Raw genomic sequence first — 122962 nt, 5'->3', positions numbered from 1 at the left:
AATGTAGTACCTGATATGTTATCTCGGTTAGGCATGGAAGAAATATATATCGACACAACTTCTCTAATTGATCTTAACTCAGAAGAATTCAAAGATCCGAATTATTTGAGTCTAATAGACACGATAGTATAGCAAAGACTATACATAATATAAGGCAATATTTTTATTGGCCATCAATGGTCACAGATGTAAAAAACCACATTAATAGTTGTGATACGTGTAAGGAAATAAAACACCCTAAACAAACCCTTAGACCACCTATGGGAAATGAAGTGATCACGCTACGGCCATTTCAAAAGGTCTACATTGACTTTTTAGGACCTTATCCTCGGTCTAAGTCAGGTAAAACATTCATTTTTATAGTTTTAGATCACAAAACCAAATTTGTATTATTGAAACCAATGACAAAAGCGACAGTATCACTGGTGAACAAATTCCTTGTTGAAGAGGTATTTTATAAATTCGGAGTTCCAGAATATATACATTCAGATAATGGAAAACAATTTACCTCAGAAGCCTTTAAAGACCTTTTAAAACTGTTTGGTGTAAAACACATCCGTTCAGCAATATATGCACCACAATCAAATGCTAGCGAGAGAGTTAATCAGACCATATTAAGTAGTATTCGTAGCTACCTTAAATCTGATCAGGCTAAGTGGGATGAAAAACTACCCAAAATTGAATGTGCTTTGCGTTCTACCATTCATGCCTCAACAGGTACTACACCTTACTTTGCACTAACAGGTTACCAAATGATAACCCATGCAGATGCCTATAAGATTTTAAAAAAATTAAATGCCTTAGAAGACGGACATATTGATGTACTACCTAAATCCGATCAAATGCAACTATTACACCAGAAAATTAATAAGAACATACACGAGGCTTACGAAAGAAACAAAAGGTCATATAATAAAAGAAGTAGAGTTGTTTCCTATAAACCCGGTCAAGAAGTATATCGAAAAAACTTCGTCCAAAGTAATTTCAAAAAGGGTATAAATTCAAAGCTATGTAAACCCTGGATTAAGTGTAGAATAAGACAAGTTCTAGGAAATTGTCTTTATCTAATTGAAACCCTAAAAGGAGACCTAATAGGAACTATTCACGCACAACATCTTAAACAGTAATGTTAGTTATAATACTTATGACTATAATTAATCTTAAAATCTAAATTCTCACCAAATTCCAGGTAAAGATTTTAAATCATATCCATTTAATGATGCTTAGTTCCGATAAATTCAAATATCCATACTGTAAAAGTTGTATCCATTCACTACCTACAAAAAGAAACAGATTAATAATCGAACTAATAATAATAATAAAATCTATTATAAACTGTAGACACAATTTTCGTACAAACCACACACACAATGAAATTCCATCTATCCACATAGTCCTCATGAAGTACCTGAAAAGAAATAAAAATCTGATTAGACACTCATTAACACTAGTACACATTTGGAAAAATACTTTCCTTTCAATAAATCTGCCTAAAAACATGGATGCTTAATTCTGGCCGATTCAATGTAGTCTGTCTGTTTACATTCCAAAAAAATTATAATGACCTGTAATGAAAGTGATTATAAATACTGTTCGCAAAATAATTATCCATACAATTCATACCATTTTGTTGTTCTAGCTAATTCCCAACACTTTTACACTCCACAGGCTGCGTGAAAAGTATTGGCTTTGTGACAACCACCTTCTGGTTGTGTATGAATACCTTAGGCCATACTTCATATTTTGTCTCATCAATCCAAACAAATGTATTTTGTGGGGCATCACACAAAATATATTGTTTATTATGAATGAATTGCTTTTAATATTCATACTTCACCCGTCACCACATCCATGTGTAACTACACTTCTATTAAACAAATTATGATGTTATCCATCGGAACGGCTATGTTACAGACGACTCTGAAGGTACCAATGTTTGTTCCAAAACATATTTCGTCTAGGTTCTCTTTCACAGATCTGGACAAACTAAAATGTTTATTATTAAGGATACCACCAACATCGTATCCCGAAGAAGAGGATTTTTCGTTATTATTTCAGGCATTTGGCTGCCTCATATTTTCCTCATCATGTCTTTCAATCCTGAAAGAAAAAAAGAAAACATTTATCCAATTTGTTATTAATTATTTTGATAAGCACTTACCCTTTTTCCATCATTCATTGTGAATGAACATATACCACCAGCAGCAACCAACTGAAAACACCAAACAAATATAATCACCTCCAAAGTATTCTCGATGGGAAATATATACCTCGATGGGAAATATTTGCACCAAACCAAGCAGCAACTATATTTGTCGTCCCCATCCCTCCTTTTTTGTATTTTTTTTTAACAATAATATTATTCGGATTCACCGACTCACCAATCCAATAAAAAAATGTAAACAAAAGATCTATAGGGATTCTTAGATCGAAAACTGACCTTTTCGCTTTTGATGGCGTTACTACACCAAACTGTTCCCAGGTGAAATGTTGTACGATCGGCAGTACAAAATGTTGGATATGTCGATGTTGAACAATAAATCGCATCATATCCAAACAAATATATAAAAATGATTTTTATCATTTTTATGATAATAAAATAATAATAACAATTGTTGTAATATTGATTAATAATATTAAAAATAATAATATTAACAAAAAAACATAAATAAATTATTAAATAATCAATGACATCACTGCCCCCTACAATTGCCGCCGAACATTAAAAATTTGCAAGATCCCTCTATATGGATCGCCAAACATTAAAAAAATTTAGGACCCACCATAGTTGGAAAAATCCGATTTTTCATCACTGGTATGAAAATCCAACGTGTGAGGCTAACCTTAAAAAGAATCACAGTGAACAATCAGTTTGTCACATTGAATACGAGAGGTCACCAAAAGTCAAGCAAGTCAAGTGGTGAAATTTTATCATTAAAAAAATAGAAAATCACGATAAAATTGTAAAAAAAAATATACAGTTATATATTTTTAAAATCGATAATTAATAATTTCCGGATAATTTTGTTGGTTAACAAAATTTTAAGATAAAAAAAATCGACTGAACAAGATATTCGGAATATAGTGGTAAACCAAAAATACCACAGCTAAACTATTTGCTGATTTTTTTAACCGCGGCAATCAGCAAATATAAGCTGTGAAATAAAGGCGGATACACCACATATCACAAACATATTTCTATGGTGACAGAAATAACAAAATGAGCCTAAAAGAAACCCCACAAAACATTAATTAAAATCCTCAGGTTTGGAAAATAGAACCAAAATTTGAGTGAGTACCAAAACCCAAAAAAACTTGCTATAACCTCAAACCCAAAAGTTGCCATAAAGAACCATAATCTAATGATCCACGTGATTACATCATTCACAATAATTACATAACCATTTTCATTTTATAAAGAATATTTTAAGGCGTTAGTAATTGCATTACAATTATACCGTATTAAGGGTATTCACGAAAATATCCTACAATAATTAAAATTGATTTAAAATAAAAAAAATATATATACTTAGAGAAAACATATAATTTGCATAAAAAAATTCTATGATATACGATAATATAACTTAAAAATAATTTTTAAAAGAAAGAAATATGAAAAATTAAAATAAGATACCTAAAGTAAATATTAATCAATAATACTAATTTAAAAATACATATAAATATAAAAACAGATAAATAAAAGAAATTGTATATATAATATATAATAAATAAAATAATGTAAGAAAACATAAAAATAAGTGCATGCTATTAAAAGTTAAAAAGACATATTATATATTATAAAAATCATATTCTAATCAGAAAGAATAAGAAAATTTACTATTAAACTATTGTGTAAAATATTTAGAAATACTTCAAATTTAATAAATTGGTTTAGAAGAATAATAACTAAATTTAAATTTGTAAATTTAAAAAAAAAAAACGAAATTAAAAATGAATATTATTTATCTGATGATTTTTTGAAACTTGTTAATATTTAATCAAAATGTATTGATTTCTAAACTAAAAATGGGTTGAAAATTAATTAGATAGCGGCTGATTTGATTGTGTTTGGGGTATTTTCAAAAATTAATGGCATGAAAATACCATGGCTGACTGAAAAATGTCATAAGGGGAGGGAAAAGCCATAGAGGTGTAACATCTAAACCTCGTTAAAGTGGAAATCTATATGGTGTTCAATTTAAACTATGGCTTAATGGTATAATATTTTGGAATACATCCGATTAATAGAATTAAATTTAACTTATCATTTATTTAACTTCGTTTGAATTCAAAAACAGGTATAAAATTTTATATTGACATTTAAAGCGGAAAGAATCCACCCATTTCCGGCGAGCTAAGCCGCAGCCTAAGACCTGCATACCAAATCCGCTTAAAACTAGTGTCACAATTGTGTTGAATAAGAAAATGTAAAGAAAAATGTTTACTTAAACCGATCCAAACATTTTGTACCCTCTATCAGAATGTTTTCAAACTGCAAATGCATGCATTCGGATTTCGAAGCAAAATAGTAGTTCTGTTACAAGTTTTGGAACTTATTACTCGAAAAGCCTTCTTGTACCCATGCAACTAGTAAAATATTTAACCTAATCTAAGAGATTTGACGTTTACTTTACAAACTCTTTACTCTAGAAATTGGGCCGAGTAAAAATGGTGGACATGAATGCAACATTTCATTGGGTGTTGTTTTGATTTTAAAGTTGTTTTTATAAAAAAAACATATTTTGTGTATGTGTGTGTTCAGTTTTGAATACCATGACAAATAAATTCTAATTAAATTTTAAAATATTCAAATTTAAGTCTCAATTTAGATTAGGCGAGTTTACTTGCGGCAAGTCTTTGACTGTAAGAGAGAGGGGCAAGGGGAATCAAGAAATATTTTCGAAACTGAATTGCCTTGTATAGACGCATGAAGCAAGTTCAAAAGGGAACGATAATAATTGCCGCAAGTAAACTCGCCTAATATAAATCAGGACTAATTGAAATTTGGAAAGACGTCATACACTTTTGGCGATTTTAGTTATGTGTTGAAAAAATGTCAAATCAACAAAACAACCTGTTGCGTGTATTTATTTTATATTTGACAGAAGAATTCACTACCTACAGATTTGCTTTTTAACTTGAGGTGATTAACTCAAGATATTCTACCTTGTAGTACTTTACCATGGATTAAAACTCCATTTCGTGGTATTCCCTATTCCATTTTGACAAGTTATCATAACCTTTCGATTACTTTTCGCGTTTTTAATTATGTATTGAAAATGGCAAATAAACATAACCACTTGTTGTGTATATTTATTTTATATATGACGGAAAAAGCCACTACCTACAGAGTTGCTTTTTTGTTTGTTATTCACCACAAGTATTCCTACCTTGTACTATTGTACCATGCTAATAACTGATTTTGCATAGCATTTCATAATCTGCTTATAAAATAAATTTTTATTTAAAGTGAGTTTTTTTTTTTTTTGTCGAACCGCCTACGATTTTATCTAATCTCAAGTAAATATTCATCAAAAGTCATAACCCTTATGATGATATCGTTTCATAATTTCAGTCAATATCACATTGCAGTCTGGCAATATCCCAGGGAACTTTAAGTTACCTTGAATTATGGTAAAGATATAGAAAAGCAGAAATGTGGAGAAAATGGTAGAGGACCGAATCGATGATTTCCATTTTCTGCATAGCTAATTATGGCTATAGAAGGGGTTTCATGGGTTTCAACAATACCCTTGTGTAGTGCAAAAAAATACAATTTTTTATTTCTTAAAAATAATTCCATTTTATTTCCAAGGAAATTCATACTTAAAATAAACCTTATTTCTAATTTATCTTTCAGATAATATTCACACGTCAAACCACACAATACTCATAAAGATATTGACGAGCTTTAGCCATATTTCCACTCGAACGATATATAAGATGTAAATTAAAAGCAATTTCTTGTTTTAAACTTAAAATCTCTGGGTGTTTCTCCAACAATGGGTGGGTGAAATTCAATGCCTTCTCATAGTATTCCACGGCCAAATGAAACAGGCCACATTGATGATAGATACGACCAATATTATAATTAACTTCTTGATATGTTACCGAATTCTCCATTGAAGCATCGACGTTATTGGGTGATATGGCAAAAGGTTTACATCTCATTTCGGCATATTTATGAGCAAAGACCATGGCCTGTGTGACGGCAGCACATTTACGTAAAACTTTCTTTTGCATTGAGATTTGTTGAAATATCACCGCAATACAGAGGGCCAATATTGGGGTCGGTTGTTCCTTATACATTGGCACATAAACATTTAAAGCATACTTATAGGAGCTACAATGCAAATGATAATGACCGGTTAAGATGCGCATACCTTTGGCTTGTGGCTGGCGTGGTATCAAACGATTCATATAACGATGATAACGTAAATCTTGTCCTTTTTGGATTAGCAGACACATGAGATTCCACAATGGTTTGGAACTGGCATTTTTGTGTATCAACTCTCTTAGATAGGAGAATGCAATAGAACAGTCATTATTGAAATAGCAAGCCAATATAATAATGCGTTCCAATTCAACATGATAGCCAACAAAACGTTTTGTTGTGACCATGGCAAAACACATTCTCTCCAGTATGCTATAGTTTTTGTGCAGATACCCAATACGCATTAGTTCCAAAAATAACTGATATTCGTCATGGACTGATAGATCATCAGTGGCATTATTCGATGATGAACTTTTTGACACCTCCAATGCTTTATCAGCTTCATCGCCAATTATGTTACGCATTTGTAGAATAACTTTTAGACCTTCCGAGTTGTAAAATGATCCACCATTAGCGGCGGCTTGCATCTCTTCACGATTACGTAGCTTGATTGATTGGCGTCCCAATAGCACACAACCAATTTCCAAGAATTCATCAATTTCATTGATTTGCTGTAACATTATGCATCGTTCGTAAAGTAAGCGAGCATGCAGGGGCTGGCCTTCATGCTCCCCAGATTGTTCCAAGGCCTTGACAGCTTCTACATGTCTACCTTGTTGTTTCAACAAGGCGGACAGTGTGAATTTGGCCTCATAACAGTATGGAGCATATTCCACCACTTTAGTATAACTTTCAATGGCCTCATTGCAACGATTCAAGTGCCTCAAGCACTCAGCCTGCTTGAGCCAAATAAAAGCAGGACAATCAATGATATCGCCATCTGTTATGGGACGCAGTAATGATATTGCTTCGGCATATTTATGTTCTTGCATGAGGGCCTCAGCAATATCACAATACAAATTCAGCCTATCCGTTTCCAGTGGTGGTATGTGTTCGTGTATATTCTGTATCAGGTAACCCAACAAGTGATGGGCCTTCAAATTTATCAGAGCCACACATAGCTTAACTCTAAAATCGGGTACATAATCATCGGGTATAACACAATAGAACACCAAATCTAATTGCTCTTCCTTCTCAGTTTCCAATTCCAAATTTGTTCTCTCTCGCAGGCATTGCAGCACCTTGAAATACTGTTTATTAATAATGCACAATTCCATGTACAGATTCAAATCTTCCAAACTGAATAGATGACCACACACAGTGTAGGCACTTTGCATGGCCTCCAAAGCCAAATGATATTTGTTACAACCATGGAAATGCTTAGCCACATTCTTTGCGGTGACCAGACACAATTCATGGCGATCCACCGGACAATGTTGTATCATTTTCAAATAGGTAAACAGGGCAGCTGTCTTCTCACCCATCATATCCAATAGACGTGCCTTGCGCAAACGTAAATCATAATCACGCGGATGAACCTTAATGGCACGGGTATAATAGATGCGAGCCCTTTGCAAATTACCTTGAGCGATATGCATTTCTGCAATGCGTATCCATTGATAGCGATCACTGGGATTTAAATGTACAGCAATTGTGAGGAAATTTAAAAATTTCTCTGTATCTCGAGACTCGTAGATTTCGGCCAATGTAAAGAACGGCTCGGGAGCCAAAGGATTTTGTCTTATAATTTCCAAACAAATTTTTTCCGCCATTTGTATTTGTCCACGGGCAAAACATAAATTTGCCTCACCCATTAAACCCTGCAGCGCTACATTGAGCAGCGAACGTTTGCGTACCCCACCACTGGTGCTGGTGGAACTGGTACATCGTGCCCGACGACTGGTACTTGGTATATCATCTGCATCCATTTTACGATCTTTTCGTGATTGCTTCTTTCTCTTCGGAACCGTGCGACTGGAAAAGTTCAATGCCCCAGGTGGTGCTTCAATATTGGGAAAACCTTGCATTATATTGGCCTTAAATTCTGCCTGCTCCTGCATTTCTTTTTCCTGTGAACTACTAATATCATTGGCATCACTTGTCCCCATAATATCGGTATCGTCCTCCTCTTCCTCGCCATCATCTTCATCATCGGGCTGTTCATGGGGTTCCAGTTTGGTATAGAAATCGGGAAAATCCGCTTCGCCATGAACAAATTTCTGTATTAGATTGCCCTCATCTTCGTCGTCGTCATCATCTGAAATAAGTTGAAGGACTTTTAATGGTTCTGTCTCCTGGAATTGGGATAATTCTTCTTCGGGGACATCATTACTATTGATTTCTTCGATGACCACATCACAGGAGCCAGCAAGATCCATTGTTTTGAGTTAGAGGGTGAGGGATAGCAAAGAAAATATAGAGTGAAACTTATAAAGATTTGACTGGAAGTTTTCAGGTCCAGGAAAAGGTATATTCAGTCCACACCGTTTATGTTTAGAAAACGTTCCGCCTGATACGATTTGAAGCGACAAAAGAGAATGGGCGATAAAGATCGAATACAAAGAATTGTGCATGTGTTTACGAATGAGTGTGAAGCATACCGGCATTACTTGTTTAGAAAGAGGCATGATAAATTGTGGAAATCAGCTGATAGTTTTGGAAACACTAGGGATACATAAGTCGGATTTCGATTAATCGATTAGTCGAATTTTAATGATAATTAAACATTTTTGAGGAAATGAAGAGGATCGTTGATTCAAATAATAAAGAATTTTTGGAACATGTCTAGTTTAGGACCTCCTCGCGGATCGTGGGTGTCAATTTAAAGCATTTGAAGACCTCATTACAAGACTATAATATTCTTACCAAATAAGTCCATATTGGTCTTCAAAATTCCGCGGGAACCTTTTAAGATCAAATCTGTATTTTATTAGAATAGTGTTTGTGGGTAGTAGGCCTTAGACCGGGGATTTAAGACTTTCTCGTATGGGCAAATGGCTACTCCGGCTACGCGACCAAATCTCCTTTCCACATTTTGCTGGTAAATTTTTAAAAATCATGACGATTACAACGGTCCTAACGGAAAATTGCAGGCACATATCTTCGGAAATACCGATTTCCGCAAGAAAAAAGTATACCGTTGGAATCAGGTTATTGGTAAAAATTTCAAACAATCCGCGACCCGAATTCGTAACATTATCGTTATTATCCAATTTTTCAGGCGTAGACACTTTTATCTTAATTGTATGTTTATATTTCTTTCCTTTCAAAAATAATAGACTATCTTTTAAAATTACACACAGATAGCCCTAAGGGTCCTGTTTACAACGATATAATTTTTTCTTTGTGGAAATCCATACGTCCTTTGTTCCGCTAAGAACCTTGTATTTTCCTCAGCCTTTTAAAATGTGCGTATCAATTTAAATCGGTTGAAGTCCTGATTATTAAAATAGTGTTTATTTTATCGAATAAGTCCAAACTTCCAGACATATGGTATAGTACCTTCAAACTTGTGTTTACCTCAGACGTTTAAATTTTGAATATCAATTGACGCAGTTGAAGTCCTCATTACAAAAAATGTAATTATTCTATAGAAGAATTTAATGCTTCCAGAGATATGGATATTCGAAGATCGGTAAGTACCTTCCAACTTTGTTATTATCAAAAATTGTGGTTATAGAGGTTTGCGGTCAAAATATCTAAAATCGCTTGGAATGCTTCTGTGATGACCAGCCATTGTAAAATGTTTTCCAGAAGAAGAGAACGCTAAAATGGAAAATTTGGCTATTATAGTGTATCTCAAACTTTAGTCCATAAAGATATTTCAAACATTAATGAGAATAAAAATATTGGTAATATATTTAAAGGGAAACTCAAATTTTATTTATAACAAATAACACACAATTTACAATATATAACATCTATATAAATGGATACCCTCCACTTGTAATCAATTGCCATTATTAATTAGTAAACGTGCAGTAGTTTCAACATTATCGAACAGATTTAATAATTCCTCTTCTTTGCGTTTAATACGAGCTCTTATATCTGCAATTGATTCGGTTTTAGGCATTTCTCGATTCAGCAACTGATCCATACTTTGAATAAGTCTGTAAAAAATTAATTTATTTTGAAGATATAAAGGTTTTTATAAATATAAGGTTTCTGTCCACATCGAAGAAATTCCAAAAACCACATTTTACAAAAATTCCTTGCTGCGAAGTTCGCCTACTTCTTCGAAATTAATATTTCGCCCTATTCTAAAACCCCTCAATTTTTTTTTGGAAAATGTCCATTACTTACGTTTGATTTTCATCGAATGTATCACGTGATTTGCGTGGAGTTTTTTTTTTACTAACATATGATTTTTCCAAAAATTCATTCAAATCTGTCAAATGTTCCTCTTGCCTTTCAGAATGTTCCGGGAATTTTCGTTTAGCTTTTAACAATTGTTTATTTTTCAAGTCTTTGCGAGATTTTTCGATTTCCGCAACAATTTGTTTAGAAGGATTTAGAAATTTGATATCACCCACTATCAAAGAATGATTTAGAATTTCATCTTCTTGAGTTTGTATGGCAATGGCGGCTGTTGAGTCGGGCGCAATATTTTGAAAAGATTTGTTTTCTTTGCTTTGGTGATTACGTCCCAGCGACGATGAGGTATTATTACGATTCCATTGTGGTTTTTTGGAAATATTCGTGTTGCGATTTGTGGCAGACGGAAGTTTAGATTTAATAGGTACAGAATTTAAAATGGATGGCCCCTTTGCATTTTTGTTGTTTAGAGGCCTCGAGGAAATATTTCTAGTAATTATTTCCTTTTTAATTTCGATTTTTGAAATAATAGCAGACCTTTTGTTAGCTGTACCATCTGTAATTCTTTTACGAAGTTGTGTGATGGCTGCTTCCGGCAATTTCGATTTTGTAATACGGTTTGAATTGTCTTTACGTTTAGTAAATGTATTGGAACGAGTTGTGGGATTTGAATTATTGGTTATTAATTTCATATCCGTGTTATTTCGTACGGCCGCTGGATCCAATTTTTGTCGTTTATTACTAAGTGAGACGTTTGTTTGTCCAGTTCTTGTTTTTAAAGAATTCGCGTACATTGTTCAAAGGTAATTTGTTGCTTATTGAAGAAAATCAGTTATTATTTTTGAAACCAAAATGGATAGAGCGGAATTTTTTATCCCCAAAAAGTTTCAAGAAAAATAATTGTGTGACAAATTAGAAATTGTAATTAATTATCTTGATTTTGAAATCATAGGTTACTATATTTGTAGCCTGAGAAAAAGTAGAATATGTACCCAAAAGTGGTAAAACTTGTAGGTTCTGTAACAGAGCAAATATTTCTTAAATTCGAATTCTTGATGAAAGATTCTTCATCACAGATAAAACTGCTATTATGCCTGCGAGAGAAAATAATATGAGACCTAGTAAAAAGAGATTTCAAAATTGCTCACAAAGTGCAAAATAACATGAAATATTCTGGAAAGGAAAAATAATATAAATTACAAAATTAGATGGTATTCCAATTAGAATCAGAAGTTTAATAATAGAAAGTCTTTTTGATCTATTTTCTCTTAGTTTTGGCTTCAAGTTGTAAAGTTTGTATATACCTGTAGGTTCCAGACTCTGCAAATAAAACGTTTTTAATTATTTTTTTATTGTTAAAACATTTTTTATTTTATTTACATACTATATTAGTATAAACTAAAAATATACTAAACATATCTATTAATACATTTATTTTATTAAACATTTAAATCTTAGATAATAATTAAGTTAATAATAATTAAATTTAGTTGTCCTTTTCAAATATTCTTGAGTCCTCGCCATGCCTTTGTGAGGTTAGATTTGAATTTGTTGCTTGTTGATGGTCCTGTGGAATAAAGGAAAATAATAGAAATATAAAAAAAAAATCAAAATAATTTTTATGTTTTCAAATTCAAGCATATTTTATTATTTATTTTTATTAACCAAACCGACAGCAAATAGAAACAGCATCTTTAGATGATAATGATGATATTCAAAATGTATGTGGGTTGATGATAAAAATAATTACGAGGGCAGTTCGGAAAGTTCTTAGCCTAGCACAAAAAGTGCGGCATTTTTAATTTTTCCATTGTAAAAAATTGCGGATGCGTCTTTTTTGAAAACCTTTTTCCATTTGAAGAAGTTGCCAGATCGAAACAAAATTTAACATGTGTTCATAACAGAGATGGAAGTTTCCAAAACACTTAACTTGTTTCTGTTTATAAAATGTTAAAAATATGTCAAATGAGCAGAACGACTTGTTGCATTTGTTTTTATTTATTCTGACATGACAAGCCACAAGATAGAGTTGACAAAACATATCCTATCTTGTATAATTGTACCGTGGTTTGTTTCAAGTTAGAATTAAGAAAGTAAATGAATCAACAATATTTTACAACAAAAAATAACTTTTGTAGGGAGTTGAAATGTCGAAAATATTAAAAAAGAAATAATCTATAATTTTTTTCACTCAATTAAATTGAGAATATATTCGAAAAAGTATAGCTCAGACAAATCTGGGAAGAATTCAGTATACAATATGCTATTAATTCAAATTACAACTTCTTTGACAGTTCATTGCACCAACAGCTGTGTTAATAGTACGTTTACATTTAACCGGATTTCGTTAACCCAGTGGGTTTCAATTGCCAATTCCTTTGCATATATGTCAAATAAATCCTCATAAAGTAGGTTAACCCGGTAAAAAGTTCTAATGTAAATGCCGTTTAATGCATCAAAAAGTAGTAAAACTTTTCAAATTTACAAGTACTGCATGTCGTTAACCCAGTGAGTTTAAACTGTCAATTCCATTCGATATCTGTATGTGAAATAAATTTTTATAATGTAAAAATAATTTCGATTAATAGAAGACTTTTTACAGTTTCGGGGAAAAATCTGTTACAACAAATAAATAATTATTGTAGAGAGTTGAAATGTCAAAAATAATTTCCAAAAAATTAATCTATTTAATAAATATTTTGCATAATATTTAATTAAGAATATATTAAGGAAAAGATTGCTCAGACAAATATGGGAAGAATTCAGTATATGGGCAATATTGCCAATTTTTTAATATTCCATTTTCAAAAAATCAGCTTTTTTGTTTTTGTGGCACATAAATGATTTTTGGTACACATATAGAGAAAAATGTTCTGACTCCGAAACCGTTTGCGATCAATTTTTTGGTTGATGCGCGCAAAAGTTATCGAGGTTTTAATTTTGGGCATAAGAACAAAATCTTAAAATTACGCCGTTTATTATATTGACCAAAAACGTTGATATATATCTTCCTTCGTAAAATAAGAATATGAATATATTATAATAATCACGATAAAGTTGCACATCTTCGCGAAATATGAGAAAAATAAAAAAATATAGCAGATTACATCAATATTTTCATTATATTAATGACATACACACACCTAAAAATTAATTTAAAAATATCTACATAATCTAAACACCATGATGAATCAAATGATATCCAAATCACACAAGTCCGTGTAGCGGTTTCTAAATCGCAGCGACAACAAAACAAGATATGGAGGAAAAATATTTGTTTTTGGTTCGAAAAAATAATGTCATCATATTTATTTTTTAATTTTATACAAGAAATTTCAGAAAAAAATGGTGGGGTTATTCTGCTATTTTACCCGAATATCGCCGAAAAATTTACATATATAATAATAACCACTTTTTGTGTATAAGTATACGCCTTGCGGATTATATCAAGACCCTCCGATAAATCTTAGAATTCTATAAATAGGAATAAATCTTAAAATAAAATAATATTATGAAATATACATTTTAAATTGCGTGTAAATCGCGTAATTCTCAAAATCATTTGATGCGCATGCGGTTTCCAGGAAGTACTGAAGTTTATCTTCCAATCCATGTATATTTTGCGAAATTTCATTTGACGGCTAAGATGTGCCGCACGTCACATTGAAGTACCCAAAAAATCGTAAAACGCGAATAATTTCCAAAAACTCCATATGCCATTAACGCGCATCCGATTTCGGTGTGCACCCTAAAAAAATACATCGATCTATACCATTTCAATGTGGTCCATTAAGAACCATGGATGTGCCAGCACAATCTATTTTTGAAATAAATTGCGTACATCTCTCTTTCGGTTCTCTTTTCGAAAAAGATCAAAATCCGTATGAAGCCATTTATTGAAGCGGAAATGATACACAGAAAACGCAAATAAATCCGCGATATTTTCAAAAACATTGTTTGCAAAATTTCGTGTTTTTGGAAGGCCAGTTCCCGCCGTTCTAGTAGATGGATTTTCACGAAGAAGATTTTATATCATCTGAAACGTAAAAAACCTTATTGATCGCGGGTACCCATACCATTCAGTTGACAGATCTAAAAATTTTCCCCGAAAAATAGGTTTTTTAGAAATTTGATCGCACAAAATTCGCACCTTCGGATGAGTATTACTCTGAAGCTGTGCATACTACATACACAAAATACATATCAAATTACGCAGATTCGCGACTACAATAATCTTATAATCGATTTTTAAAAATTCCTGTTTGCGTATTAAAGCAAGAAGTAAAATTAAAAAAAACACTCAAAATCGAGCTTCAAAATGTCAGCATAATTTAAAGGTAGATGCAGTTAAAATTTTGTTGGCTTCTAGTTTTATTTTGACACGAAGACCGTGCAATGAGTGGCTTAGTCAAAAATCGATAGAGAACATAAAAAAACTGGTTCGCCTCAACCTGTTTTTACACATTTTTTTACATTAAAGAAGACACAGCTTCCACCAAAATAAAGTTTGGAGGTCATTATCATGAACAGTTTGCAACGACAGATCAATTAACCCAAAACTATTCACTGTTTTTCATATACTTAAGTAGTTCCTGAGTTATAAAGGGGTGAACCTCCGCTTCAGCTATGTTAAAAAATTGGCAATATTGCCCATATACGTTTTTTATTTAAATTACAACTTTTTTGACAGTTCATTGCACCAACAGTTGTTCTGATGGATGAACAAATTAATCCTGATTTAAAATATGCAATTTTAATATACTTTCTCCGTAACATTTATTCAGTAAGAATTTGCAGAGAGTAAATACAAATTTTTCGTTCTCAAGAGAGAAAATTACAAAAAGTAAACGAACAACATCCAGTATAAACATTGTATCGACACAGCTGATTAAAATAACAAACAATTTGTCACAAACAAAAAACAGAATTTTGATAAGAAAAATCAAAAACAAACGGAAAATTGATATTGTTTATAAATACGTGCGTTTTCTTCATCCAGTTTAATGTTTAATGATACAACATCAAAATAAAAATCACAAAACAATCAATTTGATTGAAAACAATAAGTCTGTTCGTTAACTTTCCCAGTAACATTTACTCAGTAAGAATTTGCAGAGAGTAAAATCAAATCAAAATAAAATTTCGCAAAACAATCACTTTGCTTGAGAACAATTTTCTTGTTTGTTTACAAAACATAACAAAACAACTGATTAAATATCAGCTGATAGTACTAGAAAATTCTTACTGAGTAAATTTTCCTTTGTAAGAATTTGCAAATACTCAGTAAGACAACTGTCAAATCTGCTCTCTCAATTCACTCTCTTTTACTGGACTTTTGAGTAAACAAATTATTGTTCGTTTGTAATAATTTGTAGATGAGTTATCTAAGGGGAATGGCAACCGTTCACTTCTCTCACCCATAAACTGACATTTGCCGTAAGTAAAATTAACTTATGTATTTTTGGCAAAAGCATCGAAAATAATTTCGATTAATAGAAGATTCTTGCAGATTCTGGAATGAAATATAATTGCTCTTTTTCTGTACTGCGAGAATCTACTAATTTTTATTTATTTTTATTTTTAAAATTCTTATCGAACTAAAAATTTGCAAATTTTTGCAGGTCCTGGAACAGGCCAAGTATACGTCTGTTCCACCAACCAGCAAAAATGTACAATTTTCCCTTTATGATATCCCATAGAAATAGTAAAAACTAGCAGATTCTTGCAGTATTTTCTATGGCGACATTCATGGTACAATTTTACAAGGTAACTGCAAAACTACAACAAATACAATTCAAATCAAATCAGCTAAGTATTGCAGTTACCTTGTATAATTGTACCATGGACGACATTGTTTATCTACTGCAAATTGAATTAATATTAAACTAAAATGAAATGATGATGATGATTCGAAGTTAGCATCCGTCCCCAACCATTAAGCAAATGATGATTATTAATACTCTGATGATTTATTTTTTTCGATAAGGAATACTTTGCAAATTTTATTTGAAATATATAATCATTTATTATTTTTTATATAATTATATATTTAATTGAATATATATGTATTTTTAATATAATTTTTAAACTACTTTGCATTGCTACAAAAAACAAATGTTATGTTAATATTTTATTTTCTTTAAAGCCGACAATTGTGACAAAAAATTAATTTTTTTTAAGATTTATTAAACCCTTATGATATAGGTAGTACTTGTTTTTTGATCTTTTCTTCTTTATATTAGATTTAGTTTTTTTAGTTATTTATTTATAAAAAGTAAACAAACAAATTTATGAAATATATATTGCATTTATATTATTAAATAATATATTATTGAAAAATAATAATAATAAAATTAAATCAAATATATAATTATTATCAACTATGATTTGGTTTAGTTGTGAGTCGTCGTCATCTTCATCGTAGCAGCTGATGATGATTGATATTCAGTAATAATAATAATTTAAATTTGGTAAGTTAAAATATACGTTTAAATAATTAATAAAATTATTATTCAATTTTTTAAATTTATTAATTTTTTATTATATGACAAGTTTGCATATTATTTGGAAATATTTTTGTTCGTAAAAATTTGTTAGTTTTTCTTTCGATTTCGTATTGGATTCATTTTATTGTTCTTTTCACAATTTATTTTTTCTTTCTTTGAGGTTATTATTTTTTTTATACCATTTTCACATGTAAATCTGAATATTTTATTGAGAATTTCAATTGAAAATATCGCATTAAAAATATCTTTTCACATGTAAATCTGAATATTTTATTGAGAATTTCAATTGAAAATATCGCATTAAAAATATATTTTCCATTTAAAATTTATTTAAATAATTTTATTTAAATTATTTATTAACAAACAAGGGAAAATAAAGAAACTGTAAATAGTAGATTTTGGTAGAAGAAGTCAAAAATCAATAAATAGTTAAATAATGTTCTAGAATAAAACATATATATGTAGTAATGTAGGAAAGTAAACTTATTTATAACTCTTTTTCCATCGGAGAAAATATCAAAATGAGGACTCCCAAACTGTTATTTGAAGTGGTCTTAATTCTTACTTAGTGAACCCTTCATTAGTTTCGATAACAGAAAATCGATCGTCTAATAATTTCAAATAAATATATTTAACAATTAAAATATAATTATTGAATTTAATACAATTTGATTAAAAGAATTAAATAATTTTTAAAATATATATAATTTTTTATTGGAAAATTTTAAATATTAAAATGCAACCATTTATATTCCGATTTACATGTGAAAATACTTACTTTGAATTTTAAACAAAAACTATAAATTATGAATAATTATTTGTTTTTAGGTTATGTTGTTATACTATATATTAGAAAAAATATATATCTATATATATAAACTATTTTTATATTTCTTTCTTTACAATTAGTTAAACTATATATGTATGTATGAATCGATTTTGGTTAGAGTTCTATTAGATGAAATATTATATTTATATATTAAGGCCCAGGAGGTTATTTGAATGAAACCAATTGATATAGATGGTAGGAGATGCAGATTTGTTACAGTGTAGCATAAAAGTTGTAAGCAAATACCATAACTACACGATCAAATTCCATCACTCTTCAATATCACCAACATTTTTTCCACAACTACGTTCTTCTTCCACTCTCTACAAACAAATACGTTTAACACCGCAATCCATACAAAATTTAGCCGTATCTATCAAAAATTTTGTGCCACATTCATGACAGAATTTTGACATTTTCATACTTGAACTCATTGTTGAACTGGAGCCATACAATTGATTTGTCGAACTTGCTGGGGTTTCACGATTCGAATTCATCATCATTGACTGTTGGGTAGTATTTGGTGTTGAAGTCAAACCCATTGTAGGATGTAGGGGTGTTGTGCTGCTAGTATCGTAATTGTTATTATTATTATTATTACGTTCATAACGTAACATCATCTCATCCAAATCGTGACTGGTATTATTGTTGTTGTTATACAATTGTGTTTGTTGTTTTTGGTAAATGTTGTTGTTGTTGTTAGTATTGCTATTAATATTTTGTCCACCCATAATTGGTGGTAAGGCATGTTCCGAACTACTGCTCGATGAGGCACTTAATTGTCGACAACGTTCCTCGGCTAAGGGTCGACTTATAACCACATTACCCGCGCCATTTGGATTAGTTGTTAAGCTTCGATTACGACTAGAATTACGTGGGTTAGTTAGTTCGGAAGAACGTTGACGCGAGAGACTGTCAAAGAAAAATAAGGAAGAGGTTAGAGATATTAATAAAAATAATTAAAGAATGTAAATAAGTAAAAAATGTCGTTAGGTTCATCCGTGTCGAATTTTTTATATTTCGTCAAAACCTTCTAAGACCAATTACCTTAGATTTTTACGAATTGTTTTCGTTAAAAGTATATTTCTAAAAAATCCTATCAGGAGAATAATTAAGAATTTTCTAAGGATAACGTAAAAATGTATGGGCGTGGATTTTTTAAAGAGTATTTCAAGAAGCACGAATATAATTTTAGGCTTGGTTTTTGAAAGACTATTTTAAAGAACACCACCAGAATTATACACTTTGTTTTTTAAGTATACTTCAAGGAGCACGATAAGAATTATATTCCTTTTTTTTTTAAATAATATTTTAAGGAGCACCAAGAGATTTATATACGTAGATTTTCAAAGTATATTTTTCAAGGAACACCAATAGAATTTTAGGCTTGGGTTTTAAAGAATATTTTAAAGATCACCAATAGAATAAAAGACTTTGTTTTTTAATGAATATTTCAAGGAGCACCAATAGGATTATAGGTTTGGTTTTTTAAGGAATATTTTAAGGAGCACAAATAAATTAATAGGCGTGTTTTTTTAAAAGAAAAAAATTATGGAGCACCAATAGCTTGGATGCTATATGTTCCGAGTAAGAATTCCATCTGAAAAATTCGGTTTATACCTACTGCATATGCTAATTGGGGAGAGTACTTTATATGGAACTCCATGAACATGGTTGGAAAATGGCCTTGGAACAATGGAAATATCTAATGCGGGACCTAATAATGGCTGCCATGTCAAGGCATGCCGGTAAATTACAGGCACTTCGGTGGGAACTATGTACTATGAAAATACCTAATATGAGACGGGATATTTTTCTATGGGGACTATGCCAAAACATTTACCTATATTGAAAATGTTCTGTTTTTCACCCACCATGATCCGGGAATAGCATATTACAGCCTCTTCGGTAAAAAATGCTTCAATGACTAACAAATACCTGTGAAAAGTTGTTTCGCCCTTCAAGAATTCGGAACGCCCACTCTCTAGAGGGGAACAGGCGAATTTTATACCGATCGGAATTATCTTTGTCCCCATATGCTTCGCTTAGAAGATTACGCCCTTCAGCAGAATTGCGTTGACTAGCCGTCCCCGATAATTGGATGGCTGATGAAGCAGCGATGGTTGTTGCTGCTGCTTTTAGAACTGGATTGGGAAGCCGGATGGGCTGGAAGGTTTTTGATTTGGAATTGGGGCTCCATTTTGATTTTCTGTTTTATTTACTAAAGGGAAAAAACTATGTGACCAACACTTCGGCAGAAAAATGCAGCCAAAACTTTAAAAAATCCAAAATAAAGCTGAACAGACGAATTTTATACCGATCAGAATTGTCTTTGGGGTCCGTCGTAATAAAATTAATTTAGATTTAGTTCCGTAAGACCCTTTAAGTTCAATCGTCCATTTTCCGTTCAATTCTGTCGATCGTTCATTATTATTATTTTTCACTTACCTCCCATAGGCCGAGTCTGCACTCGTTTTGGAACTAACACCCAAACGTGAATTGGGCGACGACAACGGATAACCATCTAAACTACTCAATTCATCCGAATCGGCATAGGCATCACCGCTGGGTGTTCCTGTGGCCTTGTTCACCTTATTGCGATTATTCATCATCATCGTCGTCATTGTCGTGGCGGTCGACGTCACGTGATCACCGGTTCGTTGCTGTTCCATAGATTGTCTCAGATTGGCGGCCATTTCATCACTCAGCTGGCGGAAATCTTTTTGCATTTTTTGTATAAGATTTTTAGCGTTATTCAATTGAACATCGGGTTTATTAGTATTTATAAAATGGCCATTAAAGTGATTACCTCCTGCTGCTCCGTGCGATGCTGTTGTTGCCGTTGACGTGGCAATGGGTATACCACGACTGCGGGGTATAGATGATAAATTGTGCTGGTGCTGTTGTTGCTGCTGTTCATCATCATCACTGATTTTACTGAATTTATTATCGGCAGCATCCACCTCAATTTCGGCCAGACATTGAGGGTTACCCATCATCATGTCACGTATGGAATTGGGGGATATGGGTTCCTTATCCAAATCATTTTGTTCGGTTTCTATGCTAATGAATATTTCCCGTTTCTGATGGTTGACCAAACCCAGCTCATCATCATCACTAGCAAGGGATTTTTCGTTATATCTATTTTTGGTAGCTCTATTTTGGGGGGAGAAGGAATCGAAAAGACCTTTAGGATGGGCTGGTAAATTGGGGAATTGAAAATGGTGTTGGGGATTTGAGTTACTATTTGTGTTATTGTTGTTGTTATTATTACTGTTAGTGTGACTATTAAGGGGTGGGAATGTGGATTTCTGTTGGGGGACAGTATTGCTGTTGCTGTTCACATTGGAATTCGGCATTAACATCGATCTTTGTTTCTTCGATGTCCGATTCAATAGAAATTCTCGACAATCCTTAAATAGAGGAAATTGTTCTTCATCATTTTCGAATGATGACAGGAATTCCTCAAAGTCAAAATCATCAAATTCAGCCGGCAATGAAGGCGGTGGCACAAATGGCTCCTCCAAATTGTTCATTTGGGCACTGAGACGATCGAAGGCCTTTTGATGTTCCTTCATGAAGTTGTCACACTCCATGGACGAACGATTGGCTTCATCATCAGCCGAACATGAATCAGCCTCCGGAGAGGCATCGTATAAGAATTGATTGCGACCGAGGCGTATGCGTCGCTTTAGAAGATTACGTCCCTCAGCAGAATTGCGTTGACTAGCCGTCGCCGACAATTGGCTAGATGGCTGATGATGCAGCTGTGGTTGTTGCTGCTGCTGTTTTTGGGGAATAGCACTGGATTGGGAAGCCGCAGGGGCTGTGGAAGGTTTTTGATTTGGAATTGGGGCTCCATTTTGATTTTCCGATTTATTAACTGAAGGCAAAAACTTTGTGGCTGATGGTGGTACTGATGCTTCCGACGAGGAGGAAGATAAATGTTCACGACGATTTATTTCCACAGAATCCGCCGCATCGGAGTGCTTAAAATCATTACGTAATTTATTTAAATTAATTGGTAAATTATCACATTTGTTAATTAATTTGGGATCGATGTAATCGGAACCCAAAGAAGTTTTACGCTCTTCAGTGGATTTTTGATTGTTGGTGGTACCAAATATGGAGCTAAGGGCCACGGGTTTTTGAGATATTTGTGGTTTAATTTGTTCCAAGGGTTGCAAAGTTGCCTTGGTATTCAAGGGGGTTAGGGGTTTGTTCAAAGGGGTAGAGGGTTTGGTCAAGGGTGTAGAGGGTTTGGTCAAGGGCGTGGATGGCTTGCTTATTGGTATTGCCACAGGTGTGGAGGGTTTTGTTAAATGCTGTCCATTGCTGTGGGGTGTGATGAGTGGTGTTGTGGGCTTGGAATTCAGTGGGGCCAAACGAACGGAATTATATTTCCCCGATGCTTCTGGAGTTATTGGTTTTTGTTCGCAGTTTTCATTCGGTTCATTTAAACTAAGCTCCAACAAATCAGCTTTAATATTTTTCGCTGAATTTTGTTTGCTCAAATTGTTGCTTTTGTCCTTTAGCTCCTTGGCATTGAGAGGGCCATCCAAATTTGCCAATACTGCTGGGGTAGTTGCGCTCGAGCTATTGTTGCCATTTTGATCGGTAGGTGATTCCGTAATAGTTTCGCTTGTTGTAGTATTCGCTGCCTTATTCAGTTTTTCCAATTCGTGTTCATATTTCAGGAAAACAGCCAATGAATCGGTTTTGTTGACATAACGTGAAGCGGTATTGGGAGCACTTTCTGTTTCACTGGTATTGGGTGTTAGACCACTGCTGGAATTACCAGCAGCCTCATTGGCAGCATTTATGTTCAATTTCAAAGGCTGTTTACGATTGGAAGCTGATGTGTCACGGCGTACCACTCGTGGACTTTTCGTTATAGCATAATCGTTGACACACACCGATCGAACAGGCATTTCATCATATTCTTCGGGTTTCATGAAATTCGATGATATGGGCCCCTCATCAGAGAGACCCCTTTGTATGGTGGGTCTATGCTTTTGGGCAAATAGGGGTACACGTTGTGTCAGCAGTGGTGAACGACGTGGACAACGCAATGAGCCAGTACGTCGGAAGCTCGATGATCTGGTTAGAGTGGGAGTCTTAGATGTTTGTGACGTTGTAGTATTGGGACTAGATGTTGTATTATTTGTGCTCGATGTCGAACTACTACCAAGTGTTAGAGAGGTGGACATTTTATTTGTGTTATTTGTTGCAGCCGCCGGTGTCGATGGCAAGCTGGGCAGTTGTGGTGTTGTTGGAGAATCGGTGGCTGTGGGTGAACAGAGTTCCTCAAGTTGTCGTTTAGCCGATAAAAATGGATCGTAATTATCGGGTAGGCCACTGAAATGAGTTTAATGTAAAAGGGAATTAAAAAATGTGTACGTTTTGTAGGTGTTTTGGAGAATTGATCAGATATCAAATCAAAATGACATTTTTAAAATACAGTATATCAAGAATGAGTTTACAGCTTGAATAAATAAAAAATGTTTCTTTTTTCATTTATCATATAAATATCTAAAATAACATCATGAGTACTATTTCGGGATTCTACATTTGATAATGTTTAATAATTATCCATTTGTAAACTCATTTTTGACATACTTTATATCGGAAAAAGCAATGAAAAATTCTGAGAAATTGCGATACCCAGAACTCAGCAGTAATACACTTGGAAGTTGATGTCAGAAAATGGAGGATCTTCTACATGTAGAGGTAGAATACCTTTATACATCGTCCAGAAGTAAAAGGCAACAGATCTAAAAATTACTCCTGTTTCAGAAAAATCTAAATAAGAAGATCTAAATAAGGTCTTCTGTCTTTCATACATTTTTTCCGGATGAACTGAAGAAGAAGGCTTTCTGTCTTTCATGCATGGATCAATTATTGTTCATATAAATAAAAGTTTATAAAATATTTTTGAACAGAGTCAATGAGAATTACTTCAAGGCTATTTCACACACTTCACACACAAGCTGACACTCATTACCGTACTTACCTTATAACAAATGAGTCGCTGCGTATTAAACGAATAAATGTTGATTGCTTATTTAATTCTGCTCTCTTTTGAATCTCACTAGACCTTCTATGAATCTTTTAGAGACAAAAGGCAACAGATCTAAAAAATTACTTCAGTTTCAGAAAAGTCTAAATAAGTTACTTTCTTTTCGAAAAAACCAAATAAGGTCTTCTGTCTTTCAAACATTTTTTCTCCGGATGAACTGAAGAAGGCCTATTTGTCGTTCATGCATGGACCTTTTCAAGATATTAGTTTTTCCGTATACAACTATTGGTCATATAAATAAAAATTATTCCCCAAAAATTATTATAAAATGTTTTTCAACAAAGTCAGTGAGAATTACCTCAAGGCAATTTCACATACTTCACAATCAACGTGAACACTCATTACCGCACTTACCTTATAACAAATGAGTCGCTACGAATTAAACGAGTAGCTGTTAATTGTTTACATAATTCTGGTCTCTTTTGACTCTCACTAGAAGCTAATGTCTCTTCCTCCACAGCATGATGCTCTTCACTTTCGCTCTCAGTATTAATATGGTCTCCAAGGCTTTGATTAATTATCTCTTTCTCATTATCACTTACTTCTGCTACCTTTTGTTCTTCATCTGATTCTTCATCTCTCTTTACGCTGTCGATTTCTTCTGGCTCCTCGTTTTTTAAATGCGAAGCCGGTGAGATACCATAAATCTCAATTGTTTCCTGTTTCAAAGGTAAAGCTTTCATGGGCTGAGAGAGTTTACTCTCTGCCTTAGTACTGTCAATTCTCTTACGATTTGCTTTGCAAATACTCAACGACTTTACCGGGCTCTTTTCCAGTTTGAGGTGGGTTTTTTCGGAGTTTAAGGACACCGTGGAACGTGGTGTTGATTCTAGAGATTTGTTGGATTGTGATATAGCCGGAGGAGGGGGAGGAGTAGATGCTCTCTCTTTTTTTGCATACAAGATGCGAGGTGTTGAATCAGCTGTATTCGGAATTTGAAGCTTCAGGTTATTTGGAGGTGTTAATTTAGGTTCCAATGATCTAATTGATCTTGATGTGGATTCAATAGACCGAGTAGCTGGAGTTGAAGCGTTTCCTCTAGCGGAATATACATTTTCAGATTTTTGTTTTAAACCTAGGCTTTCCGTTGCATCCAATACGGCCTCCCGAAAAATATCTGCACGTTCATTGTTATTTAAGGGTGCCGCTTGTCGCCTGGGTGGACTAAATCCACGAAAGTTATATTTCATAGAACTCAAATCATCATTGGTACAGGGTCTCATATCTTCCAAATTCTCCGGAGGTGTAATAAACTCCTCTTCAGTATCTTCTGAATCCGATTTCACATAAGTCTCAGTGGTAGATATCGAAGTTTTAAGGGTACTATTCAATTCATTATCTTCTTCATGTGTTGAGGCTACATCAAATTCAAGCTGTAAGGATTTCGAATACACATCGGGTAGTGGTGTCGAAGTTTTCTTATAGATATCAAATTCCGACGATAGATTAGATGCTGAGGCTTCTCGCAATTTAAGTTTCTCTAATGTTTCATATGCTTTTTGCAGAATATCATTACTATTTCCACGGGATGTTGAACTTGGTGTTGATGATCTTCGGGAAGAATTTCTGGCCGAGAGATCGGTAGGGTTTTGTGTAATTTCCAGTATGGCATTTAAACTATTTTTGGAAACTGATCTTGAAAGGGAGAGAGGTTTCCGGGTGCACTGATCTTCAGAGAATTGTCTAGAAATTGTTGTTATATTTAAGCTCTCCTTGGAAACGGTTCGGGATAATGATTTAATATCGGGTAAAGTTCCACTTTTACTTAGAGCGGTTTTGGAAGTTCCTCCCTCTCTTTGAAGTATTTCTTGCTCTCTTACCAAATCAGATTTCTTCTCAACATCTCTTTGCATAATATTTTGCTCTCTTCTTTCCTGTAGCCTCTCTTTAGAAAGCGATTTAAGTAGATTTTTAAGCTGAGGACGTATTTTCAATTCATCCAAATATTTTTGCTGTAAATCTGAGTCGATTACACCTGGTAAATCTCCTTCTAAAATAGTTTTATTATCATTATTTTTGAGGCGTTTCGTAAAGGTTTTTGAGATTTGTGTAGTGTCCCGAATCAGATTTTTTGGTTCCAGTAAACGTTTTGGTAACTCAGCAGTGCGATATTCTTTTCTCATCTTTTCAGTTGGTTTTTGTGATTCTTTTCTTAAGGTTATGGGTTTCTTTGAACCCTGTACTCGGGTTTCTTGTACCGCAGGCAAACACTCTGACATATCTAAGACATGGGGAGATCTGTTGGTTTCCTTTTCTTCCTTGGCCGGTTCATTGAGTGTAAAATATTCTTCCATGGTTAATTTTGGTGTATCATCTGCGTCTGAGAAATTGGTGATTTCTTTGGTGGTTGTTGAATAAAATGTCAAAGATTTCGCCAGGTCTATTTTTCGGTCGGGTGAGATATTTTCTATAATATTTTTGAGTTGGAATATTTTAAATGAATTAAAAAAAATCGTAATTTTTATGCGATTGTTTGGTTTGAAAGTTTTCTCTTAGTTGGATTCCGTTCATAAGACAAAAAAGGTAGTTCATACTTTTAAAGGCATGTTGGAGGATTTCTATGACCACAATATTTTTAACGGGCCATTTATCTGTAGATCTAGAGGGTGTCTTCTATGTTAGGAGGACTTTTGATATTGTAACCTTGTAGGATATCTTCTATATCTTTTAAAACTGAAAGAGGAGATGTTACTTTATGTCTTTTAGGTAAAAAGAGCTTCTACTGTGCCTAGAAGACGTATAGTATTTTTTTTCTGGAAGAAAAAGGCCAACACGACGGTACACGACGAAAATGTCAGCTTTGTATAGGATATCTGTAGGCCTATTCTGTAACTTTTAACAACATTCAATATTGTTTAAATTTCTTTTGTTATTGTAAAAACAATAAAACAAACAAATGAAATTGTTGTAAAATAGACAATATCGAATGTTGTTAAAAAATTACATAACACAGGGGCCGCAATGTCCTTTTGGGTCTGGAATTCATGTGAAAAGTATAGATAATTTTTTCGTGGACTTCTTTATATAAACGTTATGTAGGAACCCTTCTATGTCTAGAAGGTAAGTAGTACGTCTACTAGGTTTGGAAGTTTTGAAGGTGGTTTTATGGGTATAGAAATCCTGTAAGAGGTCTTCTGGGTCTAGAAGTTGTGTATCAGGTTTTCTATGTCTATAAGATGTGTAAAAGGTATCCTTCGAATTGATGATACATAGCAGGACTTCATCTAATAATCTGTAGTAGATTTTCTACAAGGTCTGGAAGTCTTGTAGGTGGTTTTATAGAGGTAGAAGTTCTGTAAGAGGTCTTGTGTATCAGATCTTCTATGTCTATAAGATGTGTAAAAGGTATTCTACGTATAGATGACACTTAGGAGGACTTGTATATCTAAAAAACGAAACATCTTCCAGGTCCAGAAGTCTTTTAGGTGGCCTTCTGATTATAGAAGTCGTGCATGAGTTGTTTTTGGTTTAGAACTCCTGCATTCGTTCCTCTATGTATAGATAATCTGTAAAATATCTCTTATCGGAGAACTTCTATGTATAGTGGAATTTTTTTATGTTACACATTTGTAGGATACATTCTACGCCTAAAAAAATGAGAACGTCTTACTAGCATGAAAGTCTTTTGGTGGCCTTCTGGGTTTTGATGTCCTATAAGAGGTTTTCCGGATTTTGAAGCCCTCTAAGAGATATTCTATGTGAGAGGACTGGATTTAGAAGCCCTCTAAGAGGTATTCTATGTGTAGAAGATATGTATATGGTATCATACCAATAGGGTGCTCATGTATATTGGAATTATAGAAGGTCATTTATGCCTAGAAGACCAGTGTCTTATGTTGTGTTATATTTCTCGAAGATCTGTAGAATTCAGGGCGTGTACTAAGTATTAAAGTACCTTTATACGTATATCTAGAAAACTTTTAGTGCATAGAAGACTTGTAGGTTCTCTACGATGATTTACGCGAGTCTTCTGGAAGTTCTGCAGGTTGTCTTCTGGCTTTAGAGTTCTCTAGGAGATTTTCTATGTAAAAACGAAGATCAAAGAACTGTAATGTAGATTTGTCAAGACTAATTTTTAGGAATTATTTTATTGAAGGCAGGGTTCATAACGTTTTAATCTTTAGTTTTCTGAAATAATAATTTTTCAAGAACCCAGAGATCTATAAGAGGTGAATTATTACCGAATTATTTTTAAAGCACCCAGAGAGCAAGAGGTGAATTGTCTTTTTAAGGCTTATTTTTTTGGGGTCATCGGACTTTCTGGACTGGATTTTGTAATAGTAGTTTTCAAAAGGCCGGAGAGCTACAAGTATGTTTTTATAACATAGTTTTTAAGGATCCAAAGAGCAGTACGCTTCTATTTTTAATGAATAATTTTTGATGCGTCCCCAGAGGCATAATCATGGACTAAATGATTAATTTTTTAAGGTTCCCGATATACATGAGCTTGGATTTTTATACCCTCAGCCATTTTGCTAATATATATAAACTTTGATTAGGAAAACATGTGTCTCATCGAAATATTGATTTAAGACCCATGTACCAAATCCGTTTCAGACCAAATCCGTTTCAGACAATTTGTAGTCGATTTACGCATGTCCGTCCGTCAACCTTATCATTACCAAGCCTAGATCAAGTCCGAAGTTGATACCCATTGGTCCACTTCTTCTGGTATTTCCTTCAAAAATGGTCAACATTTTAAATATTTTTAAATTGAATATCCATTTTCCATTGGGAGTGACAGTAATTGATGAGCTTGCAGCTTCGCAGAAGCTGAAATTTATTAAGGGTTGCTATAATGTAGGTCCTTGTTGTTGGAACCAGGTTTTTACAATGTCTCTCAGGATTATATCCGTAGGTGTCTTTAAATAATTTTTAAGTACTTTTTTCATCTTTTTGGATTTTTAATAATTTTGCAAATGGCTCTGAAGTCTTGAAGGAGGTACTGAGTATTTTTAGAATATAATATCTATATGGAAGGCCTATAGTCGGTTTCCATGTTGAAGAGACCTGCAAAAAACCTTATGTCAATATTTTATCACATAATGCCTAATATTGGCATTAGAAAATAAAAATAAAGTGGCATTGAACTTTTTCTTTTAAATAGCAACAATAAAAAACATCAAAATAATCTGTTAAGACTTATAACAGCAAACAATAATATTCCAATCTGCACCTATATACTCGTATTCATACATATCGACATATCTATCTATACGATGTGTAGTCTCTTCATACATGGTTTCCCTTTGGATATCGTGCTGCAATTTATAAATATTTATTTAACATGACTGCCCTGCTGCTGAGCTGCTGCAACACTTGATATGGTTTTGGTTATGCTCAGCATAACTATAAGACGATTAAAAAAATTACTACAACTGAAACTAAAGTTTTCATGGCGAATCATAATTAACGGTGTGGCGGTGGGTACTTTGCATATGTGCAACCATCTATGGATCATTTGCTATAGTTTTGTGTGTTTTCTCCAACAAAGAGAAGTCGTCATCATAATCTCATCATCGCCTTGAAATGGTGGTGGAGGTGGCAGTTAAGGAATATTGTAAAGAAAAGAAGTGCAGTACTTCGGCTGTGGAGCTGTTAATTAAATGTAAAATAATAACATTGCTCCGGGAATTGTTTCCCGTATGAATGGGGCACAAGAATGAATGAAGATTGTGTTTCCAGAACAGCTGGGGAAAAATAAACATAGAACTATTTCAAAGACCATTGAAGAAATCTGCCAATCTCTGCCATTGATGGAGGTTAGCTAAGAGCCTAGGAGTACACATAGAAGAAGTCATTAAAATGTTCGTTGAAAACATTGTTACAATCTCAGAAAACAAAACTGCTGATGTGTGAAAATAAACAAAGATTTAATTAAATTAACGGAACGCTATACAAAGTTTGTATTTTAAAAGGGCATATTAGAATGAATATTATGTGAGATCTTTAGAGATTCTCAGAAGATGTATATTTAATGAATTATTCCAAGGAAGTTGTAGAATATAAGTTTATTTATTAGGTTAAGTAGTAGAATCAAGCGGTTAAATATCGGCCGGGCCTAACATTTTAAAAAGAATTTTCACCCAATAAGAATATAAAATAATATAGCCAATTTGGTGGAAAAACTCTACCAACATACCAAATGATGGTGGTAACATTAAATGGGGTCTACCCCGAAAAGTGGATCAATATTGATAATTTTTGTTAAGGAAATATTCTAGCCAATGTTAAGTCAAAATACAAAATTACTACCGATTCGGTTGAAAAATGTGCCCAAACTCTTTAAAATACCGAAATATAGGAGATACGGATATATGGGGTCCAAACTAAAAAGTGGACCTTTATTGATAAGCATGGCATAATTACACAAGGTAGTCTCATGCAGTCATATGATTCCAATTTTTTCATAATTTTAATTTTGACAACATTCAGCTTTCAAAATTTAAATGAAAATATCCTCCTTCGAAATGTACGCAAAACACGTGTTCAGTGGCAATAATTACAAAATGTTTAATATTTTGAAGTTCCCAGCCTCTATAATCTATAAATATAAGTTGTAACATCTTTAGTTATATCTTCATAGAGTAGGTTAACCCGGTAAAAAGTTCTAATGTAAATGCCGTTAAACGGAGAAGAAAAATCTGGTCCCAACCTTTTGAAAAAGGCGAGGACTCGAACTCATATTCCGAGTTATAAAACGAATGTAAGGCCGACATAACCTCCTTGGAATGCCCTGACTTTCCCGCCTTGGAAGGCCTGACTTTCCCGCCCTTCTCGATAAAGAGAATTAGAATTCTATCGACTGAGGGCGGCAACGCTGGCTGCAGTATCCAGAAGACGAGCGCAGCCTCGTTAAAGACCGGAAATCCCAAATACACTAACAGGATTGCACCGAAGAGGAAGATGGCAGCAACAACTGGTGAATAACCACTATTTTAGGCGAAGGTATCTACAAAGACGAGCTCTGCTTTCCAGTGACCCATGAAAACAGTGCGTCCGATAAATTGAGCTACATTGAAAAATGTCTTTTGAGATTCAGAAATGTTAAATTACAAATATGGGCTTTATATAGAATGTTTTAGTCCACGAACGAACTAGTTGAGTTGGACGATTATCGGAAAATTTCTCAAGAACTATGTCAGTCTATGTAGTTTCTTTTAGTAGCTTTTTTACTAAACGAACTATTAATTTCATCTGGACACCAAATGCTTGAATAAAAATTAAGAGTAAATAAATGTGTTGCCTTTATTTGCCCTATGATCGATCAACGAGCTAGGGAACTATAGAGTCGGGCAATATCCTTCCTAACGCGGTTCAATCTTATTCTGTTTAATCCGAAAAAGAATTCATTAATTTATTCATTTATGAACGATTGGAACAAAACGAACTAGATGAACTAAAGATCCGAACGTAGTGCCGATCGTTCCTTTTTGCGGATTTTTTTCTTTGAACTTGTTCGGTTCGGAACTAGGGATCTACCTATCCCAGAGCGCAGAAATCGACTTTTCGATTTTTTTCCAAGGTCCGCATGTTGAGGATCTGAAAGGAGCTTTTTGAAAAGCTTCTGGAATAAAATAGTGGCGGTGAAGAAGATACCAATTAGAGATGACGGAATAGATTGTATACCACATAGCCGAAGTGAGGTCATAGTAGCAATTAATCGGATGAAGAACAATACTAGACTACCGAACTATTCAAGACTGGTGATCTGACACTGATCAGGAATATGCATCAACTGCCGAAGTGAGGTCATAGTAGCAATTAATCGGATGAAGAACATTACTAGACTACCGAACTATTCAAGACTGGTGATCTGACACTGATCAGGAATATGCATCAACTGATTAGTACAATTTGGCTAGAGGAATGCATGTCCAATGATTGGAGCCTCTGCATCGAGTGTCCGGTGCACAAAAAATTAGATAAGACAATATGTGCCAATTATAGAGGAATTAGTCCCTTTCCCATCGCATATAAAGTATTATCCAGCGTGCTGTGTGAACTGAACGATGGTAAATGATATTATTGGATCTTATCAATGCGGCTTCAGACCTGGCAAACCCGCAATAGACCATAGTTTCACACTGCGTCAAATCTTGGAAAAGTCTTACCAAAAATACACCGACACATTCCACCTACTCGTCGACTACAAAGCCGCATTCGACTGCCCAATCCGCTCACAGGTGTTTGAAGCCATTACTGTGTTCGGTATTCCTGCAAAATTAACGTATATTTCCAGGGTAACTTTAACTGGTACAAGTTCAGCGGTTAAAGTCGAAAAGGACTCTCGGCGTCCTTCAATACCGAACTAGGATTCAGACAAGTTTTAGACCTTTTGTCGTGTGACCTTTTCTAACATCCTGCTGAAAAAGGTCATACGAAATGCAAATATGAACAGAAATGGCTCTCAGTGCACCGAACAGCACGTGTAACTCGCCTACGCCGTTGATATCGACATAATGGGCCGAACATTACGAGCGTTAACAGCCTTTGAACGAATTGAGCAGGAGTCAAATGATGGCTCAGACAGAAGGGAAAGCCACGAATTCGATTGAAGGTTCAAGTGGAAGACATTTCGAAACAAGGTTTTTCAAATTGGAAAAGATGCCCACAAGGCCGACGCGACTGGAAATCATTTTTAAGCTCGGCATATGGAACAAATGTTCTGTCACAAGCCAGCTCATGGTTGGCAACATTGCAGGTCGAATTCAAGTAGAAAGTATATAAAATCAGAACCCATAAATTTCAAGTTTTTGCATCATTTGAAATATAAATAACACAATTTCGATTAACATTCTCAACAGATTTCCATCCTACCAAAAAGGAAACTTTCAAACTTTACGAACTACTCTACTATGGATAAAACTCCAAATACCTTGAGATTTCAAATTATTATTATGATCTTCGCTATCCTGAACAACTTCATTCGGCGTTCTTCTATTTGAAGGCATTGATTTTTCTTTAGTTTCTTCTCCCGATTTATGGAATGACACAACGTTGGATGTCTTTTTCTGTGATTTAGTTATTGCGGCATCGCCGTGCCGAATGACATCCGCCTTCAATTTATGCGGATCATTTCTTTTTATGCCAACTTTAGACTGTGGCATTTCATTTGCCGCTGTTCGACGCATACTCGTAGCTGGAATTGTATTTGTCTTTCCATTGGGCTTGCCTTTGATGTGTTGTTTATAATTATTATTGTTGATGATGTTGGAGGAGGTGGTGGCGGCGGCCCGGTTGCTGGTGTCGGATGTTGACATTTGTTCACCCATCAAACGGAAATCTGGCATTTCAATTTTTAATTTTGCTACTGGATCTTTAGTTGCGTTTGTAATGGGATCTTCACGAATGGTGTCGGCTGCCTGAGATGATGTGGATGGTGTAGATGTGAATGGTGCCGAAGCTGCTACTGGTGGTGAAGGCGGCGTAAGATTTTTGTCACGTGTGCTTTTATTGATGGATATTGGTGTCGCTGTGGTTGGCACCGGTGCTGGATCTCTAGCAATAGTTTGTTCTGCTGTTGTAATTTTTACTTTTGTTGTTGTTGCTGTCGTTCTTTCCGATGCTTCATTAATATTTCCTGCTGTTTGTTTTGTAATTTTTCTGCATTTTTTTATAAATTAAAATAGAAATAGATGGTGTAGAAGGAGAGAGAGAGGAGGTTTCGTTGTTTTTAGAGGTGTCATATCGAAAAAAGGTAATTGGGAATAAATTGTGACCAAACTACAGAAACGAAGGAAGGTACAGGTACTCTCAAAATTGGGTGGTGAAACAAAAAACAACTGGTAATAATTAAGAAAATTGTTTAAAATACGGTTGGGTGTTTTTCCGAAGGTGTGAGGTGTGTGTGTGTTCAAAAATTTACCAAATTCTAAATAAATCAATCAATCAAAATTATAACTGTCAATTTAGGTAAAAAATCAATTCAAAATAACGTTTTACAATATCGAATAGAAAACCTCTAAGAACCACCATATCCTACAACATAGGATGGGGTATAAAGGTTTTTTTCCAATATTGCAAAAATCGGTTCGCATTCAATAATCAACTTCAAACGTGTGCTGCTGCTTGTCTAGGTACGCAATTTTCTATAAAGTTTATTTCTAGAAGCTTAAGCATCTTAAGCTCTTTATAAATTTTAATAAAGAAAATCAGTATCGTGTTCGTCCTTACCTTTCACTGTTAATCGAAGATGTCATCGACATGGACATTAACCCGGTATCCTGTGTTGTTTTGTGGCCAAGCTTTGGTGTTTTGGTAATATCCTCATTTTCATCTCCGGCGGCACCAGAATATTTGTCGCGATTTATCGAGCGTTTTGTTCTGTATGGAAATAATAAAACAAATAAAATTATAAAAAATGTTTTTAAAAAATATATTATTATGACATAGAAGAAAAAAATAATAATAAAGAAAAAAGTAAAAATTTAGGGTTCCCAATTTTTTTTAAGGCTGAACTTTTTAGATTATGCTCCATGAGGAACACAAAATACTCAAAATCAATCAGAAGTTTTATGTGAAGTCTATGTCATGGTATTTTGATGAGATAAACCAATTGCGAGAACAAAGATATACCAAACTACAGGTACTCAGTTTGGAAAACCTGTACTAGAACCTTGAACATACCGAAAATGAGGTGGGGCCTTTGTATAAGGGGCTATGTAGAAAAGTGGAGTTATATTGAAAATATTTTGTAAATAAGTCCCAGAATGCCAAATTACAGATTCTACGTAATGCTAAATAGTCACTTCGGATGTAATTTTATTTGAATTTTATTTTAGTCCCCATACCCAAATGGCAACCGATCTTTGTAATTTTTGGTAGAAAGAAATTACAGCCTCTTTGTCACCTCGGTTAGAAAAAATTGGACCTTAATAACCAAACATCGACCGATCTTTATAATTTTTAGTATGATAACTCAAAATATAAAATTTGACTCATTTTGGTTTAAAACGGCCTGGAATCGCAAAAAAACCGAATAATGGGAGCCTCTCTGAAACTACGGTCAATATTGACTGAACGTCAAATTACAGCCACTTCATAGTGCTAAAATATAGTCACTTCGCTTGGAAAATGTTCAATGTTAATTCGCCATACCTAAATACCGACCGATCTTTATAACTTTTAGTAGGAAGATTTTCCAGGCAATGAGAACTCAAAATATAAAATTTGAACCAAATATATGTCTGAAAATCTCAAAATGACGGGTACTATTTTATATGGGGCTATGCCAAAATGTGGATCGGTATCGATAATATTTGGCAGACAATTTTGACATCCAATTATAACCCAAAATAACAAATTAGGGACGATTCGGTTGAAAAACTTGTCAAAAATACCGAATAATAAGGGGTAGCGTTATATGAGGTCTACCCTGAAATATAGGTCAATATCCTTTTTATAGGGGGCTATGTAGAATCATGAATTTATGTTGGAAATATTTTCTAAATAAGCTGTTTATTCGGCAAGGCGCGAGAATGCAAAATTAAAGCCCCTTCGCAATGCTAAAATATAGTCACTTCGGTTGGAAAAGATTGGACCATAATTTGGGCGCCATTCCCAAATATCAGCCGATCTTTATAATATTTGGTAAGAATATTGTCCACCTGATAAGAACTCAAAATATCAATTTAGGGCCAACTAGATTGTAAACCATGTCCGAAAACCTCAAAATATCGAAAATTGGGGGTACGGTTAAAGTGCCTATATTAACCCTACGGTCAATAACCGGGTACATTTGTACCTTTTTTTGAATAAAAATGCTGTAAAATTTTCAATAATAGAGATATTTGGATCAAATTTTGAGGAATCATTCTTGAGGTATTTTCACACATAATCGAAGAAAAAAATTGTAAATATTTTCCATATATATAATTTTTACAATTTTTTAAAGTTATTACCTACGTAGATCAATAACCGTGGTACATTTGTACCCATCCAAAGATAGCTCTGAAACTCATTAAAAAATTGGACTATCGCGAGGTTTTCTGTTTGAAATTAGTCTATACGGATCTAATCTAGATGTAGGAACTCAAAATTATATATACATTAAAATATTGTATATTTAAATCCAAGCTTAAATGATAATCTATCTAAAACAATCATAGTAAATTCGTTATAGCTTTCGAATGGGTTAAGCTTTTTTAGTTATTTTTTTATTGGGATCTTATTTAGGTGTTCATCATTGTTTTTGTGCCTGTATACCAAGGGAAAACCAAGGTAGTTTCTGACTTCCACGAGTCGCCCCGATGGCCCCATGTTGTCTAGGGCCACAGAAATTTGCAGAGGGGTTGATGAACACCTAAATAAGATCCCAATAAAAAAATAACTAAAAAAGCTTAACTCATTCGAAAGCTATAACGAATTTACTATGATTGTTTTAGATAGATTATCATTTAAGCTTGGATTTAAATATATAATATTTTAATGTATATATAATTTTGAGTTCCTACATCTAGATCAGATCCGTGTAGACTAATTTCAAACAAAAAACCTCACGATAGTCCAATGTTTTAATGAGTTATAGAGCTATATTTGGATGGGTACAAATGTACCACGGTTATTGATCTACGTATACTTTTTTGGTTATTGACCGTAGGGTTAAAACGTAGACCGATATTAATAATTTGGTGGGAACATTTTACAACCAAATAGAAATATCAAATTAGGTACGTTCGGTTGAACAACTTGCCCACATTCCCGTTGAAAATATTTTATAACGAAGTTGCCTTAATGGATAACGACGCCGAAAAGCCAAATTAAGCCACTTTGTAACGTTAAAAAAAAATTCCTTCGGTTAGAAAAGATTGGCCATTCTCAAATATCAGCCGGCCATTCTCAACATATCAAATTAGAACAAACTGAGTTAAAAAACATGTCTGAAATCCTCAAAATATCGAAAATTGGGGGTATGGTTATATGGACCTATACCAAAACGTAGACTGATATTGATAATTTTGGTGAGAACATTTTACAGCCAAATAGAAATATAAAATTAGGGACGATTCGGTTGAAAAACTTAAAATTAGAGTCATTTCGATTTAAAACCCTGCCAAAATACCGAATAATAAGAGGTACTGTTATATGGTAATTGATAATTTTTGGTAGGGGTATTTTCTAGCCAATGAGAATACAAAATACTACATTACAGTAAATTTGAATGGGAAACATGCCAAACTCCCTAAAATACCGATATTGGGTACCAGTATAATGGAGACTACCCTAATAAATGGACCAATATTGACTTTTTTAGTACGACGATTTGTTACGCAATGAGAACCCAAAATACCAAATTACAGCCAACTAGGTTGAAAAACTTTCCAAAAAAACATTTAGGGGTAAGGTTAACGTAGACCTCCCTGAAACATGGATCAATATTGACAATTTTGGTAGGGACATTTTCTAGTCAATGAGAATCCAAAATACTAAATTTCAGCCAATTTGGATGGAAAACATGTCCGAACTCCTTTAAATATCGAAATTTTTGAGGAACCGGCATAATGCCCTAAATAGAGGACCAATATTGAAAATTTTTAGTAGGATGATTTACTCTCCAATGACAACCCAAAATACCAGCTAACAGCTAACTCGGTTGAAAAACTTTCCTTAAATGCAGATTTTTTTGGTGTACCGTTTATGAAGGCTACCCTGAAGCTTGGGTAAATATTGAAAATTTTTGAAAAGCAAATATTCTAGTCAATGAGAATCCAAAATACTTAATTACAGTCAATTTGTGTTGAGAATATGCCAGAACTCCCTAAAATATCGATATTTGGAAGGAAGGGTGTAATGATGGCTGCCCTAGAAAGCGGACCAATATTGTAAATTTTTGGTAGAACGATTTACTACCCAACAGTTAGTTCGGTTGAAAAAATCCGAATATTTGGTGGAGTCGTAATGCAGGGGCTATGCCAAAACGTACACCGATATATCCCATTTTCAATACCAAACATCCTAGGAGTAGTGGCGAAGCTTTCTCTTAATCTCTTTCTCATATCTTTCAATCCCTAAAATATCCTTCTTTATACTCACTTCAAACACGGTGCTTTATATTTCGTTCTCGCCTCCAGGCGTGCTTTTGCAGCATTCTCTTCTGATTTACTTGAGGCTTGTTTCTTAATGGAATCCTGGAGAGCCTTTTCTTTGCACCATTCCACATGACGATCATAAGCTTTTAGGCCAAAACAACGATCACAGTGGGGACATTGTTCAGAGGGTACCGATGTCTGGATGGGACCACGACGTGTCAGTGATCTTTCTGAGGAACGTAAACGATCACGACTAAAATTGCTGGATGTTGTCATGCCATCGGTGGCCGAAGAGGTGGATAGCTTACGCATTGAGGCACGGGCGGTGGAGCGTACAAATTCTTCTGTGGGCTTTTTGCGCTGCATTATGGGAGAGGCGACCTGGAAGAGAGATACAGAATATTATTTTTCCATTAAATTTTAATTTGATTGTTTCCCTTTACCTTTTGCAATGGATTTGGCGACTGACCCCTTTCACTTTTCGTCCTTGTCAATGTTGTCGTACTCGACGAAGTCTTTTCGGGTAAACCAAAATTCTTTGGTAATGGATATGTGGCCAATTCGGTACCCTCTCGACGCTGCCGTGATGAATCGAAAATGTTACGCCTTTTGGTGGCCATTTTTTCACAAATGCCAACATGTTTCCGTAGTGTGACGGGGTTAAATGTTCGCGAACAAATCGGGCAGGGTGCCAGCTGTGCGCTGAACGATGGATCTGGTGTTTCCGTTGGCGTTGTGGTATTATAACTATTAACTGGAAATAAAGAATAAAATTGTTTTCAAAATATAAATGAATGTTGTGTATAACTGATATTTATAAAAATTATAGTTATTTGACATACAGTCAGTTAATATTGGATTTTATAGTAGATTTGGGGATTTTTTTTTTTAAATTTGGTGTGGGAAAATGGTTTGGAAAACTTTAGAAAAAGTCCTATTGAATCCCTTGTCAAGGCTCAGTGAAAAACTCCAAGAATAAAGATGAAATACATACAAGGATTTCAGGCATGGCATGTAAAGGGGGAAATACATAAGAGGACTTCAGGATTGACATGCTATGTTGGTTTCTTTTATTGTAAAAGAATAAAGGATAACAATTTAAATCATGCTTGAAATCCTCGTAAGTGTCTCAATTTAAGCATGCGATTAAAATTCCTAATGATTCAGAACCCATTCTTAATAAAATTTATTTCTTTACATCTTTTCTACAGAATTTGTTTTCGGCAATATTTCAAATAAAACTCGAATCAATTATCTCAAGAACCATATAACTTCTTCATAAAACTTCAGCAAATCTCTCTTCAACATTGAGATACTTAGCAACATTTCTATGTTGACAATAGCATCTTAGAAACATGTTTTTAAGAAGTCTTTTGGCAACGTTTCTCTAAAAATAGTACCTTCAATCAAGTCTTCTCTAAAAACATAGTAGTGTAGCTTTCGATTTAAAAGCGAGCGTCCCAATAGATTCCTTCCCAATGGATTTTCCACAAGGAAAGTAGCCTTCCAAAAGTGTTATAAATGTTTTTAAAAAAGTAACACCTCTAATTTGTTTTTCAACAATATTTCAAATAAACCTCGACCTCATCGATTTTTTGAGAATCAAATAACTTCATCACATTACTTCTCAGCAAGTCTTTAATCAGCTTTTAGCTTCTCAGCTAACATTTTGGAACATTTTGGAACATTTGCTTTGCAGTAACTTTTTATGTGGGCAGTAACATCTAAGCAACATGTTTATAAGAAGAGTAGCCTCTCAGTAAAGTTTCTCTAAGAAAAATATTCTCAATCAAGTCTTCTTTAAGAAACGTAGGAGTGTAGCATTCGATTTCAAAGTCGATTTTGAGCAAACCAATAAATTGCTTCTCATGACTACTCCATAAGCAAAGGAACCCTTCGACAACTATACTGTATGAAAGGTAGAACCTTAGCAATATATATATTTTTTTTAAATAAGTAACACCTCAGAATTTGTTTTTTTAGCAACATTTCATGGACTTATATTTCTAGAAAAAAATAGCTTCTTCACATATTTTCTCATCAACTATTAAACAATCTGCAACTCTTCTATTGCAACATTTATTTTGCAGCAACATTTTATGCCGACATAAGTCTCTCAGCAATATGTTTATAAGAATAGCAGCAACTTTTCTATAAGAAAATTATAGTCAATCAATTCTTCCCTAAGAAACGTAGGAGCCACACAATATTATGTTTTTCGTTAACATTTCAACAATATTATGTTTTTCGATAACATTTCCAATTGGAAAATAGTCTTCCAACTATTTTACAAACAAAAGCTAGATCATTAGCAAAATGTTTATAAGAAAAGTAACATCTCAGCAAATTGTTTATAAAAAGAAGTCCTTTATAATCTTTTCAATGAAAATAATTCTTTCAAGAACTTCCGATATGAATAGAATCATATAAAAGATGTGTCTATTTGGAGAATAGCCTCTAGTCATATATTCTTATTAAAAAAATATATATATAGGACTTGAATACAGCAACATTACCAATAAGAAAGGGAGCAATTTCTCTATGAGAAGTGGAGCCACTCGGTAACATTGGCTGCGAAACATATTCGCAACATGTCATGTTTGCAATTTTTTATAAAAAAAATTGAGAATCTCAGGAATTTTTATCAGGGTGTGAAGAATGATTAAAATACGCTTTTTCTCACGAATGCTTCTTTTTCACGGGTGAATATTCGAATGTTTTCAATTTATCGCGAATGATAAAGTTACAATGAATGAACAACCATTTGCAATCTCTCGCGAATGTTCGCATTGCACGAAAAATTCACGAGCGATAAAATTTCGCTGCAAGCGTAGTCGAACATTGAAAAAATCAAAAAACAAAGATATCGGATATAAGAAACTGAAAAAAGACGGAGATTTCTTTCTTATATACGTTTTTTTTTCTTATATGGAATTATCGGATATGAGAAAGTATAAGCTCGGTGTATGCGATTTTTTCTTATATGAGATGTGCTTATATCCGATATCTAGTGTATAGTAGAAAGTGTGTGGAATAACAAAATACATGTCAAACAACTATTGAGTTCACGAACGTTTGTTGTTATTGTTTTGAGCATTCGCGAGAATTCGGGATTGTTTGTTTTCATGCGTGAGAGAATGTAAGAAAGAATTTCAACCACTAAACGAAACGAACGAATGTTGTTGTGTGCTCATACTCGTTTGGTATGGGAGTGCGAACATTCTTTGGCGAATGCTCGTTTGGTTAAGAATTTATCACCATAAATTTATTCGTAAAATGAGCACAAAACGAAAAGAATGTATTTTGAATCATTCGCGAGCAAATTTCTGCGCACCCTGATTTTTATATAAAAAAGTTCGAAGTCTTCTTATAAGAAAAATGTTATATTCAAAATATTTGAAACTTTTTATCTGTAAAAGCGTAGTATGTCAAAAATTTTTGCGCACCCTGATTTTTATATCAAAAAGTTCGAAGTCTTCTTATAAGAAAAATGTTATATTCAAAATATTTGAAACTTTTTATCTGTAAAAGCGTAGTATGTCAGAAATGATGTTATGAAATTTAAATTCCCTTAGCAACATTTGATGCGTAAACTTTTTATAAAAAATTGAGATTATCCGGATTTTTTATATAAAGAAAGTTATGAAATCTTCTTATAAGAAAAAATTCTATTTCAAATTATTAAAAGCATTTTATCTGTCAGAAATTTTTTTTATGAAATGAATTTTCTCTCAGCAATGTTTCGCATGAAAACATATCTGCAACATCTCAATATGAATATCCCTAGAACAGTGTTGTGCAGAACAAAATTCAGAGAGAGAGAGAGAGAGAGAGTGGGAGAAAGAGTATGTGAGTGTATCTGAGAAATCATCATCAAAAACGAAGAACTGGGTAAACATTTTCGAGAAGTTTTGTACATCGATACTCAAAAAACTTGCTTATCAAATATTATCACTGAACAGTTTTTTAATCTCACAATGAAAATAACCCCAGTTCTTTTTAGTTGTATTCCCAAAAGGACACATTTTTAACTTAGTTTACCAACAGAATAAAATTTTCTAAGCTCAATCAGATCTATAATAGTATTTTCCATGAAAACTCTGAACTATAAGCGAAAATTCTTAATTCAAGGATTTTTAAAAATGTGTTTCAACCTCTATCAGAGCTATAAGCGTCGACTTTTTCTCTAGGGATCATCAGAGCTATAAGTAAAAATTCCTAATAATATTTTTTCATGGATCATCTATGGGAAAAAGCAGTATTTGCCAAACCTAAGGACATTTCATTTCTCTGAAAATTTTTTTAATGAAATGTAGCTTCCTAACGGTCCCACAGTAAATTGGCTATACAGTCGAACTTCTATAAGTTCAAAAATAAATTCCAAATTAATTAATTTCAAAGCTTGAATTCCCCATTAATATTTTTTTGGATAATGGTGGTTCGAGTAATGGAAGTTCGACTGTAGCTTCAAGATCGAAAACTGTACATGCATTTCTTTAGGTATATTCTTGAATAGTGAAATATTCGTATTGAAAAACCATATATTTTTCAAAGCCACCGTAATGAATATTAAACATTAATGTCATAGTTCGAGGTTATGTAAACTTCAAAAAAATGATTTGTAAAACATTACGTTTGACACTTGTTACATCGCATCGCGTTGTTTATAAGAAGTTATTAAAAAATAATGTTCATATTATAAACAAAAATTATTTCTTTTTAATATAGCCATTATACAAAATGGAAACACACACACAAAAATTATCAACTGATAATGGACGACCCATCAACACAAGAGATTATCTGTCATCATGTTTAAAAATTTAAAGAAGATGAAGAAAAAAATTATTTGAATTAAATTATTTGAAATGGGTGATATAAAAAATATATGAAAATGAGATTAAAAAAAAAACAGATTTATTTTCACCATTAAAACCAAAAGTACAAAAAATGACGAAAAATAATTATAAAATAAAACAACAACAAACTTCATCATTTTAAGGTTACTCGTCATGCTGTGGTCCTTCATTAAAAAAAGACGATGTGAAAGTCAAACATTTAAATCTTTTAAAACACTTTTTTTGTAATCTAAATCATAAACACTTTGTTTCTCATGGCAATTTGTAAGAAAAATTATATTATTATCTATAAATTGTTTGATTGTTTTAAAAAAATACGTTCACCATTATAATAAAGTAAACTGTCTTACAAACTAAATTACAAATTAAGATAACCACGGAAGAGCCAGTATGGAGGAGAAGAAACAAAAAGTGAATGTAAATTGCAATTGCAAAAAAGTAAAGCGGTTATTAAAAACATTGGAAGATAAACTATTTTTTATATTAAGATTATGCAAATTCCATTCATTATTATTTTTGTTGTTGTTTGCTATATCTCTAACTTTACAATTATTTGGCATTATGTTGAAAATGCTGCAGCAACTTCGTTTATATATAATTTTGAAATATAAAATGTAATTAGCCTTCATTTAAGTACAGAAATTAAAAAATAAGATAAAAAAGAAAAACTTCGTTATGTTTGGTCGAACCGAAATTTGTATACCCTCCACCAATACCTAAAATCGATAAGGAAATATGTTTAAAAAATCCACGCATTTGGATAGATACTAAAAAAAATATTTTTAAAAAATCACGCCTTAGGATAGATACCAAAAAATATTTTTAAAAAATTCACGCCTTAGGATAGACCTCGGAATAATATTTTTAAACCAGTAAGGAAAGTAGTAAAGTCGGACTGGGCCGAATATATGATACCCTTCACCACTTTGGGGATATTCTACATATGTATATTTACAGATGTCGTATTTTCGAAGGAACATTGACATGAAATTCAACGTACTTAAATATGCGATCTTTATCTATACGAAAACCAACCAACATCAATTCCAACACATGCACATTGGAGCTATATCTAAACCTGAACCGATTCACGAAACACACGTCATATTGCACCTAATTCAGTACTCTATGACAAATTTCGTGCAAATCGAAAGATATATAGGGACATGGGAGCCCCATTTACCTTAAATCGGACGAAAATATATGTGAGAGCTATATCTAAATCTGAACCGATTTTCACGAAACATAGCACACATAATTCTGGACCTAGCTCAGTGCCCTATGCCAAATTTCGTGCAAATCGAAAAATATATAAGGACTTTGAAGCCCCCATTTACCTCAAATCGGACAAAAATATATATGGGAGCTATATATAAATCTGTCCCGTTTTTCTCACTTACCACACGTCATTCTAGACCCAATTCAGTACACTATGCAAAATTTCGTGCAAATCGAAAGGTATATTGAGACTTTGATACACCATTTACCTTAAATCGGACGAAAATATATATGGGAGCTATATCTAAATCTGAACCAATTTTCTTCAATTTCAATAGGGTTCATCCTTGGTCCAAATAAGTGACATGTGCCAAATTTCATCCAAATCGGATCATAAATGCGACCTGTACTTTGTTTACAATTTAACATCTACAGACAGCGGACGGACATACATAAATCGATTAAGAAAGTGATTCTATGCATATTCTCTAAAGGAACAATGGGTATATCTCGTTTCCTTTTGCCTGTTACAAACATATGCACAAAGACATAATAGCCTGTACCACAGTGTGGTGAAGGGTATAAAAATCCAAGCCTTAGGATAGATCTTGGAAAAATACATTTTTTTAAATCTACGCCTAAAATACCGATTATTGGGGGTATTATTTCACACAATGTAAATGTAGATAATAAACCCCTTAATTTTTTATTAAGAATTTTCTAAACTTCATCCACTTTCATTTTCATTACAAAAAAATCTAAAAATTCAACGAAACCTGACACCTTTGACCTATTAAAAAAACATCACCTAGGAAATCATTCAAACGACACGACACCTACACCGACATCTACAGCCCGTGTGTGATACCTAAATACAACAAATTTTAATAAATTGCCATCATCGACTTAAACAGATTTAAATAAACATCTTAGTTGAAACATTAAAGACAGCCGTCCGCCATCTGTCGGCTGTGTCATTAATTTAATAACCAACTGACTGACCGAGCATTATGTGAGAGACAGTAACATGCTTCCACACCACATGTAGCAAGCAAGGAGGTGGTGCTGTCAAACAAAACAAAAATTCCTAAATGAAAGAAAGGTGTTAGCATGAATAAGTTAAGTTGTTAGGTTGGTGGGCTGACATGTCTGTTTGGATGTCGTCGTCGGTCGGTCGGTTTGTTGTTAAGACTTTGGCAACAAGAGACATGTTGGCTGGTTATTAGAAAAAAAACTTTAGAAGTGGGTGTCAATCAAAAAAGCATGAAAAAATGCAAAACAAATTTATCAATAGGCTTAAATTGAGATACAGTGGGACATCTTTATAACACAACGACCATAGCCCATAACTCACAATTGAGCGCCATTTGAATTCTACAAAAAAAGTTGGAGTAAAACCCATACTCCAATGGTCTCATGATTTGGTTATACTGTTAGACCATTGGGCGCCAATTTGTTAAGTTGAAGGTTTTTAATTGAAGGATTTGAAGGGATTGGGCGTGATAAAAAATATATAAATATTGATAATTTGATTTCGCTCATGCAATAGAATCTTGCTCACTGTTTTCTTTTTTGTTTTCTTTGTGAAAATCGGTCTAATAGTTCAATAGTATATAATTGCGCTCCAAATTGTGGATCTCAATGTCATTGGAAAATGTTGGGCGCAACATTTCATTATATATTGTGCAGAATATAATGCAATTCGAATCAAAATGCTCGCAATTGGGCACCAACATTTGAAAAAAATTTTTACTATATGTAGTTTAAGGTTTTCACTCGAGTCCGATTGGACCAAATCTCAAAAATCCATCTATTCACCAATAACGATTGGGCGCCATATTTTTTTTATGCATTTTGGAAAATATTGAATCAGCATTTTGAAACTTATTGTTCGAGAAAATCTTTATATTGATACGGTTTCATCTCAAATATTAAAATATAATTGTTTCCAAAATTGGGCGCCATTTAAGAAAAATTTTAAAGAAATGAGATTTGATCGCCAAAAAAATCCATTACAAAAATATGATATCGTAATTCGCAAAATCGGAATTAACACAGGCTTAACTATTGAGCGTCAAAATACACTTAATTTTTTTATAAAAAATACTGGGGAAAAATCGTTATGTTTATCTCTTCTCCAAATATTTTATGTTTTTTGTGGAGTTCTGATCCTACCCATTGGAATTGGATTGTCTCTGCAATAATAACGATATTCCCACCATTTTATTTTATTTTTGATCAGAAAATAAGATCTGAGCAATTTTTATAAGAAAAATGCATTGTAAGAAATTTTTTATAGAAAATGGGTTCATAGGAAAAAAAGGATTCTCTCATCAACATTTTGCGCGAAACTTTCAGCAACTTTTATAAATGAACACTTGCCGATAATCTACATTGGTCAGAAAACTGCTGAGGTGCAACTTTTTTCATAAAAATATTGAAGAAAAACTATTTTCCCCATAGACATGTTGGTGAGACCCTATAACTTTCAGGGAAAATTAGATTCCCAATAACATGTCGATGCAGAAATTAGACTATCAAAAACATGTCCTTAAGGAAATTATGCTCCGGTCAACATTTCGATGGGGAAAATAATCTTTCTCAACTTATATTTATAAAATAATGCTGAACAAGCATGGGAACTGGTGCCCTTGTTTACGTGTATCAATAAGCTCGTTCTCTGCGTTCTCTTTTTGTAAGACATTTCATATGGCGGTTTCTCCTTTACTCTCTTCTCTTTTTGCACACCTCTATTATAAAAGGAGGCTACATATATAGCCTCTCAGCCTATTTGGTATAAAAATGTCCTCTCAGCAACATGTAGGAAAGAATAGAGCAATGTTGAACAGAGCTAAATTAAGAGTAAGTGTGTAAGAGAGTAACTGAGATATCATCATCAAAAATTACGGAAAAGAAAAAAGAGAATACGCGTTTAGCCTTCACCGCTATCGTACTATTTTGTGCATTAGTGGAATAGAGTCTCACCAAATTTTCTATGGGGAAACATAGTTTCTCCCCAAAATAGTTTCTCTGAACTACATTTCGATGCAGAAATTATCCTTTTAAAAACATTTCTATGGGGGAAAATAACCGCTCAGCAACTTGTATATATGAAAGAAATTCCTCAGCAACATGTCTATAACATAGTTGGGCAGACGTGCACACCTGCGTTGATGCGTTCTGTTTACATTTTTTGATGTTAACACAAAAATAAACATCAATGAAAAAATTCCCGCAATATTTTTAATGAATTTATTTTTTACCCTTCCTGGGATGTTATTTATGTATAAAAAATATTAAATTAATTAAGTTTCGCAGAATAATTCTTGTTTTTATTTTCTCTTAACAATTTTTTAAGAGAAATTTTGCCCATCATTGGTCTATAACAATGTTGAACAGAACTAAATTGAGAGTAAGTGTGTGAGAGAGTAACTGAGATATCATCATTAAAATGACGAACGAAAAGAGGAAAATGAGAATACGCATTTAGCGATCACCGCTATCCTATCGTACTATTTTGTGCACTAGTGGTCTATAACAAAAATATCTTCTCTGACAAATAGAAAGAATAGAGTTTCAACAATTTTTGTATGGGGAAAATAGCAACTTTCTGAAAAAAGTAAATTCTTACCATTGTCAGTAAATTGTTTACAAGAATAATTAGCATATAATCAACTTTTCTATAATAAAAATAGTCTGACTTAAACTTGTTTATAAAAAGTAGTTCTCAGTATTTTGTTTCGGCAGTTAAATTTGTAGTTATTCATAAAATTTTTATGAGCAAATAAACTTGTCGCTACATTTATTTGGAAAGAATATAGGGGTTTAGCTACTTAAAAATGTAATAATCTTGCAGTACTCTCTTAGAAACATTTCAATGGCCTCTCAGGAATGTTTTTAATCTCTCTGCAACATTTTTGAGGCGTTTTACACCAATAAATTCTCAGCAATATTTCATTGTGAAAAAATAGTCTCTCAGCTCCTTAACTTTTCTATAATAAAAGTAGTCTGTCTTCAACATGCGTATAAAAAGTAGTTCTCAGTATTTTGTTTATAACAAAAATAGTTTCTCAGGAACTTATCTATGAAAAAGTACCCTCTCAGTAGTTTATGTTATCATTAAATTAATACTGTGCATAGGAACTGGTGCCCTTGTTTACATTTATCAATAAGTTGGTTCTCTTTTAGTAAGTCACTTCATATGGCGGTTTCTCATTTACTCTCCGAGCATTTTCTCTTTGCACACCTCTACATTAAATTTTTATAATAAAAGTGACTTCTCAGCTACATTTATTTGGAAAGACTTATTCTCAGCAACTATTTGAAAAAAACTGCTTTTCAGCAAATAGTTGAAAGGGTAAATAGTCTCTCAGCAACATGCCGTTATGAAAAGTAGTATCTCAGCAACTTGTGTATAAAAAATAACCTGTGAGCAACACAGCAATTTTTCTATTCAAACGAGGACCTCATATTATGTTTTCTACGACAGAAGTAGATTCTCAATATTTTATTCATTAGGAAGATATCAGCAACTGCTCCATAAGATAATGTTAATCTCTCTGCAACGCTTTTAATGCGTCTCTCAGATATTTTATGGCACTAATAAATTCTCAACAACATTTCCTTGAGAACAATAATCTCTCACCAACATTTTTTAGAATTTTGGGATTTTAGTAAATGTTTGGAATCGAAATCTCACTTTTTTGAAAATAAATTACTGAGAAGTTCTATTAACTTCTAAGTTAACCTATGCCCACTGTATTTAAATTGTGACATAGATACTCCATTCCATTGTATTTATAACTATAAATGACAGACATGCCGACTCTAGCCGGCCGTCACAGTTTCATATAAAAAATGAAAAGCAGGTGTTAACGAAGAAATCGGAATCGCCAACGCCATTAAGAAACTAACATGAATTAAATGAGTTCTCACACCAAAAAATAAAATGCGTTTGACATGGCAGCAAACGTCAAATGGCCAATCGATTGAATGACAGCCGTAAAAGAAGAACAATAACATGACAGCCGCAGTGGTTCTATAGAAAATGAGGCATATTAACTCTTTTGGATATAGTTTTCCTTCAATTATGTTTCTAGTTTACTTTTACTTAACCACCATTAATATCAATAAAATAGCAATCGAATTTCGCAATTAAATAATAATAAATTATTTAATTATGATTATTTCAACAATTTTAAAATTGATTTCCTATAAGGAAATTACCACTATTTGCCCAGCCTCTCAACACAATCGATACGTACATAGTTGATTTATGAATTTCATGCCCAAAACACGCAATAAGCCATGAGATCGATGATCTCTATAGATAATCTTGCAATGATGTAAGATACCAAATACAATTGATTGTTTTTGTTTTTGGTTGGGGGTCTCCCCCAAAATTGGTCATAACTATTTGAAGTGGTTATGGTGATGAAACGTCATCATCCATCAAGTGTTTGATGCTATGGCGGGTTTGAAAAGTTTGTTCAAATGCCAAGCATATTTTTTTGTTTCTTATAATTTTTTTCGATAGTTTGGCAAACTTGTTCTCGATGACACAATAATCATGATGATAGTTGGGGTATTTTAGTTTGGAGATTCGAGAAAATGAAGTTTCGCTGTGAGGCTTCTATGTAAAGAAAAGTATTTCATGGAGAAGGAGTCAGTGATAAAATGATAGACTCTGAGAAATATTATTCATCCTGAAAAAACGTACTCCCACAACTTTTACTTAAGAAATTGTAGACTCCCAGCAACTTATCAAGTAGAAAATGCTCTCTCAGCAACATGTTTATAAACATAGTTTCACAGCAACTTGTCTATGTCGCTTCTAAAGAAAAATAACTTCTTAGAAGGAAGAAAGGATCGGACGGAGGACCTTAAGAATATACCTTACCTTCCATCAACTTTCTATAAAAAGAGAAATCTTCAAGGAGTAGCGTGAGTAGAGTGACAAAAAGAAGTATTTCAAGTAAAATGACTTATCAAGTAGAAAATTCTCTCTCAGCAACATGTTTATAAACTTAGTTTCGACACTTCTAAAGAAAAATAACTTCTTAGAAGGAAGAAAGGATCGGGCGAAGGACCTTAAAAATAGACCTTAATCTTCAATAGCGTCTTAGAAACATTAGTGTGAGAAAAGTAGCCTCTTTTCTTACTGAAACTTTTGAACGAGAGAGAAAAACACACATCATGGCCATAGAATCTCCGATTTAAACAGAATTTAAACCTATTTTCTTTAAAAAATTGCCTCTGTGAAACTGTTTCTGTGAAAGTCAGTCCTCTAAGCATTATAGGTAACTTGTCTACGAAACGAAGCTGGGCTGGTATTAAGAAAAAAGAGCTACGGAAATCTGAACAAGAGATCCACAAAGAAGATGCGACGAACAACGAGATCTTGAATCACCTTCTGCTTTGGAGTTGATCAGCATAAAATCCCTTAGAAAGAGTATTCGGGCTTTGGAAGAGAAATGGAACTCCAAAAACCGCAAAAAAGAATCTTGTTGTCCGATAAAAGAGAAAGCTAAGTTAACCGCAAGTTATAGAAGATTGTCACGAGAATTCATCGGCTGAGGACGGAAAAATTGGTCTAGTATCTAGAAAATGCAGACACGGAATATTCTGTAAAGTCTGGTAATCCTAAAATGAACAAGTAGCCTTCACAAAGAAGGAAGATGACATCAAACGCTGGTTGGAAGTCGGTATCTTATGGAAAGTAGCCAGGAAGCATTATTGAGACGAGCTCTGCTACACAGTGATCGACGAATATAGGATGTCCGGCAAAATAATCAAAGCAAATCCACACAAAAGTGATAGATGCGATCGAAAATAAGTCTTTTGGGATCGTCTCCTAAAAGAAGGGGAACCTATTGATTTGTTAAACTGCGAGCTTAAGGGGACCCCCCCCATTCTCGGTGTCAAAATTTTTGTTGATATAATTCGAATCTACACTGATTAAGGAATGTCTCTACAAAATTTCAAGTGAAAATCTCAAGAAGTCTTGAAGATATATCCGATTTATTGTATCAACATTAAGTGACGGCTAAAGGGCTTCTCAAACTTTAAACGCGTTTTACTCTAAACATTTTTTTGTGAATGGCGGGCACGATAACTCAAAAACCAATAATCCAATCGGTTCCAAATTTTGCAGCGTTTCTCTGAGAGTGTATAGCTCTCGTATGAACTAGGATAAAGCCAATCGGTGAAGATCTTCCTTATTTTTTAACATGGTTTTTGGTAAAAAATCGGCGATTTTTCAAAAAAAAATTTTTCAAAGGTCCACCATTTTGTTAATTTTAGAGCGAAGTCAATAATCCTAGTTCATACGAGAGCCAGACATGTCCTCTTTCTAACACAGTTGGAATTTTCGGATTCCGATGTTCCAGTGAGGAGTTATCATGCCCGCCATCGAAAATGTGGACTTTTCTTTGCACCCAAAAAACAACAACAAAACAACAACAACAAATTTTTGTAAATTATTTTTCTTCCTTTTTAAATCTTCAAATATATATGTGCCAAGTTACAAACCTTAACAAGCATTGGTATTCATTTACCAGCCCATTTAAAATCTTAAAAATAAAAAATCGAGAATGGGGGGGGTTCCCTTAAGGGAGACAATACAATACTAATTTTTGATTCCGTTTGAATCAGCATAGACCTGAGAGATGCCTTCGGCCGTGTAGTGACCGACGAAAATGGTGTTTCTAGCAAAATGAGGGAACCAGATCCAAAATAAGTCTGAGATGCTATTAACAAGAATATCTTGGATCATCTTCTGCAAGAGGGAATCTTACAATATCTTAAGCTGCGAATTTAAGGGGGACTATCTAAAGTCCTAAAAACATATTTATTGGTCTTTTCGTGTAAAACACCAATTGAAGTGGAAGAAAGACGTACCACCCATTGCACTTGCGAAAGGTTCTTAGCAACTTGTCTATAGGAAACCTAGCAAGTTCCCAATGATAGTATCTCTATGAGAAAACTTGATTATAAGATTTTTTTTTTGTGGAAAAAATTTTTCTCAGTACCATACTTATAGGGGTTTCGGGCTTGTAGAGCGCGAAGTGAACAGGCAGAGAGACGCACAGCTGAGTGCACCCGTAAAATAGCTTCACAGCGACTTTTGTGTAGAAAAGTATTTTCTCAGCAAGTTGAAAAGTAGCTATTTAGCAACTTGTTTACGGAAACAAAACAAGTGTGCCAGGAAGGAGAGCTTCATAGCAACTAAAAAATTGCTTCTCAGCAACTTTTGTGTAGGAAAGAATTTTCTCAGCAACATGTCTATAGGAGAAAAAGCTTCCCAGCAACTTATTTAAAAGCCAGCTTCTCAGCAAGTTCCAAATAAAAGTAGCTTATAAGCAACTTGTCAATAGAAAAAAGTAGTTTCTCAGCAACTTTTTATGTATGAATGTATTTTCTCAGCAACTTGTCTATAAGGAAAATAGGCCTCCCAGCAATTTCTATCTGCACACCTACCTCTACTATAGAAATGCAAGCTTCCTAGCAACTTGTTTACGATTAGCAGCTTATCAGCAATTTCTCAACAAAAGCAGCTTCTCAGCACCTTGTCCATATGAAAAGTTACTCGTTTATAAAAAGTAACGTCTAAGCAACTATTGTATAGCTTCTCAGCAACGTTTTATATAAAAGGAATTTTCTCAGCAACCTGTTTATAAGGAAAAGTGGCTTCATAGTATTTTCTCTCTTCACACCCCTACTATAGGAAACAAGCTTCCTGGCAACTTGTTTACGAGTAGCAGCTTCTCAGCAACTTGTCCATAGGGAAACTAGCTTCCCAGCAACACGTTTACTAAAATAGCAGATTCTCAGTAACTCAGTAACATGTTTATAGGAATAGAAATGTCTCAACTATTTGTCAACAGAAAACTTAGTTTTTCAGAGAATTCGTCTACATAAACTAATTTATAACAATGCGAGTACCTTTTTCTTTCGAAAATTTAGCCCCTTAGCGAATTGTTTCTTTATATTACTAAATTTCTTTCAAACATCTAACCCTATTTTAATTCTCTCCAGTATAACTTCTAGTAAATACTTGCTTATGCTCTCTATAATTAATGATTTTCCCCCAGACATGGTTTCTAAATATTTATTTTGTTGTTGTTGCCTCATAAACATTTGGTTATGCCAACTAGGTTTAAGGTCCATAATTGAATTGATTTCAACAGCCAAATGGTCACTCATGAGTTCATCATAGTCTCTTGCTATTTGGGATTTTCATATATGCAATAATGACCTTTAGGCTAACCGCAAGAAACCAGTTGTACTTGGACTAATGCTTCTTATGATGGAAAGCAAAACAGAAACAGAACTTTTCAAGTAGCTTTCAAGTTTTCCATGTGGTGGAGAGGTAAAGATGCCCATTTATTTTGAATTTTCTTCAAGTAATGAAATTGGGCAATTCGTTGTTTTGTAGATTTGCTCCGCAACTATGAAGCGGTGAAGTAAAGCGTTCATCACTTGATTTTGTGTATCTTTGATGGACTGACTGATTCTTTTGTATGGAGGAGATAAAGTAGAAGATCCATAGGTTTGGTATGCTGGCTGTCAGCATTGGCTGACTGGTCTTCTGGTCAGACGGTGCTGCTGCTGGGGCATTGTTCGATGATGTAAGTATGTAAATGCATAGATCTGTTGTATGTTGTAGCTATATAGTAAGTATCTAATGTGCTTGTTTTTTTTTTTGTTTTTGTGTCTTCTTCAATTTATTACAAAATTTAGTTGTAGATTTTTTTCGCTTGTGTGTTGTTTTTCTACCCGGCACAACATTTTCCTGGAAATGTTTTATTTTGAAACAACAAACAATTGTTGTTCACATTACAAAATGGGAGGTATTCTTGTTTCGGTTTATGTGTGTTTGAAATGACTTAATGAACTGAAGAAGTCTATGTGCGGAACTAGCGACCGGCAATTGTTGCCAAATCACAGTCCCAAAAAACATGTTGGGTTAGAATATAAAACGGAATGTGTTTCTTTCTTACGAACATTTTTCGACTTTACTTTCCAATCATGTCAAGTTTATGCTTCATTTGTTACAAATCCGATCATTAACCGACAAAAATGTTCGGTTGTAGAATACAGCGTATGTAAAACTACTAGAAAATAGAAAGTTTGTTAGTTTTGTTAATTTCTATCGGGGATCATTAAATGTGGAGTTAGAAAGCCAAGAGTGACATATTTCAATTAAATAATTGTAAATGTTCCAGTAGCAAAATTTAGAGCAGAAATATGTTTTTATGATGTTGTTCTTGCAATGAAAATTTTTTTAAACTATAACTTCAAAACGAGTTCCCGGTAATTTCAACATTCGAAGAACTATAAATTTGTTCCCATAATATTTAAAAAATCAGAATGAGGGGGACTTTTCAAGGTTCCTACCGGGCCTATCCCCGCAGACTGACTATACTGACTATGGAGCTGTTACCCTAAAACCAAAAACTACTATGGAAGAAGGTTCAGTGAATAAGGCTAGGGTGAACCGGAGAACTAATACTAATGATCACGAGGAAAAATCTTCTACAAATTTGGTTGTATTGGCGTTTGTAATCTAGTGTACCACTATAAACACCCAGTCAACAGACAATATAGGATCTGAGTTCAGGAAGCACCGGACAAGAACAATCTCGACCCAATCTTCTGAGACAGATGGGACTCGAACTCAAATTCCAATTTAGAAAACCGTCATAGAATGAGGGAGGATTGAAGAGGATCATAAGATATGGGAAGGAATGAGCAAGGATCCTGGAAAGCCTACGACAAGAAAGGAGCAGGATGAACTGGAGAAATAATAATCAGTACTGTAATCTTGAGCAAACATCTCATATATGCGGATTTCTTGGCGTCAAAGAATAATAGTTACGGTGCAGAGTCTAAATAACCAATTACCGACGTTGATCTGCTCACAATTCAAGCCCGACAAACATCTGCTATAGATGTGTGAGTTTTGGTGTCTGTTGTGTAGTGTACCACTACAAACACCCAGTCAACAGGAACCACCTGAGTTCAAGAACCACCCGACAAGAGCAATTTCGACCCAACCTTTCGAGACAGACGGGGCTCGAACTAATATTCCAATTCGGAAAACGAAAGTAGGACCAACATAACACCCATAGAATGACGGAGAAGCGAAGAGGTTTATAAGATGCTTGAAGAAGTGAGTAAGGATATTGTCAAGTTCACGACAAGAAGGAAACAATTATCGGGAACAGAAAAGGCGAAAACAGGGCAGGATGAACCAAAGAAATAATAACCAGTACTGTGACTATGAGGAAACAACTCCTATATATGCGGATTTCTTGGCATCAAAGAATAATAGTTACGATGCAGAGTCCAAAAAAACCCATTAACGGCGTCGATCTCCCCAGATTCAAGGACGACAAACTTCTACTACCGATGTGGAAGTTTTGGTGTCTGTAATCTAGTGTTCCACTACAAACACCCAGTCAACAGACAATACAGGGCAAGAAAATAATAACCCGCACTGCAATTGCGAGTAAACGTTTACTATAGATGCGGATTATTTGGCGTCTGTAGTCTAGGGTAATGCTAAAATCGGGCAGGCACTATATGATCTAACTTCAACAACAAACCTGGAGGAACAATCTCGACAATACCGAAACATACGAGGGCTCGAATTTAAACTGCGACGCGGAAACCGAAAATATGGCCGACATAACTGTCTTACAATGACGGAGGAGCGAAGAGGCTTATAAGATGTTGGAAAAAGTCAGCTACAAGTAAGCCAATAGGCAAAACTGGATATGAGTTCAAAAACCAACGGAACAGAAGTGCAATCCCGATCCAACATTCCGAGACAGGCAATGACTTAAACTTCCAATCCGAAAAAGAAAGCCGAACCTCGGAATCTGCCGTAAAGTCTGGGAATCCCAAAATTCACGAAGATGACAACACCCACAGTACCGGAGAAATAATATTCCAGACTAGAGTTGCTTAAGTCTGGAAGGAACTAGTTCATTGAAACTATTCCGATTTTATGGTCAATGTTCAGAAATTTGTAGAGTAAATCATAGTTTTATACCAATTGTTATTGAAAGTAGTCCTTTAATTAGAGGGGGAAACACATACGAGGATTCAGGCCTGCTCTGTTAAGTTGGCTTCGTCAAACTTGAATTTGAACGCCGTTCTCCTTTGTTCTTTTACAATAAAAGAAGCCAAACATGCGAAGCCTGAAAGTCTTCTTATGTGTTTCCCCCTTAACTTACGATACGATCCAAAAATAATCTGGGAATCCCACTTCACAAATGAAGAACATGGCATCAGATAAGTAGAGATACTTCGGCGCATTCAAGGACAAAACTGGCGAATTCATCATGTAGTGCCTGGGATCTCTTGGATGGTTTATATTATATTGAAGACGATAAGCTCTTGGAAGAAGCAAAAATCAGCTGCGAAGAATTCAGAACCCTTTATGCTTGGGCTGTGACACATGGCTCGTAACATTGCACATCGAATTCAAGTAGAAACTACGCACTTTGGCAGTTAATCGAATAGTCAGCTGCGCTAAATGGACTATCTATTTATTGTGCCGAAGTAGTTCAACAGATATATTCACTGAAATGAGCGTATGAACTAGGTTAGTATTGTTCTTTTTATCGATTTTCCCTTTTCTGAATAGTTACTTTGAAATAGTTGGCTCCGGAACGACCCAACTCTATTTAAAATATATCGAATGAAAAAAGTAGTGGACGAACGAATTAGTTCAATCTAAAATATTGCTGGACTTTAAAGAACTGGGTCTCAAGATAAAAATGAGCTCAAGATACCTCTATTGACTTCTTTAAAAAATTCTCTCTTCATTTTCCGAACCCTGCTAGCACCCAGATTTTGCGTTTTGTAAATTAATTTCAAAATGTCTATTTCTTAAAAAGGAAACAAAATTCAAAAAAAAAAAAACGAACTATGAGTCATTCAAATTTGCAGATTAAATGCTGATGTTTGCAATTGAAGATCATCAACATCATTTCAGAATTTATCATGGCCGAACTTATGCTCAGTCAGCAATTTAGTAGGCAAACTTTTTCAACTGTCCGAGCTCACTATGGCCTCTAAGTGTCTAAATGGATGTGTTCACATGTACAATATTGGATATAAACATATGTAAACGTAGAGTTGGGTATTTCTTTGGTGGATACAGTGGAACCTCTTCAAAATCTTCACAAAAAATTTCCCATGAGAACTTATATTCTTTGTAGATGTTGATTTTTTTAATTGTCCACATCTGAAAGTTGTTATTGTGGCTTGGTTGGGAGATTTCCACTGTACTTAAATTTTATGATGATGCACTTAAATTTGTTTCGCTGGTTAGCTGTCGGACAGGCTGACTGACTGCCTGGCTGTTGGACAGACTGATGAAAGTGGTCAATGATCTTCTTATGATATTTTAACGAATGCCAGATAATTTTCTGTTCAATGTGCAACAGTTGTAAATGGTATACAATCCCCAACATTTCCCCTTTTTGCTGCAATGAAAAACTAAATGAACGCTCAAAAAGAAAAGAAATTCATTGTTTTTCCACCCTACAAAAACAACAACACATTTAAAACATAATCTCCAAACTGAAGAAAAATAATTAAAGATTGTCTGTTAAGATTTGAACAAGTTTTGGGTCTGTTTTTCCAAACTAATTAACAATAAATGTGATTTATTAGAGCTCAATGATCCGATTTAGATCGGACATAACATATTTTGCTGAAGATATTGGACAGTTATGATCATCAAAACATATAAATCTTATTAGCAAAACTAATTTTAATTCCAAAAAATCCAATTAAAAAACTGACAAGGAAATTTTTAATTTTTTTTTTTTTTTTTTTTTTTTTGTGAAAGAGACATTCTATGGAGAGGGGGAAATGCTTTGGGGGGAAATTTGCGCCATATTCAATTTAACTTTTCAGATATTATGGGGTTTGAAAACAGTTTGTCAAACAAACTGTTTTCAAATGTGTATGACGATGGAAAATGGGTTGTTAAATATCTGTTTGGAATTTTTAAAGGGTGTTCTACAAACTCCTAATTTGCGTGACTTTGTTTTGACTGTAAAATTGGTGGTTATTGTGTAATTAGAAGCCTTTGGGATTTAATAGTCAATAAAAGCCTGTATAAGACCTGTGGTCTCCTATAAAGACCTGTGGTGTCCTATAAGGACCTGTGGTCACTATACAAACCTGTGGCCTCTATTTACAAAACATAAATATAAATAAATTTGTCCTCTCTAAAGCAAACATCCTGGTTCTTAAAAAAAAATTCAGATTTTTTTGGGGAAAATGTTCCTAAAATGTTTTAAAAAAATTGATATTCCGTTTACAAAACCTAGAAATATTTACGGAGTACACCATAGAGAATATCTATTCTTCATCAGGATAAAATTCGATGTCGATTTAGACATATCCGTCTGTTCGTTAATATCACGATAGAGCTTGTAATATTTAAGATAGAGCTTTGAAATTTTGCACATACATTGCTACTACTCCTAGGATATTTAGTATTGGAAATGGAATATATCGGTCCGCATTTTCTGATAGACCCAATATTGCGGTACCTCTAATTTCCGGTATTTTGGCGATTTTGGGAACATATTTCAAATAAATTGGCTGTACTTTGGTAATTTGTATTCTAATTGAGTAGAAAATCATTCTACAAAAAAATTATGTATGTTGGTACTGATATAAAAACACTTTTGGGGACCATCATATATCAGTACCCCCAATTTTCGGCATATTATGGATTTCGGAAACTTTTTTTCAAACGAATTGGCTCTAATATGATATTTGGGGCTCTCATTTGGGTACGAAATCTCCCTACCAATTATCAATATCCGTACTTTAGTAATTTGTATTCTAATTGTGTAAAACATTAATTTCCAAAAAAAAAAAAAAAAAATAAATAAATAATGATCAATATTGATCTGCATTTTGGTGTTACCACCATATATCGGTACACCAAATTTTCGGCATATTGGGGCTTGAAATCGATTTTTTTCAAACGAATTGGCTCAAATATGATATTGGACTTAACATTGGATAGGAAATCTCCTTAACATAAAATATCATATATATTTGATATTTTGGGTTCTCGTTGGGTAAAAAGTCTTCCTACCAAAAATGATCAATTTTGTTTTAGGGTAGTCCCCATATAAGGGACCTGCCAAATTTCAGTATTTTGTGGAATTCGTAAAGGCTTTTCAAACGAATTGGCTTAAAGTTTATATTTCGGGTTTTCCTAACAAAAATGATCAATAATCATCCACTTTTTAGATCAGACCTCAAACAAAGTTACCTCCCAAATTTCAGAATTTTTAAGGAGTTTGGACATGTTTTTCAAATAGTAATGTAGAAAATTAGTAATTACTAAAAAGTATTTAAATTGAACCAATTTTTTTCAACCGAATGAGTACTAATTTGTTTATTTGGGTTCTCGTTAGGTGTCAAATTATCCTATCAAAAGTTTCAAATCTTAATTGATATGATAGCACACATATATCGGTACCTCCAAATTTCGGTATTTTGAGGATGTCAAACATGTTTCCAACTTAAATTCATGTAATAATATTTTTTTGGGGTTCTCATTTGGTACTAAAAATGTTCAACATTGGACCATTTTTTACGGTAGCCCCCATAATTTGTGGCACATTTTTTAAACGAACAGAATTAATTTTACAATGTTGGATCCTTATAGGGTGGCAAATCTTCCAGCCACAAAAATATCAATATAGGTCCATATTTTGGTATAATCTCTGTATAACTTTAACCCCAATTTTCGGTATTTTGAAGAAGGGCGGAAAAATTAAATTTAAGAAGTAGTTGAGGTACCCTTACGCAGTTGTTTGGGAATTTGCGTCAGTCTTGTTAATCGAATTGACTCTAATTTGATATTTTGGAATCTTATTGGGTGCCTTACTTCCATAAGTATAGGTCCATGTTTGGGTATAGCCTCCATATAACATTACCCTCAACTGTTTTTTGTAACTGAGAATTTCAGACAGGGTCCAGTCTCTTTTTGAAGAGTCTACGGGTATTTTCCAACCGAATTGACTCTATTTTAGCACTACAAAGTGATTGTAATTTGACATTCCGGCATATTGTTGGACAAACAACTTATTCGCAGAACATCTTCCATATAGGTCAATATTTCTAAATAGCCACCGCATACACAGGTCACACGACATTTTCGGAATGTTCAAGGTCATGGTTCCCGTAGAAGGGGAAGGCCACGAATTAGATGGAAAGACCAAGTAGAAAACAATATCTTGGAAAGTGGTCTTCCAAATTGGTGGACTTGCGCACAAGACCGACGCGCTTGGAAATCTTTTTTAAGCTCGGCTTATGGAACAACCGTTCTGTAAACAAGCCAGCTAAGTAAGTAAGTAAGGTCATAGCCCAATTTTCCAATCAAAGTATCTGTACTTTGTTATTTCATTTTCTATAGGCCGTAATTTTTTATGGCACATCCCTTATAAAAAAACCCCAATATGTTATATGTATTTTGAATGCTCGCCTCCTGGTGAAGGTATGAAAGATTCAGCCTGAACCGGAACTTATCGACATTTTTACTTGCTCTTGTTCAAATATTTATTAAAATTGTTGGCCCTTACAAGGATCACACGAAATTTTTGGAATGTTTAACTTCCCTGCCTAATTTCCCAACTTAAGTGTCTGTAGTTTGATATTTCGTTTACTACTGGCCGAAATTTATCATAACATAGCTCCCCATATTAAATTCCACCTCATGGTGCAGGGTATAAAAGCCCGACTCCGAACTTTTCGACATTTTTATTTGTTTTTAATCAAATAAATTTTGATTCAATATTTGGCCAATACAAACGACATTTTCCGTATGTTTAAGTTTCCAGCCCAATTTTCCAATCTAAGTGTGTGTGTAGTTTGATATTTCTATCACTACTGCCCGAAATTTACCATGACATACCTCCCCATATTAAAGTCCACCTCACGGTGGAGGGTATAAAAAGTTCAGGAGGGAATAAAAAGTTCAGCTCGAACCAGAATTTATCGTCATTTTTTAAATTGTTTTTTCAAATAAACTTTTTTGAAAATTAATTTTAATTAATTTTCTGTTTTAATTTAATTAATTTTTCTCAATCTTTCCGAACACTGAACCAGGAACTACACACAAAAATACCATTTTACACATTGGAAAATATGTCGCAATTTAGTCACAGTGGCATTTTGACGTTCCGTTTCTCCTCTATGGATGAATGCAGATTTTCTTTGGATTTGGATTTTAAAATTAGAAATTTGTAAAAAAAAGTATCCAAAGATAGCCCGAGATTCATATTACAAACGATTGTGGGTCAAATTTAAATCATTATTAAACATCATTATTGTCTGTAAATTAATAAATAACAAAACAAAAATTGTCTTAGTGTGTGTTGTTTCCTCCAAAATAAACGAAGAAGAAGAAGAAATGAAAAAATAACAACACAAATAACTTATCCAAAAATTTAATGGTTGACATAAAATGTGAGAATATTTTTTGTTTTTGCTTGTTATTATGGATGAAAAAAGGAAAGTATTGCATGAGAGTTTTCCCCCTAACAAAAACAACAACAACAAAATTTGAGAAAAATGAAAAAAAAAATGTTCCCTTGTCGCTTTTCACTGCCTGCACATAAATCTCAGTGGTGATGTGTTAAAAATCAGAGACAATCACCCTCTTCTTCATTCGGTTCCCCCCATGTAAGTTATGCCGAAACAAAGTGTATTACAAAATTTTGATTTTTTATGGAGTATAAAACAACAACAACAATATACAGAATGACATTATATATGTACACATGCATGTGATTTTTTGGGAAAATTTTTTTGAATATTTTTCTTTTCAAATAACAATGTAATGAAGAAAAAATTCATAATTATTTGGTGTGATTGTAACAAGTTGATGATGTGTGCATTACATAAAAGGGTGAATAAAAAAATATGTATTCCAAAAAAGTGATGGCAGATGATGATCAATTACAGCAATGTGTTGCTGTTGATGATTACGATGGCATATATCGGACATTATCATAATTCCCATACAATCATGATGAGGAAGGGATGACTCTACTTTTTTTATGACAACTCACATTATTATATGAGGATATTATAAACAATATTTTCAATGGATATTTCTGACAGAAAAAAGAGATTCGGAATGATTGAAATGCACTTTGTTTAAATCAATAATAATTTAGAAATCATTATTTTTATTTTACATTACAAATTTTAAATTGAATTATTCCATAACTCAAAGTCCCTCATAAGCCGAATTTGAGTTATGGACGTTCGACGGTATTTTAAAACATCAGACGTTTAAAGTACATTTTTTGCCGATAAAAGCCAAGAAGATCACCCCAAAAAAGAAAGCGATTTTTAATATTTGTTGTATGAATCTAATACTCCACCATTAGGAATCCAAATGTGAGTAAAATACATCGATAAGGCCACCATGAGGAGAACAAAATACTTAAAATCTGTTGGAAGCTATACCATGGTAAAAATTCTATCTATCTTAACTATTGCAAGCTCTATTGCAATTTCAAAAAAGACGGATATGCCTAAATTGGCATAGAATTTTATTCCGAACAAGAATTTATGGGGTCTTTGGTGTATATTTTGAGGTGATGTGACGGAAAGGACAAATTTAAAAAACATTCTTCACCTATAAAAATATACAAATTCCTATGATAACTATACGTAGGAAATATACTAAGGTTAGGTTAGGTTGAACAGAAGGGTAGATAATACCACAACATGTCAAACAAAAAGAAGGAAATACATAAAGAAGAATGAAATACACTCTAGAAATGAAAAGAAAGTTAGAATTAGGGACAATTTAGATTAAATAAAAATATACTAAAAATTACATTCACTACAATCGAAATATTCGATATTTCGCTTAGAGGTCTTCAGAGTGATGTTAAAATATTAACCTAGAAACAAATATTGTTTGCGAAGCATTCTGAATTAAAAAAAAATGCTGTTATATTCATCTAGGCCATTCCCTTCTCCATGTGGATCCCAAGAACAAGAAAATACGAATTACGTTATTACAATTACAATAAAGGTGTGTGGCGAAGTTCCATATCCAACAATGGACCTATATTGAAGATTTACTGTCAAAGGTTTTAACCATAGAAAACCATCCATCATATTTCGTCGGAGAGCCTCCATAATTTCTAAATATACCCACATTTTTTTACATAGGTTCAAATTTGGTTTAGGCCAATTTTCGGTTTTTAAGGTTTTATTTGCATTTTTCCACTCAAGTGGCTGTAATGTGTGACAAAGATTTTTGGGGAACGATTTCGATCAATGTTCAATAATCCTCCTCATTTTCAATACACAAAAAATGTTAGCAGAATTTTCCAACCAAAGTGACTGTAAGTTTTCATTTTAAATTCTCCACTTTACAAAAGATTTTCGATGCAGGTCCATGTTTTGACAGAGTCGATGTATAAGCTGTAATTTTGGAATTTCAGATTCCCGATAAATAAAAAACGTCTTCCAAAAAAAATCTTAAATATAGGTACGGCCCAATTATCGACATGTTAAAGTATAATACCTAGCCCTGCTTTTTTCAACCTGTACATCTTTATTTTGTTAATTAATATCATAGAGCATATACAAATTCCGACCTGTTTAAGAAATTTTGTCTTTTCTATTCCTAAGAAACTAGAAACAATATTTCCTTTTATTTATAACAATATTATGATTATAAACAATAATCATAACAAAACAAACTCAAAACTAGATTAACTGACTTTTTTAACAACATTGCTACGTAATTAAACAATTCCTTTGAAGAAGGCATTAATGCAAATTTATGATCTGATCTGGCTGATAACAAACAAAAAACTTGGGATTCTGTGTCACAATAAAATTCGCAATCAAAAAGTAAATTTACTTTAGAAAACGTGCTACTTTAAGTTTAATTTAATTGAAATGTTTATCAATGCAGAAAGATATATAAAAACTGCAAATAAAAATATGTTCATACAAAATTAATAAAATAACAAAATAATTCACAATAATTGTAATTACAACTTATGGAAAGAGGAATATTTGAAACAACTTATGGTAATTCAACTAAAATTTTTTTTAAAAAAAGTTTTGTCTTCTAATGTTCTCTAAAAAAGTTCTGCTTATAATTCTCCCTAATTTTTTCATATTACTTGAATTAGTTCTTTTTATTCGAGTCTGCTCATTTAAGGGTTAAAATAAATTAATAGAAATCAAAAGCTATCCATTTACTATCATCTTCCTAATCAAAAAAAAAAAAAAAAAAAGAACAACCAGCTCACTTGAAAATGTTACTGTCTGCAACATTGCTAAATAGCTTTTCCGGCACAGCATGAAGAACAGCGAAAAAGAACCGATGATAATGATGATGGACACTAACTTCATCATCATCACCATCGTCATTATTATAATGTTGATAACTTAATTATTAGTTCAGCTCAATTGCCAATAAAAAACAATGATCGGTTTTTATATTGAAAAAAGAGATGAAAAGGAAAAAATAATGGGGTTTATTTATGCTGAAAGTAAATCGCATAGATCCCAAATCAAATAAAGTACTCATAGAGGATGGTAACATGTTGAAGTGGCTATTATTAAGGGAATTAGAAGGGAAGCAGATTTTGCAAATTTAAAAAATAAAACTTCTGCGGAAATTTTCCCATAAAAATTATGTTACCTTAAATATTCTTAAAATTCTTTAATAAATTTTAATCATTCAAATTCTGAACAGATATTTTGCGTCTATACACGTATCGATTGTTATACCTTCACCACAGATTTGTGGTGTCTGTAACATCTATAAGGTAATAGGTCAATCGAAAAAAAAAAAATAGATTATCGGAAGGTTGTTAAAGGTTCTGGAAAATATCAATGTGAAATTTGAGTAGTCCGTGTAATGAAGTTTTTGGAATCGCTCATGGCCCTTTGGGCTAGGTTCTCGTTTATGAAATAAATTGAATTGAAATTAAAATTGTTGGTGTCTCAAATGTTATGGGATTTACACCAGTGGTATAAATCCAATTTTCGGTATTTTAAAGGTTTCAGACAATAATGTTTACTATCTATCTATATCAGAGATCTAATTTCTAATGGATATAATCGTTTTTTCATAAAATATTCGATACAAATATAAAAATGGCGCCCAATTTAAGCAATCTCATTATTAAAGCCAAAATTTGAACAAAAAATGTTTGATTTAGATCTTGAGAGATTAAGAAATTGTTATGGGAATGACAGCTCTACATTAAGAATCGAGAAGGACAAATTCTGATATATAAAGTTTTTGAGTTGCGGCGTTATGAATTTTTTGCTGGCGACTCTACTGTTAATGATGAAACATCTTCATATCTTAGTTTGGTTGCGATTGCAGGTTATTTTGTAGATGAAATTTCTTCACTCAAATCGAATGAGGAATATTTTTGTAAAACATATTCCCCTTCTATCTCCAGTCCTTGTGCGTCAATTTCGGCCTTATTTTCTTGAACCGTTAACTAAATACTTTTTGACATTTAAATATTCTACAAAAATGTCACTCATAAAATTTTAGATTGGTCTCCAAAGACCTTTTCACCTCCTTTCATCAGTTTTACTTAAACCTTGCTCAGAAAACTTTATACCTCGTATCTCTCAAATGTCGATATTTTGCAGAGTTTGGATGCGTTCATCTGCCTAATTTTATGCAATTTTATATTTCGGATTGTAATTATGTAGAAAATTATATTCCTAAGAATGATTAATATTAGAATAGGTATCAGGGTAGCACCTATATAACTTTACCACCCCCCACTATTCGGTATCTCACAAATTTCGGTATTTTGAGTATTTCAAAATTGTTATTCAGCCCATAGCAAATCTTCCTAGTAAAAATGATCAATTCCGGTCAACGTTTTGGTATGGCGCCCAAATAAAGGTACCACGAAATTTATTATATTTTTAATTTTTCGAAATTACTGTAATTTTGCATTCCCGGACATTAGTGGGTAAACACAAAATTTTCACTTTCTACATAGCTCCATACATAGATCACGCAACATTTTCGGTATGTTCAATTTCCTAGCCCAATTTTTCAACCTAAGGGTTTGTAGTTTGGCATTTCGATTTCTGTTGGCAAGGCATAGACCCCAAATAAAAGCCATGACCATTCTGTGGTACTCGACATACGAAATGCCAATTTTTCCAATTAGGTATGTGAAGTTCGATTGTTATTCAATTTCTTCTGACCGCAATTTATCTCAGTATAGGCCCACGTCAAAATTACAATCAGGAAGGCTTCCCCCTGCTTGGATTTAAAAAAAAATCAGGGATGTAACAAAGATGTGGATTTTTTTAAAAATATTTCTTCAAGGATCTTCCTCAAGCGTGAATTTTTTAAAAATATTTTTTATAGAACCTACAAAGGCGTGGATTTTTTAAAACATTTTTTCAGAGACTTTACAAAGGTGTGAATTTTTATACCCTACACAACTATGTTGTCAGGGTATTATAGCTTTGTGCAGACCCAAGAGTTTCTAACACCGCGAAATATTGGTCCTAGACCCACCTTTAAGTATACCGATCGTCATATCTCGACAAGCTGAGTCGATCTAGATATGTGTGTCGTCCCCATTATAATTTGAAAACACGATACAGGCCACAGTTATGGACCAATCTTCACGAAACTTTTGATGAAGACCCCGATTGGTAAATATCGGTTAATATTTAGGGAATGAAATGGACCAAATACTTAATTTTTGTCGCTTTTTCTGGTCGCAATTATGGTTTATGGGATTGGGGCAAAGAATAAAAAATTATAAAAATCGTTCAATATTTAGCGGGTCAAATGGACCCTGACTTTTGCGTGAAAAATCGCAAAATTTTTATTCCATGGCGTATGTATTTACTCCTGAAGGAATTGGACCCAAGAAGTTGATTGTATATCCAAGAGGAGTGGTTGGCCTTTAAATTGATATCAATTATATTGCCAAATGTACTCGGATGTGGGAGTTTAACTCAAATATTTATAGGTGGTTACGTATTCAGATATTGTTTAGTAACCCATTAATATTAGAGGGTAGAAATAAAACGCTGATCGCTTTCAAATTTCCCAAGGAGTTCCAGTTATGGTCAAGGACAACGTCTATAATTTTTGGTGATGATCACATAAAAAAATTGTAATAAAATGGACCGAAAACTTAATTTTTTGTGTTTTTTCGAGTCGATCTATAGGCCACATGCCGAACATCACATCACAACCCACGGTGAAGGCAATCTCGATAAGTAATTAGCAGGGCCGTAATGGAAATTGGGAATATATGTCAGTGTAAGGAAGAGGAGCTGTTGATCTCTAAACGGCCAAGAGGGTGCAAATATCACGAAATATTGCCCAGGACCTGAAATAAAAATCCGCAGAAAGTAAGAGTTCCGTGGTAGTTGTGTAGGGTATCGTATGGTCTGTCCCGTTCTACTATACTGCTCCGCTCACTGGTTAAAAAATATGTTTAAGGCGTCGATTTTTAAATTTTTAACAACTTTTAGAATCTTCTTAACGGTTACCTATTGCAACTTTCTCCCAAGGCTTCAATCAAATAATTCACTTAAAAACAAATTACAACAACATTTACCATTTTCTATTGTGTCGATGTCGTTGTTGTTATTGATCGGCGTGGTTGTTAGAGGAGGCTTTTCCTTAACAATATTAGCTGGGTTAGTGGCAGTATTTCTAGGAGGAGTGGTGATAGCAGTAACTCTAGTGGTAGAAGAAGAAGAGTTAGTACCAATCGGTTTAGTTTGCATGCAATTATTTATTAGATCGGAAGTTGTTGCAACAGGCGATGTTGTTGTGGTCGACGTTGTTGTTGCTATTGCCGTTGAGGAGCCATTCAATTTTCTGACAACAATAACAATTTTTGATAGACGTGGTTTATTTGATGTTGACGTTGATGTGGTGGAGGTAGCTGACAATGGTAATTCCGACAATGATGTTTCGGTGGCGGTGGTGATGGTGGTTGGGGTGTTGTTACTTTGTGTTGTTGTAGTTTTGTTATTATTGCTGTTGTTGGCGTTGTTAGGTAGATTTGGTTTATTGCATGCAAATTTTGTTTCAGATCCATTGAAATGGGTTTCTAAAGTTGTTGGAATTGTGGTTAGTTGATGACTTAATGATGATGATGGAAATGCCTTTGGTTGATGGGTGGTGGAGGTGACAATGGCAGTGGTGTTGGCAGCAGTGGCAACATTTCCAGTAGTGGTCGAAATATTAGATGGAGAGATCTTGTTACTGTCAACAATAAAGTTGTTGTGGTCGTTCGACTTCAGCCCACAATTTGTGGTGTTGTTGTTATTGCTTTTCTCATTCAAAGTGGTAATTGACTTCTTAGGGTTATTATGAGTATTTTTCTTATTGTTTTTGTTATTATTGCCATGCATTTTAGATTTATTATCATAATTTAACTCACTATTGGAGCCATTCTCCTTGTCACTGCCATCTTTGGCTAGAGACTCCTTGCTGTTCGAGGAACGCTTCAAAGTGCCAAAGACGCGATTAAATGTTGTCGATGTTTTCTTTTCCGTTGAGTTACCCTCTGCACCCTTTGAGCCTGCGGCAGCTGCCACTGTAGGCAATGGTGTATCCTCAAAATTTGTTAGGGGCTTGGGTATCGGAATCAACGATTTCTCGGGAGATTTTTCACTATTTGTTAAATCCAAGGTCCCTGCATTCAGCTGCTGATATTCCTCATAAATGCTGCAACGTTTATTGGTTGCAGTTGTGGCCGATACCAAGGTTTTGTTATTTTTCGTCGATTTCGATTTGAAAATTTTATTCCACATTTTTTTACTCATTTTGAAATTTTTGTGTATTTATTTTAACAGCACTTAAAAAAAAAAATTATATTTTTCGGATTTCTTTAATTTTATAAATTTTCCATTTATTTTAGAAAAATTTTAATTTTTTTTATTTTTTAATAGTTTTTTTTTAGTAAAAAAATATTTTTTAAACAATTTTCAATTTTTCAGAAAATTTGTAAAAATTTTTTACAACTGTTCATTTTTGTATGTTTTGAATTTTAATTCGATTTTTTTTATAAATTTTAAATTATATTTGAATATTTTGAATTTAAGTTTCAATTCGATTTTTTATAAATTTTAATTTTATTTGTTTTTTTTTTTGAAAATCTTGAGTTCAATTTTTTAAAATTCCACTTTTTTATAAAAATTTCCAATAAATAATTTTTTTATTTTTCTAAACTTCTCGTTTCAAAACAAATTCCATTTTTATTCCGTTATCTAGCTTCGTTTAGGTTCACAACAACAAAATTCTCATATTATTGCAACAAAATAAAATTCAAAACGAAAAAAATCTCATCCGCACAAAACGCAACAACTCAATACCACGACGCCAAGTTTTCAACTGAAATTGAAAATCAAAACAAATCTTCATCGTTCGGTCGCTTGTTCCATTCACAGGCCTCCAATGGTTTCTCTTTAGCGTGTGTCTCACACAGAAGCGCTTGAAGTTTTCCCGCACAGGCGGCAGCAGTAACAACAGACGTGAGCGTCAGTCGTAGCAGTAGAAGTGCAAACCAAGTAGAAGTGGCAAACCAAGCCAACGAGTACTGGTTGTCGTCGGTGCATGGTGTTTTGCCGGTCATGTGTGTACGTAGCTGCTAGGTGGTAGGGGAAGGGGGACCATAATGCATGGAACTTACTGCTAAGTTCATAGTGGTTGACTGAGCAGCAGCTAAGTCGATTTTCTCTCCTTCTCTTTATTTTCTTTAGAATTTTTGCTCGGAATTACATACTTTGAATTTAATTGAATTAACTTCTACTTCGGATATAAGTTCGCAAAAGGGTTCGAAGATAGATTCAAGGTAGTGGAAGAGGCAAAATTGTGGACCTACAATTTTCTTCTGAAAATCGCCAAGTAAAAATATGAAAGATTTATAAAAGTTTGAGACAATAGCTCTTGTATTGAAGTAGGAGCCCTCCGTTCTTCTATAAAATTAGGCTAACATTGGTTAGCCTGGCCTTCAGAACTATTCTATAGAAGTCATCAAGGATTCTGCTATGCTATAGAAGTCAAGCCTTATGCTATGCTATAAAAGTCGGCTAGCATTCAGCTCCGGATCTTATTCCATGGATAATATTTATATAGTGACGAATTCTCGAACTTTCTAGGCATACTTTTCAGGGTGGCATCGCAAGGTATTAACTCTTCAAATTATAACGACTATCAATTAACAATCAATTCAGAACTCAGACATGAGGAATACAACTGTCGATTTAAAACAAAGGCTGTTGAATTCGGCTGGGCTTCTGCTATTCTGTAGTATTCGGCTGGACTTCTGCTATTCTACAGAAGTCGGCTAGGCTTCAGGCTATTCTATAGAAGTCGGCTAGCCTTCAGGCTATTCTATAGAAGTCGGCTAGCCTTCAGGTTATTCTATAGAAGTCGGATAGCCTTCAGGCTATTCTATAGAAGTCGGCTAGCCTTCAGGCTATTCTATAGAAGTCGGCTAGTCTTCAGGCTATTCTATAGAAGTCAGCTAGCCTTCGGGCTATTCTATAGAAATCGCCTAGCCTTCAGGCTATTCTATAGAAGTCGGCTAGCCTTCAGGCTGTTCTATAGAAGTCGGCTAGCCTTCAGGCTGTTCTATAGAAGTCGGCTCGCTTTCAGAGCTATACTATAGAAGTCGGCTATCCTTCAGGCTATTCTATAGAAGTCGGCTAGCCTTCAGGCTATTCTATAGAAGTCGGCTAGCCTTCAGGCTGGGTCTCTATAAAGACCTGTAGTCTTCTATACAGCCCAATTGGGTCTCAATAAAGACCTGTAGTCTTCTATACAGCCCAATTGGGTCTCAATAAAGACCTGTAGTCTTCTATACAGCCCAATTGGGTCTCAATAAAGACCTGTAGTCTTCTATACAGCCCAATTGGGCCTCTATAAAGACCTGTGGTCTTCTATACAGCCCAATTGGGTCTCTATAAAGACCTGTGGTCTTCTATACAGCCCAAAAAGACCTGTGGGCCTCAACTATACAGCCCAATTGGGTCTCTATAAAGACCTGTGGGCTTCTACTATACAGCCCAATTGGGTCTCTATAAAGACCTGTGGGCTTCTACTATACAGCCCAATTGGGTCTCTATAAAGACCTGTGGGCTTCTACTATACAGCCCAATTGGGTCTCTATAAAGACCTGTGGTCTTCTATACAGCCCAATTGGGTCTCTATAAAGACCTGTGGTCTTCTATACAGCCCAATTGGGTCTCTATAAAGACCTGTGGTCTTTTATACAGCCCAATTGGGTCTCTATAAAGACCTGTGGTCTTCTATACAGCCCAATTGGGTCTCTATAAAGACCTGTGGGCTTCTACTATACAGCCCAATTGGGTCTCTATAAAGACCTGCGGTCTTCTATACAGCCCAATAGGGTCTTTATAAAGACCTGTGGTCTTCTATACAGCCCAATTGGGTCTCTATAAAGACCTGTGGCCTTCTACTATACAGCCCAATTGGGTCTCTATAAAGACCTGTGGGCTTCTGCTATACAGCCCAATTGGGTCTCTATAAAGACCTGTGGCCTTCTACTATACAGCCCAATTGGGTCTCTATAAAGACCTGTGGTCTTCTATACAGCCCAATTGGGTCTCTATAAAGACCTGTGGTCTTCTATACAGCCCAATTGGGTCTCTATAAAGACCTGTGGTCTTCTATACAGCCCAATTGGGTCTCTATAAAGACCTGTGGTCTTCTATACAGCCCAATTGGGTCTCTATAAAGACCTGTGGTCTTCTATACAGCCCAATTGGGTCTCTATAAAGACCTGTGGTCTTCTATACAGCCCAATTGGGTCTCTATAAAGACCTGTGGTCTTGTATACAGCCCAATTGGGTCTCTATAACGACCTGTGGTGTTCTATACAGCCCAATTGGGTCTCTATAAAGACCTTTGCGTCTCTATACCGACCAGTTGGTTTCTACAAAGTCTGTCCCATTTTCCATAAATTTCTTTTAATTGCTGTCAGATTTGCTACCTTTTTTGGAAACTGCAAGACAAAACGGCGAATTGTGTGGGTGTTTATATGAAGACAAAAAAGCGGAAGATGAAAAAGAATAGAAAAACAAAGATAAATTAAAAACAGACACATTTCTCTTTTGCCAACAACAAAAAGGAAAGAACAGCTAGAAAAATGAAATGAACTTTTCCTGTCACTGCAGTTCATACATGTGTCTGGGAGTCAGTTGGACAGTCAAACAAATGCAGAATTGTGTCGTTGTTGTTTGGAGTGGCAATGGTGGCAAAAGGGCCACCCGCCATATGCTTCTTGTCCGCCATGCATGCATATTTTTAGTCAAAACGCTCTCTGTTTGTCACACACTGCGGGAGTTGAGTGACAAAAGTTGAAAAGAATGGAATAAACGATCGACCAACTATAAAAAATTTCGAACAAATCTCCGACCAACTGTAAAAAAAATCTTGAACAAATCTCCAAAAAAATTTAAAAAAGCTTTGCTGGCTGCCGGGCACAACAACCACCTACATGATTACATGCAGAGCAGCGAACAACACACCTCCAATCGCCCCCAAATCGAATAAAATAACACAGATCAGTTTCTTGACTTTTTCAGCGACGAAAAAAAATCGAACCAAAACAAACCATAACAACAATCGATTGTTTGGGTTTTTTGAATGGGGGACACCTCTTTCGGAGAGACCAGTTTTTTTTGATTCCGTTTTGCCATTATCATCATTCAAGGTAACCTTCTAAGGCAAGTTGATGTAATTGTTGCATATTTCTTTTTTTTTTTGTGCCCCAACGCAGAAGTCTTCAATGGCTGATCGACAGGCGGGTGGAATTTGTTGGCAATATTGTTATTGTTGTTGGAGGGAAAAAATTGATTTTCAAATCTGGATTTGTTTTCAAAGTGTAGTGAACTCGTAAAAGGTAAAACATTCCACACATCCACTTATAGAAAGTGAAGTGGGTTATTTATGGCTTTGTTCGGCCATCCATCTTCCCAGCCCTCCAATGCGAACGTGCGGAGAAGATCACCTTTTGAAAATCAATTTTTGAGACTTCCTGTAAATTCTCTGGAAAAAGGGGCAAATTATGACTCCAAAAGAGTCGGGGGAATTAGGTGAAAATAAAATCAAGTTCGTTTTCTTTTGAAAATAAAGGATGGTGGCACAATAAAAAGGGTGCTGATCATCATTAAAGACATAAAATAAAATATTTCCGAACAACCTATTTATTCTCATTATGTATTCTTTATGGGCTCCCTTTTCTTTTTGGACATTTATGAGTTACGTTTTTATGGCCCGAACTAAGTAAGCGCAGGCGAAATGTTTTGTAAATTATGTTTAACCCTTTGACATGGTAGCTCTTGAAAAATGGCTTTTGTTTTCCCATCTTTTACTCCTCCTCCACAGCCTATTGTTCCATTGGCATTTGTAAGAATTGCATTTTCTTATTCTTCTCTTCGAAATTTACATTTCAATGGCCAACTGGTCACTTTTGTAAATTAAAATTAAACAGTACTCGACTGCCGATTGTCATTGAGATAAATTGATGCTTGCATTCTCGAACTCACACAACTCATGCATTTCAATTAATATCTGAAGTAGTAGAAGTGAAATTGAAAAATTCTGCAAAATTTCAAATATGAAAACAATAAGGAAATCGTATTCGAATGGCTACAAATTGATATTCATTAAGAAAGTGAAATAGAAAACCAGGAAAGAGATAAAGATTTGTCTTGACCACGGTCAATAAAGTTCCAATTTGTCCTCCTGTTACTCCTCTTGGAAGCATAGGGCTTTCACAAAACTTTGTCGTCTAATTCGATTAGTCGAATCGAAATCAATGGCTAAGAATTAATATTCTTAAAAAATTAAAAAGAAAATCAGGAAAGAGATAAAGATTTAAATTCCATCCTCCTGTTACTCCTCTTGAAAGCATCGGGCTTTTACAGAACATTACCATCTTATTCGATTAGTCCCAGTGCTAGTTTGTTAATCATTGCATTTCCTTCTATATTATTCCACCTAAGTAGATGAATATTCAACTGAATCCAGTTCTAGAACAACATCTCCTTGAATTTCGTACAGTGGTTGCGTCCTTGCTTATTTTTTGGTACCATTTTGCTCTGGGTGGCGCCATCGCCTTCCACAGAAAACTAGTTAGGTAATTATTGCGTGCTTTTTATTATTCCAGCTAAGTAGATGAATATTCAGTTGAAGCCTGCCTAGCTAATGGATCAGTCATCTATCGTTGCCTAGAAACCATGTCTCCTTGAATTTCTGGGTGGTGCTATCTCCAACCATAGAAAACCAGAAATGAGATGTTAGTCCTCTTGTGGGTATACCATTACCGGAAATAGTTCTTGTGTTAATTCTGTTAATCAATGTGTTATTGTTTATTACTCAAGCTAAGTAGAAGATTATTCAGCTGAAGCCTGTCCTAGGCGATAGTTCTGCCATCTATCATTGCCTAGGAACAACGTCTTCTTGAATTTCGTGCAGTGGTTGGGGTCCGTGCTTATTTAGTGTTGCAATTTTATTCTGGGTGACATCATCTTCTTCCATGGAAAACCGGGAATGAGAAGTCATTCATCTTGGCTTCCAAAAATCATTTCTGTGTTAATTTTGTTAATAATTGTATTTTTATTATTCCAGCTAAGTAGATGGTGCCTGCTATCTATCGTTGCCTAGAAAAAACACCGCATAGCATTTTCCTACCTTGGTTGTGCTCCTTGCTTATTTGGTGTTGCTATTTTCCTCTGGGTGGCGCTATCACCTGCAATTTTAAATTTATGTTGTTCTCATCAGTCAGCATTTCATCTAGTGTTCGCCACCTTTTTTATGTTCCATAGGCACCTAATTTTTTGGAGTCTTCGTGTAGCTTCATTTTTCGGGATATAGACAAAATCTTAATCTGTTATAGCTATTGCAGATCTGAAGTTCATGCCTGAGTTCTGAATTGATTGTTAATTGATAGTCGTTATAATTTAAATAGTTTACACCTTGCGATGCAATCCCAAAAATGTTAGCAGGAAAGTTCGAGAATTCGTCATTATATAACTACTGTCCATGGAATACGATCCGAAGACATCTACTTAATCCGAACGAGTAAGTAAACCTCATTATTGCTTCCCAAATCAAGCTCGAATATCTCACACTTCAGAGTCAATGTTACGTATCTAATATGCCGACATCTTATCGACTATACAGACTCTTCACCATCGAAATGAGTAACCGGATATTGGTACGGCCTGTTGAGAAGTTTGCCTGACCCCACCATACATTTTCAAGTTCCGAGGACCTGAAATATCGACACAAAAGTAAATGTCATGCTCATTCGAATATAGAGAATCTTCACCATAGGTACCAGTAACCGGATATTGGTACTATAAATCCAGTATAAATTCTCAAGTTTCGACGAGAAAATATCGACTCAAAAGTAAATGTCATGCTCATTGGACTAGACATTAATTCTGAAGAACCACTTTTTTGGATATAACCACTTCCAAAAATAGATCCGATTATGGGGATAATGCAAAGGCATTTTTCAACCTTAAATGCGGCGGTAACCTTAAACATAACAAAAACGGAAAGTTTTCATTTCATATAAGGGCCCAGTCCAGCCTACCTCTAAAAATAGCTGAGGCCCAGGCTAGCCGACTTCTATGGAATAGCCTGACGGCTAACCGACTTCTATAAAACCGACTTCTATAGAAAAGCTTGAAGGCTATCCGATTTCTATAGAATACTACTACTTCTATAGAATATCCTAAAGGCCAGCCGACTTCTATAGAATAGCCTGAAGGCTAGCCGACTTCTATAGAATAGCCTGAAGGCTAGCCGACTTCTATAGAACAGCCTGAAGGATATCCGACTTCTATAGAACAGCCTGAAGGCTAGCCGTCTTCTATAGGACGGTCTGAAGGCTATCCGACTTCTATAGAATAGCATGAAGGCTAGCCGACTTCTATAGAATAGCCTGAAGGCTAGCCGACTTCTATGGAATAGTCTGAAGGCTAGCCGACTTCTATAGATTGCTCTGAAGTCTATCCGACTTCTATGGAAAAGCCTGAAGACTAGCCGATTTCTATAGAATAGCCTGAAGGCTAGCCGACTTCTATAGAATAGCTCTGAAGTCTAGCCGGATTCTATTGGATATACTTTTATAGAATAGCTCCAGGACTGTTCATAGAAGATCTGAAGAGCTTAAGACTCCTTTTTTAGAAAAAGAACTGAAGGCGACCTGAAGACCCCTTTTGTAAATCAGCCTAATTCTCCCTCTTTAAGAAAGCCATTGAGATCTCAGTATGAAGACATTCAGTAAGAAGACTGTTGAGGCTTTCCATAAGAGAAAATATTTTAGGGATTTCAACTTTTCTTGTTGTTGTTTTTATTTCTAGAACACAAATTTCAATGAACTTTCCCATAGCTTCGAAATGTGTGTTGTCGACATTTACAAGATATGTTGTTGCTTGGGTCTCTGGCGGATGAACACTTACATACTCGTGTCTGTAAATTTCTGGCGGATTAACCAAGTCCAAAGTAATTCGCAGTAATCTTCATCCGACACATAAAAACGAATCCAAAAGCAAATGACAGCACCTGTTTGAATTGCGAGCACAGGCCGAACACTTTAAAGCTGAACAAAACGGAACCACAACGAGAACTTCTACTTCTGGTTCTGCAGTTTCGCATGAAATTATTTTAAAGAACTTTTTTTTTGGTTTTAATTGTTGAAGTAGGTTTGATGGTGTTGTTGTTCTTTTTTCTACTTCGTATTCAGTGGTGTCGGCTGTTCTAATAATAAAACGGGAATACAACTTTAAAAATAAATAAAAAAAGAATGAAAATTTCAACACAATATTTTTTTATTGCATCTGCTGCTGCTGCCACGAGAGCCCAGCACAGCACACTGAGAAAGTTCAGCGATTTTGTAAATGTTAAGAAACAAACAAAAAAGGAGCAAGCGAACGAATAAAGTGACTGGTTGACTGACTGTCAGACCCATGGACAGACTAACCGGCGGGTTGCAGATATGTGTAGCAGCGCCCAACGCAATACAAGAATTGTTGCACCATATTTACCGTAAACAACATTTTTTTCTTTTTCGGATCATTAAAGAGGCGCAAATAGGGGAGGCAGCTCGTTTGCCAACTGTCCTGACCCATGGTGAACTTTAGCTGTGCAATGGAAGAATTGTGGAAAACTGAAATTTTCAAATTTACCCTCTCTCAATATTTTACAACTTACTTTTCTGTAAAAAATCGGAACTAATCAAATCTCCTCTCCGATTTTTTTTAGAGAAAAATATATATATATTTTTTTTATTTTTAATATCTTAATTACCAATTAAAAGAAATATCCAAAATCTTTTCGTTTCACTTTCAATTTCAAACCACAACCTCCAAACCTTTTAACATCCGATTTATTGATCCGTTGCTGATTCTGATTTTGTCTCAAAAGCTAAACAAGCGAAACTCTTTAAATCTTGTTAGGAAAATTCAGTGGAAACCCAAAAACTGAAAACATAAACATGAAATGAGACAGTATTTTTTCTCGTTTTGGTGGTATAATTAAAATGAAATTTATTATCCCCCGAGACAAATCGAATGTTGTTTGTTTTTTGGCCGTTCGTTGCACATGGGCATGTCAGAAAGTGTGGAGTGTGTCTGTCCGCCTGGCTGTCTGTTTGTATATCTTTCTTTAGTTACAACCATAGATTATGGCTACTTTAAAAGGGCTCCATCCAATGCTCTTTTTTTCTTTTTATGGTTCATTAACACAATGCCAAAGAAAATGAATGTCATATTGTGTGTGGTTGGGGGAAATGGGGCAGAGGGGATGTGGAAAATTGCAGTGTCAGTCGGAGTACTTTCTTTAGCATTGAGTTGTAAATTATTGGTGAGGAACTAATTTAAAACACACGGAAGTACTAATTTTTGGCATTTCATTGGACCATTTTTTCGTGTATTTGGAATCGAAACTCGTGTTGACAATTAAATTTTATTTTTTACACATTTTTTTCTGAAAAAATTAATTAAAATAATTCAAAATAATAGCGAATATCTTTTAATTCACCACGGTACTAAATTGATTTGCTTAGCGGAGTCGAGAACCACTACCATGCGATTGCTTTGGCAACGCGAACTATACTTAGCGTGTTGGCAATGAAATAATTATGTGGTAAATTTCTTTACTTTTTCACCACATCATAAGACAACGTTGCCAGATGCCTCCCGTAATTCGGTGAAGCTCCAAAATCAATAAACATTGGAAATAGTTATTTTACAAGTGATTAATGTTTATGCAGGTAAAACGAACGTACATTAGAACTTTTTGCAGGGTTAATCTACATTATGAGGATTTATTTGACAAATAAGCAATGTAATTGACAATTAAAACCCCGTGGGTTAACTAAATCCGGTACAATGTAAATGCACTATAAAACGTAAATGACTTCCATAGTAGGACCCTTTGGAACTTTACAAAGCTATAATACCCTATATTGCCACGGTATTATAGCTTTGTGTGGCTCAAAGAGTTTGTAAAGCCGCGAAATAATGGTCATAGACCAAACTTTTACTACACTGATCATCATATCTCGACTAGCTGAGTCGATCTAGGCATGTGTATCCGTCCGTCCGTCTGTGCATTATAATTTGTAAACACGATACAGGTCATAGTTATGGAAATTTTTGTTTCGGTCCAAAGAAGATCCCTTTTGTTTTTCGTAATTATCGGTTCACATTTAGGGGATGAAATGGACCCAACATTTTTATTTTTGTCTGTTTTTCTAAACGCTTTAATGGCCACAATTATTACCCGAACAATACGAAATTTTACGCACAGAAAGGGCTCTGACAAGTAAGTAGAAGATCTTCATTATTTATCGGGTTAAATGGACGCAGACTTTTGTGTGAAAAAATGGTAAATATTGCATTCTGGCGTATATATTTACTCCTGAAGGACATAGACCCATGAAGATGATAGTACATTCAAAAGGAGTGGTTGCCCTTAAAATGGATACGAATTATATTTTTATATGTACTCGGATGTGGAAGTTATACTAATATGAAAGAAGATCTCACTTATTTTGATTTGGTTAATATTACCATTGCCACACTAAAGGGCGAACAGGAAGTTCACGGTATGGCCACGTCAAGGTGATAATTAGAAGATATGTAAGGAATGGACGGAAAACTTTGTTATTGTATAGTTTCCTAGTCGCTCTAGAGGCCTCTACTGTGAGCCGAACAGCTGTTTTAAAAACGATCGGTTGATATTTAAAGGGTCAACTGAACCAAAACTTGTATGGGTAAAATAACCAATTAGAATCGTATGGCGTAAATTTTTACTGCGGGAAAAAATGAATCGGAAATGATGCCAGGCTAAGAAAGAATAGCTGTTGACCTCTAATCGATTAAGAATTTGCAAATATTGCGAAATATGGTTTAGGCTCGGAATATACATCTGCAGAAAATTAGAGTTCGAATGTACTGTTCAGCTCACTGTTTTTTCGCTTCTCAATTATAGTTACGTTCCAGAAGAATCTACTATTTTTACAAGTTTTGCAAATTTTTATTTAAAAAAGAAACAAATATTCAACCAAAACTAAGCGAGCCAAATATCAAAATATTGTTATCTTTAAATCGTAAACAACTTTTGAAGGATTCCTATGTGATTTAGATTTCCGTTGAAGAACTTTTCGTATTATATTGTACTCTAATACGGCATTTACATTAGAACTTTTTACCGGGTTAACCTACTTTATGAGGATTTATTTGGCATATATTCAAAGGAATTGAAAATTTAAACCCACTGGGTTAACCAAATCCGGTTAAATGTAAACGACCTTTAAGAGAGGTTTTGAAAATGTTCCTTTTTACTAACTTTAATATTAAAAAAATTACGTGAACAGAATATTTGCATATTTTATTTTGAAAATTTGCAATAAGCAATTAAATGATACAAAACTATGATGTAGATTTTAGTCTTGCTGGAAGATGATAAATATTTTAAGGAATTACAAATGGTGAGTATCTACGTTTTGAAATGTTCAACGTGGGTGAGAACATTTTATATACAAATCTGTATTTTAAATTGAATATATGATTTACTTGGTACAAACAGAGTTTAAAAATCTTATTCCAAAACGCGCAGCCATTAGTAGAATTTTAGAATATGAGATCGAAGGATTCTCTTCCATTACGGATGCGATGTAGAATGTATTCTTGGTAGAATTGATATTAATAGATGCAGAACTTAAGTAGTCTATCGACTGTAACAATCGATTAGAATGAAATTTGGCATATCGATTTATTAGAGAATAAAGTACTTCAAAATAGGTTCTCACAGATATATGTTAAGCAATGCAAATTTTAACGTCAATCCTATGAAATGGGACTAACCAATTTTAAATTTATTTTAAATAGTCGCAGTGGAAGAATTTTTATGAATTTGTTTGTTTAAGGGGTTTCTTCCTTTGACATATCATAGATCCGAAGTAATTTTACAGTAGATATCGGATCTTATATGAGAAAAAATCGCATATAACACAGATTATCAAAAACACCGAGCCTTTTTACATCTCCTCAGTGTAAAAATTGCTTCATATAAAAAAACGCGAATAAGAAAAACACTGATATAAAAAATGTTTGTTAAACACCAAAGCTGACAAAGGTATATGAAAACGTTTCATATAAACGTTTCATTTTAAAAAGTGTGTAAGATTATTGGCCAATTTATTAACACTGAAACTGTTTTATTTGTCCAGCGTGATAACTCCCTAGTCCAAAGAAAAATAAAATACCTTTTTAATTCTATTCGAATTTATTTATATGTATGGAAACATATGCACCTATTTTTTGTCAAACTGCGAACTTTTTTAATTTAGTAATTTTCTTCAAGTTTATTTACATATTGTTATTGTTGTTTCAAAATCTGTTAAAATATATGTAATTGTAGTTCCCTGAGGATGATGGGAGAATCCAATCGAAATATTGGAAACAATAAATATTAAAAATCAAAATTAGAAACGATTTTTACTTTTAAAAAGCCTACAGCCGAACTAATACAACAAAGATAATTTTGTATTTTTATATATTGCATTCTTTTGTTTAATAAAATGTTTTTTTAACTCGCTTTTCATTTAAACATTTTTCGTTAAGAGAATATATTCATATAAGAAAGATTTCTTATGTGTTATATCGGATATGACACATAAGAAATCTTTCTTATATATATATAAGAAAAAAACGCATATAAGAAAGAAATCTCCGGCTTTTTTAGTTTCTTATATCCGATATCTAATGTATTTGTTTTGTTGAATTTTATTGTTGACGATTTGTCCCCTTTTTCCAAATGAAATATCATACCAAAATCTTTTGGTCGCAAATATCCAAAATGGCAATACTATTTAGCAGTTGCCATTTCACCATTCAATTAATATGATTTTCACCCTCAAAAAATACCATCTCAACACCAAGGTGAATATAAACGGGAGTGTGGTGAAATTATCGTAGTGGTGTTATGCTAAGTATAGTTCCTCACCATTTTCAATGAAACAATTGCATTGTGAAGTAGGCAATAAGCCACCACACAGCTATGTGGTAGCGTGGCCGAGCGGTCTAAGGCGCTGGTTTAAGGCACCAGTCTCTTCGGAGGCGTGGGTTCGAATCCCACCGCTGCCAAGCTGTATTTTTTGTTCGTTTTTATTAAATGAAATAATTTTTGTTTTATATTTTTTTGTTTTTTTATTTTTGTTTTTAAATTTTCCTCACAAACATCATTAATACCATTCATTTAAATAAATTAATATTAATTAAATGTCATGTTAAAAAATAAACGCCTTCTTCCGTTTTTTTAATACAAAAGAAAATGTAAAACAAAACACTTGTGGAATGTCTAATTGTTTGATTTTGGATTCATAAAATGCAGTTGTTGTTTGCCTTGTTGATAACTAGGCGTAGGACTTATTTTCCAATAGGAAAACAAAATATGGCACAGGGTCTTAGTTTAATTTTGGATGTCTCCCTCTAACAAAATTTCTAAAATAATTACAAAATCGTTTAAAATTGCGGGAACTCTTAGCGTAACCTTAGTATAACCAACCTACGCCCCTGCCTGCAGAATAACAGCTGAAAGCAAAAGTGCACCATACAACTACGCAGTGTTATTGGTATTTCCTTCCAAGCTTGTTTCGAACTTTTTCCTGTATTACAACAAAAAAGTAAACAAAAAATAATGGTGGTAATAATAAAACCGGCAATAAACGATCTAAAGATAGCAGCAAAATACCGGCTTGGAATTCTAAACTTCGAATAGCTTACGTATGTCGTATGCCATAAGACATGTTCTCCAAAAGCAAAAAATAAAACAACTTGTCTGAAAGACAATAATTAGCAGCACGCTGATGCTGCTAATAATTGAAATATAAATAATAATCTGTTTGAAAACAATCGTGTCTTTAAAAACAAAACCTGTAGTCCCTATTAATAGTTGAATATCTCATTTTGGGTGGGGAACCTACACCAAAGCAGGGTGCAAGCCAAACAACACAACAACCGACAGCCATAAATCTTTAAATGAGTTTCTGATTATTTCATATTCCACGTTTTGTTGTTTTTTTTTTCTCTATTTTCAAAACCAGTCAGACGTCTTGCAGATAATTGTTGTTGCTTTCAGTTGACCTTGACTTTGATTTGGGAATGACACTAATCCGAAATGGAAACACTTGTGCAATTTACGATTATTTTGGGGGATAGGGATTTTGGTTTGAGCCAAAAAAGAAAAAAAAATAAATAACAAGTGTTTAAATATTTTTTTAAAGAGATGGATTATTTTGTATTAAAAAAATTTGCTTCAGCTGAAGTTAGATTTTTCTATAGAAAAAAATGAGACCAAGCAGACCTCAAATGCTGAGGGATTAATTCCACCTCAGTTCACTAGGAAATTTTTGTGCAAAAATTATTTTTAAAAAAGGAAATTATTTTTAAAAAATTCAGACCTCAATTTTTCTGAGAAAAAAATGTATAGTAAAAAACACTATGGAAAGATCAAAAGTCGGACGGGGTCGACCATATGATTCACCATTTTCAATATGTATCCGGGCGAAAAAATCTGAACCGATTTCAATGAAACTTAACATACTTCATTTTAGACTGAATTCATATATATATATACATATATATATATATATATGGGAGCTATATCGCAATCTGAACCGATTTCAATGAAACTTAACACTTGATATTAAAGACTCAATAGAACACGATATGCAAAATTTCATCTCAATCGGATCAACTTTAGGGATTTTGTGCACCATTTTCATAAAATCCGCCGAAAATATATATGGGAGCTATATCTAAATCTGAAATTCCATAGGGTTCGTCCTTGGGCTAAACAAGTAGGCTATGCCAAATTTCATCTCATTCGGATCATAAATGCGACCTGTACTTTCTTTACAATTTAAAAAAACAGGGTTCAGAAGTGATTATGTGCATATTTCCAAAAGCAACCATAGGCCTATCTCCTTTCCTGTTGCATCGGGAGCCGCCTCACAAAATAGTCAAAATTTTGCAAAAAATATGAAAATCTCTGCAAGACCTAATATGTTTACCAAAACTATATCATGTTCAATGATGGAGTCTATCGGGGTATATATGTATATACCCATCCCAAGCCTATGTCGACAATTTTTTGGAAGAATTTTTTTTTATTCTCCCAGAACCCGGAATGCCAAAAATCTGATTTATATCAATGAGTACTTTTTTTTATAAAAAATCAGACATTTGTCAATAAAATCCGACCTCAGACCACAGTATCAATTTTTTTCTATACAACAACTTAGACTTGACCTGAGTCTTCTGGGGTATTTTTTACAGAAAAATCTATGGTGCATATTTTTTTTATAAAAAAAAAATTAGTCCTTATTTTACTGAGGTGCATTTTTTTCTATAGAAAAAATCAGACCTCCCTCTTCTGAGGTATTTTTTATATAAAAAACAGCCCTGAGTTTTCTGGGATATTTTTTTACAGAAAAATAGTCAGACCTCCATTATCTGAGGTATTTTTTTTCTATGGAAAAAATTAGACCTCATTTCACTAAGTTGCATATTTTTCTATAGAAAAATTCAGACTTCATTTTTCTGAGGTATTTTTTTCTATAGAAAAATAATCAGACCTCATTTTTCACTGAGTTGCCATTTTTTCTATTAAAAAATTTTTGGAGATCTGAGTTCACCTGAGATGGCATTTGTTTCTATAGAAAAACATCTCGCAGACCTCAGTTCACCTGAGGTGGCTTTTTTTCTATAGAAAAAATTCTGGAAGACCTCAGTTCATCTGAGGTGGCATTTTTTCTATAGAAAAAATCTCGCAGACCTCAGTTCACCAGGAGTATTTTTTCTATATAAAAAATATTGTTTCTATAGAAAAATTAGACCTCTGTTAATGGTGTACTTTTATCTATGTTGACCTTTCAGTGTCAAAGTTCATTAGTCTCAATTCAATCAAAGAGATCGTGTCGTCCCGTACTCCCCCCTTTATACACCACACAAAAACAATATTAGTTACTAATTATTTGAAAATTATTAATCGGTACATTATGATCGATTTGAAATTGTTATTGTGTGCATATTAATGATGTTACCCAAAAACAAAATAGAAACAAATTTGAATTAAAAATTCCCTCATATTTTTCGAAATTATTTGAAAACAAAAAGAAGAAGACAACACGTACCTAACAACAATTTTGTATTAATTGTCGATTTTTATGAATATTTTAAAAATTAATAAACAACAAGTACCCATCAGAAACAACAACAACACACAATTATCTATTCATTATCTATGCCATTTCCTGTTCGTTGCACTTCAAAGTGGTGGTAATGAAAATGTGATCCAATGGTCATGTCCATGGAGGTATCGAAGTGGTGCTAAATATTAGGAGGGGGAAATCCGAAAAATTCCTCCCCAAAAAAATAGTAAACCTCTCACATTTTTTTGTGGTTACATTTCATGATAAAATTACAACAACACACAATTTTGAAAGAAATGCATTTCCTTTTCCCCCCAAAACAACAAAGACACCTTGCAACGATTTCCGTCTCTTTTTTACATTCAAGTGGTGGCAGTCGGTTTTGGAGGGCCACTTTCAATTCAAAACGCTCAACATGAAAATTGTGTGGCGGCATGGTTTCAATAAGGAAAAGAAGTCACCGCGGCAAGTGTTGTGTTTGTCACGACAACAAAACAACCACAAAAACAAATTCAAATTTATAAATGAAGAGAAAAAAATATGAAGTGTTCTTCTAGTGGTTATTTGGTATTTATTTCGTTTTCAAGGAAATGTTTTGTATTTACATTTTGGGGAAACCAAAAAATAAAATCGGAAGGAGCATGCAAAAATTGAAAGTGAATATTATCTGAGGAGGATATCCTCATTAACAGGGTGTGGCTTTTTTCTATAGAAAAATGTTACCAAAAAAGCTAAGGCCGGAATTTTCACAAAAAAAAATATCCTCACTGAAATGAGGTAGAATTTTTTTCTATAGCGACAAAATACGTCAGTAAACCGAGGACTGCCCAATTTTTTTCTCTAGAAAAAAAATGCCACCTCAGGTGAACTGAGGTCTGCGAGATTTTTTTCTCTAGAAAAAAATGACACCACAAGTGAACTGAGGTCTGCGAGATTTTTTTTTTTTTTTATAGAAAAAAATGCCACTTCAGGTGAACTGAGGTCTATGAGATTTTTTTCTATAAAAAAAATTTCGCCTCAGGTGAACTGAGGTCTGCGAGATTTTTTTCTATAAAAAAAATTCCGCCTCAGGTGAACTGACGTCTGCGAGATCCTTTTCTATAGAAAAAATTCCGCCTCAGGTGAACTGACGTCTGCGAGATCCTTTTCTATAGAAAAAATTGAACCTCAGGTAAACTGAGGTCTACGAGATTTTTTTCTATAGAAAAAAATGGCACCTCAGGTAAACTGAGGTCTACGAGATTTTTTTCTATAGAAAAAAATGGCACCTCAGGTAAACTGAGGTCTACGAGATTTTTTTCTATAGAAAAAAATGGCACCTCAGGTAAACTGAGGTCTACGAGATTTTTTTCTATAGAAAAAAATGGCACCTCAGGTGAACTGAGGTCTACGAGATTTTTTTCTATAGAAAAAAATGGCACCTCAGGTGAACTGAGGTCTACGAGATTTTTTTCTATAGAAAAAAATGGCACCTCAGGTGAACTGAGGTCTACGAGATTTTTTTCTATAGAAAAAAATGGCACCTCAGGTGAACTGAGGTCTACGAGATTTTTTTCTATAGAAAAAAATGGCACCTCAGGTGAACTGAGGTCTACGAGATTTTTTTCTATAGAAAAAAATGGCACCTCAGGTGAACTGAGGTCTACGAGATTTTTTTCTATAGAAAAAAATGGCACCTCAGGTGAACTGAGGTCTACGAGATTTTTTTCTATAGAAAAAAATGGCACCTCAGGTGAACTGAGGTCTACGAGATTTGTTTCTATAGAAAAAAATGGCACCTCAGGTGAACTGAGGTCTACGAGATTTTTTTCTATAGAAAAAAATGGCACCTCAGGTGAACTGAGGTCTACGAGATTTTTTTCTATAGAAAAAAATGGCACCTCAGGTGAACTGAGGTCTACGAGATTTTTTTCTATAGAAAAAAATGGCACCTCAGGTGAACTGAGGTCTACGAGATTTTTTTCTATAGAAAAAAATGGCACCTCAGTCAGACCTCCATTTTCTGAGGTATTTTTTTTCTATGGAAAAAATTAGACCTCATTTCACTAAGTTGCATATTTTTCTATAGAAAAATTCAGACTTCATTTTTCTGAGGTATTTTTTTCTATAGAAAAATAATCAGACCTCATTTTTCACTGAGTTGCCATTTTTTCTATTAAAAAATTTTTGGAGATCTGAGTTCACCTGAGATGGCATTTGTTAGAAAAAAATCTATAGAAAAAAATCTCGCAGACCTCAGTTCACCTGAGGTGGTTTTTTTTCTATAGAAAAATTCTGGAAGACCTCAGTTCATCTGAGGTGGCATTTTTTCTATAGAAAAAATCTCGCAGACCTCAGTTCACCAGGAGTATTTTTTCTATATAAAAAATATTGTTTCTATAGAAAAATTAGACCTCTGTTAATGGTGTACTTTTATCTATGTTGACCTTTCAGTGTCAAAGTTCATTAGTCTCAATTCAATCAAAGAGATCGTGTCGTCCCGTACTCCCCCCTTTATACACCACACAAAAACAATATTAGTTACTAATTATTTGGAAATTAATAATCGACACATAATGATCGATTTGAAATCGTTATTGTGTGCATATTAATGATGTTCCTCAAAAACAAAATAGAAACAAATTTGAATTAAAAATTCCCTCATATTTTTCGAAATTATTTGAAAACAAAAAGAAGAAGACAACACGTACCTAACAACAATTTTGTATTAATTGTCGATTTTTATGAATATTTTAAAAATTAATAAACAACAAGTACCCATCAGAAACAACAACAACACACAATTATCTATTCATTATCTATGCCATTTCCTGTTCGTTGCACTTCAAAGTGGTGGTAATGAAAATGTGATCCAATAGTCATGTTGTTCATTGAGCTATCGAAGTGGTGCTAAATATTAGGAGGGGGAAAATCCGAAAAATTCCTCCCCAAAAAATAGTAAACCTCTCACATTTGTTTGTGGTTACATTTCATGATAAAATTACAACAACACACAATTTTGAAAGAAATGCATTTCCTTTCCCCCCCAAAACAACAAAGACACCTTGCAACGATTTCCGTCTCTTTTTTTACATTCAAGTGACGGCAGTCGGTTTTGGAGGGCCACTTTCAATTCAAAACGCTCAACATGAAAATTGTGTGGCGGGATGGTTTCAATAAGGAAAAGAAGTCACCGCGGCAAGTGTTTGTCACGACAACAAAACAACCACAAAAACAAATTCAAATTTATAAATAAATGAAGAGAAAAAAAAATTATGAAGTGTTCTTCAAGTGGTTATTTGGTATTTATTTCGTTTTCAAGGAAATGTTTTGTATTTACATTTTGGGGAAACCAAAAAATAAAATCGGAAGGAGCATGCAAAAATTGAAAGTGAATATTATCTGAGGAGGATATCCTCATTAACAGAGGTCTGCGAGATTTTTTTCTATAGAAAAAAGTCTCCAAAAACTCAGGCCAGAATTTTCACAAAAAATATTCTCAGTGAAATGAGGTCGAACGATTTTTTTTCTATAGAAAAAAAATACCTCAGGTCTTCCAGATTTTTTCTACAGAAAAAAATAACTTACTATAGAAAAAAATGTCACCTCAAGTGAACCGAGGTCTGCGAGATTCTTTTCTGTAGAATAAATGACACCTCAGGTGAACTGAGGTCTGCGAGATTTTTGTTTTTGTATAGAAAACAAATGACACGTCAGGTGAACTGAGGTCTGCGTGAATTTTTTGTACAAGACACATTACATTTGTCATTAACATAAACTTAACATTGGTTATAATTTCAGTTCGACACATTTAGGGCACAAAAGCAAATAATGCGAGTGTCCTATATTTGATTTCATTTCATACTGTCGATTTCATTTGAAATCCAAGGCACGTCGTTACAATTTTTTTCTTGTATTTTTTTGTTTTTTTTTTTTTCTTTTGCCAAACGTGACCACAATTTTTGCCACTGATAAGTATCGTTTAGAGTTTATGTCAGTCATTCCGACAGTTTTATGGCAAAAAAAATTTTGACATTCATCAAAGAAAAGAAAGAAAAAATTCGATACAAGAAGTCCAAAAAATGATTTTTACTTCAAGAGGAATCTATGATCTCCCAAGAGCCATTAATAATTTGGCAATTTTTATTGTATTTGAAGTGCTTAATTTTTCCACAAATTGTTGTTGGTATTTTTTATTTTTTTTCTGCGTTTCTTTGAAATTCAACCCACGTTCAAGTGATATTTTTTCTGTGTGTGAGCCGCTATTAGCTGTTCGCCACCAAAGCGGATGATGAGCATTTAATAATGTGTGTATGTACGAGTGTGTTTTGCGTTTTGAAAAAAATCTTTTTATAGCAATTTTTTGTTTCTTTTATTTTTTTTTTTTGCATTAGATCTTCAAGTATGACCGACTGATGTCATCTTGAATGTTTTGAGTTATTTGTTTTGTTTTTGGTTTATTTTTTTCTCACATTGTTTGCAGTTGTTTTTAAAAAGAATGACAAGACATTTTCAAATTTTTAATGGTTTATTTTTTCGATGGTGTTTTATTATTATTATTATTTTCAATAAAAAGTGAAATTAATACCATGAAATTTGTTTTGAACTATTCAGAGATATATAGAGAAAAATGCTCCGGAGGTCTACAAAATATATTTCTATAGGAAAACTTCAAAAAAAAAATTCACCTCAGCTGAACTGAAAGCCCCTCAAATGAACAGAAAAAATTTTCCGAGATAAAATATATAAAAATATATAAAAATTTTTCTATCGAAAAAATTACCCTCTGGTGACTTGAGATCCTCGAGACTTTTTCTAATATTAAAAAAAGGACTCCAATTAAACTGAGGCCTGCCAGATTTTTGCGAGATTTTTTCCATAAAAAAATGGAACTCAGGTGAACTGAGGTTGACAAAATTTTTTCTACAGAAAAAATGTCCCCAGAAAATATATATCAATAGAAAAAATGTATCTCATATGCACTGAGTTCTGCAATTTTGTTTCTAAAGGAAAAAATATACTTCAGATTAACTGAGGCCTACGAGATTTTTTTCTATAGGAAAAAATTAATTTCAGGTGAACTGCGAGAGTTTATCCAATGAAGCATCTTTGATAATCTGAGAGTTGCGAAATTTTTTCTATAGAAAAAATCCACCTCAGATGAACTGAGGACTATGAGACTTTTTCAATTGGGACCCAGTATGTCAGTACTTCATTCTAGACTTAATTCAAAATATAGGGCCTTTAGTGCAACATTTACATAAAATCGTATGAAAGTATATGTGGGAGCTATATCTAAATATTAAGCGATTTTCACAAAACTTAGCACACATAATTCTTGACTCAATTCAGTACGCTATGTCAAATTTCGTACAAATCAAAATAAATATAGGGGCTTACATAAAATCGGAGGAATATTTATATAGGAGGTATATCTAAGCCTGAAGCGATTTCCATGAAACTCCGCACACATCATTCTAGTCTTACGCTACACAAAATTTCGTGCAAGTCAAAAGAAATATAGGACCTTTAGTGCACCATTTACATAAAATCGGATTTTCACCGATTTCAATAGGGTCAAATAAATGAGCTGTACCAAACCATCATCCAAATCGAATTAAAAATGCGACCTGTACTTTGTTTACAATTTAATATCAAAAGACGGACGGACATGCATACATCGACTCAGAAAGTGATTATCTGCATATTCTCAAAAGGAACTATGGGTCTATCTCCTTTCCTTTGGCATATTACATACAATCATATGCACAAAAACTTAATACCCTGTACCACAGTGTGGTGAAGGGTATAAAAACGCACCTCAATTGAACGGAGGTCTGCAAAATTTTTTTCTACAGGAAAAACTTGCACCTCAAGTGAACTGAAGTTTGCGAGATTTTTTTCTATGAAAAAAAAAAACATACTTAAGGGGACCCCCCATTCTCGGGGTCAAAAAATTTTTTGATTTAATTCGAATCTACACTAATTCAAGAATCTTCCTACAAAATTTCAAGTGAAAATCTCAAGAACTCTTGAAGATATAGCCGATTTATTGTGTCAGCATCAAGTGACGGCTAAAGGGCTTCTCAAACTTTAAACGCGTTTTTCTCATTTGCGAATGGCGGGCACGACAACTCAAAAACTAATAACCCAATCGATTCCAAATTTTTACACGTTTCTCTGTGAGTGTATAGCTATCGTATGAACTAGGATAAAGTCAATCGGTGAAGATCTTCCTTATTTTTTAACTTGGTTTTTGGTGAAAATCGGCGATTTTCCAAAAATATTTTTTCAAAGGTCCGCCATTTTGTTAATTTTAGAGCGAAGTCAATAATCCTTGTTCATACGAGAGCCAGACATGTACTCTTTGTAACACCGTTGGAATTTTCGGATTCCCTTAAGTGAACTGAGGCCTGCGAGTAAATGTAGGTCTGATTTTTTTCTACAGAAAAAATTCTCTGAGAACTGAGTTCTTATTATTCCATTAAAAAATAAAAATTAAATTGAAATTTGTTTTTTCCTACAGAAATTCTTCGTGAACTGAGGTCTGCGTTTTTTTTTCTACAGAAAAAAAAGCTCCTTAGGTAAAGCGAGGCTTGCGAGATTTTTTCTATAGGAAAAAATGCACCTCAGTTAAGTTGAGGTCTGCGAAATTGAAAAAATCTAATTTTTATTGAAGAAAAAACGTTCGTGAAATTATAACCATAATTTTTTTTATATTGAAAAAAATTATCTGTAAATGGAGGTCAGATTTTTTTTTCTATAGAAAAAATGCTCCGAAAATTAACTTCATATTTTTTCCATTGACAAAATTTCTCCATGCACTGAGGTCTGTTTTTTCTACAGAAAAAATATTCTTCGCGAACTGAGACCTGTTGTTGTTTCTATAAAATTGGCATCTCAATAAAAATCCCCCAAAAAATATTATTAATAAAAAGTCCGTAGGCTATTTGAATATTTTATTTTCAATGGCCTCAGCGAGTAATCGATTACACCTGAGACAAAAACTTCAAGTTGTCATTATTTCAATTATTTGTTTTCCTTAATTATTTGCCAGAGGTGTAATTTTTTTCACTAATAACATATTCATAGAAATTATTTTTCAAAATAAAGACCAAAAAATCACAATAAGTGTTTACAATTAACACAATTTTTCAAAATTATACTGTTTTATTTTTATTTATTTTTTGTTTGTTAAATTCCATTGACATTGTTGCTTTTGCCATATTTGTACGTGTATTGGCAATAATTTGTCGCAAAATCTATTGTTCGAATGTTAAAAAAATAAAACAATTTTTTGAATGGAAATTTGTTATTTATTATCTTCTAGATGTTTGCCTTAAAGCCAGAGCAAACATTTTCCTATTCACTGGTTTGAAGTTCAAGTGATAAATAAAATAAACTTTGCAATTTCTTTCTACCTTTACTTTGGCCCCATCGCAACAATTCAATGGGCCAACATTTCACAACCACACGATAACAACAACACGGTATTGAATAAAATAAAAACAACTATCAACTTCAAGCAAATACCAATTATCATGAATTATACAAGATTTATTTTTTTCAATAAAAACCGGTTTAGGATTTATGACCTTTTTCTGTATCTCCCCTTTGGATATCCCCCCTTAGCAAAGCAAAACGTAACTGCATTGAAAGGTATTTCAAATTCCAACATTTTTGCAAAATTGAATGGATATCAATGGTTTTGATATAATCCCATGCTTTCACAGATGACAAAATAAAAACCAAGTTAAAAAATAAGGAAGATCTTCACCGATTGGCTTTATCCTAGTTCATACGATAGCTATACACTCACAGAGAAACGTGTAAAAATTTGGAATCGATTGCGTTATTATTTTTTGAGTTATGGTGCCCGCTATTCGCAAAACCAATGTTTGGAGAAAAACGCGTTTAAAGTTTGAGAAGCTCTTCAGCCGCCACTGGCACAATAAATCGGCTATATCTTCAAAAGTTCTTGAGAAAATCTGAGGAAAAACGTATTCAAAGGCATCCACCGGATAAACGTCATTACATAGGTCCCACTTTTATAAAAATATAATTGATCAGAATATAATTCTATGTAGATTAAGACATTTATGTCTGTCCGAATGTTTAATATTTTGGATATTTATTGAGTAGAAAAATCTCCCCACAAAAAGATTATCAAGATTGGCCCAAGTTTCAGGGTAGCCCCCCAAAAATATAACGGAGCCCACATCAATCTATATTTTAGACACTTTTTTCAATCGAATTGTATGCAATTTTATATTTTGGGTGAAATCTTCCAACCAAAATTATCAATATCGGTCCACGTGATGGTACGCCAAAAGAGACAATCTGTCCAATTCTTCTGGGATTTCCCTAACAACTTCGAAGTCGTTTATAATTGCATAATTGCTTCTGTTTTACTATCGTTCTCGTTATTCTGTTACTCCTCTTGGGAGCATAGACCCCTGTGTTAGTTTCGTTAATCATTTCATTGTTTCTTTTTTCATTCAGCTAAGTAGATGACTGTCCTACGTGATGTGGCTGCCATCTGTCGTTGTCTAGAAACTACGCCACCATGAATTTTCTTCTGGGTGGAACTAACAACTGTCATTCCTATTTTGTTTTATCCTCATGTGTTGGTAAAAATGCCGAACTTGTTTATTAGAACATGTCTGAAAGTTTCGTATGAATTTTGTATGGAGGCGCATATAAGCATTTTTTGCAAATATTCGAAAACCACTTTCACAAAAAGTTTCGATCCATCAGTTTGTTTGTCTGGCACACTGTATACCGACCAATTTTCAAGAGTATCCGATCCAAACTTTATACACCATAATATTTTTTATTACTGCTATTGGAAGCATAGACCCTTGCATGAGTTTCGTTAATCATTGAATTGTCTGCTGTGGCCTGTTCTAGTGATGAGGCTGCCATCTGTCATTGTCTAGAAACAACGCCTACTTGAATTTTGTGTGAGTTTTATAAATCATTTCATTTTTTTATTCAGCTAAATAGATAACTGGTGTGCTGTTGCCTGTCCTAGGTGATGTGGCTGCCATTTGTCGTTGTCTAGAAACAACGCTACCATGAATTGTGTACTGTACAACAAATTAGGATCTTTCCTATATTTTTGGGTTGCCATATTCCTCTGAGTGGAACAAACTCCCGCCATTCCTGTTTTGTGTTATCCTCATGTGTTGGTGCTATTGCCGAGATTAGTTATTAAAATATTATGGGGGCTTCGGATGAATTTTGTTTGGTGGTGCGTATAAGCCTCTTTTTCAAAAAATCGAAAACCAAATTCAAAAAAAGTTTCGACACATTAGTTTGTGGTCTGACACACTGTATGCCTAGAAACAATGCCTCTTTGAATTTGTGTGCAGTGGCTGGGTCCCTTCATATATTTTAATGTTGCTATTTTCTGTCAGCTTGGTCACTCCTATTATGTGCCATCCTTAGAGTCGGCCAATTTAGTTCACGGAGCTGATCGATCTTTCTCGTTCCTTTTTTTAAATGGAACTAGTTCCTTTCATCCATATATTTCCGACTTCTAGCAAGTTCCTTGGAATTCAGTGTTGATTCATTGATAAGTAAAAAATAACAAATTGAACAAAAACCTAAAAATTGTTGATTTCAATTAAGTAGTGAACTGAAAAAGATCGACCCGATTCAGGAACGAAATTGAGCAACTCAAGTATACATTGGATGTCTGGTGCATACTTTTAGGCAATGGAATGCATTTTCTTTCCCTTTCTCTATTTTTGATACTTATATTGAATTACTATAAAAAATATATGTATATGAAATGCAATTAACTGTTTTCATAGTCTGAGAGTTAAACAGGAAATTGAGAATACACAAAATAACAACAAAAACAACATCAGCATTTGAGTAAATTAACTATAATTAAGGTCATTGCAGTTTTGTACAAAAATGCTTCATGATTTTTTTCTTTGTTTTTCAGTTTTAATTTTTTTGCTGATTTCATGTTTCTGTTAAAGTCTTTAATATTTGTTTTCTGTTTTCATTCATTAAAGAATTTACTTAAATCATTGTAAATTACCGAACGAAAAACAAAAGCTCTATCATGCAGGAAAACATAATGTTTACAAGTACTTTGAGTCACTGACCTTTCTTATAGCATTATTTTTTATCGTTTGTATTGGATTTACGATTTAATGCTTTTAATTGAATAGTTATGGCCAATAATATTTAAGTGTGTGTATTGTTTGCTTTTTTTGCAATTAAATTTCAAACATGTCATCGGCAAGGTTATCCAGTTGATGTGTTTTTGTTTTTTTTATTATTAATGTGTATTTATGCACCGCATGAAGTCTAAGTAGAGATATCAGGGACATTCAAAAATATATAAATATTGGCAATAGAAAATAGAATCGGATTTTTATTTCTAATAGTTGGGAAGGTAATTATAATATTTATTTTTAATTAAAAATATATACATATATGAATATACATGACCCTCATTATTCAAGAAGAAATTAAATAGCCTAAATGTAAGTTACGTATTAAGGATCCAGGTAACAAATTAGGGTTCTTCATAGTCATAGGAAAGTGAAATTATTATCTTTAAAATTCTAAATGCAAGATGACAACTTTCATATTTGTTTGCCTGAAAGTGTGCATCACACTTGCAATTTTATAAATAAAAAAAATAAAATTAATTTTGGTTTTATCCAATTAAAGGTATTTTTTGATATTTAAAGAGAGCTGTTGTTGTCCGGCGCCTTAGCGTTCAAAGTCACCTCCTTATCTTTCTAAGGATGCAAAATAGTCTGTATGGAAATAAGTCCGTCAAAACAAGAAAAATCTGTTCTAAAAATGGACGTTCTGGTGTGATGCCAAATGTCCGAACCTTGACATGGTTGAATTTAATTCGTAGATGCACTTTCGCAAAAATATTCGATATAAATACAACATATCAAGTAACGACATTTGTAAGCCACATTGCCCAATATGCCTGATGAACCGCTTAACCAACGGCGAAACGCGTCGCATAATGATGGGAATGTAGTATCTTTCTGGCTTTCCGTTTCATTGCAACTTCGATCATGTAGCTCATCTCGAAAGAGAAATAAAATGAGAACTGATGTGTTTTGAGATAAATTATCATTATTATCAGTTGGTAGGGAAGGTATTTGAATATTTAAAAAAAATGCAGTTGAAAAACATCCAAAGCCCCTTGACATTCTAATAATAAACCTCTGCATCAGCACTTTTCTTCATGGAAATTAGCAACACTAAATAACCAAAGACTCCAACCGATGCACACATTTCGTTGAGGCGTTGTTTCTAGACAACAATAGATGTCAGCACCACTACCTAGAACAGGCTACAGCAGCACAACCATCTAATTAGTTGGAATAATAAAAAAACACATTGATTAACGCAAATAACACAAGGGATAATCGGAAGCCTTTTGCTGCCAAGAGGACTGACATATCATTATTGGTTTTCTATGGAAGAAGATGGCGCCACCCAGATGAAAATGGCAACACTAAATAAGCAAGGATTTTAACCAATGTACAAAATTCATGGATGCAACGATAGATGACAGCCCCATCACCTGGGACAGGCTACACCAGACCAATCATCTACTTATCTGGGTTAAAACAATGATTAACCAATTTTGATCTGCTATAAGTCCACTTTCTCATAATCTATGGACTTCACACAAAATTCGCTGAGGCGTTGTTTCTAGGTAACAATAGATGACAGCTATATCACCTAGAACAGGCTATTTCAGTACTTATCTGGAATAAAACTAAATAACACAAGGGCTAATCGAGGCAATGCGTTGCGGAAGCCTGAGGACTGACATATAATTCTTAGTTTTTATATGGCGATAGATGGCGCCAGCCAAATGAGGAGGTAAGGACCGCAACCACTACATAAAATCCAGGAAGATATCGTTTCTAGAAAACGATAGATGACAGATTCATCACCTAGGACAGAATACTTAGCTGGAATAAAAGTAATGATTATTAAATTGAGGTCTTTTTAGTCTTCTATGAGCCCACTTTCAAGTATATCATGAGTACAGTGTATCTGAAACTTGGTAGAAGTCAGGATGGGTAGAAGTCAGGGTACTGCATTTATTTATATATACATTTATTTATTTTTTTTTTGATAAATTATCCATTCTCTTTGATAAATTATCTTTGCTTGCCTAAAGGTATGCATCACATTTATTATATTATATATTCCCTTGATATTTTTTCAAAAAAAATTTATTTTATTCTACTTTCATAATAACCAGTATCAAAGAAGTCAGGACCGCCCCTTTTTGCTATATACATTTGTTTTTTGATAAACTAATCATGCCATATGACAAATTTCGCATTTGCTTGCCTAAAAATATGCATCACATATTATAGATTCCCTTCAATTTTTTTTTTTAGAAAATTTAATTAAAAACAATAATTTAAAAAATTTTTGTATTTTTTTATTCTATTAGTTTGACATTTTTTTAGTTCCAGCTGACAATATTCAACTTCCCTTTGCCTAAAACTATGCATTACATTTGGAATCTTATAGATTTCTTTTATCTCCTTTATCTTTTTTTCAGGAAATTAATTTTTTTCTATATTCCTATGATTTTCGCTCAGTGTATTAACCATTATTTTATATATTTATGAATGCATACATACATGTATGTCTAACAAAAAAACTCATTAATATGTATTAAGTGCACTAGGTTGTTATTGGTTACATTACTGGGGATATATTTATCTCTGTATATTTGTTTGTTTTGTCGGGAAACAAATTAAGGTATTGTGTGTGTTTTTAGAAACTAGAATTCAAACAACAAAATGTCAAAGTTGACAGCTTGAATGGCGCCAGTTATAGATACATGTAATTTTATTTGTAGGCAGGTTGTCAAGGTATTTCAATCCCTTTTCGATTTTAATTGGCAGCTGGAACTTTTATCAAATGCCATTGCCAAAAGGGGGATTTGCATACAAAATACTAGACATACTAAATACTAGACAATGATTAAGATTCTGAACTGATTCTGTATTGATAAGAGAACATTTGCTGGGTCTATCAGAGACGTGATTAATTTTTAATTGATTGTTTTTTAATTGTTGATTGCATAGAATAAAAATAGAATATGTTGTGCTATATTTTCTTAATAGAGAAAAAAATTATTTAATATGTTGATGTCATTTATGAAATCATTCCGTTCGATATTTTGAGAATTTTATTCGAGTTGGGAATCAAAAGAAAAAGTGCGTACGGTTGCAAAGGGAATCTAGTACCAATTAGGGATACGTAGTCGAGCGCAAATGTCGACTTTTAGACTTTTTAATTTTTGCCTCTGACCAAAAAGTCGATTTTTAGACTTTTCGATCTTTGCCTTTGACTAAAAAGTCGACTTTTCGATCTTTCGATTTTGTCAAAACTGTTCAAAATCGATTAAATATCTGATTTTTATATGAATTATTGTGAACAGATAATTTAAATTTCCGGAAAGTGCAATTTTTGGGCCATTTGAGCTTTGTGATAAGAAAACAATTATTTATGAAGAAAATCGAAAGTCGATCTTGAAAAGTCGACTTTACGATTTTCTTATAGATCAAAATTCGACTTCGACTTTTAGACTTTTCAATACAAAAAGTCGATTAATCGATTAGTCGAAAGTCGATTTACTTATCCCTAGTACCAATATTTCCTTTTGCGAAATATTTCTTTTGAACTAGTTCGTTCCGAAAGGAATACTCTGGTTCAACATCATAAGTAACATCCCTGCATCGGTCATGTTTAATGCATAATTTTAGGCAGATAATATTTTAGAAAAAATTAACGAATACTTACGAGGTTTGATAGGACGTGCTGTTTGAAAATAAAAACCAAAAAAAAAATTGCATTAAAATCCGATCATATATATTTTTTGAACATTTCTACTCATTATCTACATTACCATTCAACTGGTATGCTACGGAAGGGGTGAACAACATATCGAACATATACATTGTCGTAAATAATGTATCGAACCTAAACATTGCCGCCCACCTTGCAGCGCTACAATGCAATGCAACATGAATTAGACTAAATAGCGACTTATTCTAGGTTAGTATTTGCATTCTGAATAAAATGCATCGACAGGCATAGTAGTTCAGTTTTATTGAGCAGGTGCGGATATATAAGTCAATTTGAGATTATTTATTTTTCGACTCTTTTGACCAAAAGAATACACGATTAAGTTATTCTTTACTATTTACAACTAATTTAGTATCTGGTCGACGATCAATTCCTTGTTGGACCTAGTGTGATTGCTCATGACGGAGCACAACGAATTAATAAAATTTAATAGGAGCTAAGTATGATTCCATTTTTTCGGTTGATTCCTCGAGTGAGTTTGTAATTGTAACATCCCTGCATCGGTCATGTTTAATGCATAATTTTAGGCAGATAATATTTTAGAAACAATTAACGAATACTTACGAGGTTTTATTGGGCGTGCTGTATGAAAATAAAAACCGAAATATTATATTAAAATCCGATCATATATTTTTTGAACATTTCTACTCATTAACTACATTACCATTCAACTGAGAGGGGGGTTAGCAGCAAATCAATTCTGTTACACTACACATTTTTTTAACAATATTGCATTCATGTTATACAATAATTCTACAATAAATCATTCATTTAAAATAAATAATCGCCATATTCTACTGTTATGATATATTTTTTGGATACGGTATCAAATTACCTAATACTCTCACTAAAAGTAGTATGGAGTATTTTTTTGTAGCCTATAAGTATGCACTTCATTTTATTTTTTTCAGATAACTGTTTAATGGTTAATTATGACCTATAGATGGCGATGGTATTTTTAAATCAAAAGTGTATACTTTTCGGCACCAAAAAGTGGTATGAACTATAGATGGCGATGATGTTTCTCTGAGAATGAACAACTTTAAATGCATACAGTTGGGCGCCAAAAAGTTGTACACTTAAATATTTTATTTTCATACAATTTTAACACGATTTAAAGGAAATCCGGTATCAAAAGTGATACCCATGCAGAATTAAAATTCTTGGTTTTTTGTATTTAAAGTGATTGCCACCCAGAGGAAAATGGCAACACTAAATCAGTAAGGACCCCAACCACTATACAAAATTCAGGAAGATAAGTTTCTAGACAACGATAGATGGCAGGCCCATCACAAAGGACATGCTACAGCAGATCAATCATCTACTTAGCTGGAGAATAAAAACAATGATTAATTAAATCTGGTCTTCTATAAGTCCACTTGCTGATAATCTATGTGATGAACTTTTAGTCTTCTAAGATTCCACTTTTTAGTATACCATGAATACAGTGTATATTGTGCAGACTATATATCGATGCGAAGCGGGTTCGAAAAATTATTTCAAAGTGATTTTCGAATATTTTTTTTATTGAAATACACCCGAAGCCCCCTGACATTCTAATAACCAATGAAACAACATCAACATTAATACTTGAAGATTACACCAACTAGGAATAGAAGCAAAGACATAGCAACCATAAAGATCGACAAAATAGTTTATGAAAACATATCCAGGGGGAAATAGGTATAACAGAGGCATGTTAAGAATAAAACCATCAATACGCGATAATGTGTGTATAAAATATAAATGACAACACTAAATAAGCAAATACCCCAACCCCTGTACAGAATTTAAGAGGGTATTGTTTCCAAGCAACAATAGATGGCAGTTCCATTATTTAGGACAGGTTACAGGAGACCAATCGTTTACTTCACTGGAATAAAAACTAAAATAACAAGGACTAATCGAATAAGATGACGATGCTTTTTGGAAGCAAAATGCTGCTAAGTGGAGAAAGAAATGAGAAAAATGAGTCTTCTGTCTTCTAGGAGGATACCTTCTTATCTGATATGAAAATACGTTCTGGCCGACCTTTTACTCTTCCTTTAAGATGCATTTTTACCTTCTGCGAGAAGATTTTCCAGACTTCTATAATGTAACTTTTTGGACATCTAAGAAAAGACCTTCTGGTCTTCATTGAAATACTGACATTGAGGGTTTGTAAGTCAGTTGGACTTTGGATATTAAACTCTTTAATATATACATATAATCCCAAATTCTAAATTATAGTCATATTTTAATTTTGTTGAATCCAATGATGTCCTAACGATAATTTTGTTGGGAAAGTGTTTTGGCCATATTTCAAAGTTTGTCTGAAAATTATTTAAATAAACTAAAGGTTGTTTTTATGCAATATTTTTATTTGTCATTTTAAAACATCTCATGTAAGTATAAATACGCCATATTGTGACAATATTTTTTTATTTATTTATTTATTTATTTTTTTTTTGCAAAAATGCAATTTCCATTGAAAATTATATGCGAAAATCTTGAACAAAGACAAACATCCCACGGTTGCATTTGTTGTAATTGTTTATTATGGTTATGAAAATAAGAGTTGCAAACAAGAGAATTGCACCAACCAAAGACAACAACAGCAGGCGACTGAAGTTTTGTCACAAAACCAGCGACTGACATACATATCATAATAACAAATGTAAATAAATCAATGCACCAAATGACACTAGCCTACAAAAAAAAAGTCATAGATGATAATTTTAAGGTCTATCCTTAGACGTGGATTTTTTTTTAAATATTTTTTTCAGTGTCTATACTAAGGCGTGAATATTTAAAAAAAATATTTTTACCAAAGAAATCCGTGGTACGATCTGGAGTATCGTAATGCTACTGATATGAAAAACACAGCGTATAGGGCAACCCTGCGAACAGTAGCAACACGTAATGCGATGGAGATCTATCGGGAGAAAAGGAGAGAGGAGAAACGTATTTTCAGAAAAAAAAGAACAAGAAAAACGTGAGCGTGAGCAAATCGAGCAGGTGCCAATGGGTTACAACCCGAAGGAGTATGCACCACCTGATTAGTACAATTTGGCTAGAAGAATGCATGCCCATTGATTGGAACCTCAGCATCCTGTGTCTCGTGCACAAAAAAAGGAGAGAAGACGATATTTGCCAACTATAGAGTAATAAGTCTCCTTCCCATCGTATATAAAGTAATATCCAGCGTACTGTGTGAACGACTGAAGCCAAGGGGTGCTTTCAAGCAGTTGGGTAAGTTGAGCGGAGTAGGCTTCTGCTATATGTTGTGTTTGCAGCTTTTCGACGTCAAATGACATTATTGGACCATACCAATGCGGCTTCAGACCTGGCAAATTCACCATTGACCAGATTTTCACTCTGCGTCAAATCCTGGAAAAAAACCCACGAAAAACACATCGACACGTTCCACCTTTTCGTCACATTCGACAGCCCTATCCGTTCAGAGGTGTATAAAGACATGTCTGCGTTTGGCATTCCTGCAAAATTAATACGGCTATGCAGGATAACTTTAACTGGCACAAGATCAGCAGTTAAAGTAGGAAAGTACCTATCGGAGCCCTTCAACACCGAACGAGGATTCAGACAAGGTGACAGTTTGTCGTGTGACCTTTTTAACATGGCATTAAATGGCATTTTTTACACCAAACATCATATGTTACTCGCCTACGCCGATGACATCGACATAATGGGTCGAACACTGAGAGCGGTAACAGCCACCTTTGAACAAATCGAGAAGGAGTCTGCCAAAGAGGGTCTGGCAGTAAACGGCGAGAAGACCAAGCTGATGGTATCAACGCGCAAGACGTCCAGTAGACTCGGACCAACTGTGGAACTTGAGAACTACAGCTTCGAGGTAGTCAAAGATTTTATATACCTTGGTACCGCCATAAACAAAACGAATGACATCAGTTTTGAAATTCGGCGATGGTGAGATGCTACTATGGTCTGAGCAAACAACTCAAAAACAAGGCCACCTCCCGCCAGACCAAACTCACACTCTACAAGACGCTGATACTACCCGTGCTGTTATATGAATCTGAAGCAAGCAGATGAGGCAGCTCTTGGAGTGTTTGAGAGAAAAATTCTCCGAAAGATCTGTGGGCCGATCTGCGTTGACGGTGAATATCGCCGTCGAATGAACCACGATCTTTACAATATATACGCGGACATCGACATAGTCAGTCGTATTGAGCTGCAGCGATTACGATGGCTAGGCCATGTTCGGCGAATGTATGAGAATGCCCCAGCTCAAAAGGCATATAAAAGCGAGCCTACTGATGGTTCCCGTAGAATGGGAAGGCCACGAATCAGATGGAGGATATGCGCACAAGAACAACGCACTTGGAAATCTTTTTAAGCTCGGCTTATGGAACAACCGTTCTGTAACAAGCCAGCTAAGTATGTAAAGTATCCAAGGCGTGGATGTTTTAAAATATTTCAGTGAGTGAGTAATCCATTCAGTGAGTAATCCAAGGCGACGATTTTTTAAAATATGTTCAGGGTCAATCCTAAGGCGAAGAGTTTTTTAAAATATTTTTCAGGGTCTACCCTTAAGCGAAGATTTTTTAAAATATTTTTCAGGGTCTATCCTAAGGCGTGGATTTTTTAAAATAATTTTCAGGATCTATCCTCAGAGGTGGTTTTTTAATATTTTCAGGGATATCCTAAGGAGTGAATTTTTTAAAGATAGTTTTCAAGGCTAATTTTTAATTTCTACTCTACTTTAGGTTATCAAAATTAATTTAAAAATAATTACTAAAAATTATTAATTTTTTGGTAAATTAGTGTAATAACCAAATATGATTTTTGTATTGTCGTTATTTTATTTTTTTTTTTAATTTTGTCTACAAAAAATTACAACAAAAAGCTACTTACATTGATCTATATAATCATCATCGTAAAGATCATCCAATATATACATGGTGGGTATTTCTCGCGGTGTATGCGTGGTTGTCCTCGGTGTTGTTGGTGTTGATATCGCTGTGGTTGTTGTTATGACAGCGCTGTTTGCAGCTGTTTGTAATAATGGTGTGGTGTTGTCTGTTGCCATACCTGCTGCACTCGTTGCCTGTAATGTGGTGGTGGAGGTGGGAGTTAATGACATTTCAGTTGCTGACAATGGCTCAATGAGCCGTACTGCTGCCGATGATGGGGATGGCAATGGTTCGGAGACATCCATTATGAATGGATTTTTGTGTTAGACGAAATATTTTTTGTTTTTTGGAATTTTTCCCAAAATCGAAACAATGCAAAGAGATAATAATGCCAATAATAATAAATTACGTTGGGGTATAATTTTCAGCGGAGTTTTTTGAAGAGTTGTTGTTGTGATTTTATTTTTTGAATTTATTTTATTTGTATTTTTCGAAACTCTAATGCCTGCCCAAACACTTAAACAATGCAAGAATGGCCGGGCAGCAACATTTATTTGCAACGCCTCCCCAACAATATTTCAGTGCAATGCGGGTGTTTTGCAAACCGTCACAGAGTCAGACTCAGCGACCGACAGTCTGCCTAGGCTTCGCTTGATTTGATGAATTTATTTGGTATTTATTTTTTGGCGATTGAAAAATCACATGGATTTCATTTGGCATGACCGTCGATTTTCATGACGAAATTTTTGTTTTTTTTTTTTTTGGGTGCTTCTTCTTGCAACTAAAATATTTTACAAAATTATTATTATGTTTTCAATTTTGGTAATCCTTTTTTTGAAATTCTCGTTGATGGAATTTTTATTTTTTGTATTAATTAAACACAATTTTTTCTTGGCTAGCCATCAACGCCTTTTCTTGAAAAAAAAAAATGTGATGGACCGACCAACCGGCTTAGTAACAACTTGATTTTTTTCTTAACGAACACCTTTTATTTAGACACGCTATACCGATATTAAGAAACTTTGAAATCACTTTTTTTAAGATTTTCACAAAATTTTCTTTGTTTCTCCTTCTTGTTGTTGTATTCAATTTCCAAATTGCATGTTTGCAACAATGAATGATTTTTTTTTTAATTTTCTATTTGTTTTAGTGCAATTTTGTTGCTCACTATTTTCTTGCGGATTATCTTTTTCACTTATTTTCTCCTTCACTTTTCTTCACTTCATTTCAACAGCAACAACTTTTAAAAATTCTTTTCAAAATCAATTGCAAAAAAATTGGGCATGACATGCAGGGTATGATGGGTAGGTAGGTGGATAATTGGCTGCTGGTTGGATGTGTGCGGAATTTTTTTTGTTAATTGGTTTTAAATCTGTAATGAAAGGAAAACAAATAATTTAATTAATATTATATTCAAATAAATAAAACAATTTAAAAAGTAATTAACAGTAATTAAAAATGCTGGTTGATTTCAATTAGGTTGATACAAATGGAACAAAGGCAAGGTATCAGACGAGATCAGACTAAATAAATCTAGTCTCAGAATTTTTATACCCTTCACCACACTGTGGTACAGGGAATTATGTCTTTGTGCATATGTTTGTAACAGGCAAAAGGAAACGAGAATATGCATAGAATCTCTTTCCAAGCCGATTTATGCATATCCGTCGATCCGTCCGTCTGTCTGTCCATGTGAAATTGTAAACAAAGTACAGGTCGCATTTATTATCCGAATGGAAGAAATTTGGCATAGGTCACTTATTTGGCCCAAGGACGAACCCTATTGAAATTGGGAAAAATCGGTCCAGAATTAGATATAGCTCCTATATATATCGTCCGATTTAAGGTAAATGGTGTACCAAAGTCCTTATATATCTTTCGATTTCCACGAAATTTGGCAAAGCGTACTGAATTAGGTCTAGAACGATGTGTGTTAAGTTTCCTGAAAGTCGGTTTAGATTTAGATATAGCTCCCATATATATTTTCGTCCGATTTAATGTAAATGGTCTACCAAAGTCCCTATATATCTTTCGATTTGCACGAAATTTGGTATAGTGTACTGAATTAGATCTAGAATGATGTGTGTTAAATTTCCTGAAAATCGGTCCAGATTTAGATATAGCTCCCATATATGTTTTCGTCCGATTTAATGTAAATGGTCTACCAAAGTCCCTATATATCTTTCGATTTGCACGAAATTTGGTATAGTGTACTGAATTAGGTCTAGAATGATATGCGTTGAGTATCCTTAAATTCGGTCCATATTTAGATATAGCTCCCATATATATTATCGTCCGATTTTATGTAAATGGTCTACCAAAGTCCCTATATATCTTTCGATTTGCACGAAATTTCGCATAGAGTAATGAAATAGGTTTAGAATGATGTGTGATAAGTTTCGTGAAAATCGGTTCAGATTTAGATATAGCTCCTATATATTTTTTCTCCTGATTTTAAGTACATGCACAAAAATATACCCAAAGTGGTGAAGGGTATCATATAGTCGGCCCCGTCCGACTTTACTACTTTTCTTACGTTTTTTTAGAAAAAACAAACTGAAAAATATTTTTTCAGAGAGTAAAGTAAGTGGATTTTTAAAAATATGTTTCCATGACCTGTGTGAAGGCGTCAAGGACTCAGAATTTTTTCTATAGAAAAAACACTGATCCTGAGGTCTCAGAATTATTTTCTATAGAAAAAACACTAATCCTGAGGTCTCAGATTTTTTTATATAGAAAAAACCAATGACCACTGATCCCAGGGGTCTCAGAATTTTTTCAATAGAAAAACCACTGATCCTGAAGTCTCAGAATTTTTTTCTATAGAAAAAACCACTGATCCTGAGGTGTCAGAATTTGTTCTTTTGAAAACCCGCTGATTCTGAGTTCTATAAAAAAAGTACTGATCCTGAAGTCTCAGAATTTTTTCTATATACCAGAGATTGCAGATTTGTTCCCTTTTTTATTTGGAAATGGTGTAATGGCAATTATTTACACAATCTTATGGAAATATTTCCCGGCAAACAAGTTTGCCAGACTATCGTCTTCTGCATCCCCCGGAATGCGTCACATTTTGCCTTTGATTCATCACTGCCGCCGGTTAAAGGTTTCAGACCTACTACAGCTATACCTTATAGAGACTATATTCCAAACACTGTTGTCGTCAGCCATAATAATTATTACATCGTAATATGTAAGTTTGTATGTATGTCGTTAATTGACATTTGGCATATATGGTTTACGACAGAGTGTCTGTGAGTGTGTGCATAATACTACCAACAAAGGGCATAAAACGTTTAGGGAATGAAATGGCTAGTCAGTCAGGGCTTAAATTCGAATGCATGGCAATTTATTTTTAAATGTTATTAACTATTAAAAATGGGATTAAAAGCGATAATACTAATGGAAATTAATTAAGGGGATTTTTTTTAGATGGGACAGAAAAAGTGCTGAGACCTCTGGAATAATTTTTTCTTTAGAAAAAATTCTGAGAACTCAGGATCAATGGATTTTTCTAAAGAACAAATTTTGAGATCTCTGGGATCAGTACTTTTTTCTATAGAAAAAATTCTGAGTCCTCAGGATCAGCACTTTTCTCTATAGCAAAAATTCTGAGACCTCTGGGATCAGTGTTTTTTCTATAGAAAAAAATCTGAGACCTCTGGGATCAGTGTTTTTTCTATAGAAAAAAATCTGAGACCTCTGGGATCAGTGTTTTTTCTATAGAAAAAAATCTGAGACCTCTGGGATCAGTGTTTTTTCTATAGAAAAAAATCTGAGACCTCTGGGATCAGTGTTTTTTCTATAGAAAAAAATCTGAGACCTCTGGGATCAGTGTTTTTTTCTATAGAAAAAATTCTGAGACCCCTGAAATCAGTGGTTTTTTCTATAGAAAAAATTCTGAGACCTCAGGATCAGAGGTTTTTTCTATAGAAAAAATTCTGAGACCTCAGGATCAGAGGTTTTTTCTATAGAAAAAAATTTGACACCTCTGGAATCATTGGTTTTTCTATAGAAAAAATTCTGAGACCTCCGGGATGAAAATTCTGTGACCTCTGAATTCTAATATTTCCTGTTTCTTTCCTACCCCTTAACTTGCATATTTCTCCAGTCCAAACTCCAATATCGGTCACCGAATTAAAACAAATATTTAAATAAGAATCAATCAACGACAAAACTGAAAACTTAGTCACATATTTTCTGATTAGAATTTTAAATTTCAATTGTCAGCAATCATCCAAATGATTTATTCACTATCCGATTCGATTATTGGCATACGGGCGTTTTCAAATGCCAATATACATATGTGTTTGGTTTGTTCACTTCTAATGGCCATAAATCAAGGTTGGGGTTGGGTTTCGGACAACAACAAAAAATTAACACATACTCGTATTTTTTCGCAAAATCGTTGTCCATTATTGGCAGTGGCCAGTCAGACGTAGTTCGAATTCATTCATTAATACGTTCGCTTAACTAAATAAAATATTTTTGACTTTCGAAATGATTTAATTTTTCTGTTTTTTTTTTTTTGCCGTTGGAAAATTTAATTAAAACCAACTCTAACTCACAGACTTCGACAACAGTGACACGACAATCGCTGAATGCTTCGTTTCATTCTAAGTAATGATCACACGCGTTTTATTGTAAAATCGAGACTAATTGTCCGACAAGAAAATAAATAAATTTGGAGCTGCGGAATTCGGTCCCCAACCAAAAAGAAGAGCAAATGAGATCGTTTCTATAGTTGAGTTCGGAGCTTCACACATGCAGTCATGTCTCAGTACTGACATTTATTTTTTTTAATCGAACTTGGTGCTCGTAATTGCTGACTAGTCTTACGTTAGTCTCGCCAGCTGGCAAGCCGACAATTTACACCCCCTCAAGTCACAAGGCATGATGCTCAAGTCACACAATGTCTAGTTTTGGAAAGAGAATGAAAACTTAAATTCGAACAAACAGTGGCGGAGATTGGAGAAAAAGTCTCAAGCAAGAAAAAAATTCTGGGACCTCAGGATCAACACTTTTTCTATAAAAAATTCTGAGAACCCCTGGGTCAGTGGTTTTTCTACTGGAATAATTCTAAGTCCTCAGGATCAGTGGGTTTTTCTACAGAAAAATGCTGATCAGTGGGTTTTTCTATAGAAAAAATTCTGAGACACTTGGGTATCAGTTGTTTTTTCTTTAGAAAAATTCTGAGACACCTGGGTATCAGTGGTTTTTTCTTTAGAAAAAATTCTGAGACCTCAGGATCGGTGGTTTTTTCTATAGAAAAAACTCTGAGACTTCAGGATCAGTGTTTTTTTCTATGGAAAAAATTCTGAGACCTCAGGATCAGTGGTTTTTTCTATAGAAAAAATTCTGAGACCTCAGGATCAGTGGTTTTTTCTATAAAAAAAAATTAAGAGACCTCAGGATCAGTGGTTTTTTCTATAGAAAAAATTCTGAGACCTCAGGATCTGTGGTTTTTTCTATAGAAAAAATTCTGAGACCTCAGGATCTGTGGTTTTTTCTATAGAAAAAATTCTGAGACCTCAGGATCTGTGGTTTTTTCTATAGAAAAAAATTCTGAGACCTCAGGATCAGTGTTTTTTTCTATAGAAAAAATTCTGAGACCCCTGAAATCAGTGGTTTTTTCTATAGAAAAAATTCTGAGACCTCAGGATCAGTGGTTTTTTCTATAGAAAAAATTCTGAGACCTCAGGATCAATGGTTTTTTCTATAGAAAAAATTCTGAGACCTCAGGATCAGTGGTTTTTTCTATAGAAAAAAATCTGAGACCTCAGGATCAGTGGTTTTTTCTATAGAAAAAATTCTGAGACCTCAGGATCAGTGGTTTTTTCTATAGTAAATAAAATATTTTTGACTTTCGAAATGATTTAATTTTTCTGTTTTTTTTTTTTGCCGTTGGAAAATTTAATTAAAACCAACTCTAACTCACAGACTTCGACAACAGTGACACGACAATCGCTGAATGCTTCGTTTCATTCTAAGTAATGATCACACGCGTTTTATTGTAAAATCGAGACTAATTGTCCGACAAGAAAATAAATAAATTTGGAGCTGCGGAATTCGGTCCCCAACCAAAAAGAAGAGCAAATGAGATCGTTTCTATAGTTGAGTTCGGAGCTTCACACATGCAGTCATGTCTCAGTACTGACATTTATTTTTTTTAATCGAACTTGGTGCTCGTAATTGCTGACTAGTCTTACGTTAGTCTCGCCAGCTGGCAAGCCGACAATTTACACCCCCTCAAGTCACAAGGCATGATGCTCAAGTCACACAATGTCTAGTTTTGGAAAGAGAATGAAAACTTAAATTCGAACAAACAGTGGCGGAGATTGGAGAAAAAGTCTCAAGCAAGAAAAAAATTCTGGGACCTCAGGATCAACACTTTTTCTATAAAAAATTCTGAGAACCCCTGGGTCAGTGGTTTTTCTACTGGAATAATTCTAAGTCCTCAGGATCAGTGGGTTTTTCTACAGAAAAATGCTGATCAGTGGGTTTTTCTATAGAAAAAATTCTGAGACACTTGGGTATCAGTTGTTTTTTCTTTAGAAAAATTCTGAGACACCTGGGTATCAGTGGTTTTTTCTTTAGAAAAAATTCTGAGACCTCAGGATCGGTGGTTTTTTCTATAGAAAAAACTCTGAGACTTCAGGATCAGTGTTTTTTTCTATGGAAAAAATTCTGAGACCTCAGGATCAGTGGTTTTTTCTATAGAAAAAATTCTGAGACCTCAGGATCAGTGGTTTTTTCTATAAAAAAAAATTAAGAGACCTCAGGATCAGTGGTTTTTTCTATAGAAAAAATTCTGAGACCTCAGGATCTGTGGTTTTTTCTATAGAAAAAATTCTGAGACCTCAGGATCTGTGGTTTTTTCTATAGAAAAAATTCTGAGACCTCAGGATCTGTGGTTTTTTCTATAGAAAAAAATTCTGAGACCTCAGGATCAGTGTTTTTTTCTATAGAAAAAATTCTGAGACCCCTGAAATCAGTGGTTTTTTCTATAGAAAAAATTCTGAGACCTCAGGATCAGTGGTTTTTTCTATAGAAAAAATTCTGAGACCTCAGGATCAATGGTTTTTTCTATAGAAAAAATTCTGAGACCTCAGGATCAGTGGTTTTTTCTATAGAAAAAAATCTGAGACCTCAGGATCAGTGGTTTTTTCTATAGAAAAAATTCTGAGACCTCAGGATCAGTGGTTTTTTCTATAGAAAAAATTCTGAGACCTCAGGATCAGTGGTTTTTTCTATAGAAAAAATTCTGAGACCTCAGGATCAGTGGTTTTTTCTATAGAAAAAATTCTGAGACCTCAGGATCAGTGGTTTTTTCTATAGAAAAAATTCTGAGACCTCAGGATCAGTGGTTTTTTCTATAGAAAAAATTCTGAGACCTCAGGATCAGTGGTTTTTTCTATAGAAAAAATTCTGAGACCTCAGGATCAGTGTTTTTTTCTATAGAAAAAATTCTGAGACCTCAGGATCAGTGTTTTTTTCTATAGAAAAAATAGGATCAGTGTTTTTTTTTCTATAGAAAAAATTCTAAGATCCCTGGGTATCAGTGATTTTTTCCATAGAAAAAATTCTGAGGCCCCTGAAATTTTTTTAGGAAATTGTTTAAATAATTTTAATCCCACAGTGCCGAATTACCGCATGTATGAGATATGCGATATTGTATTGTTATTTTTCTTTTTCGTTCTATGAGAACAATTTTCTTCACAAAGTCTCCGAAGTCTCATTTCACATGGTTGAGTGTTTTTCGCTCTTTGCAACGATTGTTGTTGTTGTTGGTATTTTTATTGAGCCGAAGTATTAATTATAAACAATCGTCAATTAGATGTGAATGAATGTTGGTTGGTTTCTTTGGAAATTTTGCTTTAGCTTAGCAAAATCCAAAAAGTTTTCCTGAGAAATTTGTGACAATTTCGAAACAATGTTGCAAAGAGAGTTACAAATTACTTTGTGAATTGAAGTGGCGGTTAACCACGAAATTCGTAGCCTAAAAACCAGACAGCCTGAGAATATTTAGAAGCAGGTGTTGTTCGCCATATGTGCCTTCTCTCGAGTCTTCTACGCATACTCTTGCAACCTAGACCCCCAAATCTATTTTTAGGACCCACTACTTTCTACTTCTATTTTTGTCTTCATACAAATTTACATTGCGTCCTTGTGTTCGGTAGACCATGTAAAATGTTTCTTGACCATAACATACGTGTATAACCACCCATGTAAACTTGAATACAATAACAATGTAAAATATGAAACCAGCCAACTCATTTACCTAATGTAAGCCAACCAGCCCACAAAACTAAACGTTGTTGTTTTTGCAAAAAAAAAATATTCATAAGCCAAGTTACAACAACAAATATGAAATGAAAAATAATAATTTTTTAAGGTTATATTTGGAAGCTGTTCGTAAAACAGAAAAAGTAGAACAAACTTAACGTCATCCATACATTCGTACATTTCGTTACGTTTCCATGGCACTCTTCATCATCATCACCATTAGCGGGGTGTGGTGCGGTTCGGTGCTCGCCTTCGGTTTCATACTCAAACTTATGTGGACGTCATTGAAAACTGAACACCATCACCACCACATATAGTTGCAAGGCTGGATGGATGGATGACTGGCTGGTTGGCTCACTAACTGGTCATAAATACATATAAGGGACACAGAACCCTACAAACCTACTTCTAACAAAATAACCAAAACCTGAAAGCCAAACAGAGAAAAAATAAAAAAGACCAACACCAAAGGGAAAAAGTTATCACCCAACAAAATAAGACTTTTTTAATAATAAATCGTGATAATCTACATTAGGGTGGAATGAAAGTAGAAAACAAATTTCCACTTTTTTCAGAAAAACTGCTTATCCTTAGGTCACATAACTTTTTCTATAGAAAAAACCACTGATATTGGGTTCTCAGAATTTTTTCTATAGAAAAAACTCTAGTCCCAGATTTTTGCCGATACTAAGGTATCAAATTTTTTTCTTTAGATTTTTTAATATAGAAAAAATTGCCGAAACTGAGGTCTCAGAATTTTTTCTACAGAAAAAAGTACCGATACTGAGGTCTCAGAATTTTTTCTATAGAAAAAAGTACCGATACTTAGGTCTCAGAATTTTTTCTATAGAAAAAACTACTGATCCTGAGGTCTCAGAATTTTTTCTATAGAAAAAACTACTGATCCTGAGGTCTCAGAATTTTTTCTATAGAAAAAACTACTGATCCTGAGGTCTCAGAATTTTTTCTATAGAAAAAACTACTGATCCTGAGGTCTCAGAATTTTTTCTATAGAAAAAACTACTGATCCTGAGGTCTCAGAATTTTTTCTATAGAAAAAACTACTGATCCTGAGGTCTCAGAATTTTTTCTATAGAAAAAACTACTGATCCTGAGGTCTCAGAATTTTTTCTATAGAAAAAACTACTGATCCTGAGGTCTCAGAATTTTTTCTATAGAAAAAACTACTGATCCTGAGGTCTCAGAATTTTTTCTATAGAAAAAACTACTGATCCTGAGGTCTCAGAATTTTTTCTATAGAAAAAACTACTGATCCTGAGGTCTCAGAATTTTTTCTATAGAAAAAACTACTGATCCTGAGGTCTCAGAATTTTTTCTATAGAAAAAACTACTGATCCTGAGGTCTACGAATTTTTTCTATAGAAAAAACTACTGATCCTGAGGTCTCAGAATTTTTTCTATAGAAAAAACTACTGATCCTGAGGTCTCAGAATTTTTTCTATAGAAAAAACTACTGATCCTGAGGTCTCAGAAATTTTTCTATAGAAAAAAACTACTGATCCTGAGGTCTCAGAATTTTTTCTATAGAAAAAACTACTGATCCTGAGGTCTCAGAATTTTTTCTATAGAAAAAACTACTGATCCTGAGGTCTCAGATTTTTTTCTATAGAAAAAACTACTGATCCTGAGATCTCAGATTTTTTTCTATAGAAAAAACTACTGATCCTGAGGTCTCAGAATTTTTTCTAAAGAAAAAACCACTGATACCGGAGGTCTCAGAATTTTTTCTAAAGAAAAAACCACTGATACCGGAGGTCTCAGAATTTTTTCTAAAGAAAAAAACCACTTATACCGGAGGTCTCAGAATTTTTTCTATAGAAAAAACCACTGATACCGGAGGTCTCAGAATTTTTTCTATAGAAAAAACCACTGATACCGAAGGTCTCAGAATTTTTTCTATAGAAAAAACCACTGATACCGAAGGTCTCAGAATTTTTTCTATAGAAAAAACCACTGATACCGAAGGTCTCAGAATTTTTTCTATAGAAAAAACCACTGATACCGGAGGTCTCAGAATTTTTTCTATAGAAAAAACCACTGATACCGGAGGTCTCAGAATTTTTTCTATAGAAAAAACCACTGATACCGGAGGTCTCAGAATTTTTTCTATAGAAAAAACCACTGATACCGGAGGTCTCAGAATTTTTTCTATAGAAAAAACCACTGATACCGGAGGTCTCAGAATTTTTTCTATAGAAAAAACCACTGATACCGGAGGTCTCAGAATTTTTTCTATAGAAAAAACCACTGATACCGGAGGTCTCAGAATTTTTTCTATAGAAAAAACCACTGATACCGGAGGTCTCAGAATTTTTTCTATAGAAAAAACCACTGATACCGGAGGTCTCAGAATTTTTTCTATAGAAAAAACCACTGATACCGGAGGTCTCAGAATTTTTTCTATAGAAAAAACCACTGATACCGGAGGTCTCAGAATTTTTTCTATAGAAAAAACCACTGATACCGGAGGTCTCAGAATTTTTTCTATAGAAAAAACCACTGATACCGGAGGTCTCAGAATTTTTTCTATAGAAAAAACCACTGATACCGGAGGTCTCAGAATTTTTTCTATAGAAAAAACCACTGATACCGGAGGTCTCAGAATTTTTTCTATAGAAAAAACCACTGATACCGGAGGTCTCAGAATTTTTTCTATAGAAAAAACCACTGATACCGGAGGTCTCAGAATTTTTTCTATAGAAAAAACCACTGATACCGGAGGTCTCAGAATTTTTTCTATAGAAAAAACCACTGATACCGGAGGTCTCAGAATTTTTTCTATAGAAAAAACCACTGATACCGGAGGTCTCAGAATTTTTTCTATAGAAAAAACCACTGATACCGGAGGTCTCAGAATTTTTTCTATAGAAAAAACCACTGATACCGGAGGTCTCAGAATTTTTTCTATAGAAAAAACCACTGATACCGGAGGTCTCAGAATTTTTTCTATAGAAAAAACCACTGATACCGGAGGTCTCAGAATTTTTTCTATAGAAAAAACCACTGATACCGGAGGTCTCAGAATTTTTTCTATAGAAAAAACCACTGATACCGGAGGTCTCAGAATTTTTTCTATAGAAAAAACCACTGATACCGGAGGTCTCAGAATTTTTTCTATAGAAAAAACCACTGATACCGGAGGTCTCAGAATTTTTTCTATAGAAAAAACCACTGATACCGGAGGTCTCAGAATTTTTTCTATAGAGTATAGAGAGAATTTTTTCTATAAAGAATCCCTGACCTTAAGTTCGTCTGAAAACACTTCCTATCCTCCAGCTTCTCTATTAAAATTCCACCAACCACCAATATTTATATTTATGTTCAATCATTGAAGATTAATTTTTTCTTTTAGCGGTTTTGCAAGAGCCCTGAGAGGGGGGATACTGTAACCGACACAAAAATTTAAATTGATTATTAACCACCCACAAATGTCTGGGCTTAACATTTAAATGTCACACTTTTGTGGTTTCTCTGGTTAAGCGCATTAACACTGTTCGACCCGACCGAGCGACCGTACGTTCCGAACATTCGTTTCCATTTCAAATCCAGCATAATTCATATGGCAACGAATCAAGATTATATCAATTAATAATTTAATTGTTAACAGCATTATGGTTTTAAGCCAATTCAGTTGATGAAGTGGTCGGATGGTTGGTTGGTTCGGTTAATGAGGCTTGAAAATGGAGTAATTGAATAGTTTCACAATTGCTATCGATTACAATGTTTATTACTTGGCGAAAAAGAGAGTGAGAGCACATAGAAAGGAAAACAAATAGAGATTATATTACAAATAGAAAGTTTTTTTGTTATAATTAGATCAGGAGCCGATGAGCCGAAGAGAGTCTATGCAAACGGGGCGAAAGGAGTCTTTAAAGGCGAGCTGTATTCATACAGTTTCTACAGACGAGAGGAATGAAGTTTTAATAGGCGAGCTGAAGGGTGGGTCAATAGACGAGCTGAATGGAGTATTTTGGGCGAGCTGAAGGGAGTCTCTATAGACAAGCTGAAGGGAGTCTCTACAGACGAGCTGAAGGGAGTCTCTACAGACGAGCTGAAGGGAGTCTCTACAGACGAGCTGAAGGGAGTCTCCACAGACGAGCTGAAGGGAGTCTCCACAGACGAGCTGAAGGGAGTCTCTATAGACGAGCTAAAGGGAGTCTCTATAGACGAGCTAAAGGGAGTCTCTACAGACGAGCTGAAGGAGTCTCTACAGGCGAGCTGAAGGGAGTCTCTACAGACGAGCTGAAGAGAGTCTCTACTGACGAGCTGAAGGGAGTCTTTATAGACGAGCTATAGTCGAGCTGAAGGAAGCCTCTATAGACAACTGGAGGGAGTCTCTATAGGGAGTCTCTATGAAGGGAGTTTTTGTAGACGAGCTGATCTCTATAGACGAGCTGAAGGGAGTCTCCATAGACGAGATTAAGGGGAGTCTTTATAGGCAACCTGAAGGAAATTCCTATATATTGAACCTATATTGATTACTTGTAAAATTTGTTTTTTTTCGCCCCCACAAAAAACGACATTTTAATTTCAAAATTATATTGAATTCAAATGCCATAAAACCCCTTACTTTCCATTTAGTTTTGCCAAAAAAAAGTTTGTCACACAATGCCAACTAGTCATAGGTAACCAAACAAAAAAGTAGATAAAATATAGATAAAAATACGCTAAATAAATAACACTCTTATCGGAATCATTATCGTGGCGCTATTAATAATATTTCGTTTTCGTTCACATATTGTTAATAAATAGTTTATTCTATTTTTTTGTTTGTCTGTTTTTCTTTTCTATTCTACCTAGTTTTCCCTTGGCGTATTTTTGCATGTTAGCAGAGATGACTCAATGTTTGATCTCCTCCCAGTGGTAGTTGGTGTGTTCGGTGGTATACCCATATGCTACTACGCCTGATCTCAAGTCGTGATAGTCATTCTGCGTTGTGTTCCATATTTTTTTATTTATTATCTTTCGTAATTCGACACGGCAATACTTGTTCTTCAAATGGTCTCAGTATTTTTGCCTTGCAGACCAGCGAGTCGAGTCGTCATCCAGCCATTAAAAACAGATTGAGTGAGGGTTACACCAGCAGAAGTACTTGGGTATCTACTCTTATGAGCCATCCAAAAAAAGAGATACATTTAACCGACCACACCATCGTCATATCATATCATTCATGTGTGTCTGTCTGTCCGTCCGTCCGTCTGTCTGTGTTTGTTGTGGTTCTTATGAATAACTATCTTTTTCTTCTTCTTCTACTACTTTTCACACATATGAAATAAAATCCATTGTTAGTATTGTTGCTGTTGTTGTTATTTCGTTTTATTAGTTAGCTATTCAACTAAATGTTTTTCAAGTACACATAACCTTGTTGTTGTTCTCATCGTTGTTACTCTTATTATTATTGTTGTTGTAGAGTTTAGTTGCTTTTACTTTTTCCACCAACATGTGAAATCAATATGTAACAAATATGACCATCCGAATGATGGAAAATTATTAATAGATATTTAAGTGTTCAGACTAACGAACTGAAACGAAGTCGGAGAAGAGAAGAAAACGAGCTGGAGGCTGTCTTTATAGAAGAGCTAAAGGGAGTCTTTATATACGAGTTGAAAAAAGTCTTTACAGACAAACTGAAGAATGCCTTTATATCCGAGATGTGGGGGTATAGACGATTTGAAGTGAGAATTTATAGGCGAGTTGAGGGGAGTCTTTATAGCCAATTTGGGGCGAGGTTTTAGAGACGGGTTGAAGGGAGTCTTTATAGACAATTTGGGGGAAGGTTGTAGAGATGTGTTAAATGGAGTCTGAATAGACCAGCTTGTGGGTGTATTTTTAGACGATCTGAAGGGAGACTTTTTAGCCGAGTTGAAGGAAAAATGTGTAGACAAATTGAAGAAAGTATTTATGGCCGATCGGAAGGATGCACTTTTAGGCAAGTGTTTGCAGTGGCGAGTGTATGGTGTTCTTTTAGACGAGTCGAAGATAGTCTTTATAGACAAGTTGAAATGACCCGTATAAACAAGGACCCGTATTAAGGGACCAAGAATATTTCTTTAAAATTTCAAGTGAAATCCTCAACTCAACTCTTGAAGATATAGCCGATTTATTGTGTTAGCATAAAGTGACGGCAGAAGTGTTTGTAAAACTTTAAACGAGTTTTTCTCGAAACAGTGTTTTTAGGATCGGCGGGTACCATAACTCAAAAACTAATAATCCAATCAGTTCCAAATTTTTAACATGTTATTCATGGGTAAAGATCTACCTTATTTTGGTGGCACTATGAGCCAGGTACCTTTTTTTGACGAATAGTTTATTTGACATAGAGAGGAAAAATCGTTATACGGGCCCCCCGGGGCAGCCCCCTGCTTACGTCCCTGACACTCAGCATGCGCCACCCAAGAATTGTTACAACATAACATTCCTCGCTTCATTTCCAGCGCACAATGGCCACCAAAATCTACGGATACCAATCCGTTGGACTATTGTGTCTGGAGTATTTTGGAAAGCAAGGTTGGCACTAAAAATACCAAGGTGTCGATCACCTCAAGCATGTGCTTCGCCGGGAATGGACCAAAATAGCGCAGAGAAACATTCGTGCAGCGTGTGACGGTTTCTTTGGCCGTTTGAAGGCCATAATTCGTACCAAAGGTGACCATTTCGAACAAATCTAAACTTATTCAAAAATTGTATGCTATTTCCGACATTTTTTGCTTTCATTCAATAAAATTAAAATGCAACTATCACACAATATTGCGCAGGCCTAGAATAAAAATCCGCAGATAGTTAAAATTCCGTGGTAGTTATGTAGGGTATCGTATAGTCGGCCCCGTCCGACCTTCAGATTTTTTTTAAATCATTACACTGACCTTTAAAAATATTATTGAAAAATCTGCGCCTATACATCTCTGAGGTAATTTTTTTCTTTAAATGTTCCCGAAAAATCCTCGTTTATTGCTCTCAGAGAGAGTCGTGGATTTTTTAAATAACTTTTCAGGGCCTTTAAAACCCACGCTGGATTATTCAAGATTTATCATTATTAATTTTTTATTTATTTACTTTACAAATCAATAATTATTATTAAAAAAATCCACTACTATAGCACTTGGGACCTTTCTAAAATATATTTAAAAATCCAGGGTGATAACTCATTGGGGCCTTCTCAAAATTTATTTAAAAATCTACGTCTACAGCCCAGTTTGGGATTTTCTGGGATTTTCCCAAAATATATTTTCCCTGGCTCTTTGGGCCCTTCTCAATAAATATTTAAACAATCTACGTCTACAGACCTTTAAATCATTCTGAAAATATACTTAAATAAAAATATACGCCTGGCTCCTTCTAAAAATATATTTTAAAAACTCATAAGTATGGCTCTTTGGGTCGTTCTTAAAATATATTTTAAAAATCTACGCCAATATGTCCTTGACTCCTTCTTAAAATATACTGTAAAAATCCAGGGTTATGGTTATTTTGGTCCTTCTTAAAATATATTGTAAAAAATCCACGCTTATGTCTCTTTGGGTCCTTTTCAAAATATATTTTAAAATTCTACACCTATAGCTCTCTGAGCCCTTCCCAAAAAATATTTTAAAAATCCACGGTGATGGATCTTTGTGTGCTCCAAAATGTATTTAAAAAATCCAAGTTCATAACTTTTTGGGATCTTCTCAAATTATGATTTTAGAAAACACGTTTATTGCTCTTTGAGACCTTCTCAAAATATATTTTAAAATTCCACGGTGATAGCTTCTTCTTAAAATATATTTTAGAACCCCTCGTCTACAGTTCTTTGAGTTCTTTAAAAATATATTTTAAAACCCCACTCTATAGCTCTATGGTTCCTTCTCAAAATATAGTTTAAAAATCCATATCTTTAGTTCATTGGGTCATTCTCAAAATAAATTTTTAAACCCATATTTTTTATTTGCAAAATCATATTCGATTTGGTAAGTAACCTGCCTGGCATATGATACGATGACTAGTGGCGGGTGACCAATGACAAGTTAACTACTACACATCACACACACACACGTCTGCCCCACCTTCTTCTCCTGCAGCTCCTCAGCTGCTTATAGACACACATTTTATTTTTATTCAATCGCGAAAAACCAAGTTAATACTTGGCGAAAAAATGACATCATCTCAGCTTGAAACGATGGTGCCTTGTTGCTATAACATTTTTTTACACAAAAATGCTTTTGTTTCACTTTGCAGTTGTCGTTGTTTTTGCTTGGATCTGTTTTGTATTTTAACATGATTTGAAATGACAGACGACTGGCTGACTGACTACACGCTCGTTGTTTCAACAATTGACCAAACGTTTTCAAAAAATTTGCTAACTTAAAGTTGGAAGCCTAAAAACAAAAAAACAAAGCTTGGTGTATCAATAATAATCTCTGGGAAGAGTGGGGGACGATGGAGGAGCTGAGTCGTAACCACAACGACAACAACTAATTTTATACGGTTTTCTGAGGTGACCGATAACAATCAACCTAACTTATAACTTCGAACAGATGGAGGCAAGCTCTCTACCTTTGGTCAAGTTGGGACAGCAGCTTAAAACTTGTATACAAATTTATTCCGACGCAGGGCAAGATGATGTTGAGAAGGGAAGGAGGCTCGTAGCCAGTCTGTATGCTCGTGCCTAAAAGATGTATGCCATATTTCATTGTTGTGCTTTCCTCTCCTCGTTCTCTTGAAGTGGGATATTTTGGATTTTATTAGGCCAATAAAATTCCAAAATTTAAATATTCAAAAACAAAACAAAAATATCGTTCGCATAAAACTTCTAAGTTCAAAGTTTTGTTGTTGCTATTGTTTTTTACTTACGTTTAAAGTGCGAAACGTGTTTCGTAAAATACACAAAAATGTTATTTTAGAATTAGTTATTCTGTGTTGACTTTTTTTGTTTTTATATTAAAGTGCGGAGTGAAGTGTCGGGGAGAGCGGAATTCTAAGGTGCGGCTAAAATGCTTGATTACAGACTTTTGTTACCAAAAAACAACGTGCGGTCAACTATTGAAAGTGACTGATGTCAACGTTAATTGTATTCGTTTCGGCGTTGTAATTACAGTTTCGGGCAAGGTAGATAGCCCCAGATAGCCCAGTTATTTTGTCATATTTGGAAATTTTGTTGCTCATATTTGGAAGAAATAGTAACGAAAATAAAAGTTTGCTTAGGCGGTAGTTATTAAAAAAAAATTAAAAACAAAAAATTGATTTGGTTATTTTTTTTTAAATTAGAGCCTTCAATAAATCTTCTGAGGTCTTCAAAATCTGCTTGTAGCTCTTAGAAACCTTCTCAAACTATATTTTAAAAATGCTCACTTATGCTTCTTTGGGTCCTTCTCAAAATATATTTAAAAAAATACTCGCTCTGGGACCTAAATGAAATTTCCAGTAAAATAAATCCAACAAAACTCTGAAACCTCCAATAAAATGTCCATTAAAATAAAGCTCAGTAGAGCATTTTTCTCTTAAAAAATATCGGCTTTAAATTCTGTGGAGTCTTCAAAGAGAATTCTTTAAAAACCACAAGCTGGTACCTCTCTAGTGGGGGACCACCCCCCCCCTCCCCCGAAATGAACATTTTTCACAGTAAATTTATGTTTGCAACAGTGAATTTTTTCATTTTGTACTACCGTCTAAGTTCTTTGGCTTCTTCTTAAAATATATTTTAAAAATCTACGTCTCTAGTCCTTTAGATTTTTTTCGAAATATATTTTAAAAATCTAGGCTTATGGCTCTTTAGGTCCTTCTTAGAACATATTTTAAAAAATCACGCCTAAGGTCCTTGTTAAAATATATGGAACAAGTCTAGTTTAGGGGCTCCACCAGGATCGCTTTGAAATTTTTACCGTAAGTAGTTCTCGTTGTGCTGATTACAGTGATATATATTTTATGTGGGGGAAATGCATACTTCCCGAGATATAGGCCTTGAAAGTTCGGAATATATCTTGGACTACTTACGGTAAAAATTTCAAAGCGATCCGGGTGGAGCCCCTAAACTAGACTTAAGCCCAAAATATATTTTAAAAATCCACGCCTATGACACTTCAGATTCTATTAAAAAAATTTAAAAAATCTTCAGTTCCTTTAAAGAATTCATGCCTGTAGCTCTTTGGGTCATTTTCAAAATATATTTTAAAAATTCTTCACCGTTAGTTCTTTTCTTATAGATATTTGGGGGCCTTCAAAATATTTGTTTAAATTCATAAATTTCCTTTAGAAACTGTCCCGTATAGCTCTTTCGGAACTTCAAGAAATTAAATTTCTAAAAAAATCCAGATCGGGCTCAATTAAAAAACAAGCTTCTGGCATATTTAAGTTATTATTTTTTTAATATCAACATATTATTTTCCCTTAAAAAATCACCCGACTACAAATATTTTGAAGGTTCAAAATTAGGCGTAGATTTTATAAACCTATTTTACTAAGGGCCAAAGGTAGGCGTAGATTTTATAAACCTATTTTACTAAGGCCAAAGGTAGGGGTTGATTTTATAAACCTATTTTACTAAGGGCCAAAGGTAGGCGTAGATTTTATAAACCTAGGCGTTTTTTTATAAAGGTAGGCGCAGATTTTATAAACCTAGGCATTTTTTTATAAAGGTTGGCGTTTTTTTATAAACCTATTTTCCTAAGGTCCAAAGGTAGGCGTAGATTTTATAAACCACTTTTCAATGTCCAAAAATTAGGCGTAGATTTTATCAACCTATTTTACCAATATAGGCGTGGACAACTTAAAAATATTTTTCCAAGGTCCAATATAGACGTGGTTCATTTAAAAATATTTTTCAAGATCCAATACAGATTTAAAAATATTTTTTTATACTTTGTATTTTTTTCGAGATCCAATATATGCGTGGTTTATTTAAAAATATTTTTTCAAGATCCAATATAGGCGTAGATTTTTTAATAAATCACTGCTGTAAAATTCAAGCTTATGTCGATAATGGCAATTCTGAAAATAAACCTCTCCCTAAGTCCGCTT

The 122962-nt window shown here is 34.0% G+C and overlaps 2 protein-coding genes and 1 non-coding gene across 3 annotated transcripts; 1 reads left to right on the top strand and 2 right to left on the bottom strand.

Annotated features, from left to right (window-relative positions):
* Positions 1 to 5874: 5874 nt before the first annotated feature.
* Positions 5875 to 8656, bottom strand: LOC133322443 (general transcription factor 3C polypeptide 3-like). Its single transcript, XM_061531441.1, has 2 exons — positions 8373 to 8656; positions 5875 to 8192 (listed from the first exon to the last, which is right to left on the bottom strand). Exons 1-2 carry the CDS (start codon positions 8650 to 8652, stop codon positions 5875 to 5877), a joined length of 2598 nt encoding a protein of 865 aa, XP_061387425.1. The 5' UTR covers positions 8653 to 8656.
* Positions 8657 to 18235: 9579 nt separating this feature from the next.
* On the bottom strand, positions 18236 to 103780 carry LOC133322441 (mucin-2). The gene is made up of 8 exons (XM_061531439.1): positions 103668 to 103780; positions 38476 to 38786; positions 38037 to 38413; positions 34179 to 34328; positions 20793 to 23281; positions 20372 to 20732; positions 18601 to 18835; positions 18236 to 18543 (listed from the first exon to the last, which is right to left on the bottom strand). Exons 1-8 carry the CDS (start codon positions 103711 to 103713, stop codon positions 18247 to 18249), a joined length of 4266 nt encoding a protein of 1421 aa, XP_061387423.1. The 5' UTR covers positions 103714 to 103780; the 3' UTR covers positions 18236 to 18246.
* Positions 81771 to 81852, top strand: Trnal-aag (transfer RNA leucine (anticodon AAG)). The gene has a single exon. It is a non-coding gene; the product is annotated as a tRNA-Leu (tRNA).
* Positions 103781 to 122962: the final 19182 nt, after the last annotated feature.

The sequence above is a fragment of the Musca vetustissima genome, unplaced genomic scaffold (assembly GCF_032173495.1).
Source record: "Musca vetustissima isolate MV318-11 ecotype Yass unplaced genomic scaffold, APGP_CSIRO_Mvet_v1 utg5566, whole genome shotgun sequence".
Lineage (NCBI taxonomy): Eukaryota > Metazoa > Arthropoda > Insecta > Diptera > Muscidae > Musca > Musca vetustissima.
This window is presented reverse-complemented; position numbering and strand designations above follow the sequence as displayed.

Coding starts and splice junctions, on each gene's coding strand:
- LOC133322441 (XM_061531439.1), bottom strand. CDS start 103,713: ATGTATATATTGGATGATCTTTACGATGATGATTATATAGATCAAT. Junction 38,787..103,667: donor TGATGATTATATAGATCAAT/GTAAGTAGCTTT, acceptor CTTTATTTCCAG/TTAATAGTTATAATACCACA. Junction 20,733..20,792: donor TTTATCATCTATACCCCGCA/GTCGTGGTATAC, acceptor GAGCAGCAGGAG/GTAATCACTTTAATGGCCAT.
- LOC133322443 (XM_061531441.1), bottom strand. CDS start 8,652: ATGGATCTTGCTGGCTCCTGTGATGTGGTCATCGAAGAAATCAATAGT. Junction 8,193..8,372: donor TACCGATATTATGGGGACAA/GTGATGCCAATG, acceptor AAATGGATGCAG/ATGATATACCAAGTACCAGT.